The sequence below is a fragment of the Odocoileus virginianus genome, chromosome 17 (genome assembly GCF_023699985.2).
Source record: "Odocoileus virginianus isolate 20LAN1187 ecotype Illinois chromosome 17, Ovbor_1.2, whole genome shotgun sequence".
NCBI lineage: Eukaryota > Metazoa > Chordata > Mammalia > Artiodactyla > Cervidae > Odocoileus > Odocoileus virginianus.
In genome coordinates this window covers 21,629,594-21,737,971 of record NC_069690.1, presented here as the reverse complement: position 1 = coordinate 21,737,971, position 108,378 = coordinate 21,629,594, and the positions used below count along the sequence as shown (strand labels likewise).

The window sequence follows — 108,378 nt, the reverse complement described above, 5'->3', positions numbered from 1 at the left end:
TTCTCCATCCTTTGATGCTACTTAACTTTAATGGCATCTACATAGCTTTATCTGCCAGTGGTTACTATAGAATGAATAGCTGTTAGCAGGGGTTGTACGCATTTTCCATATAAATCAGACAGCCCCTGATCTAAATGAAGGTTACAATTTGTGAGTCTCAAATCACCTAATTCTTTGTGAAATTTTTTCTGATGACTTGAGTCTCCAGTGATCTCGCCATCTACTGAATTTTAATTTGAGTTGTGATACTACTACTTAGCCCCAAGCCTTGCTCCAAATAGACTGCAGTTCTTGGGGACAAGGTATTTTGATGTAAAGTCACCTAGGGGAATTCCCTGGCAGTCCAGTGGTTAGGACTCCATGATTTCACTGCTGAGGGCATGGGTTCAGTCCCAGGTCAGGGAAGTAGGATGCCACAAGCCATGCAGTGTGGCCAAAAAAAAAAAGTCACCTAGAGGGAGAAAATGGCACAGGTGGTCAATGAAGACAGGTGCTATGTACTTTTCTCAATGACTTGAAACTGCCATTCCAAATATAATGAAAAGATTTTAATAATCATTCCTCATTAGCTTTAGATAAGAAGCAGGTTAATTTGGGACTTCTCCAGTGGGCCAGTGGTTAAGAGTCTGAGCTTTCAAGGCAAAGGGTGCAGGCTCAATCCCTGGCTGGGGAACTAGGATCCCACATGTCATACAACGTGGCCAAAAAAAAATTTTTTTAAAATCAGGTTGATTTATAAAGCAAGTCAGATGTTTCAAAAGGCCATTTCTAATAGAAAACAAGAGGATTCAGGCCTCTTCTTGGCCACAACCATGTCCATGTGGTAGGCAGGAGGAAGCCACCATGGCTCCAGCCCTCTTCTCCCAAGTCAACCACCTGGTTTTGCTCCAGAGGATTCTAGTGCCTGCTCGAACCACCTGCCAGCTCTTGATGGTATACAAGAGGAGTTCAGAGGAGCTCTTACTGAACGAAGGCAAAGAAAGCACAATCAGATAAACGTACAGAATAAGGAGAGAGGCACACAGTCTCACAGTGGAGCAAAGGAAAATATTCTTGCCCATCAAAAGCTGAGTTTTTAAAATACAATGAGAAAGTATATGTATACCTAAAGTTAATGGACTTCCCTGGTGGTCTAGTGGTTGACAGTTTGCCTTTCAATGCAGGAGATGCGGGTTCAACCCCAGGTTGGTGAACTAAGATCCTATATGCCCCAACGCAAGTAGAAAAAGCCGGTGCACTGCCATGAGGACCCAATGCAGTCAAAAAAAGAAAACTAATGCAATGCTATATGCCAATTAGGTCTAAATAAAAATAAAACTTTAAAAGTTAGAAAATATGCACATCCGGTAGGAGAATTGGCTCAATAAACTTAGCCATGCACACACATAGCCAAATGCCAATTAAAATTACGCAGATTTACAAAAAAATAATGTAGATCTATTTTTATTGAAACAGGAAAGAGGTCCATTCTTTAGTGCTAGGAGCAAAGTATTACAGAATAATATGCATAATATAATCCCATTTTCAAGCTAAAACTATAATTACACACATACATGCAGAGAGAAAAGTAGTCAGCTATACAAGCAATTATTGCTGACAGGCGGGATTAAGGACAACTCTGTTTTTTCTTGTCTGCAGGTTATTTTTTCTACAATGAACATGGATTACTTGAGTTAAGAAATAATCAATGGTCCAAATAGTACCCATTCTTTTTTTGACATTAACAATACTTATCAGCTTAATAATAAAACATACTCAGTTGGCTTCTTTTTCAAAACAATGAAAATTAAACATCTAAAGTCTTTTTTGAGAGGGGAAAAAAAAATTATTCTCAAAAGTGTTTCTGAAAGTCATAGCTTATAAAACTAAGAGCTAACAAACCACATAAAAGAGGATGGGTAGGAGCCCTGGGGGGTGGGGGGGCGGATATTCTCTTTGAGATAAGGAAATAATCAATTTACTAGGGAGGAGTAGTGGGTTTCTAACAAGTGACAAGAAGAGACTGAACAGCCAGTTTCATTTTCTATAAATAAAATCTGAGAAGGCATATTGCCAAACAAACACAAGTCAATATCTAAACCTTTATATACTGGGCTACCAAACTTCACTTTTAGACAGTATATTAATTATGTAGTCAATAACTATGGGTTTCATTAGGGTATTAAACACCATAATCGATATTATTTATACTTTTCGAAGATGGGCCACTCAGGAAAAAACATGGGGGAGGGGAAGTTTTTGATCCTGAAGTTCAGAAAGTCAGAATGAGCACACCAGAGATTAGCAAGGCCTTAATGGAAAGCATAAAACACAGAAAATATGGACAGAAATCAGATTATTACCCTTTCTCCCTCCCTGCCTCCATCACAATGAGACTGGAAGGGATCCAAGAGCCATTTAAAATAAAGATGAAATGATTAGATTTTTCCCTAATTGTCTAATGCTGATGTCATGGTGTACGCAAAATAAACATTGATCTCTAAGTGAAAGATGAGAAATAGAATATGAACAGCCTTTCGAGGTTAAACTATCTCCAAGAGAATTCTAAGAACTGTGGGCCAGAATCTATTTAGGCGACCCTCAGGGACCTGAGGCTCTTAAAAGCCTAACAGTGGAGCCAATTTCTGATGCTCCTCTGCCGGGGATCTGCCTTTTAGAGGGGAATCTGCTCGACATGCCCCCTTGAGGGAGCAGCCCCATCTCAGAGCATCCCCCTGTGGGCGCCTAATCACATCCGCGGAGATGTGCTGGTGTCACCGCGTGGCCGTGGAGAACGCGCGGTAGCTGGTCCCGTGTTCCGGGAGGCGCATCGGGGTCACGCTGCCCGTCGGTGCTGTTCGCGGGGTGGGAGCCGTGATGGGGAGAGGAGGGGATGCTGGGAGCGGTAGATATAAAAGACTGGTTACCAGGCTGAAAGCTAGATTGCCACTTCCAACCCACAATTTGTCAATCCACCATACGCTGAAGACTGTAATTTTCCAGTCAGCGCTTTACGAGCAAGGTCAGACAGAAAGGAGGTTCCGTAAAAAATCGCTGAGGCCTTGGCCGGCGAGTCAAGTGCGGCCCAGTGGCCATCTTCTGAGACTAGACCATGTCCAGACAATTAAGAGGGCCTGGGAGAAGGCCATCCTAGGTTCTGAGCCGTGTTAGTCATCCTGCCTGACGCCAGCTGGTTCCTCCCGGAAGAGGAAGGCCAAGGATGACAGGTAGGACGGGCTCACTCCCCAGGTCTAGCAAGAGCCTCCATGAGCCACGCTCGCCCAGATTAAAAACCAGCGCCCAGCACGACAGGAAGACTGCAATGCTGCCTGGATGCTTGCAGTGAGGTGTGCTGCAAACACCAAACAAGGGGCTGCAGCGACCGGATAGATAATTAATATGATTAGGAACACACAGAGCAAGCATGTTCTTGCCAACTGAAAAGCCCAGTAGCATAATTACTGTTTTCTTACTAGCTCACTGTCTGTTCACATTTCAAAGCCTGGTTGGTGTTAAGACCGCTGTGTAAACATCAATAAAATCCCAAAGTGCCGGATCATCAGCATTCCGGGGCACAATGGCTTTTTGTTTTTGGTGTTTTCATTCTTTTAAAGATGCATTTCAAGGTTGCAGACATTAGGAAGAATGATCTCTATGCTTTGGATTAATCTTCGAGTTTGTAATGAGTTAACATCTCCCCCAAGTGAACATTTATTATGAAGGCTAATTAATTGCTTTCCAGTTACAAGAACCCTTTGCATTTAAAGAAAGTGGGATACATAAGCAGAGAATAAACTGTTTATTAAACAAGGCAACGGCAACAAAGGGCTTCTCCCTTCAGAATCCCTTCTATTTAATACAGCTTTAATCAAGAAAAGAAAACATACCAATGTAAGAAATATGTACAGGTAGAAAAGGCGTACCAACAGAAATGCAACATTAATTGAAGGGGAGACGAAAGCGATGCTTTGTAGTTGCCGGGATATCTCTAGGGGACAGCAAGTCAATGCTTATCAGCCTTCCTCAGAAGAGACCATTTTGATTAATATCAGACCCATCTGACTCAGTCTATTAAACCCTGAAGGAAGGATATTCTTTAGATATAAAAGATATGACTTTGATTAATAATTCTACCCTATTGCCATTCCAGGCATTAACAACTGTGTGGCCCCTCTAGAAAGGGAGCCTTTGAAATTGAGGAAGACAGGCTTCCGAAAACAGTCAAGTTCCTCCACAAAACCACTTCTCGGCGCTCCCCTTGGGAACGGATCCGAGCTGAGAAGGTGTCACCACTGGAGAAGCAGGAACCCGACTTACATAATTTATTTCACTGTCTACAGATTGAGGGTCAATTACTCGTGACATAATTCCTGGTTGAAGATAATGAGATCTTAGTAAAACTGACAAAAGCCTAGACAGGGAGTGAGTGGTACTACGGTCCGCGCCGCTGACCCCGAGGTCTGACACAGTTTACACCACAGCCCCGAGAGCGTGTTTCCCTTTGCTGCCAGTGGGTTCCCAGGTGTGACGGAGGCGATGGCTTAGTCCATGGCAGAGGGGTGCTCTGCACTGCTGTGGGTCAGGGCGGGGATGGGGGTGTGGGTGGAGGTCGGGGGTTGGGGGTGGGGGATTCGCTTCAGCCCTCTATCCCCAAGCTCCTGCCCCATTGGCAGGCTCCTCTCACATCGCCGCATTCCTCCTGATGTTCATGATCAGCCTTCTGCCGTATTCTCTGTAGTCCACAGGCTTCACGTCCACCACCGTGGCCTTAATTCGAGACTCATCCTTTGAAAAAGAGAAGCATGATTTGTGAACGAAGAAACGTCTGTGGCCATGTTCCTGGTTTCAATGATCCCAACAGGAGAAAGCACAAAGACATGCTGGGTTCAGAGTCCCATCAAGCCAGTAAAGAAGCCGTGATGACGAGTGCCCAGAGCAGGGTTTCTAGTGGAACAAAGGCCTCCCTTCCACACAGGCCCTTGAACCCGTTCTTCGTGGTCCCAAACACTCAGAAACCTAGACTCCAAGTGTGATGGACCATAGAGGGCTCTTCAAGTTCAATCTGTTCTCTTTACAGAGAGAGAAACGGGAGCCCAGAGGAGATAGTGACTTGCTGAAGCCACACCGTGGGCTCTGCGAGCAGGCCGGGGGACAGGAGACGTGCTCGCAGCAGAGGCTGAAGCCTGCCTTGGCCTGTCTCAGCCCCACGAGAGGCGACCTCACTGCCCTTCACCTCCCCTGTCCTTGTTGCAAGGGGACCGAGCCACCCTTCCATCCCTCCCTCTCGACCACTCCCCACCCCACCCTGATACCGTACTGCTGACTTTGAGAGGCTCATTTAATGCTCACAAAACCAAACACAGCTGTTAGCAGGCATTAGGGTTAAGGCCTGACAAGAAAACAGAACGAGTAAACCCTGAAACAGCAAAGTTTTCTGAATTCTCCCATCGCCCGTTCACTAGGGTGGACAGTGCCTTCAGAGGCAGACTGGGGTGAGGCCAGCTCAGGGCCTGCACAATCCAGCTCTGTACCTACAGAACCCAGTCAGATTTCTAAGCCTGGCTGAGCGTAGAACTCTGAGGCTGAACTGCCTGCGTGCAATTATCAGCTCTGCCACTTGCATATGAATTTAGGCAAGTTACTCAATTCTCCATATGCCTACAGCTTTTCACTGGCAAAACGGGGGGTAACAATACCTCCTCCACACAAGGTTACTGCCAGCATGAATGGAGACAAGGTATGCATACAAAGGGTGTGGAACAGTATCTGGCAGATAGTAAATACTCAATAAAGGCTGTTTTTTCATGATTTTACAATTGTATGATGTTATGAGCAATTAAAGGAATTTTCAAGGTAATTTTAACCACATGTGGTCTTTCTCTCATATACTGACTTTAGAACCCGAACCATGTGGAAGATGTGGGTCCATTTTGTCAGGACACAAACCAAAATCCCCCAGGTTTAACCAAAGGCCACACAGCATGTTTTCTTTGGATGTTAACACTGGACAAGACCCTTAACCTCTCTCTTGGTTGGTTTGCTCATTTGAAAACAGAGCTGGTAACAGTACCCCATGTTGTTGTGACTCAGTGAGTAGTAAATGCAGGGTGTTAAGTGTTGGGTCTGGAACACAGTAATCGAGGAACTGACAGCTAACGCTGTAATGGGGTTGTGGGTGACAAACAGCTGATCTGTGCTGCTATCCTCATGCACCATGGGTGACATTACTCACATTGTAGGTCTCCAGTTTGACCCTGATCCTGAACGTAAAAGATCGAAAGTTGGCATTCTGGAAAACTTCCTCAAATGCTTGCTCGTTCTGCAGAAACAAAACGTAAAACTGTAGGAATGGAAACTACCAGACCACCTGAAAATATCTGTATGGTTTTTGAAAAGACTTGGAGGAAAATCTCGGAGAAAATGATCACCTCCCAGTGGCTTGAAATTTCTTAGGAATGACTAATATACAGGTGAGGTATCATCGCATAAAACTGTTTAGGTAGAATTTTATTAAAAATTAAAATATTCTACCTAGAGTACTGAATTTCATACAGACAGAAAATGGAATGACGGCTGCCAGGGGCAACAGAGAGTTAGTGCTTGATGGGTACAGAGTTTCAGCCGAGGAGGATGAAGAAGTCCGACAGCTGGATGGTGGTGGCAGTTGCACAACAACAGGAAGGTATTTTAATGCCGCTGAACTTACATACTTGGGCTTCCCTGGTGGCTCAGCTGGTAAAGAAGCCGCCTGCAACGCAGGAGACCTGGGTTCGATCCCCAGGTTGGGAAGATTCCCTGGACAAAGGAAAGGCTACCCATTCCATATTCTGGCCTGGAGAATTCCATGGACTGTATAGGCCATGCGGCTTCCCTGGTGGCTCAGAGGGTAAAGTGTCTGCCTGTAATGCGGGAGACCTGGGTTCAATCCCTGGGTCAGGAAGATACCCTGGAGAAGGAAATGGCAACCCAGCCCAGAACCCTTGCCTAGAAAATTCCATGAATGGAGAAGACTGATAGGCTATAGTCCATGGGGTCACAAAAGAGTTGGACATGACTGAGGGACTTTCACTCACTCACAATGATAAATTTTATGTATATTTTATCACAATAGAAAAAAACTGAAACACTCTTAGGAAACACATTTCTAAACTTTCAAAATCTGTGATGGAATAGATCTGAGGCTCAGAATCTTCAGAACAAATTAAGAATGGGTGAGGACTCAGGAAAAAAAGTTCAAGTTGTCATATATACATTATTTTAGCCTCTGGATTTACAGATGTAGTAAAGTGAAGAAGGCAGGAGAAGCAGGCAAAGGTTAGGGAAGAAGTTTAAAACCCACAGTTCTCTCTCTCTCTTTTACTGGCCTCTCAGATACTATTTGATTAAGCTTCTGAATTAAGAAAATAAAAAAGTCTGGTAAACGGAGGGATTAGAGAAAGCATTTTACACAAATATGCATAAAATAAATGTACAAGAACTTTTAATAAAATTAATAGTTCATATCAGTCAAGTATTATTTGCAAGCCACTTGGAACATGAAAACAGCTTTGCTATATATAGAATTCTTTGTATAAAGGTTACTACACACACACACAGTCCTCAGGCTTTTGGGTATGTAAATAAAACAATGTGTTAAACCTTCAGAAAATTGTACCAGCTGCCATCATTCTTTCAAGATTAGTGAAAGCATGGAGCATATACTCCAAGAATATTATGATTCCTGAGGGGAGAGTTTCTATATGTCCTCATTCACTGGCAGTAAAACCAGTCAAATGTAATAAGCCCATAAAAAATCCTGAAAGGCTGCCTCGAGCCTTAAAAGCTGATATGAAAATAGAGGACCAGGCAAAACAGATAAAAGATACCATCATACTTTAAAGTCAATTCCAGTTATTTCTGTAAAAGGGCTTGTTGGGATTATTTTCAGAGAGCTCATGGACAATTTCGAAGAGACAAAAGGGCAGAGCTAAATGAACAGAATAGAAGACAGGAAAGAAAAAAAAAACACACACCAAAACAAATGACAAATCCTTTTTTGCTACTGGCTTTTACAAGTATCCTAACCAATTTGGAGGACAATAGGGGAGAAAAATCTATAGACAGATACTAATTTGTGTGGCCCAGAAACTATAGCTTTTATTGGTCTTTATATGTTTTATCTGAGCAAACATCTTTCTTAACTTTAGGATAATTAGTATCTAGTCCTTGAACTAAACAAAACTACTATGTGAACATACTCTTTTATAGAAATGAAATGGAGCAAGTGACCTTACGAAAGAAAGTTACTTTGTAAGAATGCATCTGACAACATGAAATAAGTACATACCTTATACGTGAATTTAAACCAGGATTTGACTCAACTTCTCAGAAAAGTGTTTATCACTTTAAAAAGGCACATCGAATAAAGAAGTGGTACGGATACACAATGGAACGCTACACAGCCATAAAAAAGAATGAAGTAATACCATTTGCAGCAACACAAGACACAACTAGAGATTATCATACTAAGCAAAGTCAGAAAAAGACAAACACCACAGAACATTATTTACATGTGGAATCTATGACATGTGGAAAATATGGCACAAATGAACCTATCTCGGAAGCAGAAACAGACTCAAGACACAGAGAACAAACTTATGGTTATCAAGGCGGGGGTGGGGGAGTGAGTGGAGAGGAATGGACTGGGAGCTTGGGGTTAGTAGATATAAACCATCACATACACAATGGGTGGATAACAGGGTCCTATTGTGAAGCACAGGGAACTATTCACCATCCCATTATGGTGATGGGGAAATAATGGGGAAACCGTAATGGACTTAAAGTTTATTATTACAGACTCAAAAAAAAAAAGCGTATCTGGACCTCAGCTTACTTCAGGAGATACTTCCAGATCTCAAGTGACTGCAGACACACCAACTCTTAGAAACAGGAGGAAAAAGTGCTTTCTACTTAGAAAGTGCTGTTTTTAAAGAATTTTATACACATTACTTCACTACCTCATTGTTAACACATCCAAGGTGGACACAATTAGAATCAGATGAGCTCTCATAGTCAGCAGTGAGAGACGCTATACAACACCCACCAGCAATAGACCAAAAATGATCAGAGCAAAAAGAGTGAAGTGTTACAGCATGGGAACTACTACAGTAATAACACAGGACATGGCCGACCTTCTCTTTTAATTCCCCGAGATAAGCAGTGCTTTGTCCAAGGATGGCCTCTGCAGACTCCTGGAAACACGTGACCCACTGATTCTCTTGAAAATCTGCAATATTGACCTAAAAAACACAACTTCACATCATTACACCAAAGAAATAACAAAAGGAAGACACTAAGGAGACTGAGAGATGGACTTTTTCCCCTCGTTAAGAGTATCTAGGGAAAAAAGCCGATTCCACTAAATAGCTGTTCTTTCCAAAGAAGGTAAAAAGTTATCCAAGAGAGAAGTTCAAAATGTTAAGTGTGGATCACAGCAGGAACGTGATGTGGTGTGGACGTGTGATTTCAGTGCTCAGGGGAGATACAGCCCAACAAAAATCGCCTTCAGATGCAGGATCCGGGCACACTGGACTCAGTTGCCCTCCAGCTGCAATGGCCTTTGGACTAAAGGTTTTGAATGAGCCTCCAATGTGTTCTGCATTTTAAATCGTACACCCTTCAGTCACCAGGAGGCGCTCCATACGACAGCTCTTGGTCACTGCTGAGCATCCCAGACAATCTGAAAGCCTGAATTAAGAGACAAGCTAGTCTCCACAGTGCCGGGAGCTTCGCAGGAACTCAAGAAACACCAGAGCGGTCCTTGTTCACCCATTCTACTTACTGCCAGAATCATGCGGTACTTGAAATTGGGGAATTCACTGTCACACTTCTCGCAGCGGTACAATCCGTTCTGCTGGTCAATCACTTTCTTGTTGCAATCCTGAGTTGGGCAGGCCTGGTACATACAGTTTTCTTTGCGAAGATACACCACGGTTGCCACAGAGCTAAAATAGTCAGGCTTCAGGAGAAAAGAGTGACGTGAGGCAAAGAGCACAGACCAAAGTTTAGGACTGGACTTGCTCTGACATACGAGGGGTAAGTGTTTGCGTATTCTCACAATGTGATTACAAGGGATAATTCATTCTATAGTTTCAAAAGTTACTTGTGCTGACTACAAAACCTAGAAGGGTAATAAACCAAGTTCTAAAGCATATTACTCCTTAATAATAAAAGAAGTTAATTCTAAACTCTGCTGTGCTTAGTCGCTCAGTCGTGTCTGACTCTTTGTGACCCCATGGACTAGCCCACCAGGCTCTGTCCATGGGGATTCTCCAGGCAAGAATCCTGGAGTGGGTTGTCATGCTCTCTTCCAGGAGATCTTCCCAACTCAGGGATGGAACCCAGGCCTCTTGCGTTGCAGGTGGATTCTTTACTGTCTGAGCCACCAGGCAAGTCCTTAATTCTAAATTAGACTAAACTAATTAATTAAAACTGAAATAGACTATATGAAAGAAAAAGACTTCAAGAGATCTTGATCTCGTTGCTCCTGTTCCCCTGCCCCTCCGAAGGTCACAGAATCAGGAAATACAGAGCGACACAGTGAACTCAGGCATAGTTATCTTCAACCGCTCCTCCCATGTTAAAAATAGCAGTGATTTCAAGCATCTAGATTCAACTTTGTCTTTGGTCAACAAGCATTTTCTGTAAAAAGCCAGACAGTATCTATTTCAGGCTTTACAAGCCATCGGGTCACACTCGCCCTGTTGCTGGGGTGCAAGACCATCCACAGACAGTCTAGAGGTGAGAGTAGGTGGCTGGTTTCAATGCATTTGTATTTACAATAGGCGGCAGGCTAGATATGGCCCGCGGGACCCCTGGTCTAAGTCATCAGTAGAAAGCAAAAAGACTGAACAAGCGCCTTCAAAGTGGAGACATCACTGCTAAGTAAATGTGTCAAGGACCAAGTCACAAGTGTAGGCTTTCTGTTGCTGCTATTTGCTTTGCCTTTTAGCTGTCATGGAAAGGATACAGGATGAATAATTTGGGGGGGGGGTGGGGTGCAGTTCCCTCTGGGTGTACTCTGAACTCAGGGCCAGATGAATTCTCACTCTAAAAGGTTCTAGAGCAGTGGTCCCCAACCTTTTCGGCACCAGGGACCGTTTTGGTGGAAGACTATTTTTTCCACAGACAGGATGATTCAGGCAGCAATGGGAGCAACAGGAAGCAGCCCATTTCCGGCTGTGTGGTCCGGTTCCTAACAAGCTGTGGATCAGTACTGGTCTGTAGCCCAGGAGCTGGGGACTCCTGCTCTACTGAAGGGGAGTCTTCCAGGAGAATGCCTGAAGGGTTTTTCTGTATTTCCAGGTAAGGGCCCAATTCAAAGTGGGACTTGAAAGTTTGTGTGTGAATAGGTACTCTCTAGGCCTGATTCCTTGTTACCTACTGTCTACCTTTAGGTCTAATAAAGAAACTAGTTGACAAGAAAACCCAGAATGACAGAGATCTGTCCAATGTTTAAGTCTCAGGACATTGTGTAACAGCATTATGAGTTGCAGTCATTGACAATGATGGATAAGAAAGTATTGTGGAATGAGACAGTAAGGAATAAAAACCATATTGTACAATATGAAAATAATAAAGCAGGAATTACTGGTTGTGGGAGCATAAAGGAGAAATAAATGATTTAAATCTTGAACTGCTGACAGAATACAGATGCAGAGCAAAATGGGGGGCGGGGGTCATTAAACACAAACATTGAAAGGGAAGTTGCAACTCCAGTCAAATACCAGTCAACTCTTGTCAGAGAATACCAGGGGTGCTCAGCCCCCAAGAGGTTAATCCTCTATAGCCAGTGAGGGTACACGTGAATCACTCCATGTCTGACGCTGTAACTCACTAATGCTCAGTGTGAGCTGTAATCTCAAAAGCTGCCTTTCTGGCCTGCAGGCATTTCAGTTTGCAGGAACAATCACAGAAAAGGAATATGGACCTGAACGTGGTTCATGTTAATACACAACTTGATTACTACTACTTCGTTAAGATCCCTCCAAGAACTACACAACTCTCTAAGTCAGAGCTCTGAGCATCTTTTTGCCTCAACTGACCTGAGGGATATAACATACTCCTATTAGAAAGCATGGCTCCCTCACTCTGGCTGGCATCCTCAACCATCACCCAGGTAAGAATCATAGCTCTGAATTAAGGTCTAACAGCTGGTTATCAGAAATCGGATCTGAAAACTCATCCTCTTGCACATTCTACATGCTTTTGTGGAGAAAGTTAGGAATGCAGATACCTTGTCACCTTGGCCCAGGTTCTCTGACTTGACCTCATATAAAGTTTTCCAGTTGGTGTTGCTCCCACCTGCTCCTCCACTCTTTAGATCAGAGATGGAAATGCCATCTAAGGCTTGTCCTTCTGAGTCAAACCTGAAAAACAAAGAATAGCAGGCACTTTATATGCATACTGAATGTGATACTTGTTTCTATTTGCCAGGTGCAGGCTATTTGCTCCCCACCCAACTTTTCACAGGTCATGGCCAAGTGGAGCTGAGGGTAGCATCTTCCTCATTGTATCTCAAGTCTACTGAAGAAATGGAGTGACCTCTTTTAAATCTCAACTGCTCTGACGCCTCCCAGTGGTCACAAAAGACAGTGCCAAACTACTACAGAACCTTTTCTTAGATTAGCCTTGCTATCAACACAGGCCAGATGGCCCAAGTGCCTAAAAAAAACAGTAACCTGGAAAGTCAACAACAAAACAACCAACAGTGGAGAGCCCTGGTGTAGTTCTTTGGGCTACTGATGCTCATTCTTGCTCAGCAGCTGCATTTTTATCATCGTTGAAATGTACCAGGCTAGAAAGGGACAGTTGACATATTTTAATGGGGTAGCAAAAAATGTTCCCAGATCTTCTAAGACTGGTATAATTTCAAAAGATTATATAATTCAAAGTAATTTATTAGAAGGTATTCACCTGTTTCCTTGTAGACTGACCTTCTTAGTGAGGTTTTACTTATGCCAAAATGAAAGTTGAAATTAAATTATGTTAAATTATTATAAGGTTGATCACATTATCAGCTAATATGAAGGAAAGGACATGCAAGAGGAGTGTCAGAAACACACTTGTGTCAGGAAAAGAGGCAATCTGAGATTAAACACACCAATGTCACCCAAAAGGAGGATAACTAAAAGTAACCACATACAGAAAAGGCTCCATAAAACGAGAGCATGGGACAGAATGGATGCTGCCCTAAGCTGCAGACAATTGCCTTTTTGTTCCGTCAGGTAAGCGGCTAAATCTGTCACAGAGGCACAGCAAGGTCTGTAAATCTGTTTCACCTCGACTAGCAACACAAGTTTACAGTTTCAAAAACTCTGAGGAGACATCTGCCACCAAAGACAGCTCATCAGGAGTCAACAGAGCAGGGACAGAGGCAGTCCTTCTTAGAGCAGAAACTCCACACTGCTACAGCCGAGATCCAGACACCTCCAGACCTTGCCCGGGGGTGGGGTGGGGGGGGGACGACACACAGGGCTCCTTTCTGACCAACGCCAAGCTGCCTTATTCAATGGACAGACATATCTTTTTATGTTGACGGGGATCACAGTGATCAACAAAAACTATGAAGACCTTAATGTGGGCAATTAACCTGCAGTCGTTCGCCAGAGCCTGATGGGAAATCAAGCAATAAGGACAAACCAAAGCCACGGTTCCTTCCAGTCAGCTTGTTAATGAATGGGCCCTGCGCTATAATGCAAAGCTAGCTACCAGAAAAGCTAAACATGGATCCACATGGATCACATGCACAAGGCTGGCTTAAGCGACATGGTCATGCCAGTAGATGTGTCACATGTGTCAGTCACTCAGTCATGTCCAACTCTTTGCGACCCCATGGACTGCAGCCCACCAGGCTCCTCTGCCCATGGGATTCTCCAGGCAAGAATACTGGAGTGGGTAGCCATTTCTTTCTCCAGGGGAATCTTTCCGACCCAGGGATCAAACCCAGGTCTCCTGCATTGCAGGCAGATTCTTTACCGACTAAGCCACCAGGGAAGTCTTAGATGTGTCATGAAACTATTCAAATAGTAGTGCTACTGGTTCACATTAAGCTCAAACAAAAGTGGGGAGTATGTAATACGAGCCAATTCTCTAGTCACTCAAACCCTAAGACGTGGTTGGAAATCAACACCCACCTACCCCCACCCTGTGACCTCCAGCTACACAAATTATAAGCTTAAGCGAGTTCCAGAGCTTTTTTTCCCTGACCACATCAATGCTTGCATACCAGGTTTCAGTTTGAAGTGCTCTATTGAGGCAGAGTTTTAACACCCTAAATAGCTAGACACAGCGAGGAGATTTTAGTAGGTTCTCCTCATTCCCTGAGTGCTTTGTGAATAGCAACATACTGCCCACAAAAGCCCATTGTGCCCACCGCACTCGATCAGAGTGTGAATACACACTAGAAGATGCGATCGGCACTGGCGTCTAGACAGAACAAGAACACCTACCCCCCCCACCCCGCCGAGACCCACAGCTTTGAGCCGTGAAATGAAAGACACCTCCACTCACGGAGCTCCAGCACAAAGCTGCTACAGCCCGTCTTTACCTGCTTCGCAGGATCAAGGTCGGCGGGCAGCGTTCCTGTCCTAATTGCTCCCTGTGACTCTCCAGGTTTGTCACGAGATTACAGGTTTGTCAGTTTAAGGGCTTTAGAGCCATCCTCTCAGAAGGCATAAAGCCTCCAAGAAATATAGGAACTGCTCCACTTAGTAACAGAGCCCTCTGCTTGGCAGACAGATCACATGCTGATTGTAGGAACCAAAAGAACCAGTTCTTCTCCAAGCCCAGGTTCAAACAGCCCCTGTGTTGAGCCCCATAAAAACCTACCATCCACGAAGCTTATAGGCCTCTGGGATGTCAGGGTTCACAATGATGGTGCTTGAAGACAGTACAGAGAGGCTCCGTCCACCAAAATCAGAAACTCTGGCTCCTTTGATGGCCATCACGGGTTGTCTAGAACCATCAAATTTATCAGCCTGCATAACAACACAAACAACAAACAAACAAGTGTCAATAGCAGGAAGAACACAAAGTTTTTTTTATAAAAAAACAAAGAAAACAGCCAATGGTAGAGTGAATGCAATAAATGCTACATGGGCTCAATACAAGATAACCTCACACACAAGAATCTGCTCAGAGATGCATCAAAACTAACCAAGAGTTAGAGGAAAGAGCAAATTTCACTATGCAAAACCTAAACCAGAGCAAATCTCACAGAAGTAAATCATAAAAGCTTTCAAATATTCCCCAGAGAGCCCAAACCTTCATGAGGAAGGGTCTACCCAGCCAACATGGCCAACGCCCCACAGCTCCCAAGGCAAGACCACCACCCAGGAAGCTCTTTGTGTCCCCCACACACTCCCGCCACTCAACGCAAGCACTTACATCATCTCCCCACAGGGTAGCGTTCACCACTTTCCCTGACATATCCATCAGATAGATATTTCTCTTCGAGACTTCTCTGTTGTTAGACTTCACTATGATTTTTGTGACATCTTCGTAGTTCTTGCAGATCCCGATTATGTCTAAGACACAAACACGGTGCTTTAGTACGAAATGGTCAAGGGTTTCCCGGGTGGCTCAGGGGTAAAGAATTCGCCTGCCCATGCAGGAGACATGGGTTTGACCCCTGGTCTGGGGAGACCCTCCATGCTGCAGAGCTACTGAGCCCATGCGCCACAAGCACAGAGTGTGTGCTCCAGAGCCCCGTGAGCCACCGACCACTGAAGCCCGCGTGCCCTAGAGCCCGCGCTCTGCAGCAAGAGCAGCCATGCCACGCAACGGGAAGCCCACACATGGCAACTGGAGAGTAGTCCTCACGCTCTGCAACGAGAGAAGAGCCTGCGCAGCAGTTAAGATCCAGCACAGCCAAAAATAAACAAAATTAAAAAGATGGTTGAGGCTCTCGTGACAGCACAACCAAAAGTGAAGCAGCAAGCACTCGTCTCATGCCTCCCCCACGTGTGGTGCAAACGAGACTAGTGATGGCCACTCTTGGTTCTCACGCACAGACTTACCTACAAGCGAGTCTTTAGATTTGCTCTCCAGGTCGCCAATCCCCGTGAAATCAAACTGAACTGTTGGTAAGTGATGACCGTCTTCACAGGGCATGACAGAAGTTTCATTGTTGAAGGTCATCTCATAGTCGTTTTTGACGGCTGTGAATTGTTTGTTGGCGATCTTCAGGGTGCCTTTAGAGAAGTAATAGACCTGCAAAAGAAGCCAAGCCATGGAACATGGGATGTGCCATCAAATCACGTATAAAAAGCCTTCACCATCACACTGCTTTCCAAAGGACAGCAGTCCCCACGTCCCCACCCCATCACTTGGCCGTTTCTGGTCTAGACTCCACGCTGCCATACCTTGTTCACGTCAATAAGGGGGAAAAACTTGTCCGCTTGCTCATTGAAAGCAGTCGCTCTGATTTCACCCTGCAGAAGCGTGTGAGAGAGGGCAGCTTAGAACTATGGAGCTCCAGTTTTGCCAGTGAAAAACGGGACACTTTGGTGTCAAGATGACATCTTTGAAACAGTAGCACAGTCAACATAGAAGACAGATAGTTCACAGTCACACATTCAAGTTATTAACTCCAGCGAAACAACCCAGGTTTAACTAGCTGGTCCCCATTCCTGGGCTTCATTAAGCCTCAAGTTAGAAACCTTAAAAAAGTGTATTTTGAACATGAGTGACATTACTGGAGCCCCCAGGGAAGTGTGCTGGGCCACCGTGATTCACCAGCTTCCCTCGCATTTGCACCGATCAAGGAATTACTTCATACTTGAGAGTCACTGCCAAAAATGTTAAAATAAATCATACTTTCAGGTTGCTCGTGATTGGATTTTCACTTGTATTTTCCTGTCAGTCAAAATGCTACAGATGGAGAAGAAACTTAAATTAACAGCTGAATTTTTAGCCAACTGACAGATGAGACCAATAACTTGGTTTAAAAAAGTTGGATTCTGACACAGTCAATACATTGGTGGTGTTATCCCATCTTCAAAAAAAACAGAAACAAATAAGAAAACAAACCAACTATTTTTTTCTGCCCTCTTAGAGGTCTGAACAAATAGGAAATATACAGCCGTTTGAAAAGAATGCCTGAAGTATACACTAGGGATTATAAGTAAAATGAATGGACAGAGATATAGCATGACAAGATGCTTGCCGAGATGCTACTATGTGGATTTTTCACCTCTCCATCATGGTTTGGTTTCGTTTACATGAAGCACAGGAAGTCTGCGCTGCCAGAATGCTCTCGCAAAACCAACTGCTTATCACTTGTCAAGGCCGCCACATGCCTTCTGTTGTGGCCCAGGGCTCCGTGAGGCTCCCAAGGAGACCTCACCTCTTGGGGCTTTGACTAAGCCTCCTGGCAAGTCAGACAACGTCTCTGATCTCTCCTGCCCATGAGGCTACTCACATTTAGAAAACCAATGTCAACTGCTATAAATGCTTCCGTCTGAGACCAAGGATTTTACTTATGACTTAACCCTTTGCCCCCAGATGGCATCAGAAGATTATGAGAGAGGAAAAACAGCAACAGGAAGCATGTTTCTTCTTGGCCTACTGTTACCCTTCACCTCATGGGCCTGCACAGAGGTGAGCCCTGTTTCCCAGAGCTGAGGACTCCTCTTTCCCCACCGACAGATACTCACACTCTCATCAACCAGTTCTATGGAGAAAAGCTTCCCTTCCCCTCGGGAGTTGCTCCAGGTACGGATCTGACTTTTGTTGGTGACACGAGCACAAATAGTCCACCTAAAAACCAAAAATGGATAATCTTAGTGTCGGGAGTCTTACTTGGGAAAGATCTGAAATGTTCCCTCCCTATTATCTTCTTTGAGTCTTTCTTACCTTATGCATATTCTATTTTCCAGGGGAAGCTGTATTTTAATCCAGCTAATTAAAACCCCAGGATGACATCCAGGTTTGACAGTTTATAGAATAAGCAAATAGTAAAACACACAAGGTTATTTAACACTGACTCATTCTCCTGTCAAATAAGTAAATTTATAAACGCTTTCTCTTCTCCAAAAGGCATCACCAAGGCAACACTATCCCCTTAATGAAAGGTTCTAAGCTAGAAAATGCAGTAATACCAGCAATTATATTTTGCCGCTATTTTCAATTATAGGAACTGATATAACTGATGTCAAACTTCTGTCTCACTTCCAGCGCACATGGAATGTAAACACAAGGGTATGGAACATGGTGTTGGTTAAGCCACCATAAGAAAACACTCTCAAGCACTATGATTTTAGACAGAAGCCATTAGAAAGGTGGGGGAGGCGCAAGGCCTGACATCCAGTCCTGGAGCCCACCCCGTGTGTAGCTACTGGACACATTAGTTACCCTACTTGTCATTTCACAGGGGAACAGACCTTCTTCACATTGCCAAGAACTGAAGAATAAGTAAGTAAATAATATCTGAAAGAATTCTGAAAAGAGCACTCACTAATTTTCAACTGCTAAAATTTTTAATGGAAAGAAATCATATAAAAGAAGTATCTGTTCAGTTTATATGAATACAGTTGACACAAACACACAGATTCTTTTAAGCAAACCAAATTGTAGTAATAATTTTTGGACTGAAAGTCATCTATTTATTTGATGAGAAGATGAAATGCCTTCTGAATTAGAACAAAGATTATTTTTACTCAAAAGACTATCAACTAGTTCTTAAAACTCTGTTGTTGCTGTTTAGCCACTAAATCGTATCTGACTCTTTCCAACCCCATGGACTGTAGCCCGCCAGGCTCCTCTGTCCATGAGATTTCCCAGGCAAGAATACTGGACTGGGTTGCCATTTCCTTCTCCAGGGGATCTTCCCAACCCAGGGACTGAACCCACGTCTGTGTCTCCTGCATTGGCAGTCAGATGCTTCACAGCTGAGCCACCTGGGAAGCCCCTCTTAAAACATTAAATCTTTTAATTTCAAATTCTTTTAAAATGAATGAAATTCCATAGGCTATGGCTGATTGCTCTTTCTGCCATTATTTTATTATGAAATAGTTAAAGGTTGCCACAATTTGTAATTTCCTCCCCTTCTGGAAAAAAAAAAAGAGAGGAAACCTATTTTACGTGTGGTAACCCTGAAGTTCACATATGAGTAACTTAAGAGCCCATAATATGTGTGGTAACCCTGAAGTTCACATATGAGTAACTCAAGAGCCCATAATAACCTCTTATACTCTTTTCTAAGTCCCTCCTAAATTTATTCTATGAAATAACTCACTTGGACTGGTACGGGGTGAGGCTGGCGATGGGTACCACTTTGGCCTGTGTTCCCCCAGAGCTGTTCATTTGGCTGGTACTGCCAAATTTTCCAAATGTCTTTGAGGCACCAAAAGCCTTAGATACAGTGGAAGCTTTAAAATCAAATACAAAGAAGGACAATCATTATTTTATTTAAATTTTATGGTAAGTTTTGTAAGAATTCTTAATTTACAAGTGACATCATACAAAATGAGAAGCCAAGTTTTTTCTTTTAAATAATCAAGAGATCTGGAAATCAAACAGAGACTGAAACAGGAGATTACAGTGAGGTCTAAAATGAAGGCTGGGTGTACAGATGTTCAGGACTGTATCTGCTGACTTACATCCCGAGGTTGAGATAATTAGGGTAATGAATCCAGACTCTGCTATTTCAGAGATGAATCTTTAAACTTTTCCCTTATATCAGTAGGCAAGATAATGGGTTGGAGAAAGAAAATAACCTTGACTGAGAAGTGAAGACAAGCCACTGGTTGCATAAGAGAAAGAGCAAGAAGGAAAGGCTGGGAACTAAGGGACACAGTGGGTAAACCATCTGAGGTGAAGAGTACCTATTACAAGCAAATCTCCTCTAAACACCCCCAGAAAACTCCCAGCTCTCAACTGGTCTTACAGGAACGGATCATCTAGAATGAAGTTTACTGGATTGGGTTTAATTGGGAGCAAAGGGCAAGGAATCAGTCTTCCGTTCAAGATGAACAGGGCGGGGGGGACTGGCTATTTGTGGCCCCTTCTTGCCTCCTTTTCATCCAAGCCTATGCATCTGTCTTGTACTTGGGAAGAATATGTCATTATGTAACACCTATAAGCAGACAAATGCCTTTACATGCACGCTGTTTCTATGAAGATTCACCCTCCAAGTTCAGAAACGACAATTTAGTCCAATGATTTCATATCTTCTCTACCAAAATATTTCTTCAACATGGCATCTGGGTAGAAATGTGTATCTTCCATTATTCAGCATTTATTTACTGAGTTTCCACAGGAAGTGCCACACTATTCTGGATATTTGTAGCACTCGATAAAAAATAGACAAAAACTGTCCCAGATCTTAAAATTTTCTAACTCGGGAGTCAAGAGACGACTTACACACACAGCAGTAACAATTACCTCAAGGTAACTCTAGGAAGCACACACTCTCTGTAGGCTATCTTACGTGTATGTGGAGAATATCGCTTTAGTATACACTATACAATCATAAAAACACATACACATCCAGTTTGCATGCTGGCCGTTCCCCCTCAATACACTTCCAATCCTTTTCCTTTCAGCATCCAGTTATGTGTTTAGGGAATGTTAACTGATTTTTTTTTTTAAATGGATCTCAATATAAGCCAAAGACAGACACAAGGATAAATCTGTCAGGGGTCAGACAGTGGGGAGAAGTATAACATACTATTTGTATTTCAGCCTAAGAAAGTGAATCCTTTTGGGTTACTTACTATTTTAGAGAATCTATTTCCTCATCTCCCTCCAACACTACATAATTTGAGAGCTATATATAAATAGATCCACTTGTAAAGGGAGATGGCTAGAAGATAGCTATTACAAGGCAGATAAAAACATCAAAGACTAGTGGGGAAAAAGACATGCCTCCTGAAAGTTTCACAGAAATGTTAGTGACGTTTTAACCCTGCTTTTTTTTTTTAGAACTTAGCACTGAGGAATAGAAACTAATCGTTAAGGGGAGGGGAGGAAGTGTGTATGAAGCTGTGACAGAAAAAAGAAACTCTAAAAATAGATTCCAACCAAATTCTACAAATCATAATTTTCACTGGTGACATCCCACACGAAGAGGTTCCTAAAGGAGAGGCCAGAGAGTAAATAAAGTGATTCCATTACAGTCTCACAGGACCCGCCAAAGAGAAAGTCAGAAAGAAGAAACTATTTCTCATCCATGAGACAGAAGCAAGACCTATGACCAACATAAATGATACTGTCTTCAAGCTAAGATAAATACTCCCAAGAGCGCCAAACGGAAAACCTGGAGAGAGACAAACCAAATGAATAAGTGGCTCCTAGAGAGTTAAAAGGCGAGAATTTAAAAGTTATGTAATTCACATAGTCAAGAGGATGTTAAGTGAGAAACTACCAGATAAATTAACAGAGAATAGTGTATCATTCTGATTTTTTTTAAAAAGCATATTAAGTATCTTTAAAAGACTGTCTTTAATCATTTTTTTCAATCACACACTTTACAATGAAAATTGGAATTATTCTTTGCAAGAAGTAACTGTCATGTGCGGCATTTTGGAAACTCCCTGTAGTCCCAGATTAAATTGCAAACCATCACTCAAAACCCTGCTGCACACAATCAGCACGCATCCTCGGGTGGCAGCCTTACCCACTCCTGGGCTCCCATTCTGTTGCTGGGGCCTGCTGGTTGGTGGACTGGCTGCTGAGACAGGAGGAGGAACTGCTGGCTGCTGTCCGTGTCCTGATGATCAAAAGGGAAAGACCATTTTAGTGCCAATAATTTGGGTTAAGAGATTTAAACTTAAGCAGAAGAAATATTCTGAGAAAGTGTAAATTTGTGATTTTTGTCAAAGACCCTCCTGGGTCAGAATTCATGCTGGGGCACTTGATTGCATGCAGTGAAAGTGCTAGGGGTTCACTTTTGTTTTTATTACCTAAAAGGTTGGCTCCATTTACCTTTCACCTGCTTATAATTGATGGCTTTCGGTTTTAATGAGGTTCTCCCCTAAAGCTTTGCCCATTTCTCCTGCGTGAACCTGAAGTAAAGTCACTGGGCTGAATCTGTGACATTACCACTATTTCCATAGCAACAAATCGATGTTATCAACAGAACTGTGTTCGCGGCAGGATCTATCAGAAGAAAAAGCTGGGTGGTAACAAAAACCTAAAAGCAGTTCAATTGTCTCTGAAGTGCTCCTGCTTCAAAGGGAAAGAAGACATTCAGAAAGGATTCTACCCTTTCCCTCCCAAACAAAGCAACCTTATTCTGCAACTGACAGTTGGTGGAAAATAAGAGTTGAAAGCGCCTTAGGTACCGTGAAGCGAGTGAACTGTCACAGCAGGAGAGATGAGGATGGAGTTCAGAAGCAGGTGTGTCAGGGAGACAGGGAGATTAAAAGGAAAAAGGAGGGGAGACAAACATGTCTCTCAAGCAGAAAATAAGAAAGGCCACACCATCAGAGTATTTATTTGGTCCTCACCCTTTCTACAAATGTTGATGAAACTGAAGAATGTTAAAATACGCTAATTAAAAAAAAAAAGGATTTATGGAATTTGATGTGGGCTTTATGAGTGGCACTAAAAGTAGTAGTCAAACCTTATCTGGGCTGATCACCAAGAGGGCTTGCGGCACGCAAGTGCAGCTCACAACATTTCCTAGACGGCCCTCAGAACAGACACACAGTGAGCACCCCTAGAATAGCTCCCTGCCTGCCACCTTGCCTCTGCTTCTTCCATCCCTGGGTTTGTTCCCTACCGGGTTTTCCAAGATCTTAATGCAAACGGGCACACAGTGCACTGATTTTATTTCCTTCTGTGAATGTTCCTCCTAACTGGTACCACTAAAGGAGAGTCAACTGTGCCATCAGAGTGAAACAAACTTAGCATCAAACTAAAAAGGTTAAACAGAACTCCAGCTCTTCCTATGGAGAGAACTGAGAGGCCTTATTTACATAGAAAAAAGAGCCAAGATTACTGACAATGAATTTTTGTGCCTGCTTTTCAGCTTTTCCACTACCTCTTAACTTCCAGTGTCACAAGAGATGGCATGGGAGAACTGTTCTCCTCTGACAGTGTGTCTTATGAAGGAACAGTCTGAAATTCTACAGTGAACCTTCCTTTGAATTAGTAGGGAAAAGATGAACTGCTCCACAAACAATACTGAGTCCAAATAATTGGGAAAAAAATTTAATCTGTACTTCTACCTGCTTTGGGAAATTTTATTCAAATGAACCAAATAATTTAAACAGTCAAACATGGAGCCATGAAGATACACCAACCCCTTCTGCACCCCACCCTAGTTCCTCCCATGCTCCCAGTCTCAAATACATCAACACTCTCAAGTCCCTTCCTCCGCACCCACCGTGCCTGCTTCTCCAAGCATCTCGTTAATAAATAGGACGTGGTCACAGGATCTCGCCAATCTCTTATGTTAATTTCTATCAAAATGTAACTAACCTTTATGCCGTATCTGTAGAAGGGTGGTTACCAGGGGCTGGTGGGAGTGGGGAGAGATGTTTTAATGGGTAGAGGGTTTCCGTTTGGGATGATGGAAGAGTTCTGGAGGTGGATAGAAGTGGCTGCACAAGGGTGACTGGACTGAATGTCATTAATGATACACTTCAAAATGGCTAAGATGTAGACTTTATGTTATGTGTATTTTACTACAATTTTTAAAAAATGTTTAACTTATCTATTTACCCATTGTGAGATCAATATTTTAAAACATTTTAACATATGGGTTAAAATTAATGTTCAAATTTCTTTTTAGTAGTACATAATAGCATAGTTTTATAACCATTGGATTCTTAGAGTCAATGAAATTTAGTATATTTTAACAAGACTCCAATTAGGCCCTGTAATAGACATGTTTGTAATAGCTACAATTTTTTGAATGCTTACTTAATGCACCAGGTATAAGGTTAAGTGCACTATTCCACTTACTCTTAAGCCCTCTACGTAAACAGTATTATTGTACCCAATTAACAGATGAGAAAAGTGGGTTTAAGTGGTCAAGTAACTTGCCCAGTCACACAGCTAGGAAGAGGCAGAACCTTGTCTTGAACCCAGGTCTGTATGACTAGGTCCAATCAACTTCTCTATCATCTAGTTAATTTTTAATCCTAAACAACCAATTCTGGCAGGCAGAAATATAATTATATAGAACATAACTAATAACTGCAATATCCAGCAGTTACAAAAAGCCACTAATAGTAAAACAACAGCTGAGAAAAATTAGACAACAGACAATAGAGTATACAGATTAACAAAAACCTCAGTTTCTACCAGTAATTACTTTCTTAACAATAACCACAAAGAATATAAGGAAGAGTCAATCCAATAAATACAATTTCTCGTTGGTAGATAATAGAGTCAGGCTGGAAAAAAATCCCAACTAGTATCTTTCAGTAATGAGTGACACTAATAACTAAGCAACATATTAAGAAATTTAAGTCTTAAGTAAGATATTATGGTTAGAAATAGTGCAGGTACATAAGACTAATATACATACTGATTTAAAAAAATACATAATGGTAAAGACGGGATATTTAAAACCATCCAATCCAATATTAAAGGAAACATGAGCTGTGTTTGAATTTTACTTCTCATGCTTTAAAAATTCTCTAAGTATCTTCACTCTTTACTTAATGTGGTATTAGTACCATGAGACAATTTCAGTGTACCTTTTGGAATTTCTCTGCCTGATTCTGGACTGGGTCTCATGAGTTTTACTGGTCACCTGACATGTTACATGTCTGGGTTAGGTGCTGGGAGGATACAAATCTAACTTGAGTTCTCTTCTCACTAATAACAGTCTCTTTGCTTTCCAATAAACAATTAGAAATCATTTCTGTGAAATACACCCATAAGATAGTAGTCACTGTAACAAAGCTATTTCATGATGGCCCAAGTAACAATGTGTTATTGATCCAGTTACAACGAAATTCAATAGCAAATACTCTTGAACAGCAAAATCTCTGCCTCATTCCTCTACACTTTAACAGACCCTAAAGAAAGGAAGAGCCAGTGGAACTGAGCACTGAGACAAAAGGAGTGATTCTCATAGTTCTATGGTCCTCACCCCAAGTGGTAATTATCCTTGACCCCTTCCAACTCCATCTTTACCTCAAACACTCTGTCCCTGAAAGACAACATGTTCAAAGCAGCCAGTCAATTAAACACAACATAAAAAACATAAGAAATTCAGTCAAAGGTAGTAAGCTGGGCAAATCACCTCTCCCTCAAGCCTCTAGCATCCAGAGATTTCATAGAGATGCTAAGTATTGCTTTGTCTTGGCTTGCCTTCCTAAAAGCCGGGAATAAGACAACCTACATGCTCGTTTTAACAACACTTTACCACTGCAAAACAACTGTGATGTTCCTATTTAATATCTTAACACTTTACCTGAATAGGCTGCAGCTTCCCTTTTCCTATGTAAAACACCAAATTAATACGTTTGGTATAGGTGAAAATTAAAATCTAGAAGGCTCTACCTCTGAAAGAAGCATGGCGACGATCAAGTCCCAAACCTTCCCTTCTCCTAAAAATCATACAGAGTGACAAGAGGAATGAATGTTCATACCATAAATGAACATCCCATATACAGACTGCATCTTTAGTGAAGCTAGGGGAAAGAGACAAATGGCAGATTATGAGAAAGTGAAGCCCAAAACATCACAAATCAAGACATCACAGCCGTAAGAGAGAAGCAGCATGGATGATTCAGACAAAAAAAATAAAGTCTTGCCAGTACTTGAATAAAACATGGGTGACTGCCTTTGTAACTCTGGCGTGAGGAAGATCTTCCCAACCACCACCCGAAAATCCAAAGTCTTAAAAAACTGGGAAATACAACTTCATAAAAACAAAAGAAAACTGCTGCATAGCAAAAAAAACACCATAAGCAAAGTCTGAAAGACACTGTAACTTGTATCAGAGATGAAGGACTAATTCTATTTTTTTTTAAGATCTCTTAAAAATTGAGAAGAAAAAGATAAACAACTCAAAAGAAAAATGGACAACACAACAGTTCACAGAGAATAAAAAGCCCTTAAACATTTAAAAGGATGCTCATATTGCTCACAATACAAACTAAACACTACACTGAGATCTGACTTTTCATCTATCAGATTGGTCAAAAAAAGAAATCAAAAGATTAATAACATACTCTGTTAGCATAGCTGTGAAGAAACAAGTATTTTCACATATTGTTGGTGGGAATGCAAAATGATACTATCCTATGAAGGGAACGCAAGCATATCTACCTACCACAAAAGCGTTTATCCATGGATCCAATAATTTCACCTTTAGCGATCAAAGCCCCTCTGCCCATATACCGCATATGTATAAAGTTATCTGCTGCAGCACTGTCTTAATAGCCAGAGTACAGAAACACCCAACTGCCCATCAACAAAAGGCTGGTTAAACTATGGAATTGTCACACAACACAATATGCTATACTGTTAATAAATAAATAAGTAAAAATGAGGAAGATCTTTAAGTATATATATGAAAATATCTCTAAGCTGAAATTAAAAAACAAAAACAGAACTGAGAAAAGAGAGGCAACATAGTGTACATACTTGTCTAGCTGTTCAGAGTTGTTTTTTTTTAATCCTACGTCTGGTGTAAGCAAAGTGGATTATGAGTGAAAATACGTAATTTATGTACTTGGTTATATTTTCATTAAGAAAACCCTTGAAGGACAAAAAGAAACCACTGAAATTGGTTACCTACAGAGGGCAGCAGTGAGTACGAACAAGACAGGAGGAGGCAGGGGCAGGAGTAAGATTTCTCTAAATACTTAATTTTAGAGTTTTGACTGCTGAAAGACATAACTATATTATCTACTCAAAATTTAAAACAAAAATTAATGTTTATTTAAAACAAATATGTCTATCTTAACATTTCAACTTTGAAAAGTATACAAGTTTTAATGGACAAATATGTGAACACAAAGCAGAGAAACAGCTCTAAGATTTGAAATAAACTGCCCCCGGACAGGAGCCAGAGGACAAAGAAGAGCTGGGCAGGGAAATGCTTTCTTGGTGGTGCTTCAAAGAACACACTTGCAAAACTATTTGACTTGTAAAACCATGTACAGAACATGACAGAATAACAGAGGCCAAGATGACCCTCCCACTAAAAATAACCAAAAAGGCGGCAAAATATTTATGAGACAAACGATTCTCAGGATACTGGACATTAAGCAACAAAGGACAGTAATTCTGAGACAGAGGACATAAACAAGGTGAGTGTGACTATACCAGATTACTGGAAGCCCTGAGGGTTTCCAGGCTGTGACATAGGAAGTGAGCATGGAGGAAGCCCTGAGTTAAGGAGATGGAATCGAGCATGTGGGGAATCAAGACATGGAGGGTTCTCAGGACAGAGTACCAGAGAAGAGAGCTGCATGAAGACCTCCAGAGATGATGGAAGGTTCCCCTCAAGGAGTCGGCAGAGTACTGGCTGGCTGATCTCTGTGTGGAAACTATCAGAAGCCAGGGAAAGAAAGAACCATCTGAGAAGACCTTGGGGATCAGTATCCGGTGCTCACAACAAGCTAGAAATAGCACCTGTACCTAACAGCCAGAATGGAAAACTTCATATTCACGAGGCATTGAGTAGGATACTCTGACAGGTCTTGTCTCTGTACTATGAATAACCAGAGCCAGAATAAATGCCACTCTCTGATCCCATCTAACAAATTTTAAAAGCAACATCCCAAAAGATAAAACTGTTTCCAAATAATTTAACTGTATCCCTGAAAAAAATTCAAGAATACAAGTTTCCAGCACTCAACAGGGTATGAATCACAATGCCTGAATTCATTCCAAGATTACCAGGCACACAAAGCAGAAAAATATTCTTGATAATAAGGAAAAAAAATTAACTGATTAAAATAGACCAAGAACTGATACTGATGCTATTAAAAAGCAGAGATCATTTTGCCAACAAAGGTCTGTCTAGTCAAAGCTATGGTTTTTCCAGTAGTCATGTACAGATGTGAGTTGGACCATAAAGGCTGAGAGTCAAAGAACTGATGCTTTCAAACTGGTGCTAGAGAGGATTCTTGAGAGTCCCTTGGACAGCAAGGAGATTAAACCAGTCAATCCTAAAGGAAATCAACCCTGAATATTCACTGGAAGGACTGATGCTGACGCTCCAAAACTTTGGCTACCTGATGCAAAGAGCCAACTCACTGGGAAGGACCCTGAAGCTGGGAAAGATTGAAGGCAGGAGGAGAAGGGGATGACCAAGGATGAGATGGTCAGATGGCATCACCAATTTAATGGACATGAGTTTGAGCAAATTCCCGGAGATAGTGAAGGACAGGGAAGCCTGTCACGGGGTCATAAAGAGTCAGATACAACTGAGCGACTGAACAACAAAGTAAGTAAACTGTTTCTCTGAGTTATGGAAGCCACAGTAGCAAATTAACATAACTGAGGGCTTCCCTGGTGACTCAGTGGTAAAGAATCCACCTGCCAATGCAGGAGACATGGGTTCAATCACCGGTCAGGGAAGAACCCACATGCTGCGGAGCAATCAAGCCCGTGTGCTGCAGCTACTGAGCTGATGCCCCACAACTACCGAAGCCCACAAGCCCCCTGCTGTGCTCCACAACAAGAGAAGCCCCCACAAAGAGAAGCCCCAGCACCACAACTAGAGTGTAGCCTCCACTCGCTGCAGTCAGAGAAAGCCCATGCACAGCAATGGAGACCCAGCAGAGCCAAAAACAAACTAATTAATTAAAAAAAAATTAACCTAACTGAATCAGAAGAGGGAATTGGCTGAATCGACAATTTACAGCCAGCTGGTCAGAAGCACAGATGACAGGCAGGACTTTCAACTGAAGGGAGCAGCGGTGGGTGGTGGGGTCAGGGGCAGGGATAAGGCAGTCTTGTGGGCCTGAGCCCTTACCCTGGGAGATCTGATGCTAACTCCAGATTCCCAGTGACAGAACCAAACTGAATTGTAGGAGACCCGGCTGGTGTCCATAGAGAACTGGAGAATGGCTTATTAGGGAGGAAAAAACCCACACATCTGGTCACAGCCAGAAATATGTATGATTGTTGCATGCAGAGAAAAACAGAAGAGAGGTTTTTCCTTTACAGAGTCCTACCATCATTTTTTCAGTATTAAAAAAAAAAATCTGAAAGAGTAACCTGTTACTTTTTCCTAGAGTAAGGCCCCCCATAGATGAACAAATGAAACTATAGCAAAAGGAAGCATTCCAGATCTATTAAGAGGTATTCAGCTGAGTGTTACAACCTATAAAAAACATTTTACCTTCATTATAAGGCATTGGATTGCCAATCTTTGATCCAACTGCTTCAGCTGATTTCAAAACTTCTAACTCCATCAAAATAACCACTCTCCTACAAAGGCAAAGGCAAAGAAACATGTTAGAAAAAATAAATTCAGAAGCCCTTAAAATGATAAGCTACTTTAAAAGCTTTCCCCCAATAATCACTGTGATAAAAACTATTTCCCTTTGTCAACTGTTTTTCATTACTGAATAACTTGAGAACTATATGATATCAATTCTTACATAAATATTCCCCTTAATCTTTCACTGCATCATTATCAAGGCCTTTTATGATTGCAGGGTTCTCGTTTCCCATCTAGTTCCTTAATTAAAATGCAGTGTCCTTACTACATACCGTATCTTCAAGGAGCAAATGACATGATAAGAATTTAGATTACTAAACCCAACAATATGTGGCACAACAAGAGATAATCTGTTTTTAGAAACATATACTTATCTGAACAATTACCCTTTCCCTGTGAAAACCAACATGATTATAGATTTTTTTTTTAACGGGTTTTTTTTTTTTTACTACTTTAAAGTCTTTATTGACTATATTACAATGTCACATCTGTTTTTTGTTTTGGTTCTTTGGCCACAAGCCATGTGGGATCTTGGTTCCCCAAACAGGGATTGAACCTGTACCCCCTGCACTGGAAGGCGAAGTCTTAACCACTGGACCACCAAGGAAGTCCCCAGAGATATTTTTCATGTGATTACAATTAATTAAAATCTTACAGTTCTCTGTCCATCTTTCATTCTGATTAAAACCTTTCGGTAACTTCTCAAGGACCTATGACCACGAGTTAGAAACCTTTTCACATGGCCGATGTGCTCAGTAAGCTCTGGCTTCACGCTCATCTCTCCAGTTGATCTTGCCTTCTTGTGGCACCCTGCCCTCCACCATCTGTTTCCTCCCAGCTCCTGGTGTATGTCATGCTCTCTCCTGCCACAGGCCTCTGTACGTGCCTCTTTCTGATTATGAGGGTCTCTCATTCTGCTTCATCTAATATTCATTTCAAACATCAGGTCTTTAAGAGACACCTCTTTAATCTTTGCTTTAGATCAGTCTTCGGCTATACTCTTTTCTACAGCCATCATTTCTTTCCTTCAGATCACATCTCTCAGGTTTAATCAACACAGGTAGACATACAATGATTAATATCTCGGTTAACTGTATGTTCCTCATTTGATTATTTACTCACATATATGATATAATTTAGTTGTATATTCATTATTGATTATCTACTCCTCCTCCTAAGCTGCCTGTTCAGTCATGGCAGGTATCCTCCAGGGTACACCTCAGCAACTGGTCCACAGTGGTTCTCAATACATGCTTAAACAGGAATGCCATGATCATGTTTGTATTTTTTTTTTAATTTAATTTAATTTATTTATTTATTGGCTGTGCTGAGTTTTGATTGCTGCTCGGGCTTTTCTCTAGTTGTGGTAATGGTGGTGGTTGGTTTAGTTGCTAAGTTGTGTCCAACTCTTGCAACCCTATGGACTGTAGCCTGCCAGGCTCCTCTCTCCGTGAGATTCTCCAGGCAAGAATACTGCAGTGGGTAGCCACTGCTTTCTCCTATGTTCATATTTTAAAAAGAACTGCAGTGTGAAAGACTCTGAGGGGAACACAACTGGAGGCAGGGAGAAAAACAGAAGAAATGATGGGGGCCTGAATTAGCACAGTCTCGATGGACATTAAAAAGAATAGACAAGGAATGTCTCTGACAGGCTAGTGGTTAGGACTCAATGCTTCCACTGCAGGGAGCACAGGTTCAATTCCTGGTCATAGAACTAAGATCTCACATGCTGTATAGCACAGCAAAAAAAAAAAAGGGTAGCTAGTCTGGAGCAGTAGTTAAACAACAGTAAGCCCAACCTCATTGTGATGTATTCTTTAAATGGTCTGACTGCTGTAATTTGGATTTTCACATATAACTCATCAGTTTGTGCAACCTTTAGCAGGTTTTCATATCAAGGCTATATTACTTCAATAAAATAAGCTTGAAACTATCTGTTCCTGAATATTACATACAGATTCACTATTTTAAAACTCTGATAGGTATTTAGCAGTGGATATCTAACTACCTTCCAAAATTATCCAAATTACTCCAGAACACAGAAAAAAACAGAAGGCTTGTTAATCATTTAGCATTATCCCAATACCAAAACCTAAAAAAAAAACTAAAAAAACCACTAACTTTATTCTGTAATATACATACATCCTAAATAAAATATTAGTAAGATAAATCCAGCTGCACATGAAAAGAATACACACAATACCAACTTAGAGAAAACATAGATGACAAGGACACATTACGACTTTATAAACATATAATCAGCAGAACTGAGACTGTGGGAAACAGTGAATGAGGATAAAGGACAAATGACCTGGTTTCTTCAACAAATAAACACTCAGGGAAGAAAAAAGAGATGGAGGAGGAACCTATATTCACAGAGACGTAAAAGAACTATCAACCTACTGCAGGGTGAGCTTCCCTTTGGATCCCGATACAGATAAATTATTCACACACACACACATGAATACTTAGAAACTGAACAGTGACAAAATATTTGGTATTTTAGGCACTAAAATAAAGAGTTTTTAAAAAAGAACTACTACCTTTTAAAAATATATACTAGGGATTTCCCAGCCACAAGGGACCACATATTACAAGATTTCATTTATGTGAAATGTCCAAAATAAGCAAATCCTATAGACAGAAAGTAGATTCATGGTTGTCTAGGGATGGGGAGGATGGGGTGTTTGGGGGTGATAGCTAAAGGGTGCAGAGTTTATTTGGTGGGTAACAAAATATTCTAAAATTAATTGTGGTAATGGCTGCACAACTCTGAGTATAATAAAGACTATTTTACACTTTAAATAGATGAATTGTACAGTGTATGAATTATATCTCAAGAAGATGTCACAAAAAAGAAAGGAAGAAAGAAAGAAAAAGACCAACTCTGGCACAGACACAGGACTAGACAAACAGATCGATGGAAAAGATGGTAAACAGAACAGAGCCAGATAAATGGAATACCAGTCTCTATCTACTTTTGTCACCAACCATCAATTCTCCACATAGCTATCAAAATCATCTCTTGGAAAGTTTAAAAAATTTAAATCAGATCATACCAATACTCTGCCACTCAAAAGCCTATAGTTTCCCATCATACTCAGAATAAACTCCTTACCGTAGACCTCCCATGATATAGGACCATCCATTTGGGAAAAACTAAGCTAAATTCTTTGTTTATATCCCATATAAAAGTAAACCTCATATCAAATCACTATGTTGTACACCTAAAAATAATATAAATCAACTATACTTCAATAATAACAAAAACTCAAACCTTAAACAATTTAAAATAATCCAAATGCTTTTAAAACTAAAAAGCAGAAACAAAATAAAATCTCAGATGAACTGAAGTCTACTTTAAAAAATTCACAAGTGTCTGAAGCCAAGAAATGTTTTTATAACGCAGTCAGGAAGTTTCCTAAGCAAAATACAAAATTCAGAAGCCATAAAGAAAAAATGCACAAAACTAAATTTTAAAAAAGTTATTAACTCCTTATCATAAGATACCATAAACAGACTATGATAAACTGAGATAAAAGAATTAGTTGATATCCCTCATTTATAAAAAGCTTCCCTCTACCCCACCCTCAGCACACACACAAAAGACAAAGTATATAATCAAATGCTATTCCAAGAAGAACTACAAATATCAATAAATGTATGAAAAGATACTTAACCTCACAAACAGGAGAATTCATTATTATATTTTAAATTAAAATAATGAATAGCAATTATTTTTTAAAAATCTGTAATACCTAGTACAATATGCCAACAAGGTTAAGGGGAAATGGGTATTTTTCCCCCTAAAAAACAGGTTCGTTGAAATATAACTCATATACCATAAAATTCACCCTTTAAAAGTACAATTCAGGGGTGGGATGTGGGAGGGAGGGGACACATGTATACCTATGGCTGATTGATGTTGATACAGGGCAGAAACCAACACAATTCAGTTCAGTCACTCAGTCACGTCCGACTCTTTGCGACCCCATGAATTATAGCATGCCAAGCCCCCCTGTCCATAACCAATTCCCAGAGTTTACCCAAACTCATGTCCACTGAGTTGGTGATGCTATCCAAGCATCTCATCTTCTGTTGTCCCCTTCTTCTCTCACCTTCAATATTTCCCAGCATCAGGATCTTTTCAAACGAGTCAGTGCTTTGCATCAGGTGGCCAAAGTATTGGAGTTTCAGTTTCCACATCAGTCCTTCCAATGAACACTCAGGATTGATCTCCTCTAGGATGGACTGGTTGGATCTCCCTGCAGTCCAAGGGATTCTCAAGAGTCTTCTCCAACACCACAGTTCAAAAGCAGCAATTTTTCGGCACTCAGCTTTCTTTATAGTTCAACTCTCACATCCATACATAACTACTGGAAAAACCATAGCCTTGACTAGATGGACCTTTGTTGGCAAAGCAATGTCTCTGCTTTTTAATATGCTGTCTAGGTTGGACATAACTTTTCTTCCAAGGAGTAAGCATCTTTTATTTCATGGCTTCCAGTCATCACCTGCAGTGGTTTTGGAGCCCCAAAACATAAAGTCTGTCACTGTTCCCACTGTTTCCCCATCTATTTGCCATGAAGTGATGGGACCAGATGCCATGATCTTAGTTTACTGAATGTTGAACTTTAAGCCAATTTTTTCACTCTCCTCTTTCTTTCATCAAGAGGCTGTTTAGTTCTTCTTCACTTTCTGCCATAAGGGTGGTGTCACCTGCATATCTGAGGTTATTGATATTTCTCCTGGCAATCTTGATTCCAGCTTGGGCTTCCTCCAGCCCAGCGTTTCTCAGGATGTACTCTGCACATAAGTTAAATAAGCAGGGTGACAATATACAGCCTTGACATACTCCTTTCCCTATTTGGAACCAGTCTGTTGTTCCATGTCCAGATCTAACTGTTGCTTCCTGACCTGCATACAGATTTCTCAAGACGCAGGTCAGGTGGTCTGGTATTCCCCTTGCTTTCAGAATTTTCCACAGTTTATTGTGATCCACACAGTCAAAGGCTTTGGCATAGTCAATAAAGCAGAAATAGATGTTTTTCTGGAACTCTCTTGCTTTTTTGATGATCCAGCAGATGTTGGCAATTTGATCTCTGGTTCCTCTGCCTTTTCTAAAACCAGCTTGAACATCTGGAAGTTCATGGTTCACGTATTGTTGAAGCCTGGCTTGGAGAATTTTGAGCATTACTTTGCAAGCATGCGAGATGAGGCAATTGTGAGGTAATTTGAGTATTCTTTGGCTTGCCTTTCTTAGGGATTGGAATGAAAACTGACCTTTTACAGTCCTGTGGCCACTGCTGAGTTTTCCAAATTTGCTGGTATTTTGAGTGCAGCACTTTCACAGCATCATCTTTCAGGATTTGAAATAGCTCAACTGGAATTTCATCACCTCCACTAGCTTTGTTTGTAGGAGATGCTTCCTAAGGACCACTTGACTTCACATTTCAGGATGTCTGGCTCTAGGTGAGTGATCATACCGTCATGATTATCTGGGTCGTGAAGATCTTTTTTGTATAATTCTGTGTATTCTTGCCACCTCTTCTTAATATCTTCTGCTTCTGTTAGGTCCATACCATTTCTGTTCTTTATCGAACCCATCTTTGCATGAAATGTTCTCTTGGTATCTCTAATTTTCTTGAGGAGATCTCTAGTCTTTCCCATTCTATTGTTTTCCTCTATTTCTTTGTACTGATCACTGAGAAAGACTTTCTTCTCTCTCCTTGCTATTCTTTGGAACTCTGCATTCAAATGGGTATATCATTCCTTTTCTCCTTTGCATTTTACTTCTCTTCTTTTCACAAATATTTGTAAGGCCTCCTCAGAAAACCATTTTGTTTTTTGCATTCCTTTTTCTTGGGGATGGTCTTGATCCCTGTCTCCCACACAGGGATCTGGAGAAGGCCATTCCCTTCTCCAGATCCCTGTCTCCCACACAGGGATCTGGAGAAGGCCATTCCCTTCTCCAGAAAGCAATTATACTTCAATCAAAAATAAATAAATTAAAAAATACATATAATCCAGCAGTTTTTCACATATTTACAGAGTTGGGCAAGCAGCACCATGATCTAACTTCAGATCATTCTACCACCTTGAAAAGAAACCCTGCGCTCCAGGGCAGTAACTCTCCACTCCCCCACCACAGGGAGCCAGGAATCTAACCCGTATCTGTTGCCTATTCAGAAACAGGTTCTGTTATACAAGGATCAAGAGTATGTTACTTGGTTTAATTTCTACAACAGATGTCCCCTGACCCCCACAATTCTAATTCTTGTAATCAACTCTTATGAAGTAACAGCATAAGCATGTAAAGATAAATGTACAAGGATGACTGCTAAAGCCCTGGTTGGAATAAACCAGTGACCATCAATAAGGTAAGGAATAAACCTGGTCGCACAGAGACACTCAGGTTTTCAGCAGAGGTAAGAAGGAACACATGGCACCCACCTGTGACGGGAAAGAATGGAGCTCGAGTTTTTGTACTCAATCACAGCAAAGCGCTTCACCCTCCCCTATCCCATGCTCTAGAGGACAGAAAGTGGATAGAAGGCACCACTCAAGCAAATCAGGGCAGCCTGGGGTGGCAGATAACAGGTCCAAGTGAGAAGGTTGGCAAGGAGATGAACCTAGCCTAGATTATGTCAGAGCAAATGAAGTCTGGACAGAGCTGTCCACGTTAAGCATGTGTGTGTGTGTGCTAAGCTGCTTCAGTCGTGTTGATTCTTTGCAACCCTGTCGACTGCAGCCCATCAGGCTCCTCTGTCCATGAGGATTCACCAGGCAAGAACCCTGAAGTGGGTTGCTATGCCCTCCTCCAGGGGATCTTCCTGACAGGGACTGAACCTGAGTCTCTTATGTCTCCTGCATTGGCAGGCATAAGATAAAAAAGAAATAACACACACACACACACAAAGAAATAACACAGTAGCAATGTAACACACAACAGTACATAAAAATAACAGGAACAGAGGAGGCAGAGACAATTAAGAATCCAATCCAGAAAAAAGCATAAGCCAAGAAAGGGAATACTTTCCAAGTGTGGCTTGCAAAATAAGACCAAGAATTCAGTAAAAGTCAAAAGATGAGAAGAAACAAGAGACTGAGAAGCAAAGAGGGCTTGCAAAGTTAAGGGAGGACTTCCGTGGTGGCTCAGCGGTAAAGAATCTGCCTGCCAACGCAGGAGACACGGGTTTGATCCCTGATGGGCAGAGTCCACGTTCAGAGCAACTAAGCCTCAGCACCATAACTACTGAGCTTGTGCTCTGAAGCCCAGGAGCAGCAACTACTGAGCCCATGTGCCCCAACATCAGAAGCCCGAGTGCCCCAGAGCCCGTGCTCCATAACAAGAGAAGGCGACGCAATGAGAAGCCCGAGCACAAGCAGAGAGTAGCCCCTGCTCTCCACAACTAGAGAAAAGCTCGCACAGCACTGAGACCCAGCACAACCGAAAAAATAAGTAAGATTATATGCATATGTGTGTGTGTGTGTGTGTGTATCTTTAAAAAAAGTTAAGGGACAAGAGAGAACAGAAGCAATATCTAACAGAGACCAAACTATGTAATGTGTCAGAAAATCTTAAGCCAAGGCATGCCTTAGAAAAAAAAGACTAGAGCAATCTGAAGACATATATGGAGAACAAAGTTATCCACAACGTAAGTGAAAACCGGAGCTCAAATGAAACAGAAAAGGTCATTAAGGAATAACAACGGAAAAATTTCATCAAAAAGAACTGACTGCAGACTGAAAGAGCATACACCATGTACCAGAAAAGAAGAAAAGAGGAACAACTGACACTGAGACATGACCTGGTTAAGTTACTGAACTTGAAAACCAAAGAATTCTTCTATCTAATCCACAGAATTCATTCACGCTTCATCAAATGTCTTAATGATGCCCTTAACAGCAAAAGGATCCAGGATCATGTGTTATATTTAACTACCATATCTCTTTAGACTTCTTCAATGCTTGAAATTTGAAAATCAGTTACTTTATAAAATGTCTATCAATTTACCCTAGGCTTCCTCGTGACTGGATACAGATTATCTTTGGCAATAATATAACAGGACTGGAAAAGGTCAGTTTTCATTCCAATCCCAAAGAATACTCAAACTACCACACAACTGCACTCATCTCACACGCTAGCAAAGTAATGCTCAAAATTCTCCAAGCCAGGCTTCAACAATACGTGAACCATGAACTTCCAGATGTTCAAGCTGGTTTTAGAGAAGGCAGAGGAACCAGAGATCAAATTGCCAACATCTGCTGGATCATCAAAAAAGCAAGAGAGTTCCAGAAAAACATCTATTTCTGCTTTATTGACTATGCCAAAGCCTTTGACTGTGTGGATCACAATAAACTGTGGAAAATTCTGAAAGCAAGGGGAATACCAGACCACCTGACCTGCGTCTTGAGAAATCTGTATGCAGGTCAGGAAGCAAGTTAGATCTGGACATGGAACAACAGACTGGTTCCAAATAGGGAAAGGAGTACGTCAAGGCTGTATATTGTCACCCTGCTTATTTAACTTATGTGCAGAGTACATCCTGAGAAACGCTGGGCTGGAGGAAGCCCAAGCTGGAATCAAGATTGCCAGGAGAAATATCAATAACTTCAGATATGTAGATGCTGCTGCTGCTGCTAAGTCACATCAGTCGTGTCCAACTCTGTGCGACCCCATAGACAGCCCACCAGGCTCCCCCATCCCTGGGATTCTCCAGGCAAGAATACTGGAGTGGGTTGCCATTTCCTTCTCCAATGCATGAAAGTGAAAAGTGAAAGTGAAGTCTCTCAGTCATGTCCGACTCTTAGCGACCCCATGGACTGTAGCCTACCAGGCTTCTCCGTCCATGGGATTCTCCAGGCAAGAGTACTGGAGTGTGTTGCCATTGCCTTCTCCGATATGCAGATGACACCACCCTTATGGCAGAAAACAAAGAAGAACTAACTAGCCTTTTGATGAAAGGTAAAGAGGAGAATGAAAAAGTTGGTTTAAAGTTCAACATTCAGAAAACTAAGATCATGGCATCCGGCCCCATCACTTCATGGCAAATAGATGGGGAAACAATGGGAACAGTGACAGACTTTATGTTTTTGGGCTCCAAAACCACTCCAGGTGCTGACTGCAGCCATGAAATTCAAAGACACTCCTTGGAAGAAAAGTTATGACCAACCTAGATAGCATATTAAAAAGCAGAGACATTACTTTGCCAACAAAGGTCCATCTAGTCAAAACTTTGGTTTTTCCAGTAGTCATGTATGGATGTGAGAGTTGGACTATAAAGAAAGCTGAGTGCTGAAGAATAGCTGCTTTTGAACTGTGGTGTTGGAGAAGACTCTTGAGAGTCCCTTGGACTGCAAGGAGATCCAACCAGTCCATCCTAGAGGAGATCAGTCCTGAATATTCATTGGAAGGACTGATGCTAAAGCTGAAACTCCAATACTTTGGCCACCTGATGTGAAGAACTGACTCATTTGAAAAGACCCTGATGCTGGGAAAGATTGAAGGTGGGAGGAGAAGGGGACAACAGAGGAGATGGTTGGATGGCATCACCGACTCAATGGACATGAGTCTGAGTAAACTCCAGGAATTGGTGGTGGAAAGGGAGGCCTGGCATGCTGCAGTCCGTGGTGTCGCAGAGTCGGACACGACTGAGTGTCTGAACTGAACTGAACTGAATTGAGACTATGTTCTCACTGCATCCAGTCAGGCAACACTGACTTCTCTTTGTCCCATTACTTGTAATGTTAATGTCAACAACTGGAATAAGGTGCCATCTGCCAGTTTTCACCGCTGTAAATTGCTTCTTTTCCTTTTACAACTAATAATTATGCTGTGTGGGGCGTGGGGATATACTTTAACCCTACAAATAACTTGTTCCTCATCAAAATTTCACCACCTGTTTCAGCATCTGTGGTTAGCTGAATGAACACCCTTGACCAAAATACGTCCACATCCTAACGCCTGGAACCTTCTACCACAAAAAGGGACTCTGCAGGTGTGATTTAATTAAGGACTGAAGTGGTGATTTTGTACCAGATTATCTGATGGGCACAAAGGCAACTACATATATTCTTCTAAGAAGAGGGAAGATGGAGTTCCCTGGTGGTACAGAGTTAGGACTCCACACTTCCACTGGAGGGGGCACAAAATCGATCCCTGACTGGCCAACTAAGATTCTACAAACCATACTGTGCAGTCAAAAGGAAAAAAAAAAAAAGGAGGAGGTAGAGGCAGAATTGGTACAGAGAGAAGGGGTAATGTGACCATGGAAGGAGAGACTGGTGTGATGCAGCCACAAGCCAAGGAATGCTATTTACCACGAGAAGCTGGAAGAGGCAAAGAATGGATTCTCCCATAGAGCTCCTAGGAGTCGTCTAGCCCAGCCAACACCATGCTCTCTGCCCAGTGAAACTGACGTCAACTCCGGACTTCCAGAAATTATTCCAGAAATAATTTCTTTGTTTTAAACCATCAAACGTGTGGTATTTTGCTAGAGCAGCCACAGGAAACTTACATAGCACCTATTAAATGTTTCTTGCATATATGATGGTCGCCGAATGGTGATTTTCTAATTCTGTCAATCCATCTACATTTTTAGATGGCATTCCATCCTAAGAAAAACTTTCTGTTCCCCCTCATGTACTCATTTATTCAGTATGGACTTATGAATTCCTACTTTAATCAATAAGTTGTAATGCTACTATTTTTATTTACTTCGGCTTTTTTAAAAAAGTGTTTTAGCCACACCGTACAGTATGAAGGATCCTAGTTCCCCAATCAGAGACTGAACCTGGAACCATGGCAGTGAAAGCACGAAGCATCAACCACTAGATTGCCAGGAAACTCAGTTTTGATTTTTAAACTGCCCTAGATTTGGCAAGTATGACTCTGCATGCCACCAAAAAAAAAGTACTTCAGCAATGGTTACTCAGGTGTGACTAACAGTTCTGCTCACCACTGTGTCTAGCATGGAGCACCATGTAGGTACTCTACAGGACTCTCTGTTGGCTGAAGAAAGTGTTTACTATGAAAGACTCGAGACTGCAGAAAAGGGGCAGTGTTACAGAATGAATCACATCTTCTTTTGCCCTAAAAAGTGACCCTTTTTTCATTAAAAGACACTTAAAGAGAGAATCCTTGAATCAGTGCTGCTGAAGAAATTAGAAATATGAGTTCTACATTCGGTTTTCATTTCCTGCTCTGAAATTTCCAGTTTGGTTCCATATTTCTGTCCTATTGGTGTCCCGTTTTCAGTCACCTGAGTTCAGAACTCAATAGCTCTGAACTCTTGGCTGACAGCTCACCACTGCCTCTTTGATTCCTAATTGAATTCTGGTATCCAATAAACTTCTATGTTCAAAAATTAGCCCCCATTTTACAACACAATACAACAGAAAAAAAACAAACCACAGGGATTTCCCTGGTGGTCCAGGACACACAGGTTCGACTCCTACTTGGGGAACTAAGATTCCACCACAGAGCAACTAAGCCTGCTCACGACAACTGAAGAGTCTGAGCACCCCAATGACAGATCCTGCGTGTTGCAACTGAGACCCGATGAAGCCAAATAAATAAATACTAAAAAAAACCCAAGACACCACATACCTTCCATCTTTCAGCGTGTTCACAATAAATCGGTTAATTTGGCAAATACAGTTGCTGGACAATCGCTCCTCCTCCACAAGAGGATTCAGCTGTGTTGCCAACATGAAAGCTGAAAAGCACAGAGATTACTTTAGTCTCTAAGACATTTCAGTCATGACAGTCTAAAAGCTGATCATACTTGTACCAGCAAAAGAAAAAACAATGCCTTAAAAGACATTCCTGAAGTTAAAACTACTCAGACTCTATATGGTAGAAAACAGTAATAATTTGCTGTGCATTTAACACCTGCTGCTTCGATGAAATTAAGTATTTCTTGAAGTGCCCCAAATCATCTTTTCAATCATTTAGGTTTCATGACAAAGACTAAAAAAAAAATCTCTTCTAGGTCCTTCACCTTGTGACTAGAGATAGTAAGTATATATTCTGCAAATTCTCTTTCTCCCCATTAAGCTTCCAATGCAGAAATAAAACCCCAAAAAGACAAGTGTAGGACAGCTAACCCATCATATCCACTAAATGTCAATCTCATCCTAAGGGAAATTAATCAAAGAAAGCACAGAGCACCACTTAGAGAAAATTAATTAAGCCAAGTGGCAGCTTTCCACTAGACCTAGTCTATTGTTAGAATGCTCTCTGCCAACTGCAATTCTGTCTGACTGAAGACATAGCCAAGCAAATGTAGACTTCTGGAATGTTCCAATTACTGCAATCAGGGTGTTGGCTGTGCTTTCATTATTAAAATACAAACTCCTAGATTTATACATCATACGTACAAGATAGAGTATTCAGTCCATCACTCATAAGCAGTCGATAACGGGGTGGACTATTCCCTGTAGTAATGGGACGGATGTTCTAGGAGAGAAAACACGATTCATTAGCCAGGTTGTCTGCCCAGTCCCCAGGGATAAGTAAACCTAAGCGGCAGGAGAATGGGTTTGCCATTAGTCCCAAAGAAACAGAGCTGCGTGCCCACTCTGTCAACACCTAAAGCCAAGCAAAAGAAAATTGGACTTGATGATTCTCCCACCAACCTCTCTTTACTAACATTATTAAACACAACATAGATAAAAACAAAATAAATTGCCAATACTCTTGTGTTCTCTCTCTCCTAACTCAAATTTGATTGAAAATTTAATTAAAAAATAAAAAACATACAACAAGGCACCTAATATGTGTAAGGTACTATGTAGGAAACATGATAAAAATACAAAACGGGGCGGGGGGGGCAGGAATTCCTTCCCCTGAAGAGGCTTACAACTGGGGTGAAGATGGAGGCAGAGAACAGCAGAGGTGTGCACATAATGACATGGGAGCAGAGCCAAGACATTTATTTCAGCTTGAAGAAAATCAGAGGCAGCTTTCTGAAGAAAATGAAATACGAAAACAGCCTTAAGAAGACTGGCAATGAGTTTGGGAGCAACAGGGAGACAAACCATCAGGCCTATTGACTCAGAATCTGCAAGCATGGTCCAGAATTCTGCTCCTATTGATTTTTAAAATCCTCAGCAAAATTTGCAAACTCCTTAAATGACTGATAGGGTTAATGAAGAATTTTAAGCAGACAAGTTCTTTTTGGGCAGAGAGCTCCAGAGGCCAGATATGAGGCAGGTCTGAGCAAGACAAACCCCAGGGCAGAACAACCAAGGAGGCAGAAGTAATGATGTGTTTCTGTTGTTGTTGTTGTTTAGTTGCTAAGTCAGGCTTGACTCTTTTGTAACCAGACTAGTCCGCCAGGTTCCTCTGTCCATGGGGTTTCCCAGGCGAGAATACTGGAGCTGGTTGCCATTTCCTTCTCCAAGGGATCTTCCCAACCAAGGGACTGAACCCAAGTCTCCTGCATTGGCAGGCAGGTTCTTTGCTGCTGAGCCACCAGGAAAGCCCACATTCTATATTATGTAGAGATTATTTCACTCTGGGCTCTACTGACTTTGAAGGGTTTATAGGAATCCTATAATCTCCAGATGCTCACAGGTAGCAGGTGTTCTTGTTATAAGATTCTAATCGTTTATCTAGAATGCTAGAAAACGATAGATGCAAAGGCAACATTTATGAATAAAGGAATGACGACGCACTGAACTTGGGTTAGAAAGCTGTTCCTAAGATGAGATAATCAAGAGTAGGGGTTCAGCGGGTAGGCTATGGAGTCAGACCACCTGGGTACAAATCAGGGTTCCACTGGTTCCTGCTATATAAACTGGAACAAGTCACTTCCTCTCTGAGCCTCAGTTTTCTCATCTATGAAGTGGGAATAACAATCATGTTGTAGCAAAAACAGAAATGATACTTTTCTTAAATAAAAATGGGTAGCAATATAGTATCCACCAATTATGGAAAAAACAGAAAGGCAGAGCCTCAAACTGGAACCTCCAGAGGTCAAACTCTGACTAACATAAAAGTAAAAATAAAGCCCGGTTTCTCTCTCAAGAGTTACAACATGGACTGGACTAATTTTGTGATGATGAAGAGAATTTAGAGCCGACAAATTTCCTAAAGTGGACTGTATATCCTCTATGAAATGTAATTTATAATTATATATAAGTTCAAAAATGTTTGACAAAAATATGCAGGTACTCACAATGACTTGGAGGATGGGTTTTATAGATGTATCTCCCTGCTGCATGATGGCCTGAAAAAGTAAAAAAGGATTTTTGTGAAACAGGTGTTCAAATCATGATTAAAACTTGACATATTTTTAGTTTGGTATCTGGAATAAACCACAGATAACATTATTAAAAGACCCTTTTCAGAGCTTACCATTTGAGAATCCACTCTAAGTTCTTTATCACTCTGGACAAATCATAAAAGTGGGATTCATACTTACCAACAATATACATTTACTTCATGTATGTATTCATAAAATACTGGCATCACATATGTACTCATTATTCATAATAGCACATTTATTTCCATACACTGCCCGTTAATTGGGAATCAGACAAATAAATATAGCAAAACCCTTAAAACAAAATATCATGCAGCCTCCAGAAAATGTTTGTATACCACTAGTTGCCTCTTGTGAGAAGAACTGGGTAATGGGGGACACAATTTGGAGGCTTAACTTGCACTGCGTCCTTTTGTACTTTTTGAATTGTCCAAATTCATCAAACTGTATATGGCTTGATATACTACTGCATACAGTTTGATGTATTACAAACTGATAGTGTGCAAACCATATGCAATATAATTCCTATTTTATGTAAATCTAATTAAAATTCAGTAAATGTGATCTTTGTTTTGACCATGGCCCACAGCATGTGGGACCTTAGACCTTAGATTTTTCCTTGCATTGCACTGGAAATACAGAACTATAACCACTGGACTGCCAAGGAAGTCTGATTTTTTTTTTAATAACTTCAAATTTTATTTAAAGGTAGAATCCCTTTTTCACTGAAATATAAAGTAGAAGCCCAGATGATAAGCCAGATAAAAGTAGTCCTGCTACTATTTACAATAGCTAGGACATGGAAACAACCTAGATGACAGACGAACGGATAAAGTTGTGGTACATATATAAAATGGAATGTTACTCAGCCATAAGAAGGAACACATTTGAGTCAGTTCTAGTGAAGTAGATGAACCTGCTGCTGCTGCTGCTAAGTCGCTTCAGTCATGTCCGACTCTGTGTGAATCCACAGACAGCAGCCCACCAGGCTCCCCCATCCCTGGGATTCTCCAGGCAAGAACACTGGAGTGGGTTGCCATTTCCTTCTCCTGAATTTTTTTAAGTAGCCATTTCTGGGGAACAGAATTGGGGGAAGGGGGGCAGGTCAGTAATTTCATCAAGCACCTTTCTGTTCTATCTGAGTCTAAAATCAAACGCATGTATTCCTTTATTACTTTTTATTTGTGCCATCAATAAATAGTGATTAAAACTCACTCTTCTGGGACATATAACATGACATATACACTTAAGGCAGAACTGATTTAAATTTTCCAAATTACCACTGCTAGTAAAAATACAAAGCAACGATGGTGATCATTTTGCAATGTACAGAAATATCAAATCACTATGGTGTGCACCAGGAACTAACCCTGTATTGCAGGCCAATTACACTTCAAAAACAAGCAAGCAAATGAACAAACTCATAGAAAAAAAGAGATCAGATTTGTGGTCACCAGAGGCAGGAAGTGGAGGGAGGAGGAAAATCTATTCAAAAGTTACAAACTTCCAGTTTTGAGATAAGTACCAGGCTGGATGTAATGCACAACAGGATTAATATAATTAACAATGTTACATGTGAAAGTTAGTAAGAGAGTAAATCCTTAGAGTTCTTATCAAGGAAAAAAATACTATTTTTTCCTTCGTGTGTGTGTGTGTGTGTGTGTGTGTGTGTGTGTGTGTGTGTGTGTAAAGTGACAGATGTTCACCAAACTGACTGTGGCAATGGTTTCATAAGTCAGATCATTATGCTGTACACCTTAAACAGTGCAGTATTTCAATTACATCTCAGTAAAACTGGAAGGAAAAAAAATGCAAAGCAACAGAATGTAATGCTCAAAAGTCTGTGTTCAAATCCTCAGCTGGTCCACAAACTACTTCTCTGCATTTTAATTTCTTCGTCTGTAAGATGGGGTTAAAGATAAAAATCTACCTTACAGGGTTACTTTAAGTACTCACTATAATGAAATATCTGGCACATTGGAAATGGTCAAAAATATTAGTTCCTCTATTACCTAGTTACTTAAGATAAAAATACTATTTATTCTATTTACCACAATAGTTCCATGAATAAGCTCTTATTAGCTCTTGCTGAAAATGTCCCTACTATTTGTGTGTGTTAGTTGCTTGCCCTTGGGGGTCTATGTCTTTTCAACTAAAATATTACTTGCTTTAGATGAGAAATTTGACAAAGGTTCTCTACCGAAACACACACATAAATTTTCGTTGTCATTTATGAACAAGACCTAAGTAATACTACAGCTAACACTGTAAATGTTTCAAAATTTTTGAACGTGACAAAAACAAACTCGGCAAATTATTTAAATGATACCTTAGTCACTGTTTTTAAAAGTAAAGAACAATTCCTAATCTGTCTTAAAGACGCAGGGTTGCAGCTATAAGGGAAACAAGGACTACAATCTGCAATCACTTCTCAAGGTTAATTATTTTTAATTTATTAAAATATTCACTCCAACAGGGAACACATGTAAATCCATGGCTGATTCATGTCAATGTACAGCAAAAACCACTACAATATTGTAAAGTAATTGGCCTCCAACTAATAAAAATAAATGAAAAAAAAAAATTCACTCCACTTTGCCAACTGTATCTCTTCATCCACCTGTCCCTTTCTTTTCACTACCTCATATGCAATTGCTGCTGCTGCTGCTAAGTCACTTCAGTCGTGTCCGACTCTGTGCAACCCACTGACGGCAGCCCACCAGGCTCCTCTGTTCCTGGGACTCTCCAGGCAAGAATACTGGAGTGGGTTGCCATTTCCTTCTCCAATGCATGCATGCATGCTAAGTTGCTTCAGTCATGTCCTACTTTGTGCAAACCCATGGACAACAGCCCACCAGGCTCCGCTGTCAACAGGATTCTCCAGGCAAGAATATTGGAGTGGGTTGCCATTTCCCTCTCCACATACACTATTAGTAAACATTTATTGGGCACCTCATACTGGCCAGCACTGCTCCAGGAATCGGGGAGACTGTTTGGCAAAAAAAAAAAAAAAAAAAGACAAGATTTCAGGCTTCAGAGCATTTACAGTCCAGTGGGGGGGAGGCAGAAAGAAACTGACATTAATGAAATGAACAATATTTCATGTAAAATCTTATCTGTGACTGTTAATAATAGGTAACAAGTAATGAACATTTATTATGTATCAGACATGAACTAAGCACTTTAAATTAACAGCTCATTTAATCCTTCCACTAACCAGAGGCAACATGTACTAGGTATGACAAGCCTGTGACAGAAGAGGAAAGGCAGAGTTTAATATTTTGCCTGAAATCACAGATAACAGGTGAACAAACAGGAATTAGGGTCTGAAAATAAAAGGACTTAAGCCTAGCAAAGTGAGTCATGGAAGAGCTCTTTGTAACTGAGTGGAGATTATGTCAGTCAACAAGAGAAGAATGAAGAACAACACGTTGTTAATTGGCTACACTCCAATAAAAAATAAAAAATTTAATAACAATAATAATAAAAGAACCACCCAGGCAGTGGTTTAAGAATGTTCAAAGCCCCTGTGGAAGGCAGGAATGAAATGAAATATACCAGGAATTTACAATTTACGTTTAAAAAGTCTGGAAAAAAGGAAAGAACAGGTAGGAATATGCTATGTTGGGAATGGCAGGAGGAAGATTATGCTGGATAAAAGGGAGAAGGCCAGGCACAAATAATGGTGCCAGTGTGCCTGGAGAGAAGTAGTTGGGTTTAAGAGACATATGTGATGGTATAACAGACCAAACTTAGATACGGACTGGATAGCCAGGGTGACAGAGTTTATAGGAAGAACGATTCCACAATTTCTGGCTGGCATAACTTAATGAATAATGGTGCCATGCATCCAGACAGGGGACAGCAGAGACCCAAATTTAGGAAGATATTAGATTTGGTTTGTGACATGTTGAATTTAAAATGTCTTTGAGATATCAAGTACACAGGTGATAGAGGTTTGTCTTTCAGAGTAAAGTTGGCCCTGGACAAAAAGAAACTTGTGAGCAACTGACATAGAGACAGTAACTTGACTGTCTTGGAAGAAGAGGGCCTAGGGTTGAGCCTTGAGTCAACAAAAATTTACAGAAGGATCTGCAAATAAGACAGGGAGAGACAAGCCAAGATGAGCCATAGAAACCAAAAGAAGAGAATTCTACCGGAAGAAAGCGATGCCCAATAGTCAAACGCTGCTGAGAATTGATAAATTTAGATCTCGAAAAGTGTCTGTTGGATTTAACAGCCCCAGGAGGCATTGCTGACTTCAGCCAGGGTTACAGTGATCAGGAAGGGGAGTGACTAATTCGAATCGGTTACAGGGGAATGTGAGGCGAGGAAAATAACTGAAAACTGACAACTCTTGGAGAAAGTTTCGCTGGGGATGGGGTAAGGGGAGAAGAAAGAGTGGCTGCAGGACAGAGATGGGCGAAAATCAACCGTTTACTTTGTTTCAGCTCCTTAAGCAGGAAAAACGAGCATGTTTAAAAAGATGACGATAAAAATGCGTTAACTGATGATTCTAGGGAGTCATCCGGCGGTCGCTCCTCAGCCCCCGCTATCACTCCGGCTCCTGTGTTCTCTCCCCCTTCCCCCCCCGCACGGCCCCAGGGCCCACAGCCGCCCCGCACCGCGCCCAGCTCGCAGGCGTCGCCTCACCGCAATGGCCCCTTCGCTCAGGTGGCCCACCATGGTTCCGCCGCAACAACTCCCGCGCTCCGGCTCCCCCCACGCAAGCCTGGCTTTACTCCCGGGGACCCGCGCGCTCCAAGGCGATTGGCCGGGGGAGCTGCGTGAACCGCCCCCGCCTCCCGACGTGCGCACCGCACGGGGCGGTCGGAGGGCCGAGCAGCCACCGCATTGGCTGAGGCGCGGCACGCGGCTCACGTGACCCACCGGAGTCCGGGTCCCGGGCCTCTTCGCGGGATGGCGGGGGTCTGGGGGCGGGGCGACGAGCCGCGGGGCGCGCGAAGCGTGACGCGGGAGGAGCCAAGGGCGCTGGGAGGAGGCGTTCCGGGATCTTTCCCTGCCGGCTCTAGGAAACGTACAGCACTCGGCCTTTGGCGGGCAGACACAGACTGCTAGTCCAGAGGAGTGTTCGAGGGGTTCCCTGGTAATTCTGCTACTGAAGGTAGTCAAAGCAGTGACTTGCTTCTTTCAGCAATCCCGAGCTGAGTTCCCGCAGGTGCCAGACCCTGAGCTTGGCACAGTGGGGGTCTCTCAAGGTAAATAAGACCTGGTCCCTACTCCCAGAGGGGAGCACAGTATGTCGAGGGAGTTTCGGCTGTGAGTAGCCTTAACTCAGTGTAGACGTGGTTTGGGCCCCAGGAGAGACGCATAGTGTGCTCCTGTAGTCACAGGTGGCAAAATCAGGGAAAGCTTCCCGGAGTAGGAACCATTTGAACTGAGTCTTGAACGATGTGTGGAAATTCGGATAGTAGGGTGTAGAGGAAAAGCGAGACTTGATCAGAAAGTGAGCCAGGGGTCAAATAATAAAGGGTTTGTACTGGGCTTCCCTAAGTTCTAGGAGAAGCATCAATGAATTCAAGGCAGAGAACTGACATCGGTCTCAGTATGGAGGATGTAATTGGGAAGGGGGAAATGGGAGGGGGAGTCTGAGGGCCCGAAGACTAATTATGACACTGGAGAAAGAATGCCAGACAGGAAATGGTGAGGGCATGATCTAAAGGAGTGACCTCGGGATTGAAAAGAAAAAACTGAACTGTGTAAGAAATCTGGTTCATCATTGTATAACCGTTCCCTAGTACGATGCCAGGAACAAAGTCAGTTTTCAGTAAATATTTCTGAATGAAGGGATGTTGAGTGAATTGGTGCGAGAGACGATACATCCTTCCTTGGCATGTAAACAACTGTAGGAAGAGACTACAAGATTTGATTTTGTTGCTTCACGCTTGCTTGAATGAAATCTTGATTTTCTGTAACTATGCATTTGTAGAAAACTGAATTCCTTGTTTTCTTATTCATTTTTTAGATCTAAAGTAGCATGGATCTGCCCGTGGATGAGTGGAAATCATACATACTTCAGAAGTGGTCTTTGCTCCCCAAGTCCATTCAGGTCACCATTTCTACAGCAAAGACTTTGAATGATCTCTTTCTTCACTCATCTCCGCTTCTTCAGTAAGTGAATGAAAGCTTCAGTCAGGGAAGTTTTGATCTGGAAAGTGTTCTCTTTTATGATTTTCTCTCCGATTATATCTCTTTCTGATGGAAGAGTTAAGTGCAGATTTTTCTCTTTGGGGGCATTCAACAGTTCTTGCTATTTCCACAGTTCTTCCTAACCTGTTATATCAATAGAACAGGTATGCGTGTGCTCAGTCATGTCAGACTCTCTGCGACCCCTTGGACTGTAGCCCACCAGGCTCCTCTGTCCGTTGGATTTTACAGGCGAGCATACCGAAGCAGGTTGCCATTCCCTTCTCCAGGGGATCTTCCCAACCAGGGATTGAACCTGTGTCTCTTGAGTCTCCTGCATTGGCAGGTGGATGGATGCTTGTTAGCTTTGTCAGTGTCAGTTATTATGTCTCAGTAGTCATGCCTTGCAGTAGTCACTAGGCTGTACACCTTGCCATATCCCAAAGGATACAGATTCAGTGGCTGCACATAGAAATTAAAAAATTCTCCTATTTGGAAAGAACCATGGAGGTGATATAGTCTAAGCTAAGTAGTTTCCAAACACTCTTGACTACACTGTCAGATAAGAAATATATTGTACCTCACGACCTAGTACCCACATGTGTATAAGAAACTGAAACAATTTCCCAGAACCTCGTTCATTGAATTATTATTCAACATCTGTTCATGCCAGCTACTGTGCTAGGCGCTTAGTAAACCAAAAGTACATCATTTAAAAAAAAATAGACAAAGGTGCTTCCCTGGTGTCTCAGTGGTAAAGAATCTGCCTGCCAATGCAGGAGACATGGGTTCCATCCCTGGGTCAGGAAGAGTCCACATGCTACGGAGCAGCTAAGCCCATGCGCCGTGACTGTTGAGCCTGTGCTCAAGAGCCTGGGAGCCACAACTGCTGAGCCTGTGTGCCGAAACTTCTGAAGCTCACTTAACCTGTGCTCTGCACCAAGACAGGCTGTTGCAATGAGAAGTCCACGTACCTCGAGTAGAGAAAAAGCCCATGTAGCAATGAAGACCCAGCTCAGCCAAAAATAGATAAATGAATTTTAAAAAATAGACAAAGATCCTTACTACCAAAGAGGGACAGAAATAAGCATCATAATGTATATAATATGTTAAAAGTGATAAGCGCAGTTGAAAAAAGGAATATTGAATGGCATGGGGGCAATAGCCAGTGCTAGGAATGAGAGTACAGGTTGTAGTATTAAATGGTATCATCAGATGTGCCTCTTGAAAGAGCAAAAGTGGAGCAGAGTCTTGGCCATATAGGAGTTAACAAAGTAGATATATAATAGAAGAGAATTCTGGGCAGAGAGGCTAAGGTGGGCGAGTATCTGTCATGGTTTAAAAAACAGCAAGTTGGGTGAACATGTAGTAGTGAATAAACAGAGCAAGCCAGAGGGAAAGTGGTAGGAAATACCGTCAGAGAAGTAAGGGGACATGCATGGGAGTTGGGAGCAGGTGGCACAAATCGGGTGGGCCCTTTATTAGTGCATTATCTTTTCACTCTGAATAGGAAGTTATTGCAGCATGTGGTAGGCAGAATTCTAAAGATGCCCCTCACCCTCGCCATTCTTGTCCCCTGGTTATTTAATCTAACATTAACCTAAACACTGCTGGGAAGGGATTTGGCATATGTAATGCAAGTCCCAAGCCAGCTGACTTTGAGATATAATTACCGGGTGGGCATAACCTTAATCAAGCAAGACCTTTAAAAGCAGAGAGTTTGTTCCATCTGGTAGCAGAAAGGGAAATCAGAGAGCTTCAAAGCATAAGATTTGAATGCCCTTTGGCTGGCTTTGAAGATGAAGCCACAAGACAAGGAATGCAGGCAGCTTCTAGAAGCCCAGAGTGCTTCCTGGCTAACAGCCAGCAAGGAAATGGGAACTTCAGACCCACAATTGCAATGCACTGGTTTCTGTCAACGGCCTGAATGAGTTAGGCACAGATTCTTTCCCAGACCTTCTGTAGAAGAGCTCACCTTGATTTCAGCCTCTTAAGACCCTAAGCAGAGAGCCCAGGTAAGCCCGCCTGGACTTACAGAACTGAGAATAATAAATGGGTATTGTTTTAACCTGCTGAATTTGTGGTAATTGTTACACAACAATAGAAAACTATTCATGGAGTTTTGAGATGAGAGTGATATGATCTGATTTTATTTTAAAACAGGTATCAGCAAACAACATCCCACAGGGTAAATCCATCCCACTGCCTGTTTTTGTGTGGCCTTCAGCTAAGAATGGTTTTTACAGATAAATATTTGCAGTCAATCTGATGATGGGGAACATTGACTTTGAGCTCCATTTTAGCAAAATGGGGGTCCTTTAAAAATTTTTTGTTTTTCATTTTCTCATCAGTAGAGCTTGTTTAAAAATGTACTCAGTTATTACTATTATATTTTGAATTTTGTCAATAAAAGCATGTTTTTTCTTTTGTTATATAAGTACATATGTAACAGCCTCGATTTTTACCTCTTGGCCCATATGGGCTAAATGTTTATTCTTTGGCTTTCTAGAGAAAGTTTGCTGCTGATCCCTGTCTTAAACGATTGCCCTAACCACTGTGTTGAGGGTACCCTATAGGAGGAACATTTCCCTGATAGCTCAGTTGGTAAAGAATCCACCTGCAGTGCCAGAGACCTGGGTTCTATCCCTGGGTTGGGAAGATCCCCTGGGAAAGGGAAAGGCTACTGACTCCAGTATTTTGGCTTGGAGAATTCCATGGACTGTATAGTCCACGGGGTCATAAAGAGTCGGACGTGACTGAGCGACTTTCACTTTCATAGGAGGAGCAAGAATGGAAATAGATAGACTTGTTGGGAGGCTTATTGCTTTAATCCAAGTAAGAGAGAAGGTGATAGTAATTTGGGCCAGGATGGTAGTAATGGGGATGAGAAGTGATTGAATTCCAGTGGTGGACTTAATCGCACTTCCTGACAGATGGGATATGGTGTATTAGAGAATGAGAGAAGTCAAAGGTGGCTCTTGTGATGTAGACCTACAGGGCCAAAGGTAGAAGGATGAAATTTCCATACCTGGGAAAGCTGCAGGTAGAGCAGTCTTGAGAAGGAAGTTTAATGATTGATATTCCAGTTGGCAATGTCCAGTAGAGATCCAAGTGGTGGTAGTTTAGTCACTCAGTCGTGTCTTACTGTTTGCAGCCCCATGGACTGTAGGCCTCCAGGCTCTTCTGTCCATGGGATTCTCCAGGCAAGAATACTGCAGTGGGTTGCCATGCCCTCCTCCAGGGTATCATCCTCACCCAGGGATCGAATGTGAATCTCTAGTGTCTCATGCATTGGCAGGCAGATTCTTTACCACTAGCGCTACCAGGGAAGCCCTCCAGATCACTGGCCATAGGTCTTTCCTGTGTTCTTTTTGTATACAAAAAACACACATACAGTTTTCCTCTCAAGCCATTTGCTGGATTCTGCACCTCTGTTGTGGTAAGTTGAAAAAGCCTTTGACAAAATTCAACGTCCATTTATGATAAAAAAGCAGGAATAGAAGGAACATACCTCAACATAATAAAAGCTATATATGACAAACCCACAGCAAACATTATCCTCAATGGTGAAAAATTGAAAGCATTTCCCCTAAAATCAGGAACAAGACAAGGGTGCCCACTCTCACCACTACTATTCAACATAGTTTTGGAAGTTTTGGCCACAGCAATCAGAGCAGAAAAGGAAATAAAAGGAATCCAGATTGAAAAAGAAGGAGTAAAACTCTCACTGTTTGCAGATGACATGATCCTCTACATAGAAAACCTTTACATTCCTATACACTAAAAATGAGAAAACAGAAAGAGAAATTAAGGAAACAATACCATTCACCATTGAAAAAAAATAAAATAATACTTAGGAGTATATCTACCTAAAGAAACAAAAGACCTATACATAGAAAACTATAAAACACTGCTGAAAGAAATCAAAGAGGACACAAATAGATGGAGAAATATACCGTGTTCATGGATTGGAAGAATCAATATTGTGAAAATGAGTATGCTACCCAAAGCAATCTATAGATTCAGTGCAATCCCTATCAAGCTACCAACAGTATTCTTCACAGAACTAGAACAAATAATTTCACAATTTGTATGGAAATACAAAAAACCTTGAATAGCCAAAGCAATCTTGAGAAAGAAGAATGGAACTGGAGGAATCAACCTGCCTGAACTTCAGGCTCTACTACAACCACAGTCATCAAGGCAGTATGGTACTGGCACAAAGACAGAAATATAGATCAATGGAACAAAATAGCCCAGAGATAAATCCACGTACCTGTGGACACCTTATCTTCGACAAAGGAGGCAAGAATATACAATGGAAAAAAGACAACCTCTTTAACAAGTGGTGCTGGGAAAACTGGTCAACCACTTGTAAAAGAATGAAACTAGAACACTTTCTAACACCATACATAAAAATAAACTCAAAATGGATTAAAGATCTAAATGTAAGACCAGAAACTATAAAACTCCTAGAGGAGAACATAGGCAAAATGCTCTCCGACATAAATCACAGCAAGACCCTCTATGACCCACCTCCCAGAATATTGGAAATAAAAGCAAAAATAAACAAATGGAACCTAATGAAACTTAAAAGCTTTTGCACAACAAAGGAAACTATAAGCAAGGTGAAAAGACAGCCTTCAGAATGGGAGAAAATAATAGCAAATGGAGAAACAGACAAAGGATTAATCTCAAAAATATACAAGCAACTCCTGCAGCTCAATTCCAGAAAACTAAATGACCCAATCAAAAAATGGGCCAAAGATCTAAACAGACATTTCTCCACAGAAGACATACAGATGGCTAACAAACACATGAAAAGATCCTCAACATCATTCATTATCAGAGAAATGCAAATCAAAACCACAATGAGGTACCATTACACACCAGTCAGGATGGCTTCTATCCAAAAGTTTACAAGCAATAAATCCTGGAGAGGGTGTGGAGAAAAGGGAACCCTCTTACACTGTTGGTGGGAATGCAAACTAATAAAGGCACTATGGAGAACAGTGTGGAGATTCCTTAAAAAACTGGAAATAGAACTGCCATATGACCTAGCAATCCCACTCCTGAGCATACACACTGAGGAAACCCGAAGTGAAAGAGACACGTGTATCCCAGTGTTCATCGCAGCACTGTTTATAATAGCCAGGACATGGAAGCAACCTAGATGCCCATCAGCAGACGAATGGATAAGGAAGCTGTGGTACATATACACAATGGAATATTACTCAACCATTAAAAAGAATACATTTGAATCAGTTCTAATGAGATGGATAAAACGAGCCCATTATACAGAGTGAAGTAAGCCAGAAAGATAAACACCAATACAGCATACTAATGCATATATATGGAATTTAGAGAGATGGTAACGATAACGCTATATGCAAGACAAAAAAAGAGACACAGATATATAGAACAGACTCTTGGACTCTGTGGGAGAAGGCGAGGGTGGGGTGATCTGACAGAATAGCATCGAAACATGTATATTAAGTGTGAAACAGATCACCAGTCCAGGTTGGATGCATGAGACAAGTGCTTGGGGCTGGTGCACTGGGATGACCCAGAGGGATAGGATGGGGAGGGAGGTGGAGGGGGTTCAGGATGGGGAACACATGTAAATCCATGGCTGATTCATGTCAACATATGGCAAAAACCACTACAATATTGTAAAGTAATTAGCCTCCAACTAATAAAAATAAATGGAAAAAAAAAAATCGTAGGGATTTCCCTAAAGGTCCAGTGGTCTTCTTCTTCCACTGCAGGGGGTATGTTTTCAATCCCTGATTGGGGAACTAAGATCCCACATGCTGCATGGCACAGCCAAAAAAAAAAAAAAAGTTATTAAAAAGAAAATCTTAGCTCAAAATATGCAGAGACCAAAACTTTCATGCATGAGGAGACAAGAGACCTTCTAGTCTCTCAACCAAAAGCTCAGGAGGTCCACACCCAAGATAGAGGAGGAAACCACAGATGGACTGAGTTTTAGTAAGCCTGTAGCCCAGCACTGATCCAGTTCAACTCTTGTTTGGATAAATGTAGGCCAGCCCTCATACTGTCTGTCTGGTGTAGGAAAGGAGACACTTTCACGGTGGGACATGTCTTGCTTCCTTATGTCTTTTGTACACAGTGTCAGGAACACAAATTTACTAAACATGCAGAGAGGCAGAAAAATAACCAATAATGAAGAGGAAAAAAATTAACATTAGAAATAGATTGATTGACGTCCACATACAGGAGTTTGTAGACAGATTTTTAAATAACTCTGATTAACATGTTGAAGAAACCAGAGGAGATGGACTAAGTGGATGAAAAAATAGATTGCAACAGAGAATTAGAATCTATAAAAAAATCAAATTTAAGTACTCCAGAGTAGTCAAAATCAAAGAGGCAGAAAGTAAAATGGTGATTGCCAGGAGCTGAGGGTGGGAGGAAATAGGGTTATTGTTTCATGAGTTTAGAGTTTCAGTTTTACAAGTTATGGAAATGGGTGTTGATGATGGTTATGTAACATTATGAATGTATATAATACCACTGAATATATACTTTTAAATGGTTGAGATGGTAAATTTTATATTTATTTTGCCACAATAAAAATAATTTTTAAATAATAAAGGCCAAAAAATGGACTTTTCAGAATTCAAAACATACTGTAATTGAAATCAACTTAATTCTTAAGCTTGAAAGAAAATTGAACGCAGTGGAAAATTAGATTAGGAAAGTGGTTTACAGGTTAATGAAAAACAAAATAAAGCACAAGAAGAAAAGAAGAATGGGGAAAAATGGTATGGCATACAGAGATATATAGGATACAATCAATTGTCTAACTTACCTGAAATTGGAGCATCAGAAAAGAAGAGAGTCGGATGGAAGCAATATTCTGAAAGGATGACCAAAAATTTTCTAAAACTGATAAAAGATATCAACCCACAGATTCCAGAAGCCCAGCAAGTCCCAGACAGTGTAAACATAAATAGAACCACACCTAGAGACATCACACTCAAACTGCTAAAAACTAAAGGAAAAAAAAAAAAGAGGAAATCTGAAAAATAACCAAAGAAAAAAACGCACATTGTCCTTTTGGGTGTAAGAATATGACTGATGGCTAGTTTTTTTCAGTGAAACTATAGAAGCTAGAAGACACCTGAATGGCACATTTAAAGTGGTGAAAGAAAAACAAAGTAAAACAAAACTTTCCCACCTAGAATCCTATACCTAATGAAAGTGCCTTTCAAAAATAAATGCAAAAGAAAAATTTGAGAGACTGTTTCTTTGGCAAATCAGAGCTTTAAGAAATATTGAAGTAAGTTCTTCAGATTAGGAAGCATTGTAATTGCAAGAAGGAATGAAAAGGTACATGTGTGGGTAAATAGTTTTGAATTAATTATTTTAAATGATGACAAAAATAAAACAATGATGTTAATAACATCTTATGGGATTTAAAACATTTCAAAGACACGACATCAGTAGTTCAAAGGGCAAGATGAGTAAATGGTGTTAAATTGTTGTAAGATTCTTGTGTTTGGGAAATGGTAAAATAGTATTGTGGGGTCTTTGTTTTTTTTAACTGTTACAAACAGTGCTACAGTGAACAGCTTATATGTATGTTTTTGTACATATATTTAGAACTTAAGATGGAATGTTTGAAGAGGATTTGTTGTATCAATGGTTATGAGCATTGAAAATTTAATAAATACTGCCAAATTGTGTTCCAAGAAGGCTTTACCCATTTACCATAAACATATTCTCACCAGTGTTAGAAAGCAATAGGCTTTAATTTTGGTGCCCTTAAGGACAAAATAACGTCGTTTCAATTCCCATTTTTCTGATTACTAGTTAAAGTAACACCATTTGTGATGCTACCCATTTGTTTCTTCTGTTAATTTTTTGTTCCTGTCCTTTGCCCATTTCTCTAGTGGATCGTTTATCTTTCTCTTGTTCATAAGAAGTCTTCATGACTCTGGCTGTGTATCTCTTTATGGTACATGCTACTAATTTTTCTCCTAGTCTTATTTATCTTTTAAAAATTTTTACTCATGGTGTCTCTTGTGTATAAACTGTGTGTATGTGTTTTAACTTCTATACAGCCATATCTGTCATTTTCTTTTATGGCTTCTGGGTTATGTGTCTTAGGGTAGTCTACTCTTGCCCAGGATTATAAAAAATGTTTTATTTTCCTCTAACTTTTCTGGTAGCTCTGTGTTTTAGTTTTAGCTCTCTAATCCATCTGGAATTTATTTTTTGTATATGATATGAGGGAATGTTTTAAGTTTTATTCCCCAGATGATTTCCTGACATCTTTAATTGAATAGTCCATCCTTTCCCCAGTGCTTCAAAATGCCACATTTGTTAAAAATTAAATTCCCACTTATCTGTAAATGTGTGCTAGGCTCTAGTTCTGTGCCAAAACCAGAGTATTAATTATTGTGATTTTATAGTATCATATTAGAATTCTTTCAGTCACGTGATAGAACCCAGCCCAAATTAGGAAATCTATAGGCTATGAAGCTAAGATGTGCAGAAAGACAGACCTGTTTTTATGCAGAGTTGTGTTCAGCTCAGAAGATGTCATCAGACTGCCATCTCTTCATCTGTCAAGTACTGTCTCCCCCTGGTACTCAGGATAGTCATTGGTAGCCTTGAGCACACCCTGATAATAGCTTAATAACTACAAGAAAAGAGGTCATCTTTCCCAAGAGTTTTGGCAAAAAAAAAAAAAAAAATGTCTGGGTTGGACTCTGATCAACCTATCTTTGATGGCATGCATACCCCTTCAGCTAAAGGTGTGGGCTCCTCTGAGTGGCCAGGCCTGTACCACATGCCCAACCCTCTTGTGGAACTGGGGTCAGTTCTCCTCCAACCACAAGGAATGGTTTCCCCCTGAGATTTTATTATCAGACGTAGTGAGAAGGAGCACTTGAAGGCGGGAAAGTCTGGTACAAATGTGGCTTTTCTCTCTGTTAAGCCAAGTTCCCACACACACATACAGGGTTCATTCTTCTTCAAGACTATCTTGGCTATTTTTATATACATTTCCCCCATGTGAACTTCAGAATTGACTGTCAAGTTCAGTAAAAAGTGTCATTGGGTTTTTGGAATTGTGTTGGATTTATGGATTCATCTAGGGAGATTTGACATCTTTACAATATTAAATTTTCTCATTCAAGTAAAGGGTAAGTCTTGCCACATGTTTAGGGCTTCTTTTATGTCCATAAGTAAAATTTTTTCTCATTTTCTTTATATAGATCTTGTACATTTCCTCTCAGATTTATTCTTTCTTCTTACAAGGTTTTTGTTGTTCTTGTGAATAAGACTTATCCCCCCAATTAAATTATCTAACTGATGATTGATGGTGTAAATGTAAGCTAGGAATCATAACAGGCCACCTAACTGTACTTTCACATTATTTCATCATTTTTATGCCAGTCCAGTTAAATCTTTAGTAAGTATATCTGCAAGCAATAATCTTCATTTCCAATATTTGTACCTCTTCTACCTTTTAATTATAGCATTAGTTAGACCTCTAGTGCAGTGTTGAATAGTAATAGCCATTTAGGACATTGCTACAGGTATATAGTATTATATAATACCCTTTTCAGTTTATGGAAGTTGCCTTACATTCCGTCATAAATAAGTGCTGAATTTTATCAGTTCTTTTTTTATATATTAGTATCTTCTAAGAGGAATGATCATTTTCTTTTTCTCCTTTAATCTGTTAATGCAGAATTGATATCAGTAGATGTACTAATGTTGAACTGTTCTGGAGGTAAACTCTGGTTATTATCTATCATACTAGTATCTTCTAAGAGGAATGATCATTTTCTTTTTCTCCTTTAATCTGTTAATGCAGAATTGATATCAGTAGATGTACTAATGTTGAACTGTTTTGGAGGTAAACTCTGGTTATTATCTATCATTTTTTTTAACACATGGCTAGATTCAATTTGCTGATGTTATTTTTAGGATTTTTGTGTCTGTGTTCTGAAATAGTATTAGATGGCATGTTCTTTTTTGTGCTCTGTTTGTCAGCTCTTGGTATCAGGGTTATGGTAGCCTCATAGCCTGAATTGGAGAGTTTCCCATCTTTCTATGTGCTCTGAGATAATTCATGTATTGTAGGGATTATTTGATTCTTTAAAGCTGGTAGAAAATCTTGTAAAACTGTGTAGACATGGTACCTTATTAAGTGGAAATGTTTTCCTTTTTTAGTTCATTTTTTACCAGAGTAATATGCATACTGGGCTTCCCTGGTGGCTCAGACAGTAAAGAATCCGCCTGCAATGTGGGAGACCTGGATTTGATCCCTGGATTGGGAAGATCCCCTGGAGGAGGGCATGGCAACCCACTCCAGTATTCTTGCCAGGAGAATCCCATGTACAGAGGAACCTGGTGGGCTACAGTCCATGGGGTTGCAAAGAGTTGGACAGAACTGAGCAACTAAGCATAGCACAGCAGAATATGCATAAAATGTAAGAAGTCAAGTAATACTTCAAAGCTTATAAAGAAAAACAACAATTCTGTCTCACTTTTCCCCATTTCTGTTCCCCAGAGACTGATATTTAAAATATTTTGTATGGCAAAAACCACTACAATATTGTAAAGTAATTAGCTTTCAACTAATAAAAATAAATGCAAAAAAAAAAAGTAAAATGCAAAAGTGAAAAAAAAATAAAATATTTTCACTGTTTCTTCCAGTATTTAATTTCATATTGCTAAACAGTATGCTAATAACGTTAGTTTTGAGTTTTTAGTTTTAGATGCCAAATCTAGCTCTCTTACTCCCAATTCAAGTGTATATTTTTGTTTTTCCCCTCATTCTGTCATCATAACTATATTATAGTTTACAATGTATCAGTTCAGTTCAGTTCAGTCACTCAGTCATGTCTGACCCAATGGACTGCAGCACGCCAGGCCTCCCTGTCTATCACCAACTCCCGGCGCTTACTCAGTCTCATGTCCATTGAGTTGGTGATGCCATCCAACCATCTCATCCTCTTTCATCCCCCTCTCCTCCCACCTTCAGTCTTTCCCAGCATCAAGGTCTTTTCCAAGGAGTCAGTTCTTTGCATCAGGTGGCCAAAGTACTGGAGTTTCAGCTTCAGCATCAGTCCTTCCAGTGAATATTCAGGACTGATTTCCTTTAGGATGGACTGGTTGGATCTCCTTGCAGTCCAAGGGACTCTCAAGAGTCTTCTCCAACACCACAGTTCAAAAGCAGCAATTCTTCGGCTCTCAGCTTTCTTTATAGTTCAACTCTCACATCCATACATGACTACTGGAAAAACCAAAGTTTTGATTAGACGGACCTTTGTTGGCAGAGTAATGTCTCTGATTTTTAGTATGTTGTCTCGGTTGGTCATAGCTTTTCTTACAAGGAGCAAGCATCTTTTAATTTCACGGCTGCAGTCACCATCTGCAGTGATTTTGAGCCCAAAAAAAGTAGTCTGTCACTGTTTCCGTTGTTTCTACACCTATTTGCCGTGAAGTGATGGGACCAGATGCCATGATATTAGTTTTCTGAATGTTGAGTTTTAAGCCAGCTTTTCACTCTTTTTCACTTTCATCAAGAGGCTCTTTAGTTCTTCTTCTCTTTCTGCCATAAAGGTGGTGTCATCTGTGTATCTGAGGTTATTGATAATTCTCCCAGCAATCTTGATTCCAGCTTGTGCTTCACCCAGCCCAGTGTTTCTCATGATGTACTCTGCATATAAGCATATAAATTTAATAAGCAGGGTGACAATATACAGCCTTGACGTACTCCTTTCCCTGTTTGGAACCAGTTTGTTGTTCCATGTCCAGTTCTAACTGTTGCTTCTTGACCTGCATACAGATTTCTCAAGAGGCAGGTCAGGTGGTCTGGTATTCCCATCTCTTTAAGAATTTTCCACAGTTTGTTGTGATCCACAGATAGTATAGCTAATAGAATATAATACTGGTTAAACCAGTTTTCACTTTGTATATCATTATGTCTGTGTAGATATCATGTGAACTGCAAAGTATATTTTGAATTACATTTCCTTTCTGATACAACTCTTGTTTTCCTTGAAGTTAATTCCCTCTGTTTCTTTATTCTGTGTATCTCTTACTACTTCATCCCCAAACTTCTTTACTTAACAGGTTAGTTCTGAAGAGCTGTTTGTAAAATTAGCCAATCATAATCTAAAATGACCAAAAAATATTTAAATTTCTAATCTCCATATGCTTGCCCATTAAAGGAGAATGTGAATTGGGTCTTTAAAGCTTAAAGCCAGGCATGCACTTTTCTTTCTTGCCATTTACAGTCTTTGAGGAATATTTTCCCCAATTAGGTGCCTTTTGTCAATATCAAGACCTCCTGAGACAAGTGAACCTCTCCCACTGATAATCTGCAGTCTCCTAGGGAATCCTTAACAGAGTTATTATCTGTACTCACTGCCTTTCCATTTCTTTTGATTTTATACTGGTACGACTGGAATACTTTGTCTTTCCAGAAATCAAGGAAATGCTCAAAGACTAATGGATTTATGTAAATAAAAATAACATAGGAACCAGTCTGAAGAGTTTCCACTGTCCAAATTTAGGACAGTATGAGCATCAAAAAGTATGATGATGGTAGTGGTTTATAACAATGAATTTTTTTAAGTCCATGGTGATATTCAAATAAATACATAAATATGTAAAAGAAGAAAAGGGGGCAACATTTGTCTTTATGGAAGAATGCTAATTATAAGTTTTAAAATAATGATAAAATTAGAAAATCACCATTTTGTAACCCCCAGTGTAATAACTGAATTCTGGCAATAATCATCAATGGATGCTAAAACCATTAGAAGAAAGATCACTGGAAACAGATTATTCCCATGGCCTCAAAGTGTAGCCCCACAGATTACTTATTAATGTTAGTTACTACAAGAGGGAAGTTAATCTTTATATTGGAGAAATCTAACAGTCACTAAACAAATGACCAAACAGCAGCCCCAGTGGTGGTGGGACTGACTGCTTGACATTATGTGTCTCCTGGTTTGAAACAACAAAAAGTATACGGATATAATAATGTACTCTTGGCAAAAATTGTTTGATCTGAATCTAATCATGAGGAAACAATGAGACAAAACCAGAATGTAGAACATTTTCCTGGCTCGAATCTTCAGAAAATTTAGTCATGAAAAATAAAACAAAAATCATGGAACTATCTCAAAAGAGGCTAAAGAGAAATAATGACTAAGTGCAGTACATTAGAACCTTGATCCTGTATCAGGTTGGGGTAAGGAAAAAAAAAAAAGACATTTTAGGAATAATGGAGAAATTTTAAATGATATTTGAATTAGAGTTTATTTTTTAGGCATGATAATGATATTGCAATATCAAGATATAGGAGAATGTCCTTATTCTTAGCAGAGGCATGGTGAAATACTTAGAGTTGAACTTCCATGATAACTGCACTTAATTTCAGGAAAAAAAAATGTGCATATGTGAATGGATGCTAGTCATTAAGCTATAGCTTCTCAGCTTTTATCTTCTGTACTCTCTTCTGGGGTTGGACCTTTCTGCTTTGCCTATCAAACTTATAAGAGGCTCTACCTCTCTAGGGCTCTAGAAAGAGAAGGCATGGCTAGAGGAAAGAGCTTGGTTCTTTCTACCTGCTTTCAAGTTAGACTCTACATGCCAAAGAATGAAGTTGGACCTTTACCTTAAACCATGTACAAAAGCTAACTCAAAAATAGCTCAAGTTATTTAGTTGATTTAAGAGCTAAAACTGTAAAACTCTTAGAAGAAAACATAAGCCCAAATCTAATGACATTGGATTTGGCATCTTTTCTTGGCTCTGAAACCAAAGGCATGGGCAACAAAAGAAAAAATAAACAAATCAGACTTCATGAAAAGTGAAATATTTAGTGCCTTAAGTGGCAATACCAACAGAGTATTTATTCTGTTGGCAGTCATCTGCAGGCAACTGACAGAATGGGAGAAAATATTGCAAATCATGTAGCTGCTAAGGGATTAATATCCAGACTATATAAAGAAATCCAAAGAGTCAAGAACAGCAACTACAAACCTAATTAAAAATGGACAAAGGACTTGCATAGGTATTTCTCCAAAGAAGATAAGCACATGAAATAAGCATATGGAAAGATGCTCTTAGCATCACAAATCTTTAGAGAAATGCAAGTCAAATGACAGCAAGATACCTTATTGTCCTAATACTCGTTAAGATGGCTACTATCCAAAAATAAAATAAAGTAACCAGTGTTGGTGAGGATGTGGAGAAGTTGGAGCCCTTGTGCACCATTGGTGGGAGTGTAAAATGATACAGCCATTATGAGAAACAATCTGGCAGTTTTTCAAAAAGTTTACAATTACTATGTAATCCAGCAGTACCACTTCTGGGTTTATACCCAAAAGAATTGAAAATGAGACTTGAACAGATTCACTTGTACACCAATGTTCAGAGCAGTATTATTCACAATAGCCCAAGAGTGAAAATAGCCCACATGTCCTCTAACAGATGAATGGATAAAGAAACTGTGGGATATACATACAATGGAATATTATTCAGCTGTGATAAAAAAGAACCTTGGGAATGTTATGCTTAGTGAAACAAGCCAGACACAGAAGGACAAACACTACAATTCCACTTATATGAAGTACCTAGAATAGACTACTTCATAGAAACAAGGTATAATAGAGGTTACCAAGGCTGGACGGGGGGAAGAATAGAGAGTTATTGTTTAACGAGTGCAGAGTGCTAGTTTGGGCTGATGAAGAAGTTCTGGAAATGGATAGTGGTGACAGTTGCACAATATTATGAATGTACTTAAACTGTCCACTTTGAAATAGTTAAAATGATAATTTTTAAAATATTTACCACAGTTTAAAAAATTACCCAGAAAATTGTTCCATCTCGGACTTCCCTAGTCCATCCATTAAGACTCTGAGCTTCCTCAGCAGGGGGCACTGGTTCAATCCCTGGGTGGGGAACTAAAACCTACCATGCTACAGAGTGCACCCCCACCAAAAAAAAAAAAAACCACATTTTTCATCTCACTTCCACACATTTTTTATCCTAACATTCCAAAAGAAAATTTGAAATATTAAAAAAAAAAAGACCATCCATTTGCTTTTCAAAACTTTTAATTACTGAGTTAAACTTGGTGCTGCAAGAAAGAATGAATTATTGCAGCTTAGTTCTTAATTACACTGAAGAACAATTACAAAAACATTGAGTTTGTCATCATTTTGGATTAAGATTAAAGAATAGTCATTGTTAGGCAAGAAGAGTTTTCCTGTTATTACTGTTCATCACAACTTTTTTGTTTGAATAGGATTTGCAGATTTAACCTAATTTAAAACAACACAAAAACAAATAGAACAAAGAATAGGATCTGTGGTGTATCAGATATGCGTGGGTTATTGTCCTCGTATTTTCTGGACTGGAATAAATTTTGAACAGGCAAGCACACCTTCTGAATTAAAACCTTTCCTTATTTTTCTTTCTCTTTTATTTATTTTGAGATTTTTTTCTATATTGTGTTTAAATATTAATAAAACCATGTTTGACATTAAATGAAAGATAATGTTTTGTGAAATTTCCATATATGCACAGATGCATCACACTGAATGACAACAGTGAAAGGTATTTCTTCTGGTAGATCTTTGTAAACAAAAATTTGAAAAATAGTTTTCTGAACATTCTGCAGTTTTGACTTTGATTTCCTCTTTAACCCAAGAGTTGCTTAAGAGGATTTTTAGTTCCTATTTTGTTCATATTTTGTTTCATGGCACTGTATAGTCAGAGTATAGGCTAGGTTATTCTTTACTGTTTTTCTTTACTGGAAGAAAGGTGTATGTTTGTATATTTCTATATTAGAGAATTCATATACTTACTTTTAAACACTTTGCCGACTGAAACAATTTCAGATTTACTTGCAAAAATAAGATAAAGAATTGCTGTGCAACACCCTTCTTTCAGATTCTCCAGATGCTAACAGTTCACTACACTAACTTTCTGATTCACCTCCTCTCTTCCTCTTCTTCAGTCTTCTCTCCCCCTCCCTCTTCTCACTCTCTCCCTTCCTCCCTGTCTCCTCTCGTCAGCTGTTCACGTAGGTATTTTCAATAAAGTTTAGGTGGAGACTGTGTCTTAGTACAGACTCTTGTGTATTATGTCATTCTCCACACCCAAACTTCTGTATAATGCATTAATCCAAGGAATGGTTTATTGGCCAGTAATTATGAGATAGAGAATAAAAAGTGTACAGGACTTCCCTGGAAGTCCAGTGGTTAAGAATCTGTCTTCCAGTGCAGGGGACTCAGGTTCAATCCCTGCTGGGGGAACTAAAAGATCCTACATGATGTGGTGTACTGAGCCCATGTGCTGTGGAGCCCATGCGCCGCAGTGAAGACCCAGCACAGCCCCAAAATAAATAAATTGTATTCCGTCCTCTAAATAGAAATTCTAGTTCCTTTGTCTCTGAGACCAAAGATGTTTTCCCCAGTCACATTACAAAACACGTCCATCCTCTTGCGTCCCAGTATTTTATGGCACTCACTCCTGTTTCAGGTGCAATGGTTCATTTTCCTTGAAATAACAAATCTGTGCTTTTTTTTTTTTTGTCATTGTTGATTTTTCTTTCTTCATGAAGACCTGAGGATGAGATGTTTTTAAAAAGGCTTTCTGGAGGTTACCTTGTTGGAAAGGACCCCGACGCTTCCCTTTTCTACAGAGAAAAAGGAAACAAAAAATTTCAGGAGAAGGATTATATGGGAGCCACAGTGCTGTACTCTAAGGTAAGACCCACCCGCAGCTGAGCAGGAGGAGCCGTCCCAACAATTCAGCAGTGCATATTTCTTCAAAAAACAGAATCATTCTTGCTAAGTGGTATAGCCTCTAGTAACTTTGTCTATTAATTCTGCATTGGATTTGAAAAAGAAAACTGATACAACTCTGCTTCTGTTCATATTCTGAAACAAAGGAGAGTTTGTATTATATGTCTTAAATTCCGTCAAGAAAATTCTCTTCACGTATTCCCTCAGGCACAAGTGTAGCAAGCCTTACTGGACGCCTTGGCCTCCCTCACTGGTGTCTGTCAGCTGTCACTGAATTCTGTGCCTTTTTTGTCTGAATAACTGATGAGGCTGTTACTGTGTGATAGTCCCAGTTTAGAGAGAAGTTGGATTTGGGGGCTAGCCACCAGGTTAGCTTATAGCCAATGTGACTTAGATTAAGGTTCAGTTCAGTTGCTCAGTCATGTCAGACTCTTTGTGACCCCATGGACTGCAGTATGCCAGGCTTCACTGTCCAGCACCAACTCCCAGAGCTTGCTCAAACTCATGTCCATCAAGTTGGCGATGCCACCCAACCATCTCATCCTCTATTGTCCCCTTCTCCTCCTGCCTTCAATCTTACCCAGCATCAGGGTCTTTTCCAAGGAGTCAGTTCTTTGCATCAGGTGGCCAATGTATTGGAGTTTCAGCTTCAACATCAGTCCTTCCAGTGAATATTCAGGACTGATTTCCTTTAGGATGGACTGGTTTGATCTCCTCACAGTCAAGTGGACTCTCAAGAGTCTTCAACACCACAGTTCAAAAGCATCAATTCTTCAGCACTCAGCTTTCTTTATGGTCCATCTCTCCCATCCATACATGACTACTGGAAAAACCATAGCTTTGACTAGACAGACCTTTGTTGGCAAAGTCTCTGATTTTTAATATGCTGTCTAGGTTGGTCATAGCTTTTCTTCCAAGGAGCAAGCGTCTTTTAATTTCACAGGTGCAGTCACCATCTGCAGTAATTTTGGAGCCAAAAAAATAAAATCTCTCACTGTTTTCATTGTTTCCCCATCTATTTGCCATGAAGTGATGGGACCAGATGCCATGATCTTAGTTTTCTGAATGTTGAGTTTTAAGCCAGCTTTTCACTCTCCTCATTCACTTTCATCAAGAGGCTCGTTAGTTCTTTGCTTTCAGCCATAAAGGGTGGTGTTGTCTGTGTATCTGAGGTTATTGATATTTCTCCCGGCAATCTTGATTCCAGTTTGTGCTTCATCCAGCCTGACATTTCGAATGATGTACTCTGCATATAAGTTAATAAGCAGGGTGACATACTCCTTTCCCAATTTGGAATCAGTCTGTTGTTCCATGTCCGGTTCTAACTGTTGCTTCTTGACCTGCATACAGGTTTCTCAGGAGGCAGGTCAGGTGGTCTGGTATTCCCATCTCTTATTTTCCAGTTTGTTGTGATCTACTGTTCATGAGAACCTCATGAACAGTATGAGAAGGCTTCCAGAGTAGGAACTGGAAAAAGATTCCTGAGAGACTTCCTTCCATAATTTTTTAGAGATAAACATGGATTTAAAGCAAGAATGTATCAATCCCTTGAACCAGGTCTTTGAACCTTGTCTATTGAAAGAGTGAGTGTGCAATTGAAGTGAAAGTGAAAGTCACTCTGTCCTGTCCAACTCTTTATGACCCCGTGGACCATACAGTTCATGGAATTCTCCAGGCCAGAATGCTGGAGTGGGTAGCCTATCCCTTCTCCAGCGGATCTTTCCGACCCTGTAATGGAACCAGAGTCTCTTGCATTGCAGGCAGATTCTTTACCAACTGAGCTATCAGGGAAGCCAGTGCATTTGAAGTGGGTACCCCCTACTCTGCATCTTAAACAGACCTATGCTTGAAGTTTGGAATTAGTTTTCCAACTATCAGACTAACAACAGTATTTTCTAAAATTGATAAAAACTCTGCTTTGTGATGCTACAAGAAAGTATTTATCTGAATAACGTGTTAGTGATTGCCAAGGAACTAAAACCCACTAAATGTAATGATCACTGATAAATGCCTTAATAGTTCTTTTTCAGAGCTAATCTTTCTTCACTGCATGCATGCATGTCATAAATGTGATCACAGGGAAGTTATTCAAGGAAAATAAACTAAAAAAAGTAAAATCAGACAAAAAATTAAGATTTGCTCTGAATGGAGAAGAAGATGAGCATTCCTATTTCATGAAGCTAGTATTTTGGTGATTTGGTACTTTGCCGTTTTCTCATAGAGTTGCTATTTTCTTTCTTTTTTGAAATAATATTTGTTGTTTTTGTCTTATTGTAAATGTAATATATGTTTACTTAGAAAATATAGAGAAGCATAAAGAGTAAGAAAAAAAATCCCATAACCAGTGAAAAGCACTGCTAACATTTCTGCTTACATCCAGCCAGCCTCTTTTTCCTCTGAAAATATGTTTTTCTTGTACAAAATTGTGATAATGCTGTACTTACTGTTTTGTAACCTGCTTTTTTTCCCCTCAACAATTTATTGTGACCGTTTTCTCATGTTATTAAATTTTCCGCTAGAACATGATTTTTTACGGCTGGCTTAGTGTTCCGTTACAGAGAACTATACTTGATTTAACATCTCCTAATGTTGGCAGATTGTTTGGTATCATAAAGCTGCAAGGAACATCTTTCTATGTACATATTTGTACACACCTGATTATTTCCTCAGGATAAATTCCTTGAAGGGCAATTGCTGGGTCAATTGAATATGATTTTTTTTTTTTTTTTTTTTTTAGGCCTTTGGCACTTGATGCTAAATCCTTCTCCAGGAAAAAACTAGTTACTCCCCTTCCACCAGAGCATGGGATGTTCATTTCTCTATATCCTAAGCAATACTGATTATTATGGTATTATTATCGTTATTTTGTCTATTTATTCTGGCATAGGAAATGTGCTTACATAGTTAGAATTTTTAAGGTGCAAGAATATACAGTGCCGTCTGCTTCCTCTGTTCCCCAGCCACCTCATTTCCACCCCCAGAAGCTAGTAACACTGATGCTGTTAAAAGGTATTTTTTCAGAGGTGCCTCACCAAATACAAATAAATACAAATAATCTGCCACCCCTGCACACATGCACTCTTTTTGTGTAAATAACATTCTACTGTTAAGCACTGCACTTTTTCCACTTCTGTTCCATTGTATGGATGCAATATTAATTTGTTAGTGTCTTCTAGATCAATATTTGTTTCCTATGTTTTGTTACTTCAAACAGTTCTGTTATGAGAAGCCTTTCATGTATGTTATTTTGCATATATGTGTAGGATAAGAGATTATATCTGTAGGATAAATCCCTAGGAGAGGAATTGCTGGGTCAGTGGAGATACAGATATATATATATAAATATAGTGTATATGCTCAGTCGTGTTTGAGCCTTTGTGGCCCCTTGGACTGTAGCCCACTAGTCTCCTCTGCCCATGGAATTTTCCAGGCAAGAATACTGGAGTGGGTTTCTATCTCCTGCTCCAGGGGATCTTCCCAACCCACAGGTCAAACCTGTGTCTCTTGTGTCCCCTGCATCAGCAGGTGGATTCTTTACCACTAACCAACTGGAAAGCCTCAGTACGTATATATTAAGAGATATATGTATTGCTGAATTGTCTCAGTAATGGTGCAACTAGTTTACATTCCCACTAGCAATGTAGAAAAAGTGTATCTCATTTCTATGCCAGCAGAGTATCCTATCAATTTTACTTTTCTTTGCCGATCTGATAAGTAAAAAAATAGCATCTCAGCAGAGTTTTAATTTGCATTTTGCTGATTATGAATGAGGTGGAGCATTTTTCATTTGTTTAAGGGCCGTTTGTATTTCCCATGAGAATTGTTCCTATCATTTGCTTATTTTCCTACTAAATTATTGCTTGTCATCTTATTGATCTGTAGGCCTGTTCATAAAGAAATGAGCCCTTTGCCTGTAATAGGAGTTGCAAATATTTTTTTCCAGTTCAATGTTTGTCTTTTAATATTGTTATTGGTTTTTGCTCCAAAGAAATTTTTTATGTTTATGTGGCCACATTTATTAACCTTTTATGACTTCGGGTTTTTGTGTCATAATTAGAAAGGTGTTTCTCACTCTAGCATCACTTTGGACCATTCATGTAGTTTCTTCTAGTGCTCTTACAGTTTCAGTTTTTACATTAAGGTTTTGATCCATTGGGAATTTATCCTAATGAAAGTTTTACCATCTGTTGAGAACCAACTTTATTTTTCCTCAGTGGCTACTTGTCCCAGTACTTTCATTGAATAATCCCAGTCTTTTCTCCAGTTATTGGAGATGCCACCTTTATGATTATTCCTTGCCGATTTGGTAGTAGAAGAAAGTAGCCTTTGTCTGCTTTCATGTTCATGTATTTGACTATCTATCTATGAATTGTTTCCCACATATCATTAGTGTTTCTTCTTGTGTGAATTTCTATTTGCTCCCCTCACACTTTGTTATGTGCCAGGTTATAGTCCTCAGTTTTCGTTTACCTTGAGTGTTGTCTTGTGGCCGACACTGTGTCTGAAGCTGCTGTCTTCAAAATGCTTCACATGTTTATTTCCTCACCTAATCTTCTCAGCTCTGCTCTAAGGTACTTAAAAGTGAAGCAGATGAAGCACAAAGAGATCCAGTAACTTTCCCAATTGCATAGTCTTTGTAGCAGAGCCCCTGTTATGTGGGGAAAAAAAAAAAACCTCTGAAGATGCTGGTTTCCATGTATATGCCTTTAACCAGTTCATTGCTCTTCAGGGAGTGTCGCATTCGGGGCCCAGCTCTACGGACATGTCACTGTGTTATGCCAATCGCTCCGCAGCCCTCTTCCACCTGGGTCAGTATGAAGTGAGTATCAGAATGCCTGGTGTGGTTGGAGAGGATTGCAGGGGGTTCCCCGGGGGGCTAGACCTTCCTCCTTGCTTCTATCTCAGAACACTAAAATTGGGCCCTGTGCAACTGGTTGAATCGGAAGCACATTGATATCCTCCTGAACTTGTTCTTTCTTGTCGTTCACTTCACTTGTCACAGGTTATTATGTAGGGTGGTGTTGGTTGGCAGGAAGGAGGCATGCACGTTCCCCAAGGCCGTGGACTCTATCCAGTGGGTCAGCAGTGCTCAGCTGTTAAGATCAGTTGTGACATACACAGCCATTGCTAATAATGCTTTAGGTCTAAGTGTTTGCAAACTATTTATTTGTTTGGGTTATTTATTTTTTTAAATAAATAGATGAGTGGGTTTAAGAATATCCCTGTAGGGCTTCCGGGTGGCTCAGTGGTAAAGAATCTGCCTGCCAACTCAGGAGATGCAGGATTGATCCCTGATCAGGGAAGATCCCACATGCTGCAGAGCAGCAACTAAGTCCGTGCTCCACGACTGTTGAGCCTGAGCCCTAGAGCTCATGCCCCACAAGAGAAGCACCTCAATGAGGAGGCCGCACACCGCAACTAGAGAGTAGCCTGTTCTCCACGACTAGAGGAAAACTCGACCAGCCACAAAGACCCAGCACAACCGAAAATAAAAAAGTGGCGGGGGTGGGGAAAGAACTATGTGAGTAATCACAAGTTCACACTTAAGCCCTTTGGTCCAAAAGAGAAGAGCAAGAATCTAGCTCCAGTCCCCCAGCAAGAAAAGCCTGGGCTACTGAAGACAGCGATGGGAAGACCTTGTGAAATCATTTAGCCCTTTATATCTTCCCTATATTATTACTTCTTACAATAATGATTCCCGTATATTAAGCACATACTGTCTTCCAGGCACCTTTTTTACACTTCAGGTATATTACCTTGTTTTCATCTTTACTTCTATCCTGTGAGGTATTATCCCCATTTTTTCCGATGTGAAAACTTAAACGCTGAGAAGCTAATTCATTTGCACAAGGTCATACAACTAGCAAGAGGCAGAGTCTGTACTGGGATGCCCTCTTAATCACCATAATATGCCCCTTCTATCTGTAAAACTTTTTTCCTTAGAATCAAAAATGGTTAATGACAGTTAAACATAATACCTTCACCATGTATTTCTAATCACTAAACTAAAAGATCACAGTATAATATGATTTAAAGAAATAAGCACATGGTTGTAGTTGCTCTATTTTTAATAATCCTTCACTCATAGATTTTTGTTAAGACTTCCAAGTGAATACTTTAGAGTAGGGACGAATGGTCACTTGGGAATCTACTTTCTGTTTTTAGACATGCCTTAAAGACATCGTCAGAGCACAGACGCATGGATATCCAGAAAGATTGCAACCCAAGCTGCTGTTGCGTAAGGCAGAGTGTCTGGTGACCCTGGGGAGACCACAGGAGGCAAGCCAGACCATCAGTGATCTTGAAAGCAACTTTGCTGCCAAGGCAACCCTCTCAGCTTCCCAATTTCAGATTCTGCAGAGAACCCTCTGTCGTGTGAAAGTGAAGGTACAAGAAAAGGAGAATCTCCCAGAAATCTTCCCAGAGGCTCTAACCAAAACCTTTGAGGGTGTGGACCTAAGGGAAGAGAATGAACAAATTCCCAGTGCCTCGTCCTCTGTCAGCTTACATATAGACCCTTTAAAAGGCCGCTATCTGGTTGCCACAAAAGATATCCTCCCAGGAGAGCTTCTGGTGAAAGAGGATGCTTTTGTGAGTGTCCTTAACCCAGGAGAAATGCCACCGCGACGTCATGGCCTGGAGAGCAAGTGGGACACCCAAGTGACCAATGGGGACCTTCACTGCCACCGATGTCTGAGGCGCACTCTGGCCCCGGTTCCCTGTGATGGCTGCAGCTATGCCAAGTATTGCAGCCAGGCGTGTATGCAGCAGGCCTGGGATCGCTACCATAGTGTGGAGTGTTCTTTGGGGGCTCTGCTACTTACACTGGGCGTGTTTTGTCATGTTGCCCTGAGGTCGGCTCTCTTAGCTAGGTTTGAGGATGTTGACAAAGTCATAAAGAAACTCTGTGGTGAGATGAGTAACCAGGGCATCTGCTTACCTGAAAGCAGGGATCCAGCACAGATACTCAAGTATGACCTGAGAGGAGAGGGAGAAAAAAAGGATAAAGCAGTTGAGACCCCAATTCCTGGATGTGATATTAATGGGAAATATGAAAGGAATTATAATGCCGTCTTCCACCTTTTACCCCATACTGAAAACCATAGCCCTGAGCACAAATTCCTCTGTGCTCTAAGTGTTTCTGCACTGTGCAGGCAGCTCGAAGCAGCCGGTTTGCAGGCCTTCACAACAGATCTGAAACCAACTAAGCTGAAAGCTGCAGAGACTCCTGTGTTGTGTGCAGAGCTGAATGTTTGGGGAGTGGCCATGCTGAGACACATGTTACAGCTGCAGTGTAATGCTCAGGCAATAACGACCATCCAGCAAACAGGTAAGAGGAAACCTCTTTATTCTGCCTTACAATATTGTTCTTGATAGAGCTAACATTTACAGGGGAGAAAGAACTGTAAAGGAGAGCAGTAGTCAAATCAGTGGCTTAAGGGAAGACACAGCTGTCTTATGCTTATGCCATCGAGAAGCTCTGTGACTTTAAATTACTTTGATCCTACTCTGCCTCAGCTTTCTCATCTGTAAAATGGGTAGTTTAATCTCACCTAATTTTACAGAGTTGTGAAGCTGATGTGCTTATTTGTAAAAATAAAGTTAAAAATTTTATCCCCCCCCCAACAGTTACACTGTTAATTTTTGTTTTAACTTTGTTTTTGTTAAAATTTTGTTTTAATTTTAACCCTGTAATTTTATTTTAAGTTTTATTTATTTATGGTTGTGCTGGGTCTTGGAGAAGGCAATGGCAACCCACTCCAGTACTCTTGCCTGGAAAATCCCATGGACCGAGGAACCTGGTGGGCTGCAGTCCATGGGGTCGCTAAGAGACGTGACTGAGCGACTTCACTTTCACTTTCATGCACTGGAGAAGGAAATGGCAACCCACTCCAGTGTTCTTGCCTGGAGAATCCCAGGGACGGGGGAGCCTGGTGGGCTGTCGTCTATGGGGTCGCACAGAGTTGGACACGACTGAGGCAACTTAGCAGCAGCAGCAGCAGTGCGGGGTCTTCATTGCTGTGCACGGGCCTTCTCTAGTTGCGGTGAGCAGGGGCTCCTCTAGTTGTGGTGCAGAGGCCTTTCAGTACAGTGGTTCTCGCTGCAGAGCATGGGCTCTGGGGTGCATGGGCTCCAGTAGTTGTGGCACGAGGGCTCAGTAGGTGTGGTACACAGGCTTAATTGCCCTGCAGCATGTGGAGTCTTCTTCAATCAGAGATCAAACCCATGTCTCCTGCATTGGCAGGCAGATCCTTAACCACTGGACCACCAGGGAAATCCTGCACTGTTAATCTTTTATTGTGAAGGAAAGCTCAAACAATCTGGACAAAACAATCACAACAAACAAGACTGCAGACAGAGCAGGGTCTGTAATTAAAGTATCAGAATCTTAACTTATTCCTGTGACACAGCTATTCTTGTCTCTTCTCTTTTCACCTGACAGATTTTCCCCTCCATTCTTCTGTTTTTAAATTTCCAAGAGAGGAATCTGGCTCAGCATAGCTTTTCATGCAATACTGTTACAGTGGACTGTATGACTATTTCTAATCAAACATGGATTACCATATCTGTGTTTGAGCTGCCTTTGGTCTCAGGGCCATTGCTAGACACAGACCAGCCTAGCCCTGTTTTCCTGAACTAGACCCTGGAGACAAGGCTGTTAAGGTAGATGGGGAGGGTACCTGTGCCCAGCATCCTGAGTGCCACCTCTAATACGATTGTACTGACAACAGATACTATTATTAGCAAAGAAATGATGTTTCCAACATTTCTGTTGTTTGATCTCCATTTTAGCAGTGTGTTTCAATTCAATCAGCTCACGATACTTTTCTCAATTTCCTAATTAGCTCTCTGGAGGGGAGGAATGAGGTCATATCTACACCTAGGATTTATAGGCAGATATTAAATGTGGCTTCACTGAACTATATATGCTTAGCTCTTTTGTCTCACATGAGGTAATGTAGAATTCTATCAACGTTTTGTTTATATTTTTTATCTCTAATTTTAATTCAGCTGCCAAGTTACACACTGTATAGGTATTTCATTGGACATATTTTGGGGCAGGACTCAATTCCCCATCCTGAAGCACAGGAAACATCCCAAAATAGCACTGGCCTCATCCCATGATGCAACAGAATCACATTGCACGCAAGTCTCCATTTTCTTCTCTGCCTTTTGCTGCTTTGAGCCATCGCTGCCTTCTAAAATATATCTGTTGAGTGTTTCTCCAGAATCGTGTTTTCCCTTGAGTGCTTTCACTGGCATTTTAAAAAATACTGTTTTCATTTTGTTTTGTTTTTCTGAATATAAAAAATAGTATATGGAGCTTCCAGATTATACAGCAGAAAGCTACCACCTTTTGATTCTATTGTGTCTTGCCTCTAAAATACTAAGTAGAACATATGAGAAAAGATATAAATGTCAGTAGCTTGCAAAACTATGGAAACTGTTGTCTGGGAAAAACAATAGAGGTGACCACTAACTCAGGCTGAATCCTTGAGGCAGGATGGCAAAGCCAGAGGGACGAACCTGTTTTCCATCCACCCTCCTTCATTGGCCTCCCCCTTATGGTCAGAGAATCGTAGCCTAAATGTTTTTGTTCCCTGTGCATGGTATTGCATTGCAGTCAATTTTTTATTTACACAGCAAGTTTTGGGTAAAATTTTTCACAAGTTGTTAAGAATGAATTTTGGTAGGAAGAATATGTATAGTCAGGAAGACTTGTATCTTCTGTGGCTGAAAAGGACTAGAAAAATAGATATGTACCATAATACTGGTCACCTGCAGTGATCGGAAAAGGATTGGTAACTCTGTCTTCATCTATGAGGTTCTAGTGTTTTATGCATGATTTGTTCTTACTTATGCTTGAAATGTATATACATAGAAAAAACAACACTAGAAGTAAAAATACCAAAATCTTAATTAGCAGTGATGAATTCTGAAAGTGGAAATATAGGTGATTACAGCCTTCTTTGAACAGTTCTGTATTTTTAAAATTAAAAACACGTTTTCACACTGTGGTAACATTATTCTAGTAAATTTAAAATTGGTTGTTTACCTTTCCCTTCATTCTAGGGAAACGAAAAACATTCAAAAAAATAGTTCACAAAGCAAAAGATAGGAAGATTATAAAAATGAGTCTATAACAGTAAATTTAAATGGACTAAACTCTATTAAATGAATCTTTTAGGTTAGGTCAAAAAGATTAAAATCCAACTATATTCTGTTTACAAAAAGTATTAGTTGCTCAGTTGTGTCCGACTCTTTGCGACCCCATGGACTATAGCCTGCCAGGCTTCTCTGTCCATGGGATTTTCCAGGCAAGAATACTGGAGTGGGTTGCCATTCCCTTCTCCAGGTGACACTTGAAACAACACGAAGTGTTTGGGCAGGACATGTCAGAAATCACAAGCAAATCAGGGTATTAATATAAAACAGTAGAACCCAAGATGAGATATCTAGTAAAACAAAGAGGTATTTTATTTTTGTAAAGGATACTTTTCTGAAATATATCATCAAGCTTAGCTCTCAGGAACATTGAGATTGTGTCTGTAAAACAAAAGTGACTATACAATTAGAAACTGGCAAAAACTCCATAGTTAAAAGAAACTTTAATATGCCACTTGGATCAAATATATTCAAAATAAGGATATGGAAACCAAGATAACATAATAAAATAGGGAATTCAGAAATATAGTCATCAAAACTTGTGTCCTATCGACCAAGGTTTAGCCAACTTTTTCTGAAAAGGGCCAGATAGTAAATATCTGGGGCTTTGCAGACCATATGGTCTCTTTTGCAGCCACTCAACTGCACCTGTAGCATGAAAGCAGTGATAAATAGTATACAAATGAATGTGCCTGGCTGGGCTCCAATAAAAATTTATTATGGACCCTGAAATTTGAAATCCTTACAGTTTTTCATTTCATGCAAATTTTCTTTTGAACCACTTAAAAATGTAAACACCAAACTCCCCTGGTGGTCCAGTGGTTAAGAATCCACCTGCCAGTGAAGGGGACGTGCGTTCAATCTCTGGTCCTGGAAGATTCCACATGCTGAGGAGCAGCTAAGCCCGTGGGCCACAACTACTGAAGCCCTCACCCTGGAGCCCACATACCGCAGCAAAAGTGCCCGCAATGAGAAACTCTCTCACTGCAGCTACAGTGGGCCCTGCTCTCCCCGCAATTGGAGAAAGCCCCATGCACAGCAACGAAGACCCAGGGCAGCCAAAGATAAAAATAAATAAATGATTTTTTAAAATGTAAAAGCCAATCTAGGCCACATATGTACAAAGAAGAGGCAGCAGGCAGGATTTGGCACAAGGCTATACAGTTTATAGGTTCCTGATAGAGACAGAAGTTTGGCAAATCTAATTGAGAAATCCAGGGGAAGACGCCCCAAAATTGGAAACAATGAAGGGGTGTAGCCAAGAATATAAATTTATTTTTGAATTTGAAAATACTAAGTAGACAACTTTGTAGAAAAATAGAAATTGCCTAAATTTTTCCAGAGGGAGGAGAATGCTTCAAAAGTCCAATGATTATGGAAGAAATTGAAAAAGTTATCAAAATATTTCCATAAAAACAAGCCAGACCCACTCTTTTCTATGTGAGTTCTTTAAAACTTTTAAGGAACATATTTAACTTTTAAAGTACTTTAAAAGTAAAGATACTTTTAAAAAGGATCTTTCAAGGAACAGAAAGATAGTTTTATATCTTTTTTATACAATGTAAACATTATAAAAATAATTGAAAATATAATGATATTTTTATATCATTTTTATACCTTATAAACTGTTCCAGGACATGGGTACAACCTAGTACCTTTTCCCACTCATTTTACAAAGCCCAGAATAAAAACTATAGACCAGTCTCACTTGTGAATATAGATGCAGAAACCCTGAAAAAAAAAAAATCACTGCTGTGTCACATCCAGCAGTTTATTAAAGGAACATTCATATATAACCAAGTAGAATCTCTTTCAGAAATGCAAGGATATTTTAATTTGTAAAGATATAAAAGAAGGCTTGGATAAATGCAGACACATGCCATGTCCTGAGAAGGAAAGACTGAAAACTGTAGAAATGCTCATTTCCCTGCATTGACCTAATCAGTGTAATGCCATTTCCAACAAAATCACGATTGGATTTTTCTTAAACTTTGACAGTGTCCTAAATTTCTTCTTGAATAAGTGGGTAGGAATAGCCTTTTTGTTGTAAAAAGTACTGAAGGGACTCAGTACTGCTAGATTTCCTATCAGCATTGAGCTACAATAATTAAAAGCAATATGGTACTGATATGATAGCCCCCCAAAAGTATTAGATTCTTTCTTTCTTCAAGTCATTAAAAAATTAAATATTTAAAAATTAAACCATAAAATATCTAGAGAAAGATAAGTGAATTTTTACATAATTTTAGGGTGGTCAGAGAAGCTTTCTAAAGTATATAATACCAAATTTCAGTAATTAGAAGATAGCTAGATTTAACTTAAACACCAAATTTCAAAAACATTATAATCAGAAAAAAAGATAGAGAACGTAGGTGAAAGAGGTCCTTGAAGGAATGAAAACATTGGATGGGGAACAGCGAGTTCCTGTTCTGTCACTCTAACCACTAACTCTCAGTATGAACTTGGGCAGGTTACTCAACCTCTGTGTGGGTCAGTACTCTAATATGGATAATGAGAGGACTAGGTGAATCTCCAGGCCTCCGGGGAGGCTGTTTGCAAAAATGACCACAATTTCTGTGGTCCCATCCCTATATATTTAACTCCATTTGAACTTGACATTACTTTCACCTCCATCAAGAGGTGGAGCCTGTATCCCCCTGCTGAACCTCAGTTTCACCAGTGGAATGCAGTAGAAGTGATGTTATGTGACTTAATGAGTCTCAGCCTTAAGAGACCTTGCAGCTGCGATTGTTAATTCTTAAAATGATGGTGTGGCCTCTGAACAAGCCTGGGCTAGCCTCTCAAACGACCACATGCACATGGTTGTAATCCTAAAGGTAATCTCAGGCAAGACTAGCAGAAAAAATATTCAGCTGAACTCAAGCAAAGTTGTTGGCACACAGCATTGTAAGAAATGAAATAGTTGTTGGTTTAACACTCCCCACCCCCCAAAACCCATAAAGAAAAATGAAAATGTGAGTGACAAAATGAGAGAACATTTCCAGCAACTGTGCAACTCTTAAAATGAACTTTAAAAAATATACTTAGTGATGAAAATGTTCTAAAACTGGATTGTGGTAATGGTTGCACAACTTAATTTCCTTAAAATTGTTGAATTACACTTAAAATAGGTGAATTTTATGGTATATAAATTAAATCTTATATATACATAAGCAAACACTTTATCAAAGTAGTAATAAAGATGATCATTTCTAACCTCTCTCTAGTAATTTAAGCAAGATACCCTTTTTTTCCCCTATCAGATTGGCAGAGTTGCTTTGTTGTTGTTGTTTTAAATATAGTATACATTTCAGGTTAGAGTATAAAAAGATGGCCATGACATACTAAGTGAAGAGAAGTAACTTACAAATCACTCTGTGTACCATGTTGCTAGTTATGTTTAAAATTCCATATTTAGGGCTAGAAAGAAAAATAATGCACCAAAACCTTATAGCTGACTTGAGAGGATTATAAATGACTGTTACTTTCTCTGTGATTTTCAGATTGTAAATTTTTTCTGACTCCCATGTATATCTTTTGTAATTTAGCTTCTTTAAAAAAGAGTTCACGTGATGAGAGCACTTTTTAAGGCACTTGATACATGCTGCAAAATTGCCCTCCAGGAAAGCTGTACCAGTTAACACGCCCACCAGCAATGTTCACTTTCATTTTTGAAGTCAGTCTAATTTTGACTCCGTCTGCTAATATTTCTAATCTTATTTCATCCCTTTTTATTATTTCTTTGGGGTTCCAACACCTCCCAGTTTAGTGTTCTCATTGAATTTCATTAGCAGCTGTTTCATTAGTAGCTCAGAAGAAGGATTAAAGTGTTAACTTGGATAGATTTTGACAAAAACCTATAAAAACGTATGTTATTATCTTTGCATAAATCCTATTTAATCATAGTTCCTCAGGAACCTCTCTTTGGCACTTATTTGAAGGAATAGAACTGGCCACCAGTGAAACTCCAGACCTTGGTATGTGCGGATCTGTCTGGGTGCAACTGGCATATTCGTGGTGTGTCTGGGTTCAGGTCATAAAGGGAATTAATGAAGTTCTGCAGGGGTTCAGGTCAGTTCACTACCCTTTTGCTCGTCGACCACTGGGAACCTACCTTGCATGGGGGTCCTTGATGACTTGCTTTACACAGAAACTTCTTGTTTCATAAAATATCTGCCAAGAGAGGTATATTCAGAAAGTATTATAAATGAATGTTTTTTTTTACTTGAATCTCATTTTAAATGTACTAAGAATATTAGTGAGGTGCCCTTTCCATAAAATGAAAAATCAGTCCCTCTTTTTTTGTTTTTTTGTTTGTTCTGTGCACAAAAGGTCACAGATTTGCTTAAGGTACCTACACATTCTCACTTTCTCTGATCTCTGCTAATAGATGACTAATGCAAAATATTGAATAACTTTTAAAATCAATACTTAATTTTGTCGAGATAATTAGAGAGAGATTCAACTCTGACATAAAATACTCACCCCACTCAGTTCCTAGGCCTACTTCTGTTAGAGGATAATCCATAAATAATTCACGAAGCTGGCATTACTCACAGCATTGTGATAATTTTTTTCTGGGAAAATTTTAGCAGCTGTTCTAATATAGATTGCCAGTTATCAGTAGTTGGCAATGCAAGTCAACTTTTAATTATGCAGAGGCTGATTATTCAGACTACAAACTGTTTGTGCCCTGTGCTGCTCCTTCCTGCGGCCTCCTTACCTTTTAGCATTTCCACTGCTCATTAGCACATTTACCAGAAGGTAGGCCCTGGACAAGGGTAGGGGAAAGGATACTAAAATCAGTTATGCATTTAGTAGACACACTAATGAAAGATTTCAATACAGTGTAGAACTGTTGACTAAAATTGAGTCATTTGGATTCCCTGTGAATTTTATTTACTTGTTCTAATCCTGGCTCTCCACAGCAGCAGGTAATGGAATTGTCTGCAGAGAGACAGTATTATTCCTATAGCTAATGTTTTCCTTTCTAGAACATTTTCACTTGATGGTTTATATTTTCTTTATTTATTACATATGTGCCTACACCACATTATTTGGTGATTGGTAGATTGAGACTCCTGGCTTGTACGGTGATATCAGAATTAAAGTGATGGTTTATCAGTTTTCCAGAAAAGTGAAATTTCCCTTTCAAGTTCCAGTATCTTTCACATTTCAACCAGCTTTGTTGGAAATACGATCTGCTCGTGCTTACACCAAGGTTGCGGAACACAGCTTAAGCCTTTCTGTACACTCAAGGTTGTGTGTGCCATGCATTCTCCTAAGATTTGTATGGTCGTCACAAAAGTCCGAGCAAGTATGGTGTGAGTCTGAGAACCTCTGCTTAGGTCAGATGTACAATTGTAAAACTCAGTAGTGCTAGTACTTCTGTTTGCCCCAAGGCTGTTATTCTCGTATGAGTTCTGCCTCCTCCCAGTCTGTCACCGTCTCCTTTGCCATTGTCAGAAATCCTGCATCTTATTAGTTGTCTGTTTCTGGACTGTTGTGGGCTGAGAAGCTGAATAGGCATGCCAGTTAGAGTTACGGGGCTAAAATAAGAGCAAGTGGGCCCGCAGGAGAATAGAAGAATTCACATATGAATGTAAGTGCTTGAGCCTTGGTGCAGAAATAGCCTCACGGCTTCCTCCCCCCCGCCCCCCCCCTTCCTTCCTAATTTTCAGTCACGTGGTTAAATTTTTTTGTTGTTGTTGTTAAATTGTTGATTGTGTTTCAAAGAAGAGATTGTTTGGGATATGGAACTGGAATAGACATAGCCCAGGACTTCCCTGGTGGTCCAGTGGTTAAGACTCCACACTTCCAGTGCAGGGGGCACAGGCTTGATCCCTGCTCAGGGAAGTTCCACATGCTGCAAGGTGTAGCCAAAAAAAAAAAAAAGTGATCCAGAGATTTTTTTTCAGTGAGTATTACCACTGACTGATATCCCATCAGATTGGGACAAAGAGCAGAATAAAGGGGTGAGCATAAGAAATACTGATTTTTTAAAAAATAGATTAAAAAAAAAAAGATGATAGGCCTGTTTAGGATAGCGATTAGGTTACCTGTTCTATTAACCCCCCAAAGACCAGTTAAACAAAAGCACTTGGACTCTAAGTCTTTAGGAAGTAACTTCAGCAGGTGCTCTGATTTCCATGTCATCATGAACATTATGCAACTGTCTTGTCTAGAAGGCTCCCTACTGATAATCCCTTTTTTATTATTTTCTACAAATTCTAATCTTTGGATTATTTTGGGGGAATTGAGACACAGTGGTTAGGTTCCAGGATTCTGGTGGACTTTTCATGTGCTCATTTGCTTTGCTTCCTGGGGACCAGAGTTAGCTCTGAGTCACGCTCCGTCTGATTTATATCAGATCCGGCTTGTGGAGCTCTGACTCAGCCGGGCTTCAGGCCTGATTGCCCAGCTCATCATCTGAGGAATGGAGGGCGAGGCCAGGATGAATGTCCTGACACATTTTTCCCCCTTTTCCTCTTGCTCTTTCAGGATCTAAAGAGAACCTCATTACCGACACCCAGCAGGTGCGCCTTGCCACAGCCCTCTTCCCTGTCGTCAGCCTCCTGAACCATTCCTGCAGCCCCAACACCAGCGTGTCCTTCTTTGGCACCATCGCCACCGTTCGGGCATCGCAGCTGATTAGAAGAGGGCAGGAGATCTTCCACTGCTACGGTGAGCCGTCCGTCCTCCCCACTGCCCACCCTTCTCCAGCAGAAGGGGATGGGGTGAGCTCGCGTGGGCAAGCCACAAAGCAGGTGCCTTTCACCTGCCCAGGGAGGGTCTGTTTGCTGGTGGAGGCGGTACAGAGCTCCTCACTAGGCCCTGTTGTGTCTACACTACTGTGTATCTCACTGCTTGATCCCTGTAAGCATCCTATTCTGAAAATGGACTGGGAACAACTTCTTGGCTTCTTTTTCTTCCTGTCCCCATGACTTTGAAGCCTGTTTCTATAGTTACACCCATGTTTGAGTAAAAGGTATTTGTCACATGATGTGACAGACCCTCCACTAAGCTGAAGTCTTTTTTTTTTTTTTTACTGTGATGTGCAGGATCTTAGTTCCCTGACCAGGGAGGCAACCCGCTGTCCCTTGCAGTGGCAGTTCAGAGTCTTAACCGCTGGATTGCCAGGGAAGTCCCCTGCAATCTTTTAAGCAGTGTTTGGTGCTCCCTCGGTTTCAGTATTGGCCAAGCATGGTCTTTCTGCAGGACCACACGAGAGCAGGATGGGCGTTGCTGAGAGGCGCCAGAAGCTGAGGTCTCAGTATTTCTTTGACTGCAACTGTCCACCTTGTGATCGTGAGAGGCAGAGACCCTCGGCAGGGCCTGGTCGGGAAGCCTTTCGTTGTCACCGTTGCAGAGCACTCCTGCAGGTGAATCTCTTTCTCCCTTTTCTTCTCTTCTCGTGGCTTTTCTGGGACATCAGTTATCCAGCTGAAAGGCCTGAAATCTTTAGCAGGATGCTGTTGGGACTTGGAGATGCTGAAAGCCATACTCTCTCTTCCCCACACCTTGATCACCCCCTACAGGAACCACAGGGAAGGGCTGGGATTCATGCCCTTTCTCCTGCAAAGAGCAGAAAATCCCACCTAAACTGAGTCAGGGTTGCTCCAGTAAATCACAAGGAAGTCCCAGGTTAAGGGTGCTTCAAATACACTGTAGTCCAGGAGCTCAGAAGTGTCACCAAGACCCAGTGTTTCTTTCTGCCCCCTCAGCTTCATTTTCTCTGTTATTTAGCCCAGTCTCAGAGAGACTTCCTCCTTGCAGTGGCCAGATGGCTGCCTTTAGCCCCAGCCTCAGGCCCTCCCAGTCCCGAAGGATAAAAACATAGACTCTAACAGAGATCTGGGCAAAAATCATACTGCATTTCATCAACCTGTGGCTGGAGGAAAATCAGAGGCACAGAGTTTCCCTCCAGCCATTTGGGCCAGAGGGATGGGCCATATCAGAGCTGCCTGCTCCCCGCTCAGCTCCCAGGCACTGACTGAGGAAGGGCGGGGAATGGGGAGGAAGGACCCTCAGGAGAAGTCAGGGTGCTCTTGCCAAATGGAGTCACGGATTCTGGCATCTGAAAAACACCAAATGTCTTAAGGGACCTGTAGGTAGAACATGGAGCTGGTTGTGTTGGAAAGCTGAAGTCATAAGAATCCCAGTGTCAAATGTGGGGAGGCCTCACCCAGAACCTTTTCATGTTGGTTTCCTTGTGGCTTTTTTATAACCCCTGGAAATACGTCTGTCATCCAGAGTCCTAGCCCCAGAGAGAAGTAAGAGGAACTATAGAAGCCAGGTGGGCTACAGTTCATGGTGTTGCAGAGTCAGACACGACTGAGCGACTAACACACAATACAACGCCAATGCGGGAAAAGACTGTGGTCTGTACCAGTTTTAATTTGGTTGCAGTAGCTAAATCTCAAGTAAGACTCGGCTCCTGCTTCCAATACAGTTGCTGCCATCAAACCAAATCCAGATCCAGTCCCCCTTGGTCGTTGTATGTTATGGCAGGAGTCTCCTTCCCCCACAGGGTCAGAAGTTCTGGAGTGAGGCTGTAGGGTAAGCATGTGCAGTATTGCTAGCTGAGTCTGGTCAATAAAGAGAACACTGACTTCCACAGGGAGATGATGTTCTGAGCTGTGGTGGCCCAGCTTGTACGGAATCACTTGGCAGAGGCCTCCTGGTCTCCCGGCTTCAGGACCTTCAACGGCAGGTGGGGGTGGCCCAGAAGCGTCTCAGAAACGGCAGACTAGGTGAGACTGGCTCCCTGCTTTGGTCCTCCAGCCCCTTCCCTTTTATTCAGTCTGAGTTCACCTTGATCTCAAGGATACTCAGTGAAGATTGAAGCGTTGAATTTAATTATCCCCCAGCCAGCCACAAGATGGCTATGTAGGCCAGTGAGACCAAACCCTTACCAGCTCAGCTTGCATGATGTCCTTGAAAAAGGGCCAACTGATATAAGCTGTTGTTCTCTTAGGCATCAGAGAGTTAGTTAAAGACTAATGGGTTATCTCTGACATCCATAATCTTTTGTGCATATCCAGAAGCACAGTGTCACTTATTTAAGTTCTGGAGCCTTGTGACCTAATTTCCTAGAGAAACTGTTCTGCACTCATCAGGGCCTATCTCTCTTCTACAGAGCAGTGGGGCGTGTGCCCAGTGGGTTTAAGTGTCCTGCTTTTTCCAGAAAGGGAGTTACAAAACCCCTCGTTACCCTGGAAAGCTCTGCCTTGGGGCTTGACGTCATGTGAATTTATTTACACTACTTTTTATGAAAGTTGACCTTTTTGCTTAGACTTCTGAGTCAAGAGAAGTAACGACCATGCATGGAATGTAGATATCCCACTTCAAATTGAAGTTGGAAACCTAGAGCATGTGTGGGGAGGCCTCACCCAGCACCTGTGCTGTTGAAAGAGAAAGCATAAGGGAACAGCTTTATTGGACCCAGCATTGCGGGTTGATCACAACCCAGGGAGACAAAGTGGGATTTCCACATTCAGGCCCAGCCATAGAGGATTTAAGGGCTGGAATCTCATTTCTAAGACTGGATTTGTATCTGTAATGAGTCCACTTTCCTTTGAATTGATAGAGCTCGCCATTCAGCTGTTGCTGGAGTGTCAGAGTGATGCCGAGAGCTTCCTGTCTGCAGACCACAGCGTGGTGGGAGAAATCGAGGACACCTTGGCCCAGGCCTATGCTGCCTTAGGTATGGCCTGTGTCTGCATCTTCCGCTCCGAGGAATGAGCCTGCCTTGTGTGTGCGGTCATGACCTTGGCCTTGTCTGGTTGGGTCTCTCAGTCTTTCATCTGGGGCTACTCTCCCTTCCATTCAGCTTTCCTTTCCCAGAACAAGTTCATCCACAGCTGACTGTGGTTCTCGTCTGGATCCAGATCTTCCTGTCTTTGCAGGGGACTGGGAGAAGTCAGCGACCCACCTTCAGGAGAGTCTCCGAGTGGTGGAAGTCCACCACGGGCCATCCAGTGTGGAGATGGGCCATGAGCTCTTCAAACTGGCCCAGGTCTTCTTCAATGGGTAAGTCTTGTTTGCTAGCACTTTGCTGGGCCACATACTGATTTTATACGAGGCTCTTCTGCGTGTTCCTTTTTGCTCCCACAGCGCCCCACTGCTCTGTAGAAGAGAGATGAGGCTCTGATGAGGGCTGAACAGTTTCTCTAGGAAATTAGGTCACGAGGCCCCAGAATGAAAATAAAGTGAAACGTCTTTATTTCCCCTTTAGGAGTGATCCCTTCCTTCTGTCCTGCTGACACATTTGTCACTTAAGAATTCCCTCCTGGGAGATAATGGGGAAGCTCTTAGCTCTGACGGGAGTTTCCCAGGGAGAAGTTGCCTCAGTGTTCCCCCACCCCATGCCCACCGTCATAGCAGTTCTTAGCCATTCTTCTCGGTCCCCTCCTCCCTCGGCACTCATTCTCAGCACCCTCAGCCCCAGGCCCTCTTCCTTCTTCCTGGTCCTATTCTTTTTGAAGAAGTTGTAATCAAGTGTGAGTCTTCTTGCTCCCCAGGGGACGTCTGGCAATGTCTGAAGACGTTTTTAATTGTTAGGACTCGGGGTGGAGGCCAGAGATACTGTTAAACATCCAACAGTGCACGAGATGGCATCACCACGACCCCCCAGCTAAGAATTACCCGGCCCCCAAATGTCAAGGTTGAGAAACCCAACTGTAAAAGTTGTAAGAACAGTAGGGTTGGTGAGTTGATGGCCTCATCCACTTTTGTAACTGGGATCATTAGGAGGCCCTACTGTCAGTATTTCTAGATGGAATACATCCAGCCTTGATAAAGCTGCCATTGGTGTGGTGAAATATTTGAAACTCAGTCCTGGGACTGTGTGGTGGGTGGGCCTGATATCCGAGACTTAGAGGCAGCCCATTCTGTCAGAGAGAGGGAAAAGAGCTGCAGAATCAGGTCACAGACGGACCTGGTGACTCTTGAGGCAAAGACTCCTGAGTAAACCTTGAGTAAATACAGGACCATGTGGTCACAAAGACTCAGACTTGACTTAGCAACTGAACAACAACAAAAATGCCGGATGAGCACTTTGAGACCTGCCTGTCTCTATCTTGGAATCTTTGTACTTTTTTTTGTAACTTTCATTTCAGACTCTACCTTTCAGTGTGTTTGTGAGTCTTATCTGCCCTTCTAGACTAGAGGTTCTTGAAAACAAAAGTTATCTACTCTGCATTCTTCACAGGATGTGAGTAGGCCCTCCACTAATGTTTGCCTGATTGAATACATGGGTTCACTCCTCTTTACCTCCTTTTGATTCAGGTGTGCAATACCCGAAGCTCTGAACACAATACAGAAGGCAGAGAAGGTCCTGTTGGTACATTATGGCCCTTGGAATGATGAGATCCGGGAGCTACAAAAGATGAAATCCTGTTTATTGGACTTGCTGCCCATCCCTGGGGGACCTAAGGAATAGGGTGGGATGAATTAAAGAGTGTCTGTTGCTGCTGAGCTGTCACCTAAAAACACAGGACCTGCCTGACAGTCACAGGCCTGGTGTATGGGATGGGGGGGGACTTGGAAAGCATCGCGGTTAGAGACAGGCTCACCTATTTTGATGGATGTTTTTTGAAGTAGTTAACTACTCTCCAGCACAAATTCCCATTTCCCAGAAAAGACTTCAAACTGGTATCTGGAGAACCTAAGCCCTTTAAAAGGATTTTAGCTGATCTGCAGGCATCTGGATGTTAGCCTAGGGTTTTGGCTAAACGCCACCTCTCTAAATGATGATGTCTGCTTCACTGGAACATTCCTATGGTTTCTAGCAGTAATGAAATGTTGTGTACCACTCCAGTGGGAACTTAAACTCTTAATAGTTGTGTTGTAATTGAAAAATAGTTATAAAGCCAGAAGTCAGTGAGGCTCCTTACCTCTAGAGAGACAGTTTCATTTACGTTATCTAGCTTCCTCAGATCCTTTGTTTAAAACCAGTAGTGTATAAATTATGAATAGAGAAATAAATATGGGGCCATTTTATTGTTGGGCTAGGATGGCACCTCTCAATTTGTTTTCTACTAGTTTTCCAGTCCTTGTTCTCTGGATTTTACTCTATACTCTTGGCTGACTCACTGACCAAACACTAATAAAATCAAACTTGTAGCGAAGACTTTATAACATGTCCTTTCTGAGTTATGTTTATTAGCAAACCTGAAAAGAGATTGCTTTTTTTCTATCTCCCCAAGCAGGCAAATGAAATACAGACTATGTAAGTACTGAAAAGGGGGAAAAACAGCTTCAGAAGATGCTGAGGGTATGGGCATGGCTGCTTGTGGTTTCAGACCTAAGAGACAAGCTAGGAAGGAGAACTGTTGTCTACCTGGTTGTATAGCACTGGTCTAGACGTTTTTGGCATCAGAGACTGGTTTCATGGAAGACACTTTTTCCACGGACCAGGAGCGGGGTGGGGATGGTTTGGGGATGATTCAAGCACATTATGCCTGTTGTGCACTTTATTTCTATTGTTATTACATCAGCTCCACCTCAGATCATCAGATGTTAGATCCTGGAGGTTGGGGACCCTGGTCTAAACCCCGTGAGAAGGCCAGAGTCTCTGGATCTGAACCCTGGGTTCTCTGTCACCACTGGGGACCAAGTGGTTCAGATGAGTTAGTGGAGAAGAATTCACACTGCTTTGAGAGCTTGCCCACCCCATCCATGCCAAGAAGTGCCTAGTGGTTGCCCTGGCATTTATAATCAGGAACTGAATGGCCTTGAAGCTGCCTGGCAGTAGCTTTTCAAGAAGCCGAGTGTTCAGAACACGGTTTGCACTCAAACCTTTGAATGAAGGGCAGGCAGAATCTCGTTTATCTTCCTTTCTACTAACTCACTGTGGCAGAGGCCATGGCCAATGAGATGTTTGGGTAGAGCTGACTTTCAAGAAGAAAAATTTAGTCCTGTGGCCAATTCTGTAGTTGTTCTGTTCTTGAAACACTTGGCACGTTTCAAGTTCCTGAAAAAAAGGTTCTGCTATACTTTGTAAAATAGGCCCACTTCCTTAAAAAGAATGTGGGTAGAATTTTACATCTCAGACCTCATTTTTATGTGAACTTAAGAGCTTTCTTTAAATGCTCTATAAAATACAAAATTATTTCCTGAAGTTACAAGCTTCCTCCCTGATCTGTCTGCATGTTAACCTGTGTTGTCAGGTGACATTAGCTTGACAAGGGGATTATCTGTGCTTGATTTAAGACCTAAAGTCCAAGACTTGCCTGGAGGTCCGGTGGCTAAGACTCCACACTTCCAAAGCAGGAGGCCCAGGGAAACTAAGATCCCACATGCTATGTAGTGTGGCCAAAAAATAAAAAACCTGAAGTCTTGTGCTTCCCAGATGGTGCTAGTGGTTAAGAACCCACCTGCCAAAGCAGGAGACATAGAGATGCAGGTTCAATCCCTGGGTCGGGAAGATCCCCTGGAGGAAGGCATGGCAACCCACTCCAGTATTCCTGCCTGGAGAATCCCATGGACAGAGGAGCCTGGCAGGCTACAGTCCATAGGGTCGCAAAGAGTCAGACATGACTGAAGCAACTTAGCATGTAAAATCCTGTGTGTTTAAGAGCTGGCTCCACTGATTGTAGAGACAGGAAATCTCTTCCCAGGGGGATTGGTGTCCTAAAGTGTGAATCCCCACAGAGCAGAGAATCAGTCCCAGCATTATATAGTGCAGATAACTAAAGTTCGTATCTCATATGGTGACTTTCTGCAGTGTAGATAGACCCAGCCTATAAAGACGGGACCAACAAATTCCTAAAGGGCTATTTGTCTTCATATTAAATTTAACATAGCTCAAAATAGGAGGAGGAGCAGGGTAATGAAAGGTAAGGATAAAGCACTTTTATTGCAAAGTATACATTGAAAAGTAGGGGCAGCCTTCATATAATATATAATCTGCCATCCCGCTAGTGTTTTTTTCTTCTGGGGTATTTGAACATTAAGTTGGAGTATTAAGTGCCCCTGGGGTCCAGAATTTTGCCTATGAAGAGAAGGGCCCCTGTTTCTGTGTCCCTCAGTACAAAGATGAAAGGTTGGTTAAGGTGATAGTCCAGAGGGAAGGTGAGGCGGGCAGGCTGGACCCCTGGGCTGGGGTTAGTACCTGCCCCATCCTCATTCCACTCGAATCCGATGCGATGTTCCACTTGAGTGAGTTTGATAGGTTTGCCCGTGATCTTGCTAAAGTCTGGTGCGTCAAACAGGGATTGCAGCTCTGCAGAAATTGAGAGAGATTTCCATTAAAACCTTGCCTTGTGAACGCTACAAGAAAGAATACAAACCTGATTCTCAAGAAGGCAAGCAAAGTGGGGGTGGAACACTGCTTTTGGCTGTCTGTGACATATGTAGAGCTCTGGGCTGGTTAAGGGTTAAGTGACTTGCCTAAGAGCACTCAGCCAATGAGGTTAAGATTAGAAACCAGGTCAAGGGACCTATCTTGAGAGGCAGTGTTCGAAGTTCCTGTTATAGGATGTATGCTCTGGGGCCTTAGGAATGAATCTGATAAGGAAGGCAGTTCAGCCTTCCCCTCCAGCACTATTAGAATGAAGGGATCATCCCGGGCCCCAGTATTAGTCCGTGGAGGCTTTGTATTTTGTTTAGCAAGGTGGAGGACTTCCCTTGTGGCTCAGCTGTTAAAGAATCTGCCTGCAATGCAGGAGACCTGGGTTTGATCCCTGGGTTGGGAAGATCCCCTGGAGAAGGGAAAGGCTACACACTCCAGTATTCTGACCTGGAGAATTCCATGGGAATTCCAGTCCATGGGGTCGCAGAGTCAGACACAACTGAGCGACTTTCACTTTCACTGTAGCAAGGTGGAAGGAAGGCTCAAAGATTCAACCCCACCCTCCCCAAGAGCAAAGAGGTGTTGTAGCCGTACTGAGCTCCTGCACAGACTTCGTGAGTTCGCCTTCATAACTCAGCTTCAGCTTGGGAATGGTCAGGACCGCCTGAACAGTCTTCAGTTCTCGGTCTATGTCATGAATGAACTCAGAGGTGAGGCTCTCTTCTATCAGGGTCAAGTTCTGGGTCACTCTCTGAGGCAGGAAGAAGATGATACTTGTGCTCCCAGTCAAGGGCAGCTGGGCAATCTGAAACAACAGAGAGGAAGCACATGGGTTAGATGTTTGGAGCCCAGGAGCCTAGCAATGGACAAACACCCCCAGCCGCCTTATCTCCTGGGACCAGGCCTTGCCTCGCTTCCCCCACCTGTCTGTGTAACAGTTGTCCCTCTAAGCTGTTGCTTTCCGGCAGCAAGATGTCTACTGCTGGGACTTGCCTGGTGGTAGAGTGGTTAAAGAATTCTGGCATTGCAGGGGGCACCGACAATCCCTGGGCTGAGAAGTAAGATCCCACATGCCGCAGAGCAGCTAAGCCCATGGGCCACAGCTAGAGAGTCCTTGCACTGCAATGAAAGACCCTGCATGAGGCAACTAAGACCTGATGCAGCTAAATAAATAAAAGTTCTCTACTGATGTTTCTTCAAGCATAAGCCATTGTCTTTTCTTAGCCGAATACCAACTGAAGTTATCTGCTGAAAGAATTTTCTTCTGTGGTTTTCTAAAGAGCCAGAATTGAATTCCCAGGTCTGTGTTTTCTTCCAAGGTTTGTCAGCCAGTAGTTACTGATCATCTGTTATATACAGAGCCCCAGACTAGAAATGAGGGCACTGGGAAGAGCAATGCAGAAGCAGCAATACAATGGCCCTCTGAGCTGAGGTCTTTAACCTAAGGGGCAGATGGCATCGGGGGTCCCGAGAGCCCCTGAAATCACCTGCAGAGATGCATGTGTGGCATTTCTCTCCAGTGCTTCAGGCATTTTGTCAGATTCCCAAAGAAAAAAACTACTGACTTAGAATTTTCTTAAGTCAGCTAGGAGAGACTTAGAATGCCAGGAACTTGGAGTTTGCAACAGATTTTGAAAGTTTGGATTTTTATAAATACAAGTTCTCCCCAAAAAAAGAGAAGAAGGAAAGACAAATAAATAAATAAATAACCAGTATTTGAGTGCCCAGTCTTGAGGACTCAATTTCACTTTACCAACCCTTGCAACAAACCCTGAGCTGGAGGATAAGTTTCAATAGCTAGGGCCCTTCATTTTTAGAAACAAAGGGCTCAGCTAGTGGGGCTTCCCTGATAGCTCAGTTGGTAAAGAATATGCCTGCAATGCCAGAGACCCTGATTTCATTCCTGGGTTGGGAAGGTCTGCAAGAGAAGGGATAGGCTACCCACTCCAGTATTCTTGGGCTTCCCCTGTAGCTCAGCTGGTAAAGAATCCACCTGCAATGCAGGAGACCTGGGTTCTCAATCGCTGGGTTAGGAAGATCCCCTGGAGGAGGGCATGGCAACCCACTCAGAAAAGCTCTTAACTTACTGAAGGGCACATAGCAGGTAAAATTCAGACAGCTCCATAACAAGAGAAGCCCACCTCACAACTACAGAAAGCCCATGCTGCGCAGCAAGGAAGACCCAGCTCAGTCGTAAATAAGTCAATGAATAATTCAGACTGCTGTCAGATCTCAAAGGCCATTCTATTCCCACTGCGCCATCCTGCCTAAACCCACACCACCACTCACTGCCCATACAGACCTTGCAGTTGAGATCAGAATCCAAGCCGTACCGTAAAACGGCCTTAGGGTCTGACATCATGGGGACTTTCACGGTCCTCTCCTCATCCAAGTGGAAATCCTCCAGGGAAGTCTTTCTGGAGTCAAACTTTGTTACCCACTGCCCTGGAATGAAACAGATGGAGTGCCCTGAGCCCCAGGAGACCAGAAAGGCACACACACTGCTGAAAATTGCCCAGCTACAGAACTGAGAATTGACCTTCATCTCCTATCAGTGCAGGAGACACAGGTGCAACCCTTGGGTTGGGAAGATCACCTGGAGGATGGCATGGCAACCCACTCCAGTATGCTTGCCTGGGAATTTCCGATGGACAGAGGTGCTACAGTCCGTGGGATTGCAAAAGAGTCCACTTAGCAATTAAACAACAGCAGGAATCTGAGTCATCAGAGGCCCTTACACATCAGGGAATAGATCTGTCTTGGGATGGGCAGTCTGGACCATGATATTTTGAGGGTCCTGACTACCTTCCACATGTAAACTCAGAAAGAAATATTGTCAGGTTTATTCAAGTGCTGTGATAGCTAGGAGAAAGGTGTAGAGTGTACACAGTCTACAGTGATGTGTCCGGGAGACAGACTGCAGGGAGGCCAGAGTTGGAAGTGACTGCGACGTCATGTCGACCATCTCATAGATGAAAAACCATGAACACCCAGAGAGGTGAAGTGATTTGCCAATGCTCACACAGTGAGCCGATCGTTTAACGTGGTCTTTAACATGCTGGTCTGTAACAGCTTCTTTCACTTCCTGGAGCTCAGTGCTTCATGAAGGACTTTTCTCTGGGGGTTTAGGGGTCCTCTTTCAACACTGCCTGATAGACAGTTGTGAAGCTTTTAAAGGGGAGGTTGCCCAAAATCCCACCCAAGTCTCATGAATAGGGCTGGCCTCACACTGGGCCTGTGGAATAGTTGGGTACCTCACCATGGCCTAGAAGAACATTATTAGAGAACTAACATGGTTTATCGAGGGCTTCCCAAGTGGTGGTAGTGGTAAAGAATCTGCCTGCCAATGCATGAGATGTAAGAGATGTGAGTTCAATCCCTGGGTCAGGAAAATCCCCTGGAGGAGGACATGGCAACCCACTCCAGTATTCTTGCCTGGAGAATTCCATGGACAAAGGATCCTGGTGGGCTACAGTCCATAGAGTTGCAAAGAGACACAACTGAACCAACTTAGCGCACACACACACACTTGGTTTATCGAGTGCCTGCTGTGTGTCCCAGGCATGATGCTAGCTAGGTCCATGAGAAGATAGGAGACAACACACATAGAGTGCCTCTGAAATCAGTTTGCCATCTCCCAGTGACAGATGAGAAAACAGGCTCAAAAAAGCTATGAAGTTCATGCAGGTCTCTCCAGCCAGAGCCAAGCATGGGCCCTCTACCAGCGCCTGCCCCAAAAAAGGCACAGGAGTGGGAGTGCCCCCTTATCTCTGCTGGTCTTTCTCCACAACCCCTTACACTTTGTAGGTACTTATCCAATGTTTGCCTTGGGTTTGGTGACAAGCAGGCAGCCTTCAGGCAAGGACCTTTCCAGGGTCCTCCTCTGCCTTCTTTGATGTCCCCTCCTTCCTGGCCCCCTCTTGACACCCACTGTCCACCCTCGGCCGAAAGCCAAGTGGAGAAGCCCTCACCCTTGAAGTAAGCCACGCCCAGGAGGAAAATGCTGATCTCACTGGGCATCTCCCTCGTGGACCTAGCGACTTTGCCTTTCATCTGGGCCTGCACCCAGTTGTTAATCTCCTGAAGGTCTATTCGAGAGTTGCCGGTTAGGATTCTGGGCCTGGTCCCATATGACTTCTCCAGGGGTGGGATGAAACTGGCTTTTATCCGAAGCTCTGCGAAGAGATGGGGCAGAGGTTAGTGCACTCTGAGACCTCACCCAACATCCTCCCTCACCCAACTTCTCCCTGACAGTCTGTGGCTCTGCCTGATCCTTGGCAGGCCCTGACTCCCTGCCTGGCATCCTTCCGGGGCTCTCTGGACTCCGTGCCAGCTTCCCCGAGCAATGGATGGGGAACAACAGATTTCACTCATTGTTGTTTCTCTTCACGTGACTGTCCTCCCCCAACCCTCCCGCTGTCTCCTTCAGCCCATATCCTCTTTCCGATCCTCTTTGTACTCATGTGGCCCCTTCCTGCCCACCCCGCAGTGCCCGGCCTGGCCCCAGGCAGACATGCTCTGGTGTTTACAAAGAAACCCTCAGATGCATTGCAGCAGAGAGCTCCACACGCCTCAGGCAGCTCGGGCCCACAGGGCGACTCACTCCTCTCAAAGATAATCCGGGAAGCGCTCTTAAGGTTCTTCTGGGGGGTGGTGACGGAGGCAAGGAGGTCCTTGTAGGTGCCGTGGATGTCTGGGTTACTGATCAGGTCGTAGTACAGAGCCCTGTGAATGACGGATTCTGTCCGCTGTTCCGCACCTGCCAAGGGGAACAGGCGTGTGAGCCTCTGTAACTGCTTGCCTGGCCCATGTCAGCCTAGCTCTTGGGGACACTGAACCCTGAGCCTGTCTATCTGCTGGTACCTGGAGATTTTCTAGGTGGGAAGGAATTTGAAGGCAGTGGAAGAAAAATAGGTTTTCCTGAAGGTAGGCCAAAGGCATCAGGCCTGGAAAAATAAAAGGATGGGAGTGAGGGTTCAAAGTCCCCGTACTTCTCCCACCACAGCACTTACCAGATTGTTCTACAGCTTCCTATTTCCTACTTTTCCCCATGAACCCAGCTGTGTGGCCCGAGTGAGAGCAGAGACCATTGGTCCCAAAGCCACACACCTGTGTCGGCATTGCTCCGCACCCCGCTCCCCAACCGGAGCCCCCACTCGTACATGCCAGGACCCTGGGCCAGCCTCTCGGGCCTCATCACCCTCCCTAAGTGAAGTGTGTCCAGGGCCTAGAGTCAGCTATGTACAGAGGTCAGAGGGCGGCTCTGGGATCCCGGGCTTTCTGCAGCGGGGGCCTCACCCAGGGACAGGGCAGAGAGCGCCGTGGCCACGCTGAGCGGAGACAGCAGCACGTTGGCGGTGGGGCTCTCGCCGGATCTCACGCGGTACAGGTCGTAGCCAAAGTTGGAGACGGCTGCCGCCAGCTTGTTCACGGGGACCTTGAAGAAGGGATCCTCTTCCTCCACTGGCGCCCCCGTGCTCTCGGGGGACAGGGAGCCCTGCATTTGAGTACAAGGACCAGTGCAGATGAGCAGGGGGTGACTGGTCTCCTGGCTTGCCGTGGGACTGTCCTTCTAGTCCCTGAAGGCTGTCCTGTCTGAGGAGGTATAACCATCCGTTGGACTGAGTCTGTACCCCCTACTCCTATGGGGGTGCTCCGCTGGGGAGAGGCAACTCTCAAGAGAGGGTAGCTGGCCAGCTTTAAACACCAGTGACCTGTGAGCTTCAGGCCTGTGACTTGTGGGGAAAAAAAACGGAGGGAAGTCCCCCTTCCCAAGAAATTCTGTTCTCAGGCCAGAGTCTCCCTGTCTGCTCAGACTTGCCCACTGCTCCCAGGTCTCCACCTGGACCCTCCTATCAAACCTTCCTTGTCTTTCTTGGCTCGGATCAGACGTCACCTCCTCCATCACAGACTTTCTCTGGTGGCCCCAATATGAAGGCATCTTTAGTTCTCTGGCCATTTTTGAGAGTCAACTACCACTCACATATTAACCACTCACCATGTGTATACCATGCGCCAGGCTCTGTGGTGGTTCTTTTCATTTGAGTTACTTCATTTCATACTAGTTGATGTAAGTGATATCCTCAAAGATTAATGTCTTAAAACAGTTTCTTGAAGGCCAGAACTGAGTCTTTTATATTTCCACCCATCCCCAGCACCTACAGAGTAGGTGTTCAGTAGATAAATAAGTCACTGTCCACATTGGCCCTGTAAGGATGGGTATTTTTCATTCCGTCTTATAGATAAGAAAATAGATTCAAGTTACAGTGACTTATCTAAAATTAAAAAAAAAACTGGTGACAGGTGGAACCAGAATTCAAACCTGGAACTCACAATAAAGTCCAGAGCTCCTACCAATATGCCCCACCTGGCCTAGCCGCCCTTGTGACAGTCACCACCACCTCCCTACCCCCGACTGTCACATAGCCTAGGCTTCTTGGCATCCGCCTTTGCAACCTGACTGTGCTCTCTGGACAGGAAAGAGGCATTTCCATGCTCTTACATCTCTGCTGCCCCCTAGTTAGGATCGGAGCAAACATCCAAGACCACCAGCTCCTCAGTGAGACCCATAAGTAATGCAGGGTAATGAGAAAATCTTCACTGAAGCTCTTGTTAGAGGGCTTTCACCTTTCACCTTCTTGGATCTCCCCCCCACCCCCACCCCCTGTCCTCTGAAAGGCAGGGCGAGACGCTTTCTGTTTTGCTCTTGGAAAAACCAAGGCCCTGTCTGGACGGAAAGACCAGAGCCTGGCCTGCAGCCTGGGTGCTGTCCAGTCTCCCCGTGCTGCCTGACGAGGCGGGGCTGGGATGGCTAACGTTGCCCCCCAGTCACCCCGCCCCAGGCCTCCACCGCGCCCAACTCCTACTGACCGCCTCCGGGCCGGCGTTCTGGCAGCAGCCAAGCCCAAGGAGGGCTCCACAGAAGAGTAGCACAAGGGCCTGCATCTCAGGGCCTGCAAGAGAGCAAAAGAGGAGGCAGGCTGCTTCCCTCACCACCACCCTGCACCACCAGCCGCCCTGGGCAGGGAGCAGGGCCAGGCAGCTTCCGTTCAGCCTCCCCCCGGGCTGGAAGTGGACCCTCAGCTTGCTAACCCCTCCCTCTCAGCACCTCCCCAGCCCTCCCCCTTGCTCACAGCCCACAGTCCTATGGCGAGCTTGTGCTTTCATTCATGGTCTGTGCCAGGAGACCTTCCTTCAGGCCTAAACCTCCAGGATGGTGAAGGCCCAGCAGTGGGCTTCTGTGTGGGGACGTGATCCAGCCCAAATGCGCACCAAGGCTGTTCCCTGTGGGCACCTGACCAGCTTGTTATGCAGGATTTGGGTCTATGGCTAATAACAGCATTGGGGTGGAATCTCAGATGTGGAATCAGAGAAGACAGAGAATGCGGGCATCTGGTCCAGCCCCAGGTCCCCCACGAGAAGCTCTCAAACTCTCTCCTTGAATTGCTCTGCCCTGGAAACTGTGGTTTCATCAGGGAATCATGGGATCTTAGTTCCCTGACCAGGGATTGAACCCAGATCCAGGCAGTGAAAATGCTGAGTTCTAGCCACTGGACTGCCAGGGAATTCCCATCAATCCTGTGTCTTTTTTGTTTGTCTGTTTATGGCTGTGCCAGGTCTCAACTGTAGCACATGGGAATCTTTTTTTTTTTCTTTAGATGCGTGTGAACTCTTAGTTTTGGCATGTGAGATCCAGTTCCCCAATCAGGGATTGAAACTGGACCCCCTGCATTAGGAACGCAGTCTTAGTCACTGAACTACCAGGGAAGTCCCCAGTTCTGTGTCTTAATACCTCTCTAAAGCCCAGTGTCTTCTCTTGTAAAATGGAAATCAATTCTTACCTGTTGCAATGAGAATTAAATTCAGTGATGTCTTCACAGCACTCAGCGGGGCCAAAGACAGGTGAGTTCTCTAATGATCCCTGAGTCAAATTGTGTCTCTCTACTCCTGGAACCTCAGGGCCCCCCTTTCCCTTGGGGAGCCAAGTCCTCTTCCTCCTACCAGCTTGGAACCCGCTCTGACACCCCTCAGAATTCTTTCCTTCAAGTTAAATAATACCATGTCTTAGTAAGGCCACCCACATCCCTACACCTCCCCAGCAGTAGCCTCTTTGGACAGGACTCTGATCCAACCTCTGGACCACAAGGGCAAAGGGAACTCTGAGTGCAGTGCCCCCCCCCCAATCTCTTGCCCTCCTACATTCATTGCCTCTGTGAGCTCAACCTTGGGGTCAGGATGTGGAGGTGGGAGGGGATGAAGGCAGTGGAGAGTTCATAAATAAGGTCTTCTGAGGGCCTTCTGGTTAGAGAGAGGGATAAGGTCCCAGCAGTCAGGACCTCTGGCTGGTCCCTGTTCTCCCTGCATTCACACTGCTGAGTCAAGAACTTATAATCTGTCTTCCCTACCTCTCACCTCCCCTGCAACACACACACAGGCCAAGGGTCTCAAACTCTTTCTTCCTTTTGTATACCCATAAACACATACTCGGGGGTTCCCAGTAGGCATTACTGGTAAAGAAGCCCCTTGCCAGTGAAGGAGACTAAAGAGATGCAGGTTTGATCTCTGCTTTGGGAAGGTCCCCTGGAGGAGGGCATGGCAACCCACTCCAGGATTCCTGCCTGGAGAATCCCATGGACAGAAGAGCCTGGCGGGCTACAGTCCAGGGATCACGGAGAATGGGACAGGACTCAAGCGACTTAGTACGCATGCATGCAAACACACACACTTTTCTGACTTCTCAGAACAAATAGGAAAATTAAGAGTGCAGTGTGTGGGGAATTCCCTGGTATCTAGTGGTTAAGACTCCGAACTTGCAATGCAGGGGTCTGGGCTTGATCCCTGGTTGGAGAACTAAGATCCCACATGCTACGTGGCCAAAAAAAAAAAAAAAAAAAGAATGCAGTGTGCGATTTGGGGGCAAAGTCCTTAAAATTGAGTCTGCCTTGGCGGCTCAGATGGTAAAGAATCTGCCTGCAATGTGAGAGACCCAGATTTGATCCCTGAGTCAGGAAGATACCCTGCAGAAGTGAATGGCTACCCACTCCGGTATTCTTGCCTGGAGAATCCTATGGACAGAAGAGTCTGGCAAGCTACAGTCCATGGGGTCACAAAGAGTCAGACACAACTGAGGGACTGACACAATCTTCTGGACAATGTGAAAGGCACCAAAAGAAAAGATGGCCTCTGAGTTTGTTCTGCTTATGGCTGGATGGCCAGTGGGTACCAGCCTGGCTTTTTCTCTAAACCCTGATCGCGAGCATGTATCTCCCAGTGAGTTCCACTGACCCCTCTGTTCTCAGCCAGCTGCTCTTCTGCATGGCAGCCCCTATCATTCAAGGAGAAATTGTCCACTGAGGCAACGGGAAGAACTTTCTGCAGGGCCAGATAGAGCCCGTAACAGCGTCCAGGCTCACAGCTGCTCTCTCCACCCGGCCAGCCCCACCCAGAGCTGGCAGGGCCCTTCCCTGCCTGAGCCCCAGCAAACTGGTTTAGCAGAGACTGGAAATTCAGTGAGATGCAGGGGCGGCAGGGCTCGAGGAAAAGCCATTAGCTCCAGTCCCTGGCCCAGGGTAGGGAACCGAGGGAGGAGGGAGGAGGTGAGAGATGCCACCCTGGCCTGGTGTTAAGGAAACCAAGTCCAGATGCTGTTGAAGGTGGGTCTTCTCTATAGGAGCTCCTACAGAGTTTGAGCTCAAACCTTGGGTCATGTGATCACTGTTACCACGTGGGTGGGCTGAGACCTGAAGATGCGGTGGTGAGGGACCCTGGCAGGGAAAGGCACGCGGGTCCACAGCTGCCAGAGCCTGTCTCCAGACGCACAGTATTAACGGTACCTCTTTGAACCCTCCACCTCAAGCCCTGGGGATGAGGGAAGTGGAGAGATTCTTGGAAGCCCCCTGCAAGGGCAGGGACAGGGTTGAGAGTAAGCGTCTTCTGCACAGGGGGGCCCCTCTGAGCACACTCGGTGCCTTGTCCAAGGAGACGGCTCTGTGGGCTGGGCCAGGCAGCCATCACCTGGCCAGGGGCACAGGCACAGTGGTGCCATCCAGTCCAAAGGGCAGTGTCCAAGCCGGGGGGGCGGGGAGGAGGTGACTCTCCTCCCAGCTCGGCCAAGCTCAGGTCTGCCTCTCAGCCACATTGCCCCAATCAAGAGACACAAGGAACTGCAATTTTGAGATCCTGCCTACCGGCTGGAAGGATACATTTGAGCCAGTACATGTGTTTCAGATTAAACCCAGTGGTGAGACAAACACCATCAATCCTCCTCCTCCTCCTCCTCCCAGAACCATACGCCTTTAAGCCACATGGCGGTGGACCTCACAGGCAGTGCAGGGAAGGCCACCACCCTCCTCCCTGTCTCTGGGAGGGAGATCCCAAGGGGTCCCCTCCGGATCCACCCCACTGTGGTGACCCCACTGAGTCCCCAGGCAACTTTTTTTTTCTGAAGTCTTGGAACCTGAATGCGTGGAGGCAGAGCACCCAGGGGTTTCAGCTCCCCACACCCCAGAAGGATCAGTCTTTAGAACAGAATTCCCTGGCCTGCTTCCCCTCCCACCCTCAGCCTGGGGGCCGAACTTCTGGTGGACTGGCATGGGCCAGACAATGATGGGTTTCTGGGAAGCCTGAAGTTCTTCTCTGGCCCAGACCCGCCCCTCGATGTGGCTGGCCCCAGGGAGCACCAAGGGTGCAGGCGGCCAACCTCTCCAGCTCTGGCAGCTAAGCCCCCAAATCCCATACCCCGGCTGGACTCAATAGTGATCATTGTTTGCGAGAGGCCAAGACCCCATTGATCTCCCAGCTTGTACTGGCAGCTGACTTGGCCAAAGAAAACGGGTGGGCCCTGGAGAGAAGGACCTCGCTGCCTTCCATCCCAGCACACAACCCCTGCCCCCGGAGGGCTCCCCGCAAGCCAGCTGCTTGGCAGTGGTGAGAAGTTACTTTTGAAATCAGCGCCAGTTGATGTTGAAAAGGCAACAGGGAGCTGAGTCTAAGCCATGGCCAGGCTGCCTGATGGGCTCCCCAGTGGAGGCACAGCACCCAACAGCCTCTTTCCCCCAGGGTTACAGAGCACCCCACCCCAAACTGCTGCTCAGACCTGACCCAGCAACTAGCCACGTTCTCAGCTTCTTCCCCTCCACTGCCTCCTTCCTCCACTGTCTCCAACCCATTCCATTCAAGAGTTTTCCCGGCTTCCTCTAATGGTGCAGTTGGTTTAGGGATGATTGGGTTCTGACCTTCTGACCTCCAACTCCCTCTGTCCTCCCTCACCCTGGTCCCCAAGCTGCAGGAACTATGGTCTCCCCGCCTCTTCTCCCTGGCACCCCTCTTTTCTGCTCCCTGGAGTTATACCTGCCTCACCCTGGTCACCCCAGCCCAGGGGAGCCTCCCATCTTCCCCTGATACGCACGCGGACCAGACAGAGAGCTGATTTACCTGTGGGTGCACCGCCGTTGCACGCCCAGCCTGGGTCTGCACACTGAGGGCCTCCTGTGAGCACCAGAGCCTTTTCTGCTGCCTCCCAAGCCAGCGTCCAGCAGGCTTCAGATTACAGCTACTCCTTTCTTAAAGAGACCTGCACTCAATTTGGACTCTGTGATTGCATCATTGTCTGGTGTTAACTTTAACCCACTGCTGGCCTTCTGCCACACACCCCCAGTTCACACATCAGACTGCAGCACCAAACGTTTCTTTGGAGCCCTGGCCGTGCCCCCCATCCCTGGAGGGCAGCCTGTTCAGCCTGGGTGGGAGCGGGGCTGAGGAAGAGTCTGGCAGGAGGAGGCCCAGGAGGAAGCCAAAATAGAGGAAACACTGGTCCAGAACTGGGACTCGGGTTTTTGCTGGTCCTTGGTTCTGATACTGAGATTTGGGGCAAGACATCATTCATGGCTTCTCTCTATCCTTGACCGAAAAATGAGTGAATGGGACTGGGATGTCTGTGTGCGTTTTCCAGCCCTGAAATGCTCTGATTTCTGAAGATGAGACAAGGCAGTGGGGAAAATATCTGAGCAGAAGAAATGAGATGTACTGTAAACATTAGTCTTGAGAGAAGTCCGAGTGTGAGTACCTAGCACCCACCTGGGCACCGTAGATTTCACCTGGGAGCAGTGCTCCAAGGCTCTGCTCACCTCGGGGCATTAAGAAACTTTCAGTGTGATTGTGAGCCTAAAATACTGACATGAGAAATGATTATAGAGAATGTACCATAACTTTTCCAGGCACTTGTGAGTCCTGACACAAGCCCAGTGGTTGTTCAGAGAAGGAGGGACCAGAGAAGGAAGGGAAAGCACTCTGGGATATTTAGAAGGGAAAATTTAGGGGACCCTCACTGGTGGCTCAGTCAGTAAAAGATCTGCCTGCCCATGCAGGAGACCCAGGTTCAATCCCTGGGTCGGGAAGATCCCCTGGAGAAGGGAATGACTACCCACTCCAGTGTTCTTGCCTGGAGAATCCCATGGACAGAGGAGCCTGTTTGGGTGACAGTCCATGGGTTGCAAAGAGTTGGACACGACTGAAAGACTAACACACACACACACGCACGCACACACACACACATACACGCACGCACACACACACTTCATGTGAGGTTCCAGGGAGCAGAGCTAGGGCCCTTGGGTAGAACTCCCCAGTGAACCAGGTTGAGATTTATATAAAGAGCAGTGTGTCAACAGTCAGAGTTCTCCATTGACAGATGAATGGATAAAGAAGATGTGGTACATATATACAGTGGAATATTAGCCATAAAAAGGAACAAAATTGGGTTATTTCTAGAGATATGGATAAACCAGGTGTTTGTCATACCGAGTGAAGTTAAGTCAGAAAGAGAAAAACAAGCATCATACATTAACACATATATCGAATCTAGAAAAATGGTACAGATGAACCTATTTGCAGGGCAGAAATAGAGACCCAGACATAGAAAATGGCCATGTGGACACGGGGTGGGGGTACTGGGATGAGTTGGGAGATTGGGGTTGACATAAACTCACTGTGCTCTTAGTCACTCAGTCGTCGTGTCCGACTCTTTGTGACCCTGTGGACTGTAGCCCGCCAGGCTCCTTTGTCCATGGAGTTCTCCAGGCAAGAATACTAGAGTGGGTTGCCATGCCCTCCTCTAGAGGATCTTCCCAATCCAGTGATCAAACCCAGGTCCTCCGTATTGCGGGAGGATTCTTTACTGACTGAGCCACAAGGGAAGCCCCATCCTCACACTACCATGTGTAAAATAGACAGCTAGTGGGAACCTGCTGTATAATAGACAGCTCAGCTTGGTGCTCTGTAATGATCTAGATGGGTGGGATGTGGGGTCAGGGGGAGGGAAGGCCAAGAGAGAGGGGATAAATGTATACATATAGCTAATTCACTTTATTGTACAACATTGTAAAGCAAGTATACCCCAGTTTTTAAAAAAGCAGTCAGCGTTCAATCCTTTCAACTAAAAACTGAGGACCTCTACTCAAATCGCTCGCTAGGTACACGGAGAAGGAGTACATAGATGATTAAGACTTGGTGCCCGTCTTTCAGAAGCTCACTGGCTAAAAACAGAGGTTGATACGAGCCCAGATCCTTCCAGTATAATATGGCACATTCTGTGATACCTGTCTACAGCCATGCCATCCAATATGATAACCACTCACCACAGGTAGCCACAGAGCTCCTGTGATCACCTGTAAATGTAAAATACACACTAGATTTTTAATATTTAGCATGAAAATTAATGTGAACAATAGCAATAATTTTGACCCTGATTAGTATACTGGATTAAATAAATATACTGTTAAAATTAATTTCTCCTATTTATTTAATGTAACCGCTAGAAATCTTAAACTACACGTGTGGTTTTCATTGTGTTTCTGATGGATGGCACTGCTTTATAGGTTATCATGGCAGCAAAGTTGGAATATATGAATCTAAGTTGAGTTTGGAAGGATGAATACGAATAAACTAATCATAGGAACATGGGAAGGGGACTTTCCTGGTAGTCAAATCCCAAGGCAGGGGTCTGGGTTTGATCCCTGGTTAGGGAGCTAGACCCCACATGCTGCAAGTAAGAGTTTGTATGCCACAACTTAGAAAAAAGATCCCTCATGCCACAATGAAGATGGAAGAGCCTATGTGCCACAACTAAGACCTGGAGAAGTCAAGTAAAAGAATGTGCTTACTGTTTACAGTTGCCAGGACATTGAAGCAACCTAGATGCCCATCAGCAGATGAATAGATAAGAAAGCTGTGGTACATATACACTATGAAATATTACTCAGCCATTAAAAAGAATTAATTTGAATCAGTTCTAATAATATGGATGAAACTGGAGCCCATTATATAGAGTGAAGTAAGCCAGAAAGATAAAGACCAATACAGTATACTAACGCATATATGTGGAATTTAAAAAGATGGTAACGATAACCCTATATGCAAAACAGAAAAAGAGACACAGATGTACAGAACAGACTTTTAGACTCTGTGGGAGAAGGCGAGGGTGGGATGTTCTGAGAGAACAGCATTGAAACAAGTATACTATCAAGGGTGAAACAGGATCACCAGCCCAGGTTGGATGCATGAGACAAGTGTTCAGGGCTGGTGCACTGGGAAGACCCAGAGGGATGGGATGGGGAGGGAGGCAGGAGGGGGGATCAGGATGGGGAACACATGTAAATCCATGGCTGATTCATGTCAATGTATGGCAAAAACCACTATAATATTATAAAGTAATTAGCCTCCAACTAATAAAAATAAATGAAAAAATAAAAATTAAAAAAAAAGAATGTGCTTAGTCGTGTCTGACTGTTTGTGACCCCCATGGACTGTAACCTGCCAGGCTTTCCTGTCCATGGGATTCTCCAGGCAAGAATACTGGAGTGGGTTGCCCTGCCCTCCTCCCGGGGATCTTTCCCACCCGGGCATGGAATCCAGGTCTCCCACATTGCAGGCAGATTCTTTACCATCTGAACACCAAGGAAGCCCCAAATAAAAGAATAATAAGGAAGAAATAGGGGAAGGCATGACTATCTTTGTGGACAAGCTAAAGTTGGATCCCTGTTTTATACCATACACAAAAATTAACTGTAGGTACATTCGAGATTTAAGTGTTTCTGAAAAACAATTTCTGTTTTTGCAGCACCTTTTTAATGAATTTTTATTTAAATTATTCACTAATTTTTGAATAGGTATTTTGTTCATATGTTCAAAACTCAAAACTATCTAAAGACAATGTCTTCTTTTCACTCTGATCTCCAGTCACCTGAGTCCACACTCCCTGGAGACAGATAATAATAATAATAATAATAATAATCCTTTCAAGGATAATTTTAATGGCTTAAAAAACAAATTCAGGGGCCACAGTTCTTGAGGCACTAGCCTACTGTGTTTCCCCTTTGCCTGGCAAAGAAATAAAGCCACTCGTTCCTTCTCTTCCATTTAAAAAAAAAAAAAAGCAAGTACAAACAGAAATACACAACAGGAAAAAAATGTAAACATTTTAGAAAAATGTATAGATGGGTTTCTTTGTGATCTCTGAATAGGAATGCTTTTTTAGACAAGAGACCAAAAGAAGCACAAATTGTGAAAGTCTGATAAATTTGGCACTAAAATTAAAAACTTGTTCTCGTGAACAGGTACCATAAAACAAAATGAAAAAACAAGCCTCACACGAAGAGAAAATGTTTGTAGCACAGATAACTGACAAAAAAGATTACTAACTGTAACAGAGCAATAATTACAAATCAATAAAAACATAAATAAAAACAATTCAACAGAAAAACAGGCCCAGGTAATTCACAGATGAAGATTCCTGAGTGTCCAATAAACTTACGAGTAGATGTTTTTTTCACGAGCTAATCAAGAGAATGCAAATTAAAACCATACTTTGATGAGTGTACTTCACACTCTTCAGATGGACTAAACTGAAACGTCTGAGAATACCAAGTACTGGTAAGCATGCAGACAGCTAGGATCTCTTGGGCCCTCCTTATGAGACTGTAAATTGATACAACCCCTCTGAAGAACAATCTGGCAACAAACTGCAAAGTTGTCATAACCGTATTTAGTATGGGACGTCCCTGGCAGTCCAGGGGCTAAGACTCCACGCTTAGTGACCCGGTTTCAACCCCTGGTCAGGGAACCAGATCCCACATGTCACAACTAAGAGTTTGTGTGCCACAACCAAAAGACCCTGCGTGCCCCAACTAAGACCTGGCGCAGCCAAATAAATTTTTTTTTCTGGTTTTCAATTTTGTTTTCTCTTTTTAACATAATACATTAGTGTAAGTGGGACTGTTTGGTCGCTTTATTCATATCCGACTCTTCGTAGCCTTCCAGTCTCCTCTGTCCATGGCATTTCCCAGGCAAGAATACTGGAGTGGGTTGCCATTTCCTTCTCCAAGGTAAATATTTTTTTTAAAAAAAGGATTCAATGCAGGGGACACAGGTTCAATCCCTGGTCGGGGAATTAAGAGCCCACGTGCTGCAGGGCAACAGAGCCCACGTGCCACAACAAAGACCAGGAGCAGCCAAAATTTCAAAATAATAATAATAGTGACTGTATGTGGCAGCCCTGGCAGTGAAAGATAGAAAACACAAACCCACAACTCATTTATTCTACTTCTAAGTGTTTGAGCCAAAAAGACTGCATATGTGCACAAGGACGTAGCAAGAATGTCAGAGCAGCACTGTATAGGTCGCCCCGCTCTTGCATAATCAATGTACCCCTCTCTGAAGGACCATTCCACAGCCTTAAAACAACCTCTATTACTCCCCTGTTTAAAGGCACTGCCTTTATTGCCACCTCCTTTAAAGCTACTGTCCAATTCTCCATCCTCCCTCCCACCCACATGGGAGAGAGCTATTTACCGTTGCATCTGCACAGCCTTAGAGTTTTCCCTCCTCAACCTCCAACTTGCTTCTGTGCCCAGCTCTCCTTTGAAACTGCTGTCAAAGGAGCAGACATCTCTGCTTGGCTGCAGGCAGCCAACTCTTCTTCCTTCTTGAAACCCTGACTCCCTACATCCTCCTATTTTTCTCCATCTCACAAGCCCCATCTTTCCATCTTCCTTGCTGGCTTGATTCTGGGACCCTCTTTCTTCTCTCTCCATCTCCATCTCCTCTTAGGTGACATCAGTCAGTCTGTGATTTTCAAAGCATCTGTATGTTCCCAAATACACACTTCCAGCCTCGACTTTGACATAACCACATGGATGTCCAGCAAGTGAGAGGAGCATATAATTCATCATCCAAACACTTCTAAGATCAAAAATAGGTGCTGTGAATTAAACTGGAACCACAGATATAACTCGAACTGCCCGGGCACA

General features: G+C 42.5%; 3 protein-coding genes across 8 annotated transcripts; 1 reads left to right on the top strand and 2 right to left on the bottom strand.

Annotated features, from left to right (window-relative positions):
• Nucleotides 1–3,763: 3,763 nt before the first annotated feature.
• RPA1 (replication protein A1) lies at nucleotides 3,764–48,450 on the bottom strand. Of its 2 annotated transcripts, XM_020909800.2 has the most exons (17): nucleotides 48,310–48,448; nucleotides 43,570–43,620; nucleotides 41,768–41,846; nucleotides 40,995–41,103; nucleotides 29,282–29,370; nucleotides 21,638–21,730; nucleotides 19,256–19,388; nucleotides 17,676–17,778; nucleotides 16,383–16,451; nucleotides 16,038–16,230; nucleotides 15,406–15,545; nucleotides 14,848–14,996; nucleotides 12,254–12,386; nucleotides 9,800–9,976; nucleotides 9,150–9,257; nucleotides 6,212–6,298; nucleotides 3,764–4,764 (listed from the first exon to the last, which is right to left on the bottom strand). In XM_020909800.2, the coding sequence occupies exons 1-17, from the start codon at nucleotides 48,340–48,342 to the stop codon at nucleotides 4,660–4,662; spliced, it is 1,851 nt and encodes a 616-aa protein (XP_020765459.1). In that variant the 5' UTR covers nucleotides 48,343–48,448; the 3' UTR covers nucleotides 3,764–4,659. The 2 variants fall into 2 exon arrangements, with proteins under 2 accessions (XP_020765459.1, XP_070334942.1); XM_070478841.1 differs by lacking the exon at nucleotides 6,212–6,298 and having other exon boundaries at nucleotides 48,310–48,450.
• A 138-nt stretch (nucleotides 48,451–48,588) lies between these two features.
• Nucleotides 48,589–88,920, top strand: SMYD4 (SET and MYND domain containing 4). Of its 5 annotated transcripts, none has more exons than XM_020909802.2 (11): nucleotides 48,591–48,781; nucleotides 49,643–49,788; nucleotides 66,429–66,573; nucleotides 71,342–71,431; nucleotides 72,778–73,942; nucleotides 83,281–83,463; nucleotides 83,971–84,161; nucleotides 85,400–85,532; nucleotides 86,369–86,485; nucleotides 86,688–86,811; nucleotides 88,069–88,920. In XM_020909802.2, exons 2-11 carry the CDS (start codon nucleotides 49,655–49,657, stop codon nucleotides 88,220–88,222), a joined length of 2,436 nt encoding a protein of 811 aa, XP_020765461.2. In that variant the 5' UTR covers nucleotides 48,591–48,781; nucleotides 49,643–49,654; the 3' UTR covers nucleotides 88,223–88,920. The 5 variants fall into 5 exon arrangements, with proteins under 5 accessions (XP_070334941.1, XP_020765461.2, XP_020765460.2 ...); XM_020909801.2 differs by having other exon boundaries at nucleotides 48,591–48,875; XM_020909803.2 differs by having other exon boundaries at nucleotides 48,593–48,875; nucleotides 83,998–84,161.
• Nucleotides 88,921–90,614: 1,694 nt separating this feature from the next.
• Nucleotides 90,615–102,613, bottom strand: SERPINF1 (serpin family F member 1). Its single transcript, XM_020909805.2, has 8 exons — nucleotides 102,509–102,613; nucleotides 97,946–98,028; nucleotides 96,374–96,572; nucleotides 95,679–95,834; nucleotides 95,047–95,250; nucleotides 93,378–93,520; nucleotides 91,670–91,880; nucleotides 90,615–91,006 (listed from the first exon to the last, which is right to left on the bottom strand). The coding sequence occupies exons 2-8, from the start codon at nucleotides 98,018–98,020 to the stop codon at nucleotides 90,747–90,749; spliced, it is 1,248 nt and encodes a 415-aa protein (XP_020765464.2). The 5' UTR covers nucleotides 98,021–98,028; nucleotides 102,509–102,613; the 3' UTR covers nucleotides 90,615–90,746.
• Between the last annotated feature and the right edge of the window lie 5,765 nt (nucleotides 102,614–108,378).

What these genes read in the sequence shown, in the direction of transcription:
- RPA1 (XM_020909800.2), bottom strand. Translation starts at nt 48,342, where the DNA reads ATGGTGGGCCACCTGAGCGAAGGGGCCATTGCG. An exon ending in ACCTGGGCCAAGGTGACAAG is followed by an intron (nt 9,977 to 12,253) that starts GTATCTGCATTC and finishes TTTCTCCTGAAG; the next exon opens with CCTGACTATTTTAGCTCTGT. An exon ending in TCGGGGAATTAAAAGAGAAG is followed by an intron (nt 6,299 to 9,149) that starts GTCGGCCATGTC and finishes TTGTTTCTGCAG; the next exon opens with AACGAGCAAGCATTTGAGGA.
- SMYD4 (XM_020909802.2), top strand. Translation starts at nt 49,655, where the DNA reads ATGGATCTGCCCGTGGATGAGTGGAAATCATACATACTTCAGAAGTGG. An exon ending in CCAGGCCTATGCTGCCTTAG is followed by an intron (nt 86,486 to 86,687) that starts GTATGGCCTGTG and finishes CTGTCTTTGCAG; the next exon opens with GGGACTGGGAGAAGTCAGCG. An exon ending in GCCCAGGTCTTCTTCAATGG is followed by an intron (nt 86,812 to 88,068) that starts GTAAGTCTTGTT and finishes CTTTTGATTCAG; the next exon opens with GTGTGCAATACCCGAAGCTC.
- SERPINF1 (XM_020909805.2), bottom strand. Translation starts at nt 98,020, where the DNA reads ATGCAGGCCCTTGTGCTACTCTTCTGTGGAGCCCTCCTTGGGCTTGGC. An exon ending in GGGCGTGGCTTACTTCAAGG is followed by an intron (nt 93,521 to 95,046) that starts GTGAGGGCTTCT and finishes GTTTCATTCCAG; the next exon opens with GGCAGTGGGTAACAAAGTTT. An exon ending in GAAGTCTGTGCAGGAGCTCA is followed by an intron (nt 91,007 to 91,669) that starts GTACGGCTACAA and finishes CAATTTCTGCAG; the next exon opens with AGCTGCAATCCCTGTTTGAC.